This window comes from Pyrgilauda ruficollis, unplaced genomic scaffold, assembly GCF_017590135.1.
Source record: "Pyrgilauda ruficollis isolate IOZ18807 unplaced genomic scaffold, ASM1759013v1 scaffold44, whole genome shotgun sequence".
Lineage (NCBI taxonomy): Eukaryota > Metazoa > Chordata > Aves > Passeriformes > Passeridae > Pyrgilauda > Pyrgilauda ruficollis.
In genome coordinates, this window is record NW_024525934.1 from 3,019,677 (window position 1) to 3,163,855 (window position 144,179).

Here is a 144,179-nt window from a genome sequence, read left to right on the forward strand (position 1 = left end):
CGAGGCCCCGGGCCGGAGCCCCGCCCGGGCCGCCGCCACACTCACCAGGAGGACGGAGCCGCGCACCACCTCGGAGACGCTCTGCCGCAGCTCGGCCGCCGTGCCGGGCTTGCTCAGCGCCCGCGTGAACTTCCGAGTCTCCGGAGCCACGAGTGCCATGGCTGCTGCCTCCGCGCTCCCCCCCTCCCTCAGCGCGGGGCCGCCGCAGCCCTCCCGGCGCGGCCGCCGGACGGACGGACGGACGGGCAGCCGGGGCTGGCCGTCGGGGGGCGGGCAGGGCGGGCGGGCAGCGCAGCCCCGCCGCCGCCGGGTGCCGCGGGCAGCCCCTCCCTCCCCGCTTCCCTCACTGCCCCGATTGGCGCGGCCGCCAGCGGGGCGGGGGGCGGGGCCTCGCCGTGCCCACCTGTTCCCGCAGCGCCCTTCTGATTGGTCGCCGGGTTACCTGCCCGGCTGCGGATCCGCGCCCTCATTGGCCCGGCGCGGGCCCGGGGCTGCGGCGGGGCGGGGCCGGCCCGGGCCGGAAGTTGCCGCCTGGCGAGCGGCCCCGCCCCGGCGGGAGTGGCGGCTCGGTAGCGGTGCCTCGGCCGGCTGTGCCCGCCCGGCTCTGCCGCGGCACCGGCCGCTGCTGCTGCTCCTGGCTGTACCTGCGCGGGACAGGGAGGCATCCTGCCCCTGTACTCGGCCCGGGTGAAGCCGCATCTGGAGTGCTGTGTCCAGTACAGTGCAGGGGAGTCCTGGAGCGGATCCAGCGGCGGGGAACAAAGATGATGAGGAACTGGAGCATCTCTCGTGTGAGAACGGCTGAGGGAGCTGGGCCTGTTCAGCGCTGAGAAGACTGAGACAGGACCTCATCAGGGTCTATCAGTATTGCAGGGAGGGTGCCAGGAGGAGGGAGCCAGGCTGTGCTCGGTGCTGAGAGCAGGACAAGAGGCAACGGGCAGAGAGCAATGCACGGGAAGTCCACTGGAATATAAGGAAGAACTTCTTTACTGTGCGAGTGACCGAGCACTGGAACAGACTGCCCAGAGAGACTAAAGATTCTCGTTCATGGGAGATTCAAGAACCTCCTGGGCACAGCCCTGTGCTCTGGGATGACCCTGCTTGAGCAGGGAGGTTGGATCAGACATCCCACTGTGGTCCCTTGCACCCTCGTCCATTACATGATTCTGTACCTGTAGACACACATGCACATGGAGCTGTATAAGTGAAAGAGTCCAAAACCTTGGGAAATGGGTGCTGGAGCTGCAGCACCCACAGTGTGGTATGAGCATGTGTGCTGCTCATGCATCCAACTTTTCCTCTGAGGCTTTCCTTTTTGTTTTTTTGCCCTCACAAATAGTACCTATTTGTAGGTAAAGTTGCACATGTCCTTATTTGGGTGAGGACCGCAAAGGTGATGAGGGATCTGGAGCATTTCTTAGCAGGAGAGAATGAGGGAGCTTGACCTGTTTAGTCTAGAGAAAACTGCAAGGGGATCTCATTAATGCACATAAATGTCTAAAATGCTTGTGTCAAAAGGATAGTGCCAGACACTTAATGGTACCCAGTGACAGGATGAGAAATTGGCCATAGACACAAGAATTTCCGCTTCAAGATGAGGGAGAACTTCTTTCCGTTGAGAGTGGCAGACCAGTGGAACAGGCTTCCCAGGGAGGTCATCTTCTCCAGGTGACCCTGCCTTGGCAGGTGGGTTGGATTACATGATCTCCAGAAGTCCTTTCCACCCCTAAGGATTTGATTCTGTGGTTCTGTAAAAGTGTGGATGCCTCAGGCATGCTTAATTGCCAGGAATTCCTGCTGAGAGCCTGGCTGGCAGCACTGCTGGAAGCTATGCAGGCATTGGACACGTTTAAATGCCTGGAGCATTTGAGAGCATTAGAGCTTGTGCACCTTTATCTTCTTAAGCACCTTTTTATATCAACTAACAACACTTCTCTACACTGAATATACAGCTTACCACTGCTGGAGGGAGGGACTGAATGCTGTGGACAAGGGGGCTTTCAGGTGGAAAAAAAACAGCACAAAGTGTTTGTGTATGAGGATGCACACTGCTGGATAAAGGGCCTACTTTTCTGGCTGCTTCACAGATACATCTGTAACTAATAAGATTCCGAGTAATTGAGGTAATTCCTTCAGAAAGACAGAGGATAAAAAATGTTTAAACACACAAATGTGCATCTTACGCAGAGTTTTTGTCCTTGAAGGATCTTTCCTACAGATACTCTGCAGACCTGCATCAAAGGCTCGTTTATTGAAATGCACAAGCTGGGATTTTTTAGCAGCATGTCTGTCACAACTTGAGTGTTCAAACTAGTTTATACCTTAAGAAAGACATAATGTGCAGAGAGTGTGACTTGCCAGGCTCAGTGGAGATCACTAGAGTTTTTGTTTTCACAAGTCCAAGACCTGGTGTGTTTATGAGTCAATGTTTAGGCTGATAAATCAGAAAATTGCATACTGGTGAGAGAGATTACCTGAATACATAACTGGATGAGCAGTTATGTAAACATTTGGCTAGAATGAGTTATCTTATGATCATCTTTTTAATTTTTGTATCTCAGTCTGTAGGATATGTCTAGATCTCCAATCTCCACAAGTAAACATGCCCTAGATTTTATATAAATAATAGATTATTATTTTCTAAAATTAAATAATTTGTTATTTTCAGAGCTCTCAGGTACTTTAAATTCTGACAATTCTGACCAATATAAAAATAGTTTAATCTAGAGATTTTAACCATTGCTTGAATGTAAAATGGCATAATTTAACTATGTCTGCATGATTTAACTGTTTGTTATCTATAAATAATTCTCATGTATATTATGCATTTTCCTGGAAAAAAAGACAGTGTTCCAAGTCTGAAAAAACTCTAAATGACATCTGTATAGGTAGAAATATCCAGGAAAATTGATAAATGATAGTTTATTTGACAAAACCCTACAGGATATCCAAAAAATTAGGTTATGACAATCATCAGAGTTTCTTTTCAGGTAAACACTTTCAGTTAAAGAAAGAAAAAGAAAGTGGCAATTCTGTGTATAAAACAAAATGAAAATATGAAAGCTGATAAACAGAAATGGTGAATTACAGTTGTGAAACAATGAGAATGACTAATAGTAGCTAAATATAGGAATGAAAGGTCTTGGATCATTGCCTAAAAGGCAAGGGGAATAATTTTTTTTAAAACATGAGGATCAAGGAAGAAAAAAATCCAGACAATGGCATGGTTTCCCTGCTACTTTGAAATACACAACTTTCAGTAACAATGCCAATGCATAAAAGTATTTGTTTTTTAACAGAAACCTGGGCAATGCAGTAATACTTCATGGATGTAATTGCAAATGTTTTATTCAATCAGTACTCAGTAAGGATGCTAAAGAGCAACTGGTAAAGGTTAGAACATTTAAACTTTCAAGACCAATTAAATCATGGCACAGGATTTTATGGGATTCTAAATCATTCATGGTAATAATTGACCTGTTTTTTTCCAGACATGAAGAAGAGAAACTGATTTGGTGTCCATTAGAAGTGTAAAGCAAAGGGGGTTTGAGCTAAAATAACAAGACGAGACTCTTCGGCAAAATCATGGAAGTCAAAAGTAAGAATCACATGTAGGAATTAAAGAATTATTGAGTTTCTAATATCAACATGTTTTGCTGAAATTTAGGCCTGTAGCTTAATGGGATTAGTATTTTACCTGACAAGGGTCACTGTATAATTATGGGTTTCTATGAAGACATTAAAATATATTCTACTGAATGCTAATATTCTATTCAAAAATATTCTTATACAAAACTTGCAGCATAGCTTTATCTGAGAAAAAAAAAGATGCAGCTATAAATATTTATAGTAAAGAAAGGCATCTAAGTACAAAGAATATTTGAAAGGCAAATTATAGAGGTGTTATAATGTGGTTATGAACAACTCAAAAGGATTCATGCTTATGGTATGAACTTTGGATTTAAAAGTGAAGGAATATTAAGAAGTAGTAATGATGATGTTATATAGCATTCATCAAACTTTTACTGAAGTAGTGGTATTGCATTTTAACACAAATAATTGACAAACTGGAAAAACCAGGAAAATCTGCTGTGCAGTGAGGGAATGAAGAAGTATCTGTCTAGCTTTTACATAACCTTGATCATAATGTACTAGGATTTATAAGAGAATTTCAAATATTAAAAGTCCCTTTAATCTGTCAGCTAAGATGACAGTGAGAACCAATAAATGACAGGTGGAATTATACTCATGCAGAGTATAATTCCACAAGAGGAGTTATTTGGTATTGTCCCTAAGGACCCACTAAGCTCTATTTCCCAATTTCTAAATTAAGATTCAATGACATTTCTAAATCCTGTGATCTAAGTCATCCCTCAAGTTATGGACTCAAAGCAAAGCTCACATTATAAAATTTCTTGGCTTTTGTTGCTGTGGAGGTCAAGATGATCATAACCTTTCTGGCCTGAAAATCCTTTCAGCTGGGGAAGAGCTAAAGGTCACTGAAGGTACTGATCTCTTCCCTCTTGTGACCAGGGACAGGACTTGAGGAAACAGCAGGAAGCTGAGTCAGGGGAGGTTAGGTTGGATATCAGGGAAAAGGTTCTTCACCCAGAAGGTGTTTGGGCACTGGGACAGGCTCCCCAGGGCAGGGGTCACAGCACCAGCCTGACAGAGCTCAAGACAGAGCCTTTGGACAATGCTCTCAGGTACATGGTGTGACTCTTGGGGTGTCCTGTGCAGGGCCAGGAGTTGGACTTTATGATCCTTGCGGGTCCCTTTCAACTCAGCATATTCTATTATATGGCCAGAGTAGGTGCTAAAAGACAGAGGAAGCAAGGGTGTACTCACTAAATGTTAGCTAAGCAGACAGTCTGGAGGTTTTACAAATAATAAGCAACTTAAAAATGGATGTTAAAATCCATAGAAGATGTAGGGGGTTTTCTGGGGTTTTTTTTTTGGGTGGTCTGAAAGGCAGCAGCATAAAAAGCTATATCTTGATAGCATTTTTATCAGTAATTTAAAATGAGTTACTAGTTTTCTATACCTGTAAAAATTAAATTAAAACAATACTGCTGATAGGTAGATTTTTTTTTTAGCATCTTCAAACATACTAACCCATTCAATGATGTGCTGGAGTAGGTTCATTTGAGCTCCTTTTTAAAATTCTCCCAAAGCTTGAAAAGTATAATGGAGTGTTTTTGCTGCATCTGGCTAAGACTGACTTTGTCCCAGATACAGCTAATCTACCCTTCCAAATATTATACAAGCAGTTCACACAGATATTTCTGAATAGCAGCATTTAGTTCTTCCCCACCGCCCCCAGTGGAACATAAGAGTGTGCCAAAGTTTATGTACAGAAAGGTACAAGCATTTAAAAATTACTTTGAGTATACAACACTGGTCTCTTCTCCCCCATGAAATCCATACTATAACTTTTTAAGATAACACCTTTTTTTTCTTTTTTAATCAGATGGTGTCTCCAGGTCTGCAAAGTTCATCCTAAATGCAAATACCTGAAAACAGCTGGTTAGTGTAAGGTAGAATAAATATGTATTTCCTCTGAGGAGATATACCATAAATTACTTTGGGGTTGTTTCCTTCGATTATATTAGTAAAAAAAGGGCACATACATGTTTCTGCTGCTCATAAATGGAAATGCAAAAATTAGTTTAGTTTATTCCCTACCTGGAAATCTGCCTGTATCATGAGGTGAAAGGAAGGAGCATTTAGTGGAAATTTCTCCATAATTTCCAGCACGTTACTGTTCATAAGACTACATCCATTGCCTGCTTTCCAGAATGATGTAATTAATTTCAGCATAACTTTGTGTTTTAGGCTTAGTTCTTGTAACTCTGCCAACAGAAACTTGAGGAAGGACCAAGTAAATATTGCACGATCTTTCTACCCATTCATGTACTATTTTAAAAGCTCATTTTTCCAATTTTATTTCCCATGTTCAGCAGAGGTATTACAGAATTAATATCAGCAAATGAAATCTTTCTCTGCACTGATGCACAGCATAAATGTACCTTCTTTTTTTCTTAAAAACAGAGGTGATATTACCTCCCATGACCTGGCTGAACTCCAACCAGGGTAACTGTAGTTCTGTGTAAATATATTCCTATGCAAGTTCACGAGGATACAAAATAATTCACTTTCTGTCTTTCCTACTGACTCCTAAGACAATTATGACACTCCTTTCAGTTTATCTGTCAGTCAGTTTCATTCAGGCTTCTGGCATAGTATTCCTTCTTCAGCATTAGTTGTAAGACTCTACCCATGAGTATTGCTGACATCTTTTGGAGATACAGTCATGCAATATGAACTGAGTTCCACATGATTTTCTTCAATATCCAAAGGAGGATGACAACTGTGTGATTTTAAACCTGATAGAAAATTGATGCAGGAATTCTGAGTGGCTGCCCTGATTTTGTTTTAGTTTATATTGGTTTGTCTAAACTCAGTTTAGATAGTTTTTGTTGGACCAAGTTAAAAAAGCCTACAATTAACAAAAGGAAAAATAGATGCATAATGTTTTGTACCAATAAACTAATTTTTAAAAATTATTTAGAGTTTAACTTTTATGATTTAAAATGTTTATTTACCTTCACAGTTTTCTGTGAACTGCTGTTTCAGATTGCTGTGTACTGTTAAGAGATGCTTCATGTCATGCCATGACCACCAGAAGCTGCTTAAGAGCCTACGATGGGATACATCTTTCTTTTATCATCAGCATAGGGATTGTTGAAACCTTTAGAAGAGGATTTCTCTTCTCAGTAGGGATGGAGATTTCCAGCTAAGCCAGACCATATGCTGATTCCCGGATTTCTTATCTGTAATCAGTCTTTCTTTGATGTTGTCAAAGATGTTTCCACTAAAACTGCAGAATAATTCTGGCACTTCATCAGTGTTCATGTGCAGTATTTATTGTTATGAGACTACATCCCTTACTACACAAATCAGCAATACATTTCTTGCAGTGTTAATTTTTGTGATTCCTCACCCACTTTAAACTAAGAGCAGCATAGAGGAGATGGCTGATAACCTCTTAACACATAAAAGTACTGGCAAGGCCTCCTGCAGTCACTGTAATTCAAAGTAGTCTGTATGAGCACAAATCCTCCATTATTGACTTGCCTGCTCATTCCCTTTGTTTGACATAGCTCACATTTCTTCCATTCTGAGTAGGTAACTTCTTCCTACTCAAAGAATTTGGATAAGTGTTCCTTGTTTCAAGGTCAGTTTAGATACAGTTCTGAGACATGATCTGAGAAATAAATAATAGGACATTTTCTGTATTCAGCAAGGCATCTGAGCAGTGATTGTTTACACTCTAGGTGAGTCCTAAAGCTCACAGTTCTTACCTCCATGGCAGAGGAACTGATGCAGCAGAGATCCTTGCTGACACCAGGGAACAGCTTTCACCATATGTTGTTCACAAGAAAAAGAAAACACTTTTGTGTTTTCTGTATATTGCATGCTTGCCCAATATCTGTTCAAGTAGTGAATTTAGGAGCTCGTTTCTCTGTATAAATATATACTATAAAGTGCTAGGATTTGGTTCTTGTGCTTTCTTCCTTGCCAATTCTTCTGGCTGTCATCTATAATAAACATAGTCACAATAAGAAACACTGTCACAAGTGTCACAAATGCAGTATACTGTCATAAAATAAAATAATTGTAGAATATTTTAGTGTAAAGATTTATATTTTAATACAACATACAGCTATTAAAAACAACTGCACAATTGCTAATTTCTATTGGCTAAGGGTTTGGTTTGGCAAATTTTAAAACTGCTTGCTAACTGCTTGCTGTGGTTAGCTTACATAAAGTAACTCTGTGGAATCAGTTTTTAAACTTTTTTAAGCAACTTTTAAATAGCTGCAGGGCAATCTTAAAACAAAATTAAACAAAACAAAAAAAGCCAAGCAAACCTGAAAAACAGTACATATCCAAAACCAAAAGAAAATATTTAAAGGGTCTGAAAGTTTCCTGTCTCTTTATAATTTTTGCATATTTGCAGTCTATGATGGTATACCACAACAATAAGCCTTATTCACATGGGGAACCACAATGACACTACTAGAAATAATCACATGAGGAACAGCTGCAAGAATGAATTTGTGGATGTGGTGTAAATAAGAAAATTGTAAAATGGAATGCTGGAATTATCATGATTAGTACAGAACAGAAGGGGAAAAGTCAGACATCTTTCTAAGAAATATAAATACTAAGGAAGTTAAATACTTCATAATCAATCCTGGACTATATGACAGACTGAATTTGTAACCTGGTGCAATACTACCTAAGACCAACATCTCCTAATCAAAATAATAATTCAAATCCTTATTTGAAACCTTTCAAATGTGACCAGTGATCAATGTGACTTAGGATAAAAATCAGATTTCTTAGAAGGACAGTTGAAATTTGTTTAGTTGTTAAGCACATCGGTCTTGGAGGAGAATCCCTGTGAGTGAATGAATCAGATTCCACTGTCCCCTATTTTCCTATGAAACATGATGAATGGAAGCTCATGAACATTTGTCAGCCTTCCTTTGCAAGGACAAGGGAAAAAGGTCATTTTAGGTTTGATTTCTTAGATTTTCCTGATGTACTGTTTCATATGTATTTATGTTGTTTCAAAAAAAGCAAGCAAAAAAACAAACAGAAGAGAAATCTACATTTAAAACTGATCTTGCTTGCTATGTAGGATTTACATCACTTAGATGTTATTTCTCTGTTCCCCAAGAAGTACCAAACAGGCCTTGCATTTAATTTTAATTGCATGTGTGTTCAGAATTAGTTGTCAACAAAATGATTGGGTTCAAACTGTCTGTTTGAAAGCTGCAGCTGTCTTGTTATGTGTAGTAGTATCTGTAGCAACCATAAAGCCTAAGAGCCTTCCAGAAGCCTATTAAGCAATGTGAGTAATACATTTTTGTTTGGGTTTGTTTTTGGGATTTTTTTTTACTCATGGAAAAATGTGCGTCTGCTGGAATGCTTTGGCTGCTTTTTAATAATACATATTCCATCCATTCATCCACCAATATACTATGTTGTTTTCTTTTATTAGACAAGAGAAATTCACAGAAAAAAGCCTTCAAAGCCTGTGGTGTAGAGTGGGGAAGTACTTGCTGGAGGTCCCTGGAAGGCTCTGTCTCCTCCATCAGAAGTCTTTTTCTCTGTAGAGAAGTCTCACGTGTCAGAAGATGGAGCAGCCAAACCCAGATTTATTTTGGGGCCATGTTGTCCTTAGGTTCTCTCCTAAACACTTCACAGCTGTCCTCTAAACTGATAAATCCTTCAGGAGTTAACATGGCTTATATTCCAAATACAAAAGCAGCTGTAAGGAGACACAGGGCCACAGATTTACTGGCACGTTCCAGGGGCTGCAGCAGTGATAAATTGTCTGTAAAACTCACATTTATGATGCAAGCAACCATATAAACAAATATGCTATTTTTATATTTTACATGTATAATTAAGCAGGGAAGCATAAGGTCTTGTGTTTGTTCTGACATAATTTTTGTTTCCATTTCTCAGCATTGTTGCTCAATCCTGTAACAGTGAGTAGAATTCCACTAAATAAAAATGCTCCTGCTTTCGACAAGCTTTGCATTTATCTTCAGAAAAACCCCTAATGTGTTGGACAGTGTCTTCAGCCCTTATCATCTTTCAGATCTATGTTCAAATAGCAGACAGAGAGGATCAAAGAAACTGTCCCCTGTCCCTGTGGCTCAGTCAGCATTCCAGCTCTGCCCTTTCTCACTTTCTTACTTTCTCAGAGTCATCTCCTTGCATCTTAATTTAAAGAAAAGGGGTCATGTAAGTTTGCAGAGCACAGATCTGTTTGGGATACCATCTGTCCTGAAGCATCATCCCTAGATTCCATGTTTGGGAGACTTATTAAATCATGCCTCACTTTTTTTAGATTTTCTATTATGCTCTAGTTATCTTCATTCATAATTTTTGTCTAAAATACCATTTTAAGAAAAATCCCTGTATCTTTCAATTGAATCCCTTCAATATCTTCTTGTCTTCTCTTCCTTTAGTTTGTTAAATGTATTTCAGTTTTGTTCCCCAGAACAAATTCTATTTTTATTGTTCTTATCACTGTCTTTCCTGCTTACATTCTTTTTTTGTGTTACTGGCCATGTAATTAGGAAACCTGGAAAGGAGTACAAAATATTTTTTTTACCTGTTTCAAGAATTGGACACGTTCATAATAAATTTAAAAGAGAAGGTGCCATAACCTGAAAGGATTGTTGGAAAATGCTGCTTTAGGTAGATAATCCAGTGTAAAGTGAAAGAAACAGAGCAAAGAACAGTCAGAGGTTAGGATCAGATCGAGAAAACAAAACAATAACTGAGTAGCAAATATACCAAAACAATGTAACAGAAAAGGAAAAGAAACAAAGTATTTAAGCTAGCCTTAGGACGAAGCATAAGAGGAATGGTGTAAAGGAAATTCTGACTTCCAGTTAACAATCCTGCTGCTGCAGTTTTAACTTCTTGTAATTGTAACCTAAGAGTTTCCTGGAAGCTGCCAGCATGGAAGCACATTCAGCCTACAGAAAGGCAAGTTTTGCAAGCCAAACATTTTACTTGCTGTTAAAATGAACTTGAAATCTGAATTTAGCCAATTTTTTATAATACCACATCACAATTGGTATTACGAAGCTCCAGTGAATCAAGGTAAATGGTTATGGTCCTCGTGCCCTGTGTCACCTCTGCTTTCAAAATTAACTCTTCCCTTGTCCAAAACTCTTTGTTGGTTTAGACTGGAAAGAGTGAATAACGTTGATTTAAAGAGCAGACTGAATGTCCTAGAAAACAGGCTGTGCCTTTCCACACTGGAGAATATTCTGTTCCAGCAGCCAGAGGAGCTAATGAAACCTAGTGGGATGTGAGAACGGCTCCAGGGCAGAGCCACAACATCCTTCCCCCCAGAAATACATGGCCCCCAGCTGCCACCACTGCATGTCATTCCCAGACACCTCTCCAGTAGCCTTTCCACAGGCCATTGGCTTCCCTTAAGCCATGCCTTGTGTCATCTCCAAGTGTGGCAATGCCAGTGTAAACTCTAGTGTGGAAAAGTCAGTTAGGTGTGCAGCACCCCGTGGAAGAGGCACTGGGTTGTGCCAGACATGGTCTACTGGTGAAAAATGTTAAAGAGAAACTACTGTGGTGGTTGGATGCTGCAAAATCTGAACTTCAGACACTGGCTTCTACCGTGGCCTAGGTGACTTGTCTTCATACAAATGAACAAAGCCTGTTACAGCTGTGATTTTTATTATCATAGAAGTGTTTTCAGGTGGCAAAGAGTTGGCAGAATGCCTCATCAGAGTGCCCTGAGAGCAGCACAGTCAGAGACCATCTTGGCTATGGCAGTAGCCAGGTGTATGCTAGAAGGGGTGTGAACTTGTTTGGGCCTATGCTGAGTCCTGGAAAGCAACATCTGCATTCTTGAGGAAGCTGCAAATTTCCAGTAACCTGGGGATCTCAAGGCTTTGCCTGTGACTTCTGTGGGGCAAAGGCCTAAGTAGATTAGATGGCATGGTTCTGTTTTCAAACCATCACAGACATTGAAGTTGGAGTACATACAATTCACGACCTAAACAGTTGCCTAAACTCCATGATGTAGATAAAGGGCAGCAACAGAGGGCACTTTGTTGGATCTACTTCAGCTGTCTGCCTAAGAGGGAGACGAGCTGCTCTCTGCAGGTGTCCCTTTCTGATCATCAGTGCTAAAGAAAGCCAAATGCAACTGATATAGATATGGACATCCATCTTTTAGATACCTAACTTTCCTCACCTCCACTCTCCTTTGTGAGATTCCCTTCCAAGCTGTAGCCTGATGAGGACAAAAGTGTGAAACTGAAACCTTGGCAGGGATACTGATAGGACATGCTCAAACTATACAATGAAAACGAATTTTAAAATCAGAGGGTAGTTGCTCTTCTTGATAAAGGTGTGTCAATGAAGTCAGGACAGTGCATGTAACCTGTGGTTCTTACCAAACAAACATAGGATTGTGATCTGAACTCCTCCTGTGTAGTAATTTCCTTTGGCACTTCAAACTAGTTTTTTCTGTACTTTTCATTTGCAGATGCCCAATGGAATAAACTTGCTTCTGTTTTATACTCAGAAATACACATGAACGTCACATCCTTGCCATGTAGTCTTTGGGAGTCCTTAGATCAAGCCTGGATTTCATACATTTTTAGAAAGGAAGGGGGAAGAAAAAAAAAAGCAGGAAAGTTACGCAAGCTAGTATTTGAATTAATAGAATGCTGTGGATTGTTGACATATTTTCTACAGTTTAATAACATTAGGGTCTGAAGTATTTTATGTGTACTTCAATTATTTGACTGGTGAAATGAAACAGGAGTTCATATAATACAGTTTTTTGTCAATAAGCTTGTAACAGAAATGTCAAAAAATTACTCAGAACTAGTTCTGATTCTAAAAAAATTACAGCACTTCAATTTACAGTTTTTAACATAACATGGAAAAATAAACTGTAAGTTATTACATAAATTAATGAAAAGTCATATAGTGTTCACTGACGTCTAGCAAAATCAGTGGTTTGATTACTGTTAAAGTCTATCTTAAGAGTATTGCCAGTTTTACTTGCCATAAAAAGCACTGTGCTTCTGAAAAGCCCCCTTGAAATGAAAGGTTTTGTTGGAAAATGTGGTAAGAATCCTAAAAGCAGCAAAGTTTGGGTATTAGAATTGCTAGCAGAACCAGACTTGAGTTAACAATGCATGTCTAAATATAAAATAAATAGCTGTTCAAACACTCTCTCACCAACAGATGTGCTGTAGGTATCAGTTACCTATAAATATATAAAGATATGCAAAATGCATATTCTATTTAATTTCTCTAGATATCAAAAGTACAAGGATTTTGTTAAAATAACTGTTTTCTCTAGACAGGTTGGTTGGCATACAGTGGACACTGACACTAAATTTCAGGGGATATGTGCTGTGATAGGAACAGCTACTATTTGTACTGGAAAACTGGTTAAGTGTAAGCTGGTTTAGAAGTCAAATTAAATATATGCTTAATTCTCTGAAGATAAATTCTTTCAGGCTGACCAAGCCTTTGCTTATACCCTCATATTTAGCTTCAATGATGCTTTTCTAACCTTGCCCTTAGTGACATTATTCCTTTTGAAAGTCTTCATTACCCTCAATACACTTTCTCCCTTCTCATTGATTCAGCTGCTCTCAGGATTGCCACAACTGCGGCAGTTCAATTACTTTATTTCTGCCTAGCTATTTCCTTTTCTCATTAAAGCTGAACATGCAGCTTTGAGAAGGAGCTGTTGCAGCACACTCCATGTAAGATGGTACTCAGAGGTATGAATGAAATAGCTGACAATGGTGATAGTCCTTGTGAAAGCTTTGCTTTGATGCTTGAAAGGATGCAATGGCTTCTTATTTGTCACTACTTGTATATTGGCTTGTTGCAATTGGATCTTTAAAGTGCTGTGAGGTCTGGATCCTGTTATTTGCAATGCCACTTCCATCCCAGTGACAGCTGAGACAATCACATCTGCTTTCGTTAGCAGCTCTGATACTAGTAGGTGACTAAAAAAGTAAAAATAGAAAAGAAAAAAAAAAGCAAGAAGGGCCATCTCCAGACAGGTGTCAGGTCCTTGACTCTGTCAGCAGTTGATACAACAAAGTCCAAGGGTACGTCAAAGAAATGAATGTAAATGTTTGCTGTCATACTTGTGATAGCATGAGTTTAGACGGCTTCATGAGACAAATAGTTTTGTTTCAGGCAACATTGGACAGAAGCCAGGGCTGTCACATCCACATCCAGATGAGGTCAGGAAAAAAAATCCAAACTAGTTATTTTGCTTTTCTTGCAACTGTTAGTCTTTGAAATGCCCTCCTCAGATTCAATTCTTGGGATGCACAGTGAGTCACAAAGGCCATGTTTATCCACTCTGCCTTGTAGGATGTGTGGATTGTCTCTTCAGCATGAATGAAGACTGAGCCTGGCCAGCTGAGTGCCTTGGGATGCAGAGCCAGCCTGGGTGGCTACAGGGCCTGCACAGGTCAGGTACACACAGCACAACACAAGGTTGGCTGAATTGCAGGTAGGACTTGGGCACTTTATCCACTTAGGTGCAGAAGCCGCTTACTGACAGTCCCCAAGAGCTGCCAGCTGCTATGAAATACAGGAAATGCCACATCTTGCACAGAGTGCTGCCCATGAAGTCTGCAGCAATCCTAGCCCTGGCTGAGTAGTATCACTGAGGGCTTGGGCCCACCACCCTTACTGTAGTCTCACCAACCTTGATAAAAGCATCTTTCTTGTGGCAGGTATTTTATGCATTTCCCTCTTGCCAGAGATAATCCTGTGGTTTTCCAATTTTGGAGTCAGTCCCTGGATGCCAGCCCTCTTGCCTACCCCCAGCTTTGCAGATGCTTGCAAAGCCGTCAGCAGCGAGTAGGTAAATTCCCTCCAGGAATTTGTGGTCAGTCTTACCAAGGTTACTGAACATTTCTGTTCAACTAGCCCAGCTCCCAGTTCGCCTAGAGAGAGAGTGAACAGCAAAAATCAATAGACACACCACTACTCTCCTGCTTAAGACCTTTCAGTGGTGCAGTCCTTGTTGCAAGGAGAGGGACTTGGATTTGCTACTGCCATGATATAATCCTGGCTGAGTCTCTGCCAGGCCACTCTCCTCAAGGTAGTTTATCTCTCTTATTGATGACCAGCTAGCCAGGGTGTGAGCAGATTTTTTTTCCCTTGCCAGCCTTTTACTGCTGGAGATGTTCCCGAGTAGCAGTGGCCTTTGGTTTCACACTGGCTCACACACCTGAGTGCAAATATCCCATTTGTTCTCCGAACAATGCTTCCTTCTTTCCTCCCTTGCTTTGCTCACTCATTCATTCCCCTGGCACGCTGTACAGCACAAAGCATTCCTGTGAGCCAGCAGGGCTGCTGTCATCCCTCAGAGCTTGCTGAGAGCAACCTGCTACTGCTGGCAAGCTCTTGCTGAGTGATGTAATCCTGGGCAGATCTTACGCCACCATCCTGATGCCAGATATTGTGTTGGCTCCTGTTGTTTGTTACAATGTGTATGGCTCCTTAATTTTTTTTCCCCCAAAGGATTTGAAATTTGATCCATGTTTGTCTTTCTGGTTCTTGGTTTTTCTGTTGGAGAGCTCTGAAATCTCCATATCTGGCATTTGTGGAAGGCTCTTGTCCTTCCTCTTGTATGCTCCAGCTGGGCTAGGTAATTTCCTCTCTTTCACAAATTCTAATTGTTTTGTTAGCATTTAACCCAAGTCTTCCAGCTTTCCAGTCTTACGTTCCCGATCCAAATAGCCATGCTTTGTCTGAGTCAACTGTTCAAAACAGTCAGCCTGAGATCAGTCAATCTTCTCCAGTTTACCTACCTCCTTAAAAGAGGTTTTTTAAAATGCTTAACTCCGGCATTTTTACATTCTGTAATACCCTTTCATGATTCATCCCCCTGGTTTAATGGAACAGTATCAAAGGTACAAAGTGCTTCAGCTCCTTGCCAAAAACAAAGCCAGGACCTGGCTGGTTTCCATTTTGCTGAAGCTGTAATATTGTTACAGTCATTATCTTTCAAGTACCTGGGTGAGACAATTTTGTTACAAGAAAGGTAAAATACCTCTTATTAGCCTGACTTTTTTACAAATACCCTCTGATTTTTCCTCTCAGATGAAGGTCAAAAATGTCCCTGCTTGTCCTCTACATTTGCTGACATTTTCAGCCTTTAGGGACCATATGCAGCTTCTCTGTCCTGTTCAGACATTTTTTTGGTTTCTTGTCTTCAGTACAGTGTTTGTTTGCTCAGTGATGACTCAGAACAGAAAACTATGAAAGAGGTAAACCTATTAATTTCCCAGCCTCCTAAAGGTGCAGTTATCCACCCCAACAGGAAATTCAAGACTTTGTGAATCAATGTTACAAAGTTATAGCATCAAGAGAAGCCACTGTGCCATATCCTGGCATGTATGCAAGGTGACTTGCATGAGCTAAATAAATTAGATTAATTGAGTGGAAGTAAAAAAAATCTTCCCTGAATTAAATACACTGAAAAGAGAAATAATTTACAGACTGTGTTGTGAGGAACCCAAAAAGGTTTTTCTCCTCCTCCTGTGCCCTAAAACCTGTGCACTGACTCCTGGAAAGAGCTCATGCAGGAATCCTCTCACCAGTCCATACTAAACCCTAATAGGTTAGAAAGGTGATCTTCTCAGACTTAAAGTGTTACTAAATGAGACAATATTAACAGTATTACAACTTGGTAGTTGCTTTGTAACATGGGAAAACACAGATGTTCTGGCTGTTTTTTTAAGACACCTCACACACAGCAAGGCCTGAATAGTGAGGCATGCTGTAGAAATGACTGGAATTCCCTCATATGTCAAAATACATGTGGATTGGGATCAGCAGAGCTCATTGAAGCAGATGTGTGCATTTCAGGATTTTACACCTACCCTTTGACTGCAAGGTTACAGTGTTGACTCAACCTCCAGTTTACTTCCTCTCGGATTTCCCCATCTTCAGATTTTGTTTCCTCTGTCTATTGTAGGAGTGAAATGTTACAAAACAGCCTTTTATAAACATTGCTTTTGAGTAAAATGATGGATTAACATAATATTATAAAATCAGTTTTATTGATTATTAGTTGGCAATAAATGAGATATGAAACTTTTTTTTTTTTTGAGGATTGACATCGATTTCTTGATCATGGTTAAAAGACATATAAGATCTTGATTCTTGATTGTGCTATTGACAGCTCTTTGACAACACTCTCTTCAGGATCATGCAGCTTACCATGAATATTCCTTTCTTGCAATCTGCCTCATGATCCATTACTTTAGAGTAACAAAAGTCAGAATTGTTTAACATTCAAGGAGTAACGACTGGAGAAGCTACGAGTTTCTGTTTCCTCACTTCTGGACGAAATACGAAGAATGGTGAAAGAAAATTTCCAGTGGCTCCTTTAATATGGAGCAGTCAGGAGAAGAAGGACTTGGAGTGCTGATGAATGAGAATCTCAATATGGGCAATGGGTGCTTGTAGCCCAGAAGGCCAACCATATCCCAGGCTGCATCAAAAGCAGCATGGCCAGCAGGTGATTCTGCCTCTCTGCTCTGGTCAGGTCCTAGCTGGAATGCTGCATCCACCTCTGGGTCCCCAAGGTAAGGGTGCTGGAGCAAGTACAGAGGAGTACTAGAAATGTAATCAAATGGCTGGAGCATCTCTTCAATGAACACAGGCTGAGAGAGTTGGGGCTGCTCAGCCTGGAGGACAAAAGGATCTCTGGAGACCATGTAGCGGCCTTCCAGTACCTAAAAGGGGTACAAGAGAGCTGGAGGGGAACTTACAAGGACCTGTAGTTATAGGACAAAGGTGAGTGGCTTTAAACTGGAGGAGGGTGGATTTAGATTAGATTTGAGAATGAAATTCTTATTTCTGAGGCTGGTGAGGCACTGGAACAGGTTGCCCAGAGACATTGTGGATATTCCTGGGAGTATTCAAGGTCAGACTGGATGGGACTTTGAACAACTTAGTCTAGTAAAAGGTATCCTGCTCTTGTGAGGGGATTGAAACTTGATTATCTTTAGGGTCACTTCCAACCCAAACTATTCTATGATTCTAATATTTACGAATACTAAAATCACACTTTGAGGATTTCAGCTGCTTTGTCTATTTTATTAATAAATCCTAATGTGACTGTCACTGAGTGACAACCTTGTGGGGAAGGAGAGGCAGCACAACTTGCCTGTGGCAGCACAAGTCATGGTGGAATGAGGATGATGAAACAGGATTTCCTGCCTCCCAAATCTCTTCAGGTTCTTCCAGATCAGGCTGCCTCCCAAGCAGGTAATTACATGCATATCCGTCATACCTCTTATAATTTTCTTATCTTTATTTATGAGCTGTGATTCTCCTACTTAACTCAATTGTACTTCACTGCATTAATTAGCTGTGCTTAACAAAACAACTCGGAGAAGTATTTAGTTAGTGTGTTCATGAAGTCAGTTCCAAGAGAGGTAACTAAGCTTTTGACAAAGCTAGACAAAAAAAAAAACAAAACCCAAAGCTCAATTACAATATATTTGAAAGTGCTTATTTCTCTGCCAATCAAATGTGGCAAAGACACTTAATCACCCACAACTCTGAGGGTGAATTAGTTGCAAGGAAAATTATAGCTGCACATATTGTTTGTGTTCAGGAAAGAGATTTGCATGCCTAAACAAAATGTACTTTAACACAGTTAAAAAAACTCACACGTTTTGTAAGTGAGATGGTTTTTGTATAAAGTGATAAGAGGAAGCTATATCTTTTCTCAGTTTTGGAGGAGGGAGAGGGCAAATCCTCAACTGCAACAAAGTGATTTTGATTCAAGGCAATGAATGGATGGAGCTAGATTTTTTTAATCCATCTAATGATCTACATCAAATATATGAGACTTTCAGCTCTGAAAGTCATTTTGACAGGTGGGGAGAGAATGGCTGTTTTGAAGGCAATCTTGCCTACACATTAAAGTAACTGTTGGCCAATTTCATTAGATTTGTTGTATTGTTTCATTTCCCATGTCATTGAACAATTCTGCTCTCTGTTCCAGTGATGCAGTATTTTGTCCTGTGAGGGTGGTGTGTTTGTTTTAAAAGCACCTCATCCTTTTGACATTTTATCCAAACTGAATTGCTTCACAGAATCACAGAAAGAATTATAGAATATTCTGAGTTGGAAAGGATCCAGAAGGATCCTTGAGTTCAACTCTTAAGTGAACAGCCCCTACAGGCACCTTCATTGTTTCTGAATAGTTCTTGCCTCTCTGTCTCCATTTAGGAAGGGGCACACAGAAAGCAGGATGTCAGCTATGCACACCAAGACAATGGCTAGATGATATTGCCCAGAATACCTAGAGAAGTGAACATAAGGTCTGGGCACAGAGTTTCTGCATACGTAGGCTATTTTGAATGTACAGAGCCACAATTAATTTCTTAAAATTAATCATTTTCTGGTCTGCTGCTTCTGACTCCTTCTGATCTCCCCAAAGAAAAGCTGTGTCAGTTAGCTGGGTTTTAACATCACTATCAATTTGCCCAAGAATTTCAAGAGAACAAAACAGAATCACTGCTCTATCCTTTGCATAGCTGTCTGAGTGAGAGAGCATTGCTACTTTTACAAAATAAGAGTAGTAATGCCTTATAATTATTATTTTTAGTACAATTGTTTGCATAGGTGAAGTAGGGCGGAGGTGACCCTACAAAATACTGCTAATTGCATTTTCCAAAACACATGAGTAAGCCTCCAGAGATAATAAAGTGCCTTTTATTAACTTTGGTGTTTTCTTTCTGAATCTCTGGGCCAAACTTGAATCACATTTTTCTAATCTTTCTTTGCAATGTCAAGGCCTCAAAAGCTTTTCCTTTGGAAACATAAAAGCAGGAATTCTCTGAAAATATCTGGATTTCACATAAAAGAAGATCACAGAAGGTAGTAAATCTCATAATAAAGGGATGCTGTAATACATCTGGACTGCTTTTCTATTTTGCAGTGCCTGCAGTACTGAGGTAGAATGGCAAAGGCAGGTACTGAAACACATGCTGCTGCCAGCTTGTTCATACATGTCCTCCAAACAAATATTTCTATGCTTCAGGGCTGTAAGCTGTGATGAGCAAAATATATGCATATGTGTATGTATATATATATACACAAATGCACACACGTATCAAAACAAAATCTAAAATCACATTAACATGAGAGGAGAATCAAACCTTTACCTTTGCATAATTTTTGAGTACTTGTCTATGCAAGGGACAGCCAAAACTGAAAAGGAAGTACAATCAGCACATAACTTAGTCATGGGGCTAACAGACAAGGAGAAATTCTCATATAACCATACACAGCACCACAGTGTTTGACTCCTGTGAAAGGTGACACTTCTGGAGGTGGTATTGATGGAGGTCATGAGGGACTGGGTGAGTGAGCACTTTAGCCCCACATTTAATTTCCACTTGTAAACTTGGGCTGGAAAGCAGCCTCTTTACTGCCACTGCCTTGTTCCCAGCATCTTTTCGGTTGGTGAGCACAAGTTATGAAAAATTCTTTAAATGTGTTTACATAGAGGAAAATCCTGAAACAAGTGCTAGAAAGATGCTGTGCACTAAGTGATAGTAGTGAGTCTCTTGCTGGTGTTTTGTGTGCAAAAATTATTCTGTGTTAGATTATGCTAAACCTCAAGACAGCTTTTCTTGTAAAATAGGAAACGTCTATGCAGAGGGCAGATATTAAATACTAATTAAACTCTAATTATGTCTCATAGCTATTGCACAAGAGTTTCCACACAGGAAGTCTTGAAAAAAAGTCACTCGACATGGGAGGAGAGTGGATGAGGCATTTGGCCCCTGGCACTTAAGTCATAGATCACAGAATTGTAGAACCATAGAATGATAGAATGGTTCAGGTTGAAGAAAAGCTCTGAGATCCTTGAGGCCAATCATTAAACCAACACTGCCAAGTCCACCACTAAACCATGTCCCTAAGTGCCATGTCTACCTGTCTTTTAAATATCTCCAGGGATGGTGACTCAACCACTTCCCTGGGCAGCCTGTTCCAATGCTTGACAGCCCCTTCTGTGGAGAAAATTTTCCTAATAGCCAAACTGCATGTTTCTTCTACCAGCTGTGCTGTGGTGTTGGCAGCCATCACCAGAGAGATTGCAACAACCTGCTGCAGGGGAGCAAGGGAGAACAGTAATATTAATTGTGTCATAGCCCATGCTGGCACTCAGGATGAACTATTCTGTGACCTTCCCCAGCACTGAGGTCAGGCCTGTGCCCCAGATCCTCCTTCCAGCCCTTCTTGTAGATGGGTGTTACATTTAGTAATTAGGGCATCCATGTGTTGACTTACGTTAACCAGGACCTCTCCAGTGAGGCAGGGCTGCTGGTAAATGATGGAAAATGGCTTGGTGACAAGTTCCACCAAATCCCTCCGTGCCCTTGGGTGGATCCTATCCAGCCCCATAAATTTATGTTTGTCTAAAGTGGTATAAACATCTAAGGTCACACCTCCATTTTCATTCTTTTGAGCCCACACAACTTGATTAGGGCTCCCTGTTGCCATAGAGCAGCATGGCTGATTGGAAGACCAGGTACCTGTGCAAAGAAGCTGTGACAGAGCCATATTAGCAGCCCGCTCCCTCATGTTTGGGGAGCAGAAATATGCAGAACCAATTAGTCAAATTATGAGCAGTGTCACAGCAGGAAAGAGATTAAATAATCCCTGTTGGGTCTGAAGACAGTTTGATTATGAAAGTTGTTGGCAAAGATTCCTAGGCCTAGAAGTGATTTATCAGTCAGGCTACCCCATTTTGTTATCATATTGTGAATAAAAACCAAGACAGTCATTTGTACACTGTGATTTAAGGGGGCAAGGTTATTGGTCAATAAAGCTTTGTAGGAGACAGGAACATCTGTTGTTTAATCATCTTCTCAAATAGGCCAAAATCTAGAGTTCCTTTTAAACATACTTACTTTTTTTTTTTTTTGCGAAATTATTATTTGTAAATCTATTCAATTCTCTTTCATTCCTCAGATGTGTGGGAAAGCCAGCCAGGTTGCTGACAGAGGGACCACATTGCTGTGGTTTAGCCAAGACAATATTAGCATCTGGATTTTGGCAAAGTTGTGTGGTTTTTTTTTTCATTAATTCAGCTTACCTCTTAAATGTGACAACTCAGGAAAGAGAAAATACTCCACCTTTACCTCTACCCACTGTGAAAGTCTATATGATTTTTTTCTCCACACTCTAATTAAATCCTTGAAGTTCTTAATTCTGCAGTGACTAATCTACTACCACTTTGGATCTCAGTTCTGTTCTCAAAGTCTGAAACATTCTGATCTTGAATCCAGGCCAATGTCTTTTTAATTACGGCTATGTCTGAGAAGATCATCTTTGCTGTTACTATATCAGCAAGACAAAATGAAGAAATCTAATACGTGATGAAAGACACACACCTTTTCTAATTTTCCACGCCAATAGTGTTTCTCAGGCCCCACCCCACATTCTTACCATAGCTGATTGCACAATGTCACTTGAATTAAGTGATCCACTTACTGATTTTGTTCCTTGTGCTTCTTTCAGAGGAGGGAGAAGCCAAGTTTCATGCTCCCTGGATTTAGAAAGTATTCACCTCTTACTTGCAAAGAACCATGAAACTTCCTTAAGAGTGCTAGTAGTAACCACTCAAACACCAGTGAGTCATCAAATTTCAGTTCAAAGTCTATAAAATCGAGTTTTAAATTAGATGAGGATTTTTTCCTAACATACCACAATGAGATCTCATCCTGTTTTCTGCTCATATCAGGGAAGGGTTCATTCTCATAGGCTGGAGCTGCTGATAGGGCTTTTTAGCATGTGCCATTACTATGACATAGTCACTGATCAGCCCAGGTTTTCATTAAGCATTTTCTATGACAGAAGTACCAACAGTAGACAAAATTACTTTTTAAACTGTAGGGTTTTTTGCTGGAGAAGTACCCTGATCTCTTTAGCAGCCTCCCAGCACCTCCTTAATTTAGCTCACAGATTATGGATTGTGTGTACTGTCGTTCTGTGTGCATGTACATGAAATATTTATTGGCAAGTACTCCCCAAGAAAAGTTACTTACCTGCATATTATTTGGAGGGTTTTGCTGTGTGTTTCCTATACCCACACTCACAAGGTCCTGTAATATTTGCGTTTTACACAGGAAAGACACTTTTTGCACTTCTTTTGTACCTCATGTGAAGTATGAAGTTACTCAGAATAAAGAAAACCCTAGTTAGTGCAGCTCAGAAAACCCTTTTGTTGCATGAACTCACAGAAAAGAAGGAGACACTGTGGATACCACATACAAAGCAACCAGAGTTCTTCAACATAATTCAGTAATGTTGCTTTTAGTATTTTCCTTTATCTCGTTTTCTTTTTCATCTTTTCTTTCTCTTTGTTTAAGTCATCTTGCCACCCCGCACAGACCATGGGCTCCACGCTATTGGTGTTCTAGCGCTTCTCCTCCTCAGAACTTTTTATGGATTCCTCCTCCGCCTGTGTCAGGGGTTAAGACCTGCCAAATTGCATAACCCCAAGTGTGCCGCTGTTTTTTTCTCCTGTCTCTTGCTCCACCCTGTGCTAATTCCGCACATTCCACCCAGCCTTCCTCTCGGACCGCTCCCTTCCTCTCTCTTTTTGTTCTCGCATTAGTATCTCCATTCATGCCATCGCCGTCCATGTAGAGCAAAGGCGGCCTCCCACTGGATGTCAGCTCCGTGTCCTCCCGCTCCCCTCTCCAAACAAAGGCGGAGCGCGGCAGAGCCCATCTGCTCCCTGAATCATCCCGGCTGTGACGGCCACTTTCCATCTGCCCCGGCTTGCTGCTGCACTGTCTGCGGTTTGGAAGTTTAAAGCGCACCCATCTGAGCCAAAGTCTGCTGAAAACATAGCAGGCTTCTGGCTGATGAATTCAGGGCACTGTGAATCAGGCCATAAATCACCTGGGGCTGACATGCTCTTTTTTTGTTGCATTTTTTTTTTTCTTTCCTGTTTTACAGCAAAATGTACTGACACATCTCCAGTGTTGCATCAAATGCAGATACTTAAGCCCAAATTGGTGCATTTCCTGGGCATGGTGTCTATCTACACAACAACCATCAGAAGAAAGCAATTAACTTACAAGCAAGCAAAATTTCTGGGGCTTGTGTGAGGCAGCATAGGATACAAACACTTAATTTTTGCCCCCAAATGTACACATCACTAGCAAAATCATTGATGCTGAATTCAGCTGAAAAGCTGCTTCCCCTGTATACACAAATATATCAGGCTCTTACTCATATTGACTGCACAATAAGTTCAAATCATTTTGTACTGACACCTCAACCATGCTGTTGTGGAAGGACTAACTGCCGTGAAATCTGGAATCAAAACCGTAGGAGAACGGTAGGAGAAAACTTTCTTTACAATTTATATTCACATACAAAATTAATCAACAGCAGTGTCCCATCCAGTACCAATGAAGTATGTGTACTAACCCTTTCTTGTCACCTGTGTAACATGACTTATGTGGAATATATATAGTTACTAGTATAAATGCTCAGAGATACGTAAGGAACACATGCTGCAGTGAATGCATGTCTGGTATGTATAAAGAAGTGTATTGCCTTTGCTGGTTTATTTTTCTCCCACTTGAAAAGTTTGCTAACTTAGTTTACAGCAGGGACAAAGCAATAAACTTGAGCTTTATTTAGTATTTCATTACTATTTCTTAAGGGCCAAAAATGGTCTCAGCCTTTAGCACAACTGCCAGATCAATATATGAGCCAAGAGGACATGTCTGGGCTTCAGCTACCCAGCTACCCAACACTGCGTTCCCAGAGGAGTCTGTGGCAAGAGCTCTAGAACATGTAAAATAGAAAAGATTAATGGTGTGTTTTACATGCTTCTTCAAATAGGGCCTTCCAGTTCCTCCTCTTGCAATGAATTCCCAATTTTTTTTTCACTGTCTCATTTTTCCCCAGTGCAGCTGCATTTAGTTAGAGAAGCCACCCTAGAGCGGTGAGGCTTGCAGCCCGGGCTGGTCTGTGCAGGCTGAAGGCCATGTGGAAAGATCCCCTGGAAGCTGCATCACTCAGGCACTTGGGGGTGTACTTTGAAAACTGTGGTGACACAAATTGTTTCTCTGGTTTAACACCCCAGTCAAGTCTGTCCTGGGACCTCTGTGGCAAAGTGCTCTCACTGTGGTGCCAGCTGACCAGAAAGTGACACTGTCCCACCTCCTGGGTGAGGTGAGAAGAGCCCAAAATGGCAGCTGAGTGAGCCATCATGCCAGGAAAGATTTCTTTGCCACTGTTGGTGATTTCTACTACAACTAGCCCAACAACTGTAGATTTTTATAGTACCTCAACTTATAAAGCACTCCAGGTATTTTAGAAATGTATTAAGTATATTAAATTGTGTTCAGCAAGTAAAACAGTAAATACCTCCTATGTGCAGAGAAGGCAATTATGCAGTAAGAATGCCAATTTTTGCATTTAATGAGTTTTATATTTCAGTCTCTGACTAGATCCCATCTTCAGTACTAGAAATCTACCTAGCATTACAATGTCTGTAGCAGCAAACAGATAATGGTCCATACTGGAAAGAGTATAGCAAAGCATCAAGAATAATTGTAATAAACAATATTTTCTGTGATTTTAATAGTTCTACTGTACCTAAATATTATTTATGAATACACTTATTGTTTTTGCAGTAGTTCGTCTTTCTGACAATGAAAAGTAGATTGGTTTTCTGATGGTGATTTAAAGGACACAGCTGGGCAAAATTTTACACTTTTGTATGCTAAAGCTCTTTGACACCTAACTTTGCCATTACCAACATTTATGAAGGAGAAAGGAAAACCTGGGAATGCTTATTTCCTGTAGGTGTACATATTTCTATTGCAAATACTGTGCAAGTATCTTGCTGGGATGAACATCCTTTATTCTTTTGCAAGATCTTCTGAGAGATCACTGCATTTCAATAAAATTATATGAACACAAACTTCTGCTGATTTCAGTAATTAGGTGAAAAAAAGACAAGACTAGTCCTTCATGTTCAAATTTAACTCAAATACAAATGAGATAATGAGAACTGCTTAAAGCTTTATTGTTTTTTTAATCTCTTAGCAGTGTTATGCTACATGCCTGATAACATCATGATGTGGCTCATCAGGTATTCCCTTAAACACAGATTTGCCTCCAAGTGTAAACACAGGTGATTAATAATCTTTGCACTGGGTGGAGATACACAGATAGCATTACAATATGGATGTGAAGCAAGAGGATGAGGATATCTGAGAAACAGAGAAATATGGGTAGCTATCAGTGAGAAGGAAGGCCTTTAAAAAGCTTATAAATATCTTCTAACATCTGATTTTCAGAATAGGGAATTTCAGCACAGTTGTACCTGTGTAGAACTATGTGAATAATTTTCTGCATCTTAAAGGCTCTAGTGTTTTTGCTATCACTGATAGTTATCTTGAGTAATTTAGCATATGCTCCAGATCTTAAAGGTACTCTTTGACATAAATTCAGTCTGAAATAGATGACTACTGCTTGATCTCTTGTATGCATCAGAGAACACAGATATGCAAAGTACATTATGTTATGCAATGCTATACATAATTATTTGCCCTCCTAATGGATTCCTTAATTGGGTCTTCTGAGCAATATGCTTAAACATTATAATTTTGCTAATGCTTACTATGTTTCACAATTTACTTTGCAGTGAATTAATGGCCTTCAAATGAGTGATCTAAAATGCAGCAACAGCTGCTCAAACAAGGGCAGCCAGACCAGTGCATTTTTAATTCTCACAAGAAGTCTCATCTAAGTGAAATAAAACATGAATATAGGCAGATTGATTCTGATGCTTCTTAATTGTTGATTTTAATCTGAGTTTTTAATATTTTATCTTAACCTTGCTTTCCCAATATGTTTGCATTAGGATCTGGTTCCTGGTTATGCCTGCCATATGTTCTTGTTTTTCACAGGATCTCAACCTTTATTGAAATAAATTTACTGAAAATAAATGTGACATGGAATTTAAGTACCTTTAGGCAGTGTTTTACAAGTACTTAGAGACCAAGCTGTCCATCAAGTGCTTGGTGCTGCACCTTGAACAGAGATGCCAACACCTGGGTGCATTTGGTGCCAGTGCTTGGGATCACATGGCTGATGGTTAAAAGGGAGGTGATGGTTAAGACCTGCAGTGTAAAAGTGTATGTGGCTCAGCTCCAGATACGCCAGTACCTTAAACTGTTACTGCACTGTCATTGCCTGCCATTAGGGGGTCCAGCTGAAAAACAAGACAGTGATGTGTTTTGAGTTACTGAAGCAACAGCTGCCCACGTTCATGTTACCAGACACTGACATGGCATTCAGGTTCAACATGGCATTTTAAGTTTTGCAAAAAATCTCATGGCTAGAACCTTAACTAAAAGATCATGTTTGAGTATTCTAATTTTTTTTTTATAATAGTGTGATGCAAAATCAATTGCAAAAATAACAGACAAAGCCCAATACTCCTTCAGCCACTCCATTGCTCCTTATTAACAGTATGCCTACCAGCTCTTCATGGAAAAAACTGAGCTAGTAAACATCCTGTATCTTCTAGCTCCAGTAAAAACCCCCAAAACCATGTAATAAAATGATCACACTAGACTTTAAGAGGACAGGAGGTCTGCAGTAGTATAAAGTCTTGTTCACTACTGAAGGAGTGAGAGAAATTCACTAATTTTGGAAAGGTACAAGTCAAATCAGTCTGATTTCAGCCCACTGAGTCTCTGCCTTCTGTCCTTCCTCCTGTTCCTATGCAAGCTGCTATCAGCAAGCTGCACTGCTGCTGAATTTTCCTCTGCAGGACATGTGTGTTGCACAGCTGTTTTCCTTAGCATCTTCTGTAACTCAACACAAAGGTTAGAAACTGCAGGGAGAAGTTACTGAAATAATTAAATTTAGCATTAACTTCTCTATGTATCTGTTAATGTTTCAGGTAATTTTAATATTAGTAGCAAGAGCTACTATTAATGCCATGGAAACCTTAGACATCAAAGAGACAGAGAACATTTGCAATTAACCTGCAGAATAATTAACCTGCACTGAGTTTAGTCAGAAAATTCCTAAGCAAGGTGTTACATTTCCATCCTGTTTTACTCTGCTGCTGTCCTTCATTCTATATGCCAGAGGAGCATCTGACTGTTGGAGATTAATTAGTAATTAAGAATTGCTTCAGAAACATCACAAGTTTAGAGAAGAAAGCAACCTCATCATGTTAGAAAAGAGTTAGAAATCCAAATTCCAGTCTCCTGGGATTTTCTTTTGAGCAGGAAATTTAAATAACTTTCTTTTGACCATACCACACTGACCCCACTAATTAGATGTAATAAACAAATGGGAGATATTCAAGCTGACATTTGAGCAGTGTCAAAGCCTTCTAAGCTTGTTCTGAGTAGATTAGTAGATAAGTGCTAGCCTTCCTATTCTGGGATATGTTCCAAGGCAAGCATGAGGACTGATGATTTCATTTAACTCCAAAGTAATTAACATTGTGTATTTCAACAATGCAAATAATTTGCTTAACTCATATGACATGCTACCAGTTGACAGCAATGGTGTTGTGATAAAAATACCTCTCTGCTTGGCACTCCACCTGAGGGCAAAAGCTACATTTCCTCTACTATTCAATCAGTATGTGAGACTATAATTATTAGCAAGGGGTGTGCAGTTTTCTCAAAAATACATAGTGGATCTCATCTGCTGTAATCTCAGAAATACTGACATCATAATTTTTAAAAAAAAACCAAGGGACAAAGACATCAGGGGTTTCACAGATTTGTGATGTATTTGCAGACATTTATAAGATAGCAGCAAATGGATTGAGAGCCAGCTGCCTGTATTCCAGCAGTACTGCAAATCTGCAAGGGTTTTGGTTTGCTGTTGGGAGAAGCTTGCCAGCTATTGCTACTCATCCAGCTTTGCTGTATCTGTCAATGATAACAAGTCCACAGAGCTGCTTTCAAAACGGCCCTTAAACATTTCCCAAATGCATCCTCACTGAGTGGAATACATGCCTAAGTCTCTAGTGTGTTCAGTGATTACGACTTGAATCCAATTCCAGCGCCTGACGTTGCAGAGGAGAATCCCTCTAATATGATTACCTTGCAGGGCATCAATCTAGGGAAATCTTCAAAACAGAGCCTATAAAACAGAAAAGTACTAGGCCTTGGCTCTTAGGAATGTAAACTTCTAAATAGTGGTTGCTCTGTCACTTCATTCTGTAAGACCGTGAAAAGAAAAAAAAAAAAAAAAACAAGCTTTATCTTCAGCACTGAAACAACATTCCTAAACCTATTACACAGGTAATACTGGAAAAGTTTTCAGGTTTTATCCTCACCTATAGTAAAGCCAGATCCACAAAAAGGCTTAATTACTTTAAGTGGAGGTTAGTAAAAAAAGTTCAAAATGGTAATTAATTAAGCCATGAGTACCTCATTAGATCCCTAAAGCTTCAGGAGACACCCAACCTCTTTTCCCAAAGAGGTTTCACGCTGGAGCTATTACAAGATTCGCAGGCTTTGCACCTCCTTATTTCCCTTCCATTCCTTAGAAATGAGGGTTGCCTGTCACTTTTGTCTGGTTACAGACATTCAGCAGCGCACCGGCAAGACAGAGTTTGCATATGTAGCATGCAGCAGCCAGAGTCATTTGCATTTGAAAGAAAGAAGGAAAATTTCTGTAGCAAATAATTTCTTCCAGCTGCGCTTTAACAGCAGAGAGTAAGCCGGTTGTCTGTAGCCAAAGACACAAAGTATGGATGGGTTTCATGCTGTGAATCCAATTTAGATTCTTTTCAGAGGAAAGAACCTCAGCTTGGGATAAATCAGGATTTCCAATGTGCTATCTCATTGTCTCTTCTTCCTGGCTGGTTTAGACATACCTCCTGCTCTGTGAGCGGATTGTGAGTCCCAATCCCACCTGCTTGATGCAGGCCTTGTACAGAGAGGGCAAGTGAGCAACACAGATCTGAAGTTAGTGCTGGAAATTGGCCATTTTAAAAAGACATGCTGATCCTAGCTGAAGCCTTTGTGAACCAAAGCAAAAGCTCCCCTTTATGTCCCCTTGGCAGTGTTTAAGAGATTATGTTTACAAAGATTCAGGAACTCAGCATTTCTGAATCCTGGCTAATAATTGCATTTGAATGCAAATATTAAGATGCATTTGTATGGTATATCATAAAATGTATGGAATATAAAAAATAATGACTTACCTAAAATTTCTTACTATTGGTTGCCTACTTAAAAATTGTTACCTAGCTGACAAGTCACATTTTGCAGTTCCAGAGTGGCATTTGCTTTCAGTCTTGTACTGCAGTAAGGTAAATGAGACTTTGAGGCCCACAGTTCCATCGCCACACAAAGTGCACACACCTTGTGCTGCAAAGCACTGTCACCTTTTTACATGCCCAGCATAACTTATTTCAGTAAAGTCTGAGTTCTACATTTTCATTGAAAGTATCAGTGACATTTGGTGCCCTAATAGTTTCAGCCTTATGATACCATATCTCCTATGAAATCGGGAATGCGGCTCACCTCATTTTGGGTGAGGCCTGCCATGCTGTTGGAGAGCTGGAGTCTGATGGGCCATCAGAGCTTATGGTGATCTGTTCAATGCGGTCCCTCGGTGGAGCCTGAGGAGGAATTAATTTGATCCTAAAGCAGACACCTTCACTCGGCCGCCTGAAAAGCTCTCCAGACTCTGCTGTGTGTATTGACTGTCCCCGGTAGCCGCAATGACAGCTCACCCACAGCTCCTAACGAGACATTTACTGCCTGGACTCCCCAAATCAGGGTGAACCTCCAGGGCCAGAGCTTTCCCAAGGGTAAGGAGTCAGGCTTCCTCAAGGCACCCTCAAATTTAAAATTTAAATCGTGTTGAACCACGAAATCACAGAATAGGGCTGGAAGCGGCTTCTGGAGATCGATTAGTCCAACGCCTCAGCCAAGGCAAGGTCACCTGGAGCAGGTGACACGGGAAAGTGCCCATGTGGGTTTTGAATGTGTCTAGAGAGGAAGACCCCACGCCCTCCCTGGGCAGCTGTCCCAGTGCTCTGCCACCCTCGGTGGAAAGAAGTTCTCCCGGTTTCTGAAGACAGCAGTAATTACGGATAACACACGCACACCGAAGCGCCGCCCGCGCCCCCGCTCGCCCGGCGGGCCCGGCAGGGGGCGCCGCCCGGTCGCCTGGCGGCGGCGTTTGGCCCATCGCGGCCGCCTTAGCCCTCCCAGCCCCGGCCCCGGCCCCGGCCCGCCGCGGCTCCTCAGGGGCTGCCCGACCTCGGGGGCTCCGCCAGCCGCGCCCGCCGGCCGGGCCGGGCCGGGCCGCTGCCATGTTCACCAGCACCGGCTCCAACGGGTTCTGTGAGTACCGGCCCCGCCGCGGTGCGGGGAGGGCGGCGGCCAAGGGTGGGAGCGCGGGCGGCGCTGCCGCCGTCGGCCCCTGGGGAGCCGCTGGCTTCGGTCCTCTCTTGGCTGGACTTTTAAACTGCGTGACGGCGGGAGGAGCCGCGGGTGTGTCTGTGTATGTGTCTGTGTGTGTGTCTGCATGTCCGTGTGTGGCTGTGTCTCCCTGTGTGTTTATATGTATTTGCATGCATCGATATAGATCTCCATGCCAAGACACGTATCAAAAAAAGCAGAAAACTCCTGTTTTCTAAATGTGAAATTACACTTATTTTTAAAACCAGTTTATTGATAAGGCAAACATAAGGACTAACATGCCTCTAGCTCTGCTTAGCTTTATATTTATGCACAGCACATGTAAATAATCTCATGTCCCGGTGCTGCCTGAACTGACTTCGCAGGTATCTGGGGTTGGCTCTGAGCTTGTTTTACAGGACACAGAATCTGCAGCGCCTGGAAGCAGCAGTGAGGAGCTGACCTGGCTGCGGTGTGGACTTGGGCACCACAGTCCTAAGAGCAGGCGAGGACAAATGCTAAGTCAAAGCTTTGCTGACTAACTGTTTGCTCCTTACAGAATGGGTGGGAGTGTCCCTCTGCTGAAGGGCAGGAGGGCTCTGCAGAGCTCTCTGGACAGGCTGGATCAATGGGCCAGCACCCAACAGTATGAGGTTCAAAGAGGTCAAGTGCCGGCTTCTGCACTTGGGTCGCAACCACCCCAGGCAGTGCTACAGATCTGGAGAAGAGTGGCTGGAAAACTGCCCGGAGGAAAACGATCTGGTGCTGGTTGACAGCCAGCTGAACATGAGTCAGTGTGCCCAGGTGGCCAAGAAGGCCAACAGCATCCTGGCCTGTGTCAGCAATAGTGTGGCCAGCAGGAGCAGGGCTGGGATTGTCCCTCTGTACTCAGCACTGGTGAGGCCACACCTCAGGTGCTGTTTCCAGTTCTGTGCCCCTCAGTTTAGGAAGGACATTGGGGTGCTGTATCATGTCCAGAGAAGGGCAATGGAGCTGATGAAGCATCTGGAATGCATGTCCAGTGAGGAGTGGGTGAGGGGGCTGGGGTTGTTTTCCCTGGAGAAAAGGAGGTTCAGGGGTGATCTTATCACTCTTTACAAGTACCTGAAAGGAAGCAAAGTGAGGCTTGCCCTCTTCTCGCAGGTAACCAGCAACAGGACAAAACCAGAGAACTTAGCCTCAGGCTGTACCAGGGGAGGTTCAGGTTGGACATTGGGAGGAATTTCTTAATAGAAGGATAATTAGATATTGGAATGGGCTGCCCAAGGAGGTGGTGGAGTCACCATCCCTGGAGGTGTTTAAGAAAAGACTGGAATGTGGCACTCAGTGCCATAGTCTTGTTGACAAGATGGTGTTTGGTCAGAGGTTGAACTTGATGATCTCAGAGATCTTTTCTAACTTAATTGATTCTGTGATTCTGTGAAATCCGTTTGAATATGAAAGCACCCTCTGACTAGGGGTGAATAATTCTGGCATTTCAAAAGGGGTATCAGTTGTAGCTGTATTTTGCATGAGGAAGCCAAAGAAGGGAAGAGTCTTTTTCAGATGGATCTGATAATACTGTACCTTGATTTGCAGCTCCTGATTTTTCATCTCTCCACATGCCCCCAGTAGATGCAGTAGAGGGACTTTTCAATGGCATGTATCTGTGTATAACTCTATGAGAAAGAATGGAGGACAAAAAGTATCCTTGTTAGACTGAATGAGTGGAAAGTTATGGTCAGTATTTACAAGTTTTTCCAGGTTTGAACCATCAGAAGGATGAGTGGGAGATGGTTGTTATAAGAAACATATGTGTGGTAGGGAAAAAAAAACCTAGATAATATGTCATTCTGCAGAAAGAAAATCATAGAATATCCTGATCTGGAAAAGACCCACAAGTCCAGCTTCTAGCCTTGCACAGGGCAGCTTAAGAATCACACCATGTGCCTGAGAGCATTGTCCCACTGCTTCTTGAACTCTGTCAGGCTGCTGCTGTGATCACTTCCCTGGGGAGCCTGTTCCAGTGTCTGGTCACTGTAGGCAAAGAACCTTTCTGACCTAAACCTTCCCTGACACAGCTCCATACTCAGTGTTGTGCTTTTTTTTTTCCTTCTCAAAAACGAATACAACATATGTTCTTACTGAACTTATCCATTGACCTAAAGTGGGTTTTTACAGTAAGACTTGGCTGGTGTGGGTGCACTGACAAACTCCAGCAGAGGCATGGGTTTAGGTGCAGTGACATATGCTCCCCTAGGGCACAACTGTGGCAGTCTCAGGTGTCCCCATGCCCTCAGACTTGTTTCTGTATGTGTAGCAGAAGTTGCTGCAGTAGCAGCAGGAGTGTGGAATTCTGCCACTGATGCACAGAATCTGATGGTTCAGGTAGTTAATGAACTGGTGCCTGATGTTGCACCAGGGGACTGTATGTGTGTGTTCTGCCCTTGGGGCTTGGGAACCTCTGGCAGAAGGCAGTGTTGGTGGATTATGGGACGTGTATCAGTGACCCTGAATTAAATAAGTGGACACCTGGTTCAGCAGCAATAACAATGATTGTGCCAGGTCACACTGAAGGCTCCTGCAGCCTGCTGTGCCACCTCTGACAGACTGATTAACATCTATAATGCTGGGATGAGGAGATGTAAATATAAAAATAAACATACCTAGTACATGGTACGACTGTGAGATAGGGAAGCCAGGAAATAAAGGACACCACCTTCTAAAAGGACAAAGACATTTTGCCTCTGCTGTGGAAACTGTTTCTGTTATCTGGAATATTGGAGGAGCTGGCATGCTCTGGAAAAAAGAGCCAGTGGCTCTGGGTACTAGTGAGAGACACAGTGCAGACTTATGCAGATGGCTTATCAGAACACTAACGCAGCTGACTTGTCACAGAGCATTGCAGTGTGCTCAGGGGGCATCCTGGCTTTAGGTGTGCTTGACAGCTGGGCTGTGGTGCCACACCCAGGCTGGTTGCTTGTGTTGCAGTCTGCTGGCAGCTTTGGTCCTGTGTACAATTCTCCTGGAACACTTGATCAGTCCCTGTAAGGCTCACATGAGTGTGTGACTAGCCTGGCTGTTTGCTTTACTGTAGTGCTGCTTAGTTTGCCACGAGGCTGTGTCCCAGGAGCAAAGTATGATACACAGCAAGGCTTTCCCTTATAGGACACAAAGGCCTTACCAGCAGTTTAAACCAGTTAGACCGACATGAAAGCTTTCTGCAGACATTGTAATGTCCCCTCCCAATACTCTTCATGCTGTTTATGTACGGCAGAGGAGTCTAGTAGGAAAGTCTGTTAAGAGCTAGTCATTATTAAGGTAAAATTTGAATCCATCTTTTAAAGCATGTACACTGGTTACATCTGAAAAATATTTGACTACTTTTGACTACTGCACACAAGCTATTTCTTGTAGTAGGAGTGAGGAGAACCCTTTGAACTCACTAGTGTGACTTAGGCTTTTACTTCTGTGACCTTTGTAGTGCAGTGCTAGCAATTTGTTAAAAATCCCCAAGGCAAGAAGGGATCTCTGTGCTCCTCTGCTTGCATAACTGGCAGGACTGAACTCTGTTGTGCAGAGGCGTCAGGAAAATAATAAAGCTATGTAAATTAATGCTTTGTGGTATGACTGAAGGAGAAATGAAGCATGTACTGAATACATAAGACTTGTGAATAACAGTATTATGCAGTACAGAACTATAAGGGAAAGCAAATTAGCTTGTGCATCAGCATGCCACTGTGCAGCCTGGTTAGCATGAGCCCTGGAAGCAGCACATCGTTGAAGGCCACAAAACTGTGGCTCTTCTGCTTCTGCAGAGCTAGCTCATTTCATTTCAAGCTCATATGGGGATCTCCACATGGTCTTGTGGTGTAGCCATACCTGATATTTCTGACAGTGTATACCAAAAGTAGTATGGTAACATCTCTGTCTGGTTGGAAGGAAGAAAAGTTTGCTGAATGGGGTGAATATTTTTGATACTTTCGACCTGATTCAGTTTCTATTTCAAGTATTGCTTTTAGAAACAAAGGTTTTATTTTTTTTCTTTTTGTATCTTCTTCTTTTTTTCTTTTTTTACTAGTTTGTGACCTAGGCTACACACCTAGCAGTTTTCTAAACAGTAAATGTATAGGCAAGTAGTTTGATTACAGTCTTGCCTGTGCCTTTAAAAATAGATTTAAAGCATGATCACAGGTTTCTCTATTAACTTTCTTAATACTAATATTATTCACCTCTCAGCTTCTGGATTGAATTTAGAAGCATTTGGTGAAGAACTGTTCCTGCAGTAATACTCTTACTGTTTTCACTTGCAAAGTAGCATCACTGCTGGTTGGTGAGCCCGCTGCAGGTTCTTGGACAGGTCTTGGAATACAATAGATTGATATCTGCATGATGGCTTAATGCAGGAAAAACAGCCACTCAAAATGCAGATTCTGTGAGTGCATTTGGGAAGTACTGTGGATTCAGTTGTGTATCAGTTATGGTTTAATTCACAGATCTTGTGATAAGCATTTCAAAACTGTTTTGTGGGTATTTTGTGCCATTATAGTAGCCCCAGAAGTTAATTGTCTGTTTGAAAGTGACATGCCTGCCTTATAGCAGCTGGGTTTGGGAAATTTGCAGGTGATAGTGGAAAAAAAGAGTTGTTACACAGCATGTTTTGTGCAGCTGTGGTGTAAGCTCAGTAGGGATCCCCACAGAAATTGCTCTGAGCTAATTTGAACTTCTGCAGCTGCTGCTCATCAGCCAGCTCATCACTTCACATCAACCGGCAATGAGATCCTCTCCCAAGTCAACACTTGAGTCCTGAGCCTGGAGTAGCAGTCTGGGGGGTGAAGTTGTTCCTGCAAGAGCTCTTCTGCAACAGTAGCTTGGTCTGGCTGCCTGTTTTGCTATGCCCATCTGCTGTCTCTTCATCTTTGAGTAACAGGGAGGGACCGGAAATAGAGCAACAGCTACAGTTTTTGAAATGATTTTCTCATTCTTGCCATCAGTGCAGTGCTGATTTCTGAAGCTGCAACTCAGGCAGCTGTGCCATAAACCTCCCCCTCTGTTTGTGACAGATGGACACTTGTATCCTTCACTCTCTGTACTGTAAAAGAGGCACTGGCAACCAGCAGAGTAGTAGATTCTGGAAGAAGAGGATCTGTGGGCTTTGTACTAAGTGCAGGGGTGGAATGTGGAGGCTTAAAAGTAGTTTTCTCATTTATGTTGCATTTTAGGATCAGCTTTGCATTGCACAGTTGGTAGATGAAGGTTGGGACACTTGCCTATGAGATTATGAGGACATTTTTGGGGGAGAACTTCTCCATTGCACCAGGAAGAAGCAAAGATCTGTAGTGGAAGCTAATTCCTTGCTATTCATCATAGTGTGGGTGTATTCTGCTGGTTATTAAAAAAATTTCTCTGGGTACTTAGGTGGATGCTCGGTAGATGTGTTGCAGCACCAGCACTATAACTGCCTGTTATTTGAAAGAAATGCCACTTAAGGAACACCTTGGGATCACAGATTCATTCCAAGATCCCTGAAGACAGTATTTGATATATTTTAACTTTAAAGGTCAAAATGAGTGTTTATCATTTCATTCTTCTTTCTCTGTGTGGTATAAAGACACCCTGTTTTCTACTTCTTGTGCACATTTGCATTGGTGCTGCCACCAGACTGGTGCCCCAGTAGGTTTGTGGTAACTATTTCCATCTCATCCATGCTTGCACGTTCATTGGATTAGAATTCTGCTTTGTAAATTTTACCTTTGCATTGTAAGTAAGGAATTTGACTTGGATGTCAGAATGCCCAATTGTGCAAAATCTGGCATTGTTATCATTTTTGGTCTGACATGTTTGGGACATTCCACAGTAGTGGGAAGGTTGTTCCTTCCCCACAAAGTCACAGCAGTCCTCAAGAAGGATCTATATGCTGTTGAGGGATAAAGCAAACTGCTACTGTGCAGTGAAACACTTGGAAAAAGAATTTCAGAGGATGCATTATTATATTTTTCAAGTTCACCAGACAAGAATAAACTTCTCAACCATGATGACATTATGAGAAGCTGGAGAGTAGAAATTTCCATCAGTCACATGATGTTTCCCGTGGGTGACAGATTCATGGGTTAGGTGCTTCTGTGGTTTTTCACTTGATGACATGTCTTATAATAAGTATTTTTAGCCCGTATCAGGGTTTAAAGTGTCTAAGTTGGAAGCTAAAAGGAGGCTCTTAATAAAAATGTGTGTTCACACTTTTGGAGAAAACAGATAAGGTTCTGTTGGTTGGATATTTTTGAAAGCATTCAAATTAGGAATTAACTTGATAGGATAAAGTATTTCAGTGTATATTACATGTAATATAAAAATGATCTAATAAAAAAATTGCAGTAAAATCTACATATTAAACCTGTAGAAAAATATAGTCACTGTGGGATATCTAGTGACTTTGTTCTTATGTGTGTCTGTGATAATGTTATCCTTACGTAAAAAGTTTTGTAGGATTAATTAGTTCTTGTGAAAATTTCTCAAAATTCATGAAATAACATAAATGCATTTAGTAAAATACAGTAAAATAACAATTTTTATCAACCTGTGGTTCGGAAATGTTTACTGTTGTGACTATTAGAATTCTTCAGAATTAGGCTGTACTTCCAAGTATCAAAAATCTGTATCTTGTTTATAAAATTGACCTTTTCATGTTAAGAAATGTTAATTTAACTAAGTTAATTCAGGGAGTATTGCTTGAGGTTTTAAATGAATACCTGTGTGCACTGTCTGCATAGTAGCTTTCTGGAAGCTCCAACTTCTTTTTTCTCCCCAGTGTTGTACAGTACTCTGATGGCTTCAGATGGTTTTGAAAAGCCCAACTCACTTAGAGGGAGTAATAATTTTTTAAAAACGGATGTCTAAAGAATGTAGACTTTATTTTTGGAGGAAAAAAACCCAAAAAAACAAACCCAAGGAAAGATAGTAGATTGAAATGTGGGCAGTTTTCTCGCATTAAAAAAAAAAAAAAGAATCACGCAGACTTTCTGCCCAGGTGTCTCATACAATCATTAAAGTAGAGCTTATATTTAGCATAGTAACATCAACCTGTTGAATCCAAGTCACTGCCTAATTTCTATAAAAGGATGGTTCTTCAAGGCCATACTTGCTTAAATGGAAACTGCATGTTTAAATAATGAACTCAAAAGGTATGGGTGTGGACTGAATTAGTAGTTTTAAGTACAAGTTTTCATTATGATACACATAGACATGTTTTCTTGCCATGGTGAAGATCAGAAGACTGCAGACTTCAAGGTGGTGAACAGCTAACTGTGCCCATCAAAGTTGTTCTTGATGTCATCAGTTAATACTTGGATGAGGATCATGCTTAAACTATGTAGCAAGAGCTATGTTTTTGAGGGCAGTGGGATTGTGCCATAATTAAAATCTTCTCTTTGGTGCCTGTTGAACTTTTTCTAGCAGTTCACTGTTCTAGTGCGCAGCAGATGTTGAAAAAATCATTCACGATATTCACTTTAATCTGGACAGGTAGTAAATGTTTATTGTATTATACTGTTTCATGCAGTTTTGTTCCTGCTCTTTACTCCCCATTAGTACTTTTAGAGTAATCTCTTTGCTTCTTTTATTACATTAAGAAGAATGAAAACAGAACTGTGGATTTTTGTAGTACCCTGCAAAAACAGTTGTCTGAAAATGAATGGATTCTCTGCCACAGCTGAGGTGTTTGGAAAGGAAGTAAATGTTATTCAGGTTACATTTGTGAAAAGGAGAACTGTCACAGAACAAATAATATTTCAGATTCTCTGTGTTGGCAGGAGTTTTTGGGCAAGAGTTTTTGTTTTATTGCATCAGCTGTACCAACAGGTTAGGGTGAATTTGCTGGCTATGGGCCTGCTGGATATTCTACTTAGTAGATTTTAGTAAATGCAAAATGTGTACTGCGGATTTCGCTGCTCTTTGCCTTTCTTCTGTGTCCTTTCTGAAAATCATGCCCCTAGAAGGAAAGAAGTTCTCATATCACAAACATTCTGATTCTAGTAATTTCTTTATGAATAATTGTAATGATTGAATGGAATGAAGATGAGTATCACGTAAATTGACTTAGATATGATTCCTTGAATGGTGGATCTAAGTGCAGTGGTGAGAAAGTCCATTTATTCAGGTGGTTCCTGCTTCATAGCCTCTAAGAAAAAGCTAATCTTAATCCCTAATGCAAAGGAAACAGAAGTATTTAACTGGATGTGCATGTATATTTTGCTAGAAGAAAGAGTGGTTATTTTATTTCCTGAAATGTGATTGAGGCTTAAGAGGGCAGTATAGGAAGACATGACCTCAGTAGGTGCAAAGAACTTAGGTTTAGTTGTAGCCAATTTAATGAGAAAATGTTGGAAACAAAATGTCTGGTTAATATTTAACTGTCATTAATATCTCTAAACATTTCCTTTGATTAGTGTGTTCTTCCTATCTATTCGCAAGTTTTTGACAGCTTGGGCAGTTATTGAGCTAAAAAGTCAAGATAGTGTCACTGCTATTACATCTTCCAGTCACCTGTTTAAATATGTCACTTTTTGAATGTGAAAGACTTTTCTCTGAAATGGTTTGATTGTTTATTTGTTTTGTCTTTAAGATAAAGCGCCTTTGTCGAAGAGTTTGTTACTAGTCCCAAGTGCCATCTCGATTCTATTGACTCTGCTCTTCCAACATTATCAGAAGTTCTTTGCGTATAACCTACAAGCTGTAAAAGAGGATTTTCAGGTAAGAGTCTGTTCACTTTGTGTGAAAAGAGAGTGCAAACTGTGGTTTTCTGTGCAATTTTCCCCCGCAGTCTGTTTGTCCTCTGGTTCTTTCCCTTTGTACACTGCTGTAGACCAGCTTGTTCTTATTTTTTTTTTATATCCCCCCAGTATGCTACTTTTTGGAAAACATGAGAAAAACTGATCTGAAACAATCAATATAGCTTTTAATTTCTTTTTCTTATCTGGGAAACTACTTGGTTTGTGTTGTTTTTCCTTTCAGGCATTGGCATATGTAAACTTGCTGTGAACGAAGTGTGACTTAACCCGTTTAATAATACAAGTATTTTGATATGAATGTCAGTATCTTATTGTGCCTAATTTTTGAGGCTGAAGAGGGCTACTTTGATTAGGCATGCTGATTATATATTATTTATTTTAACAATGGAGGCCATAATTTTCATTCTCTAACTGTTGTAGTTAGCTTTGGAAAACGAAATTTGTTGAATAGAACTGCTGCTTCTAAATTGAAAGGTTTAGAATGGGGGATGATGGGGGAGTTTGTCATGCTCTTTGGTAATTGGCTGAATTGGTTAATTTTTTACTAATTCCTATTTCAAACTAAGGTACTGCATCTTTTAGATATTGTATCTTGTAAAGTTTTATTTTTAATTTAATTAAGGATCCTATAGTATCAGCTCTAAGTGTTGAAATAATGCACTTAAAAGTGATTAGATAAGTTCTGTGGATATTTGTTTTGGGATGTTTTTAATTTTTGGAAGTAGGAAACTACTGCTCAATAGAGAAAGGTTAGCAAATGCCTCCTTGTTTATCTTAGCCCACAGATTTTACAATTGCATCGAACAAAAGGTATGTAGTCAAATTAATGTCTTTGAGGATGCCAGCTGTAGCCTGTAAGCATTAAAAGATTATTAGACCTAGCTAGTGATGCTCCGTGCTATTATGGTCTCTGTAATCTTTCTTGTCAAAACCAAGAGCTTTATTGTAATAGTAAATTACAACTCTGCAAGAGCACTACTCATATTTACCAAGTATCTTGCTGATGCAGTGCAGTGAAAATACATAAATGATGTCTGCCTTTTAAAAATGTTACAGCCAAGTGTTTGGGGAGGGGAATGAAAAAGTCTGAGAAACTATTCAAGTTTTAAATGCAAATTGTGTGGGTTTGGTATTTGTTTATTTGTTTGTTTTGAGATTTGTCTTCAGAGGAATCCTCTCTTTCCATATGTTTGATCTGCTAAAAAACAGTAGTAGCTGCATTTTATTCAAAGAAAAACATCTCTACTGTCTCCTAACCATAAACACTTGCAAGTATCTGTAAAAGCTATGACACTTTTATTGTGGTACTTGGGGGGAATTTGTGAGTTTGGATTTTTATTTCATGAGATGGTTTCACTTATTGCCACAGCCTTTGGAGCAAGCTATGTACTATATCACTGTGTACCTGTGAGATCAGAGAGAACAGATTGTTTAACTCCTGTCTGGTGCTAATATTCAAATGAGAACTCTTAAAAGAAATTTTGTTTAGAATAAATTCACCTGCAAGGATGTGTTTAATGGAAAGGAATTTTTTCCGGGAATGAACAAACATTTTGGATGTTGGATTTTAACACTTCTTAAAGCTGGTAGAGAGCACACAAATTAAAGTGAACAGTTGAAGAAGAGTAGATTTGATTTGGAAGGCAAAATATATGCTGTCCAAAACTAAAATGTCATTGTCTCCATACAGAGGGCCCTCAAGAGCAGTGAAAATGCTGTGTGTAAAAAATCTTCGTTACATCATATCTGTGTATACTTGAAGCTGGCTAAAGCAAAGAGCAGTAAGGCTAGGAGCCTTTCATAGTCTGTGTGAGAGCTGCTCAGTTAGTGCATGAAATATTCAGCTGCAGGGTCATGACCCTGCCAGTCTTCAGGAGGGGTGATACTCAGGCTAGGATTTAAAATGGGGCATGTTGACATGGGATAGTGAGAAGGGTGAGTGAAGTGGATTGGGGCCAATACTGTTTAGTGTCTTCATTCATAACTTGGACAGTAGGACATAGTGTTCTCTCAACAAGCCTGTGGGTGATGTAAAACTTGGATTTGTAGTTGTTATACCTGTAAGTTCTGCAGCCATTTAGAGGGGAGAAAAGGGTCAGTAGGAACCTTAGTCCAGCAAGGGCAAATGCAAACTCCTGCATCAGAGAGGAGTAACACCATGCACCAGTACAGGCTGTGGGCTAAGCAGCTGGAAATCACTTTACAGAAAAAGCCCTGAGGGTCCTGGTGGAGGCTTAAATCGAACATGAAGCAGCAATGCAGCACTGTGGCTAAGAAGCCAAACAGCATCCTGGGCTGCATTAGGTAGGAGGAGCCTCACAAGGAGGCCTGGATGGTGATCATCTCTACCCAGTCTCAGTGAGAGCAGTCTGAAGTGTTGTCCCTTGTGCTGGGCTCCTGAGTACAAAATTGACCTTGGCATGTTGCAGAGAGTCCAGTGGAGGCCATCAGGCTGGTCAGGGACTGGAGGATTTGGTGTATGAGGAGAGGCTGAGAGAGCTGGGATTGTTTAACCTGGGGAAGAGAAGGTTTAGGGTAGATCTTACCAGTGTGTGTAAATACCGAATTTACAGGGAGAAAAAAAGGCAGAGCCAGGTCCACTGAAAGGACAAGAGATAACTGGCATGAATTGAAATACAAGAAGTCCCATTTAATGGAAAAGGTTTTTACTGTAAGACTGATGGAACAGAGGAACAGTTTCCATCCTTAGAGATGTTCAAGACTCAATTTGACATGGCCCTGAGCAAGCTGATCTGATTAGACCTTCTTAGAAGAGTTACACTGTACTAGTTTGTATCTAGAGATTGCTTCAAAAATATTTTTCTTTGTACTTCTAAATTCACTAGCATAGTGATTTACATTTTTATTTGTAAGTGTAAACTAGGAACCTCAAAGTGTATTTTAAGTTAATTTCAATTGTTTATTTATTTTAACAGTTAGACATCTGCTTTGAAAATATTTTAAAATAAAGAGACTCTCCATAACATTCTACTCTCTGTATTTGCCTCCTTAACTGTGCTGCATTTCTGTTACCTGACTCCAGTATTGTATTCTCTCTGAGCACAAATTCTGTAAAGAATTTCCTTGAAGAAGGAGTGACTTAACATGATGATATTAACCTTCCAGATCTGGAGACTTGTATGTGGAAGAACAATATGTCTTGATTTGAAAGACACATTCTGCAGCAGTCTGCTCATTTACAACTTCCGAATATTTGAAAGAAGATATGGCAGCAGAAAATTTTCAGTAAGTTCCAGTTTTTTTGAGTTTTTTTAATAGAAACTCTTCTATACAGTTTAGTCTTGTACTCTTGGATGAATACTGCAGTTTTATTTCTAGCATGTTGTGTAGAAATATGTGTTAAAAGCTTGTAAAGATAATTTGGTTTTAATAAATTTAAATTTATATTGATAATACCTTGCAGTCAGTGGATTATTCTAATTTCTATTTGCAGTTGTATCAGTTGTAAGATATCAGACCCATCAAATTTAATTTTGGAAACAATCTTACTCTTGATTCTTCATTAAATAGACAAGTGGACCTGGAATTACGTTGTGTTACAGATTGAATTTGTCTTAATTGAACTACTATAGGGGTTTTCTTATTTTTTCTTATATTTAGAGGTATATTAAAATCTTATTTTGAAACTGTTGAATTGATTCAAATTAACCTTTTTCTTTCCAGTCTTTTTTATTGGGCGCTTGGATGCTCTCAGCTTTGTTTGATCTTCTCCTTGTAGAAATCACTCAGTATATATTTGGCATCACCATCAACAGCTTGCCTTCTGGTTTGTAAGTAGCTTCTAATGAATTGGTTATTTTAGGTATAGTTCCAAGGGATTGTTTTCTGAAGATTTTATTTTAAAAAAACCTTTCTTCATCTAACACTTCAAATTAATCTAATCCTCTTTTGAACTGAAGTGTAAAGGTTCTTGAAACAACTACTGTAATTTCAAACATTTCTTTCTTAGCTATGATTTGTGTTTAATTTATAATTTATCCATACGATGATTAGTTTCCAATCCATTAATCTCATTTCCTTGGTTAACATGATTGCAACATGGCTTGCAGCACACAAATTATTGCTGTATTTGTTCAGTCTAAATTGTTTGGATCCATTCAATTTGTAAAAACTAGAATCAGGTTGTGCTGATTTCTGTCTTAAATCAGAAAGGCAACAGAACTGTAAATCATGTGCTTATGTTCCCTTTTAAATGCATATGCATTTTGTATTGGTATTTAGTATGTTTTTCAAAAATTGAGTGCCAAAGCTTGTTACTTACTCCATTTTGTGCTTGCAGCTGAAGTTCTTACAACTTTAAGGTGTGCAGTGGTTTAGTTTTGCATAGCCTGTGTTTGAGATTTCTGCAGTTAATAAAAGGTGTGCATATTACAGTAGGACCACAGAGCTTGCAGCCCTTTGTGGTTAAACTTCTGGCAGGTGAGATCACAGAGACTTGAGTTTCCATGTGTTGTACACTCTGAGGTGATAATAAAAGCTCTTGGAGTAAGATTTTTAATATTAAACACCATATTTGACCTTTTTTTTTATTTCTGCTTTTCCAGTGCATCTGTTGAAAGTATCTAAAGACTGATTTATAAGGGACAAAAAACATGTGTTTGATATTACAAAAGTACATTTATTTTTTTAGTGTGTGAGTATTCAAAAGAAGTTGAAAGCTTGAGTAGCTACTGCAGTTACTCGTGTTTGTTACCTAGAGTTTGTTGCTAGGACATAGGCTGCTAATGTGTCTGGAGAAATTAATATTTTCCTATATGTAAAAAGATACCTTGTGCAAAAGCAAGGTGTTATAAATGTACACATCATACCCACAGGTAGGCGATGAACAGTTTAAACATTTTACGCTTTGATGGTATTTTTATGACTGCATAATGTAGTAAATTAAAAAGAAATCTACATCAAGGATGTTTTTAATTAAGTAAAAGATAAATTTTACCTACATATACTTTCTCATGAAGTCATAATGAATTTGATATTGAGAGAATGAAATTAATTTTAGAAATGTGGGATATACAGTAGTTTCAGGAGCATTTGATTATGCAAATATAAAAAATTCATATATGCATTGCATCATAATTCTTCAGTGTTGTCTGCTTTATTATATTAATAGTCAATTTCTCATCTGACAATATTCGCAGTCATTTGAGGTGATAAAAGCATTGGAAAGTTTGACACTGATGCTAGGTTTAGTTCATTTCAGGTGAAACAGCAAAAGATGTTGAAAAAATAAAAAGAGGTGCAATTATTATTCTGCTTCCATCGTATTTACAATGCAACAAATATATCTGTTACCTTTGGTTATAGAACATCCTTCTGTGTAGCCAAGTGCTAGAATTTGGAAAAAGAATCCCTTGTTTACATTGTGAAAGTCCCTTGACATTTTTTCTCTTTTTATATCATTTCACTGTTCATATTATTGAGTGATCTCACACTTCCAGTTCGAAAACTTTTCCTGCGCATGCTTCGGAGGTAATTGCGATAAAGGATTACGCTGATGACTCTTGCCTGGAATTGTTTGGAAACAATGTAGTACAGTATAACATCCAAGCATGTACTGAGATTCATGAGAAAGGTGGTAAACGCTGCCCAGGGATTGTAACTTGTGTTTTCATCTTGCAGCATCAGGAAGGCAAAGCAGATGTGGAAGGGTACAAAGCAGATGAGTACCTGAGCAATCAGAGTAACTATAATTCTTATGGATCTCTCCTTGGCCTTAGGCTTCAGTTTGGAAGTCTTGCCGTGAATAAAATTGTAAATAATGACCAGGTAACACCCTATCATGATAAACAAGGGGATCAAAAAGAAAAAAATCAAGCGACAAAAATTCAATGTATTTACTTCCTTTAAATGGACGATATCAAGCATTTTCATGCAGGTAGTGAAATTTGAGGCTTGGTCTGGATCAGATCGTAAAAACACCAATGGGGATGTTGTTGAGAGGGTCATTATCCAGATTCCAGTGCAAGCCAGCACAGCTTTTTTTGTATTTTTTAGTTCTTTGACATGTTTGGGCTGAACAATAGCCATAAATCTGTCTACGCTGATAAAAGTCAGCAGCCACAGAGCAATGGCTGGATAAAACACAGTGAAAGCCCCAAGGATCCGGCAGAATGTATCTCCAAAAGGCCACTTTTCTGTCCCATGATAGATTATCCGAAAAGGCAAGGAAAATATAAAAACCAGGTCAAGTAATGCGACATTCATCATATATACAGTTATAGTTGTTCTCTTCTTGGTAGTGCAGCTGAACACCCATAGTGCAGTGGCATTCACCAGCAATCCCACTGTGAACACAAAGCTGTAGAAGACCAGTGATGCAATCCTGTATTCTTCTGGGTGGGAATTTTCTGGCATCATAGTTTAATTAAACTTAGGAATAGTTGTTGCACTCCATAAATCCCCTAAAATGAGATAAAATATTGGAAGTTATTCTCAGTCAAATAAAATCTGTCTTTAAAAACAAACAGGAAGATTGTTTTAGGATAGTGTTTAGTGATGAAACTATTGTTTAGCTCTGAAATGTGCTGTTTTGTTGCTTTTTCTGACTACAAATACATTATCATCCTCCGAGGGAAAGATATGTATTGTCAGACTTGTGAAAATAGTATTTATAAGCATGTTTTAATAAAATATTTTAATTACTTACAGGGTCTCTTAATATAAGGAACCAAAAAGTCAAGATTGACATTTCAGGTGTGCATCAGTAGCTGATAGTTGAAATAGCTATATTTGAGCTACGACAGCTACTTTCTAAAGAAAATATTTCTTCAAGCTGTCTCTGTTAAAAAATTCTTGACTAAAACTAGTTATGAATAGAAACAGGTCAGCATGGCATGTAGTGACATTTGGATATGCAAAGAGTACTGACTTTGCCTTTTATCTGTGTAGGACCTACTTAACTCCCAAAAGAGCAGGTGCTTGCTCATTAAAGACACTTAAAAAAACTCTTTGAGTATCTGCATAGTTTCTAATACAGTGTTTAATCCCAGGGCATCAGAACCACCCACCCAACATATGCATAAAATTAATAGATTAATAGACTTGCTGTTTCAAAAACTAAAAAGGAGGAAAGCAGCACAGTCTCCAGTCAGGCCATATGGGACAGTATTTGTCTGGGGGGAAAAGTTGCTGTCTGGTGGACAGCTACCCCAGAGCAAAGTTATGTTCCTTCATCCAGCTTCTTGGTCATAGGAGTTGGACATCTGAAATGTCACTGTGCAGGCTGAGGTGATGAGAGCTGAAGGAGAGGATCCCTAGTTTTCTCTGGAGCCCATGAGGATGGCAGACCTTACCTGGTGTTTGCATGAGTGCTTTGTTTAACCCTCACCCCCAGCACTTTCCTGGCTCTTGGTGTGGTCACAGTTTCATGACTTTATGTGGGAGGGTTCCTCTTGTCTGGCCTTTTACCCAGCCCTGTGGCAGCTTTGTGAAGAGGAGGAGGAACAAGTTAGTTGTTTGTCTGATCTTCCCACTTGTGACAAACAGACAAGGAAGTTGTAAGTATCTGTTAGGCACCAGAACTGTTCTCAAGAGCAGAAGGGTGCATAGATCCTGTGTGTTTTATCTCCAGAAGTGAAGAATCCATTAAAAACCAGGTTTATTGCTATTGCCCATCTGGTTAATGCTCTCAGTGCTACAGGAATTCATAGGAGATTGAACCAGTGTTTATTAATCTGGCATCCTGGTTTGACACTGGCAAATACCAGCTGCTTTTGAGAAGAGTACCACGGAGTAACTAACTTAAATATGACCTGTTAAATCTTTATATAAGTTAGTTTCTGCCTTGAAATATAAAGTTGGGCTTCTCATTTTCTTACAGTTCTTCAGTTTACAGATATATTAAAGTTATGCATAGAAATATTTAACCCTTAACTTCAAGGTCTTTTTTTTGGCTGTACAAAACGAAAAAAAAAGCATGTTTTTGTGCTCAGATGAGGACATTAGAACATGTAACAGAATTTATGTTTTGTATGGGAAAAGCCATATATGTAATACAGAATGGTTTGGAGGGCATCTGCATAAATGCCTCTCAAATTCCTCATTGCATGAAGAATTCTAAAAATAAGAAAAAAAAATTAATGTTAGCAAACCTTATTGAAGGTTAGATGGCATATGCTATAAAAGTATTGTGCATGTGCTGGCAGCATAGTTAAAATATTGTCTGGCACACTGTTCCACTTTCACTACTGTTGCACAAAATTGTCCAAATGTTGCTTAATATACACTTCCCCCCACCCTTGCACATTGTAAGTGGGTTTTTTTCTCTTTTGTTCTGTTATTTTTTCTCTCTTGCTAGTGATTGTGTTTGACAGTGCAGAACTACCAAGCTCAATGTCCTGAGTGATTTGGCAGATGAATTGAGTAGTAATGTATAAGACAGGTAGAATAATTAATTTAAATATTAAGAAACATCATGGATTTTAGTTTTGATTTTGCTTGTCTGCTTCAGACTTAGAGCGACTGTATTTATTTCTGGTCAGGTCATGTTTTCAAAATAACCAGTAGCCTGATTTTGATAGGAAGAGAGGAAGCTGAATCTGGTGTGATCTACTTTTCATGCCTAATTTGCTGGTTATTTCAAGTTTGTGATAGTTTTGAGATATATCAAAGAACTGACCTGCTGTAACAGAAAGGGTTTTTTTTGTTGTTGTTGTTGTTTTTTGTTGTTTTTTTCATTATTATTATTTTTTGCTTGGTTTTTGGAGACTGTTTCCCAACTTTGTGAGTTTAAATGCATGCCAGTTAATTTTTAAGAACCTAAAATGTAACATTTATGTAGGTAAGAAATATTGAGATTTTTAAAAAGCATATGTTACCTATCTGCATTTGTACACAATTTGAGATATTTTGCTTTTTTGTTGGTACTTGTCTGCGTGGAGTTCAGGTCGATATCTCCCAGGTCAGCCCAAGCATATCTTTGGGTGCCTCTGGGTGGATGGTTTTGCCCTAGTTGCCATTTTTCATAATGCAAATATTTACTTACTGGTATTGGTTAAAGCACTTGCTGAAGAGCCCTTGGAGTCACTGATTTCTGGAAGACTGGTCTGTGTTAATTCTGAAAGATTCCTCTGTTGTTTGTCTGTATGTTTTATCAATCTTTTAATTTTTTAATGATAACTGACATTCTGAATGTGAATTGTGAAGGCCAGCTATGTGCCCTGTTCGAGAACAATACGTTGACAGCAAAATCACAATTAAATATTTTCCTCCAGATTCTTAATGTGTGTTAGGTAACAGTGGTTCCATTTAAAGAACCATGTGTGTGTCTCCATTCCCAATCCCCCTTTTTACTTTGTCTGTCCCTTATCTTTGGTTGCATTTCCCGAAGGAGAACATGGCTTTCAGTGAAGCACAGAGACACCAAGTAACATGATCTCCTGGTTTTTGTTTCATGAAAACAAACATTTTTCTTTTAGTGATAAATGTACTTACCAATGTTTTCATTTATTGCATACTCTTAAAATTTTTGTTAAAATCCTAAACAACAGTTTTTATGGTACTATGCTTTTACAAATGCAATAATTTTTCTTTAAATGTTCTTTATAGAATGCTGCTGATATTTTGAAAGTGCATTAAAAATTAAATATCTTTTCATTAGTTCTAGAATTAATGCCCATGTTCTGCTTCTGAGCAGTCTCTTAGCAACATATATGAACATCCAAGTTACTTTGTTAGCACGGCATAAGGGATCATTACTAACCTTTTGTGCTCTACAAAATTTCTTCAGAGATGCTTCTTTCATGGCCCCAAATCTGTAGAAAGTTTAGACTTCCTCTGCTCAGCTTCACTTAGCTAAAATAGCTCCTCTTCTCAGGCAGGAAACAGTGACGTAATCTCACTAGTGTTGAGCTCTTTTATTGGTCATACTTAAAAGTTACTATTTCACATAGGTGTGGTGTCTGTGAACTGGTATTTCTATTACCTTTCAACAGTCAAACTTTTGTATATTTCCAGCGTGGTCAGACTGGGCTGTTGTGCTACATATATTTTCAACTTTTAAATGTTTGTGGTATAATGAAAGCATATTTTACGTTAAAGTTTCCGTAGAAAGCTATCTGCAAGAATACACATCTTGGTTATGCATAAGTTTCTAATAAGCACAATGTAAATGTATTTTCAGTAGAGCATAGTCTGGTGGGTTTTTGTGGAAATCCCCATTTTATTTATATTGCCTTGGATAGTAGTCAGTCTGAAAGTGACAGAAAGTCACTGCATTTGAAATGAGAAGTTTGATTCACTTGAATACACAGCTTTTTATGCCTGTACTTGCAACATTTTATTAGCACAGCAGCAATATTTCTATTTTTTATTTGCTGTCTAAATTAATAACATGTTTATTTATGAAAAGAGGTTTTAGCCTGTGTTAAAATGGAGTAAAACTCTCAGCTGTGTCACTGCAACAGACATCTTAGGTGGGATGGGAGTATTCTCAAAGGATTATAGGTGAAGAAGACTAACTTCCTATGTTTCATCTGTCAACTTGAGAAAAGATCCACCCTTCAGAAAAGCAATTTGGAGAAGGAGCTCATTCCATGTTCTTTGTAGAGTGCTTGTTGCTTCAGGTCTCTGGCTGTGGCAGTCTTTGGGAGATGGTAGTGGAGAGCTCTGTGTTGAGTAAGGGAGGAGTAATGTTTTGGTCTCCACCTGACATGTTGTCAAGAATTTGCCAGGATCTTCACTTGGTGCCAGAAGCAACAAAGTCCTGCAGTTCAGAAATTGCCAGAATCAGATTTGTTTGTGAGAACATCTTTCTTTACTGGCTGTAAAACTAATGTAGGTAGGTAGGTGATCCTCACTTAGTGCTCAAGATAACTTCTGGGAAAGGAAGCCCCTCTCTGCTGAAGTCATGTAATTTATCTCAGCTGAATGGGTTTGTGTTAGTGTGTAGGTGTCTGCATACGTTAGTGTGATGGTTAAAGTAATTAGAGGGAGGGACCTGGACATGATTTTTGGTGTGTATAGATTACCTTTAAATATTTAGGGTTTTTTTTCTGTTCAGGTGTACTAATATGAAACTTGGTTTTTTTATGATCATTCCAAAGGCCTTTTAAATGCAGTGAGCTGCAAATCCTACCCAGATCACCCTAGAGAAATATAAATCTATTTAAAAGTGCTTAATATTTTAGGACTAAGGAGTATCTTAAAAAGACTCCTTAGTGCTGAAAAGACTCCTTAGTGCTGAAAACTCTTCAGTGGCTTTATCATCAGTAAAGCAACTCCAGAGCATGGTTCAGTAGAACAAAGCACTGTTTTCAATTGTTCAGTGAAATTCAGTGCCATATGTATATCTTCTGGAAGAGAACAACTGTTCTTTTGAACTCTCCTAGGCAAGAATACTTTATTTTGGGAAAATATACAGAAGTGTGGAGGCACCTTCCAAGCTGAATTGCACTGTAAATGCAGTTTATGTATTTATGTTTATTCAGTTTATGTTTATGCCAAAACAGGCAAGTGGACAGCTAGTGCCTTCCTTAGCAAAAGAGCAAGTACAAAAGTGATTCTGGGTTTAATGGAAAGTGGGCAGATGTTGAATTTGGGATCAGAGAACCTATATGCTGTGAGTTGTCTCTTGGCTTGTTGTCTTCTTGGGGGAGGGTGAAAAGTGTGACCTCTTGTAGCTGTGTCATTTTGTCTGGAGGGTGGCTGATGTTCTGACCCTGCAAGGGAGGTCGTGCCTTGTGAGGGCAGCTGGAATCAAATCCCACAATTTACACAGGTGGCTAACAGCAGCCCAGTTGAGTTTGCTGGCAGGTTAACCATCCATCTGGTTTGCTGCACTTTGTCAGTCTGTGTTCTGCTTTCACTCAGGCTTTTCACAGCCTTCCTGGTGGAGAAGAGGCAGCCAAACCTCTCTGCTGCTTGTAGGCTGGCAGGCCTTCCCCCAGGCGTGGAGAGGTAGGTAGCTCTGTTTGGCAGCAGGAGGCTGAAGAGAGGTGTTTGCAGTACCAGCAGTTGCATACTCCTTGTCTAGGTGCCCAGCTGGCTGCAGCTACAGGGTGATAAGCATTTGCAGGTGAACACCCAAGTCAAAAGTTGCACTGCCTGTGGTTTGTGAGAGGCAGTGGGCTGCTCTGCAGTGCCGCATTCCCCTGTTACTTTGGTTTCTGCTGTAGGAAGCACCTGGCTCTATTTTTATTTCCTTTGCTGTTTTATCAGCTAGAAATGGGTGTCTTGCATTGGTTTCCCACAGATGAGTGAGTACTTCCTCTGCTCCAGCTTCTACTGAATTAAATGCTCACTTCCATCTGGGGTCTTCTTTTGCTATTCTGAAGTTCGAGCAGTAGACAAGGTAATTTTTGTTGCATTATGTTGTGCTAAGGCTGGTTTTAAGTAGTTAAAAGCTAAGCCAATGTATTTCCTATCTGAGAATAAGGCAGAGTGTATGTGGTCTGTTATGGTGTCTTCACTAACTGGCAGTAAGCTTCAGAAGAAATGAGTTTGGTCACTTGCAACAACCTCGAAGTGGAGCACTGAAGAGATTGCCTTCATGCTGTTGCTTTTGCAGAATTAATGTACTGCTGGGTCTTTCTCTAGTTTAGTCATGGTACAGAAAAGTCTGTTTTTCCTGTTCACTTACTGTGTAATGTAAGCTTTGTCTAGCTGATACAGATAAGTTCTGGACACAGTGGGACAGAGGATTACCCTCTGTCTCAGTTTGGTAGGGAGCTGGCTTGAGCTCATGTTCTTCTTCTCCTTTCAACCTTTCCACCGATGGGATCTATTGAAAAGAAAGAACTGAAGCTTCTTGCATGGTTCACTGCCCCAGTGGTGCAGGAAGCAACTCTCCCATGTCAGTTTGTTGACTTACCGGCTTGCTGTTGTGGGTGAGTTCACATTCACTTTTGGGTTACTGTTCTCAACCTTGATGAGAGCTGGCCTCATTTTTTATTCCCATACTGTGTTCACCATAGTGAATACTGAAGAATAAACTACTGGTTAAAAGTTGGCCCTGAATGCATAAAGTTATTGCAGTTGTTTCCAGTTTTGCTGTGTGTGTTGCTCAGAGGCTGCGTCATGGCATAGCTGTCCCTCCTCTCCCACTCATCTGTGTGGGGGGTATAAATGCAGTGTGCAGCAGAGCTGAAGGAATGGAAAAGGGAGCAGATTAAAGAGAACTGCAGCCTAGTTAGCTGTACCTGACATGTCTTATTTACTGTCATAGTTTGCTTTCTCTTCCCTGTTTTACTAACACATGGTATGGTTTGAGGAAGGACATGTTTTTTCCCTTAAAAAATCAACATTCCATGTTTCTCCTGGGTTCATTTTGGTTTTTTCCTAGCCCTCCTCCCTTCCCTTCATCCCCCTGCACAACTCTCCTACAGCCAGGACATACCCTGTGTCCTAAATAACCTAAAAATATACAGTGCATCTGGCCTGTAGTTAATCTGTTTATCACTATCAGCCTTTGAAAGAAACAATACTTCAAAAATTAATTAAAATGAAAGTTGAATCTCTGAGATGTCAGTGACAGTGGGGTAGTGGGCTGGAGACAGCAGTCTTTACACACCAGCAATCTCAGAGTGTCCGTAGTCTAATATTAGCTCATGGCAAATACCAACACAGCTCCATGCTCATTGATGACCCCATGTTGCCCTTGACAAATTCCTGTGTTCTGTTTTTTGGGAAGCAGCTTTCCTAATTCAAAAAGTGCACAATTCTCGTGACAGATATTTAACAGTTTTTTAAAACCAGCATGAATGCTCAACTTTTTTATTTTCTTTTTTAAAACCTGCATTGTCAGGAACTAGTTAGTTCCAGTTTGGAAGTGTCGAGGAGAGATTTTTTTCCCAATACTCTTTCCTTACTAAGTATATTGTATGTGGTGTTTTTACTATTAAACTGCTCTTAAAGGTCTCAGGTGCATAAGAAGTATTGTTCTGAAACTTGATATGCCTCCCAGGAACAGAGTTAGTGTTTCAAAAGAAATGTCTTATTTGGAGCTGCATGTACTCAGATTCCTTTGACAAAGTCAAGTGCAGGAGTAGGGAGGGTTCTTCTGACTCCTCCAGAGTTCAGGAGTTTGGACAAGCTCTGTCAGTAACTAGCCCAAGTATAAGTTATCAGAAATTAAACAATTAAAAATTGCTACTTAGGCTTTAGCAGAGCAGTGAAGGGTTTAATCAAAAGTACCTGAAGTGAGAATGGGCTGTGTGAATTAGAATAAGCACTTCAAGGGTGCCTTACACTGTGTTGCCCAGCCCTGGCAGGTAGCTTGCTTTGCAGAAGTGATGGTCTTCTAATGCTGTTCTGCCTGCACCACCTGTCCCTGGCACAGATGAACAAGCAGCAGTGTTGGGGTTGTGAAGCTTGGGGTGCTGTGGCGCAGTTGAGGTGACAAAAGAGGAGCATCACAATGATAAAGGGGCTGACATAATCCAGGCTGGGACAAAGCAGCCCGGTGCCTGCTGCACAGCAGTGAATCTAGTTGGTTAGGAGCTCTGCTGGGCAGGTTTGCTTGGTGTGTAGGATCAGCATTGTCCTGGGAGGGAAATGAAAGAGCTGCTGAGTGTGAGTGTTCTCAGTGCACCAGAGCACCAGGACAAGGCCAGCTTGTGCTCTGAGCTGGCTGTGGTGGACAGCAGAGCTGGCTGCAGGCTGGTGATTTCAGAGTCACTCTGTGGAGCTAGGTCCAGTCAGAGGACTCTGTATTTCCCAACTAACTGTTCAACTACAAAAATTATATCTGTTTTACACACATACACACACATATGAAAGGGATGGAGCTGAAAATCCTGAGCTTTATCATGACAAGAGGCCTAGGAGAGTAAGTCAGGGCATAAATCTGAAGTTCAATCATTTAAGCAGCTGTTTTCCTTATGTAGAGATTGTGTTGGTAAAAGTGGTTTTAAGATAAGGATGGAGCAGTGAAACTCAGCTGGGACTTGTGTGTTCTGTATTCTCTGCCACTTTCATCCTTTGCCTCCAAATCATACTGCCTGTCAATGCTTTTTTATTTTAGTCTTAGAACATCTGGGACATTGCCTTTATTTGCTTGTAACTGAGCCATGTGCTATCTGATGTTTGAGGCCACCAAATTCACGTCACTTACCCAAATAGCAGAAATGAGAGGGAGTGCAAAACTTGTTTTGAGCAAGGAACAGCGAGAGAAGAAAGGGCAGTAAAGGTGGCAGGATGTTGGACATCTCTGTATTCCTTCTTCTTTCAAATTTGGCAGCATGTGGAGTTAACCATAAGAAATGTGAACATTTCTGGCAGTTCTGGCTGGCTCTGAACCAGCAGCTGTGGTTCACAGCATTCATTACTGTCTAGTTGATGTAGTTTATTTCCAAGGTAATGGGGTCTAACCTGTCACAGTTATTGAATGAGTGATTGACACAGTGTCTTGTAGTAGTGATCCTGGATCTGGCTTCTCTTTATCCCTGGCCCAGTGCTTGTACTGCCTGGTGTTAGGATTCTGACTCTGGAAAATGGGATTTAGCCATAAATATGAAACAGTTGCGTGAAATGGTTTTGATCTCTGCTGTGGTGAGGACTAATTACTGCATCAATGCTGCCATCTGCAGATCTTTAGTAAGCATAGCAACTCATCTTTGGAACAGCAGAAGTGGCTGATGGATTAATTCCTTTATACACCTGTGTTACATAGCCAGTTTTTCAGGAAAACTGATTATAAAGAATGAAAGCCACTTTGTCTCTCCTATGAAAGGGACAAACCATGTGACATGGAAGCTGTGAGTGTTCCCATAGTTGTGGAACTTCAAATTCTGTTATTGCTCAAATAGTTACATTTCATACAGGTCTCCCCTTTGCATTTCTGTTTAATTAATTCTGTACATTAAGATAAAATTCTGAGAATGGGTTGTAAGCAAAGACTTTCTTATTGTCCATAGTCTGAGTTTACCCTGAAAAAGTGAATAATTAGAAGACACCTAGTGGAGGAAGAGAAGAAAGACTGGAAACATTTAATAGAAATTGAGCAACTAATAATAGAAATTGAGAACTCTGTGTTTTTAAGCTACTCTCTTTCTGATTTTGTTGTTGTATTTGTCTGATATGTCTTTATTAAAATAAGACACAATAGCAATGACTTTCTTTGCACAACATTCCATTTTTTCAGAAGGAGTGTTCTGAAAGTTTTATGATTAAATTATTTCATGAGAATAAACAATGGCTTCTTTCCTATGTGGGAATAGGGGCCTCCTTTTTAGCTTAGCAGTTGACCCTTGAAGCTTATTTTCAGTCCACGTGGGCATGATCAAGCTTTCTTTCTGTCTTTACTGGCAGCTTGGGGGTTTTTTCCCCTCTCTTCTCTTCCTCTTTCCGGAGTTAGGAACACCTTGTTTGTTCGTCATGTTCAGCCATAGTAAAGAAAGACAGGGATGTGGAAGTCCCTTTGGAATTTAAAAGGAAATCCTGCATCTAATTGTAGATGTCTGTGTCAAACAATTCTGTACGAGTTATCATTTCAGCTATTGTTTGCAAATTGGCTCACTGCAGTGCCCTCTGTCATTTGATCTGAAGGGAAACAAGCTTAAAGGAGTCATTGCATCCTAGAAACATCAGTTGTCTCCTGTCTAGTTCTGCTATGAGCCTACATTGCTACATTTTGTTTTAAGGGTCTGATATCCTTTCATGTAAATGATACTGTCCTCCATCCCAGAATTAACTGCTTCCATTCCAGTGATGTTCTTTGAATCTCTTCCCTCTCCCTGTATTTGCAGGGCAGTTAATTATTTGATTGCAGTGGAGGAAGAAGGAAGAAAAATGAATGACTAATTCTTCAGAGCAGTTGAAGACATTGTTAGTGTGAGGAGATACTCTGCCTGTTGCAGCCTTTTGCAAAATAGAGTGTGGTGCTATGATTCCTCTCCTAGGACAGATGAAGAGGGTAATGAAGTAACTTCACAAAGGTGGTCTTGCAGTGATTGATGCTTTAAAGAAACCCCTCTTGATTTACCAAAGTAATGAACAGAAATGGATTCAGTAAGTTCAGTGGTATCTAAGAAGATACAGTTGTATGACTGAGACTTTAAAAAACAAATGTGCATGAAACAGAAGATGCTGTGTAGAGTTAGTAAAAAAAGTATTGCAGTTGTTTCTCTAAAGAATTTAGAAATAAAAATGTCTCTTTTTCACAGTTAAACGACCTTGAAGACTTTCAGTATAAGTAACAAGATCTTTTAAAATTTCCTCTTTGCTTTTATTTTATGCTTACTGAATACTCTCCTTTTGTTTAGTCATCACTTTTCTTCAAATACCTTGGTCTGTAGTTGAGAGAAAGGGTTATATGGTGGTCTTAATAGGGAAGTTTGTTTTGCAAAGAAATCACTTTTCTGCTACAGCTTTTCTATTTTGTTTCTGTTTTATCATGAACAAGCTAAAGAGTTTCCTGCCAGCAATTTGTGCCTTACAATACTTACTCATTGGAAAAGTGGAACTACAGCCATGAATCACGAGGAGGTGTGAATGGTCTCTTGACCAAAAAGCCCGAAAATGGTGGGAAGCATTTTAATGTTCAAGTATTGTGAAGTAAGCCAAACTGTGTGAATAAGATAAGCATTAAAACCTCCCTTTACTAGTCTTCAGCCTTTGAAGATACGTTATGATGTCTGTTACAATATCCATATCATAATGCGGTTAGAAGAAATTTTATTTTTTTACCAAGAATACAAAAGTAGTTAAAAAATTGGCTCAGCTAAAAAAAATAGCACGTTTACCAATAATATTTACTGTAGAAGAGGACTGAGGAGTAGCCAATAACACAACTGTTCTACAGAATTATGCTTAAAATATTGAGCAGGGGATATATGAGTCACATTCTGTATTTAGCTTCAACTTATTGTCTCTACCATGAAAATAGGTCATAGTAAATGAGGCAAAAATAGCTTGTGTGCTTTGCCACATAGGTCAACATTAATTGCTCCACTCTGGCTCCACTCTGCCCAAGCATTATGCTAAATACAGATCCTGATAAGATAATTTAATGCTTGTATCAGATTGGAGCTGGGACTGAAGAGCCTCTTCATCCCATCACATACTGAGGTGTGGACTGGGTGATCTGGGCCATTTGTGGGATCAGTAGGGTAGAGAGAAGCAGGGTTTCTGTGCTGAAATGTTGGAGCTCATAGTGCAGTGAAGATCAGATATCAGGAGATGGTAGGAAAGGCTACAGCTCTCATTCATGTGTGGTGCCCACCTCTCCCTCCCCAGTACAGGCAGTTGTCATGTAGCCAGACTTGTCCATGCAAAGAATTCTGGGAGACTGATGCTACCCAGGTGGTTCTCTGCACTTCCTTTACTCCAGAAAATATTAAACAGGTGAAGTTATGGAAACTGTAAGTTCAGGTAGCATCTGCATATTTTGAAAATATTTCTCAGGTGAAGTAAGAACAGCTGTGAAACTAACAATGTTGAAAAGCAAGTCAATAAAATCATAACCCTTGAAATTCAGATGTGTAGCATGCCAGGGTCTTGGATCATTACCTGTCAAATATGTTTTCTCGTAAGGCAAGAAGTTTGCAGAATAAAAGTATATATATTAGAGTTAAAAGCTATCTCCATTACAAGTTGGATCATTCCCAGTATAAGGTTCTACTTTTGAGGTTATATGGGTCTGAAGGGCCTCTTGAAGTAGGTGCTTATCTTAAATGAGATTGCCTGCTCTTCTTGATTCGAGTGCCTCAAAAGTGGCAGTTTACCAGAATAAGTGTCAAGATCCTTAAGATCTGCTAGACAGCTGTCTTTAGATTCAGAAAGATTATAAAAAGCTTGGCTGTCCCCCATAGAAGCATGAGTTTGCTTCCAGGCTATCCCTCTCCAGGCCTGGTGGGCAGGCACTTCACTCAGGCTGGGGTGTGCAGCCTCACATCCTTCTGTATGTGAGTGCTTCATGGAGCCCTTTGGCACTGTGTCCACAGGTGATGCTTTGCTCCTTGCTTGCCTTGCACATGGGCATAGTTAGAGAGAGAGAGTGTACAGCCAGTGCCCATGGGATTATAGCCTATTGTCGTCATTACCAGGAATGTAGTCACAGATTTCAATGGCCTAAATCAGGAACCTCCTGTGACATCTTTTGAGGAGCAGAGACCTTGTGTCTTTACTTTGCCTATCTGTATATCAGCTAGGCAGCAGCTTCAGGCTGGGTGGTCCCTTCATCTATCCAGGTACAGCTTAAAGCTGACAGTGCCATGGTGCATTACACAGGTGTGAAAGGTGAGCATCACTCTCCTGCTTTGGTTAGGGATCATTTGGTGGAACTGACTTTATGTATTGACAAATTATTGAGAGGGACTTTGACTGCTTCAGTTGGGTGTGTCATGAGCAGGAAATCTGGGACGGTTTCTCAGAGCTGTTTTAAAAATGTTTTCCTCTGCTCTGGAACCAGTCAGATATGTGGACACCTTTTCCAGTTTTGTGACAATACAGAGAGATTGGTCAGGATGTAGATGAATTAGCTGTGATGACAGCATTGCCATCTGAGTGGGAGCTTTTGTTCAGGACTATCTCAGCTAGCAAGGCAGTCACACCACATCTACTTTGTTTTTTTACATTTTTTTCTGGCCTGGGGTTAGCTTTTGGGTTTGATAAAGCATATCTGCTAAGTCCTTAAGTGAGAAAGAGTCAAGAAAAAGCACTTACTCCTTTGTAGTGCATAAATGAGCTGATTTCCCATTGGTATGAGATAAAATACGTTTCTCAATTTTAAAACTTTTGTTCAGTTTTTTAACTTTTTTATTTCTCTGTCTCGTACACTTTATAAAATTTGCTCCATAAAGGGATACTCACCATTAATTTCTGTGCTTTTCTGTGGAGAGCTTTTCTGTTTCTTGTCACCAGGGGTTTTAGCAAGGGCTTGATGAGTGGTGGTTTTGCTTGTTTTGCCTTCCCTTAATGATCCTTTTTCTTAGTGAGGTGTTCGTTTGATGCACTCTTTCCTTATACCACTTCTCTTTGAGTCTGTGGCCACCAGTTTTTTTTACCTTTTGACAGTGTTTTGGTCGTTGTGTGCTCTGCCACAAGTATGAAAGAAGATTGAAGCTTGTGTGGCTGAAACAGTAGAACATCCTGTGCTTTTCCTCTTTTCTTTTTTAAGATTTCCTCAGAATTCATCCCACATTCTTGTATCACTTGTCAGAAAATCATCCTGCTGGTGTTTCATTTACACCTTCTTTTTTTAGAACTGGGGCATTTCTTTATCTCCTGGACATCAAACACTTTTTTTATATTTCTAAAGGTTGTTCAGGAGTATTTCTTGCTTCTTCAGTGCAATGACTGTTTCTGTACAAACTGTTGTAGTAAACAGCAGACTGTGAGGTGTCGGGGCAAACGCAAGGACGGGGCTGCACAGTGGGATCACTACGATCCTTCTTCAAGTAACTTTTTTTTGGGCTGTGGTTAAAAGAAGTGAGTATTTACAGTAATCCCAGTGAATGTTCCTGCAGGTATTCATTCAAAGGAAAAAAGGGACTTCTTGCTTATAACTGGAGACAGGGATGTACTATCTATCTGCATATCTCTATCTTCAGATCTACTTCTGAACTCCTTCTGTGTGTCAGAAGTTTGAGGTAAGCAAATGGAAAAGTTAGGGTGTGTTTCACTCCTTCCACACTATGTTTAACCAACAAGGAGAGTAGACAGGACTCCACCTTTCTGGCATTAAGCTGAAATGTCTTTGTCCTTAAGTGCTTAAGTAATGCACTTCCAGACTCTCACTGATTAATCCCATCGGAAAAAAAAAATAATCTTGCACCAAATATGTATAGTAGGGACTCATTTAAAGTAATTTGTGCTTAATACAGGACTGATTGTGAAAAGAGCTGAAAAAGTAAGGGGACAGGATCGAAAATGAGACCAAACATATTTACTCTTGAGGGAAATAGGAAGATCTTAACATATAGGGCAGAAGAGACAGAGCAATGGTAGACAAAAAATACCTATATCTAATGCAAAGTGACACTTGGTGAGTGCAGGGGAGTCTGAGGCACCTGAACTGAGGGCTCTAACTTGCATTCAACTGATGGAAAGAGTGGAACTCGTTCAAACCATAACCATGGTTCCCAGCCATGTTCTCCACTCCTCTGCCAGTGCCTTGCGCGGGAGGCAGCAAGAACAAGCACACATGGCTTGGTTTCACCTGCTGAAGATGCAGTTTTGTAGTAGGGCTGAGCTGGTTGAAGTGGAGACTGTTTACAGAGCAACCAATTGGCTCTCACCTGTACTTTCCTGTCTACCACTTGCAGCATGAGTCATCTGACTTCTTACAGGCAGTGAGATCAGGAGATAATGCTTGGAAATAAAACATATATACGCTTGTGTTTTGTCAGGGATCATTTCCCAGCTTAAGTTTTTAAACCAGCTTACTTCTGGGGTGGATGCATACCAGCACCAGAGCAAGGAAAGTGATGGAAACATGTAGCTGGAAGGTAGAACAGGACTTTCTCTTTCCATTGCTCTGAACCACAAGATTCACAGTTGATTACATCAGCCCAGCTTCAGGTGCCTGATGTTAAGGCATCCATTGCTGCAAAGTGGTAACCCCTGACAGAGGATGAGGGTAGAGATGAGGCAGAAGACCATAACTTCTGACCTAGGGTTCTCTGTGGTGTATCACAAGCCCTGATTTTAGTAATTGTAAGAGGAGTCGTTATCATCCAAAAGCTCTGCCCTATACAAAGTTGTGCCATTCAAGATATCACATGTAATAACAAATGCATAATCAGGTGTTTTTTAAGTGTTATCAAGATTTGCTGAGGATTTTGAGGGTGATTTTGAAATGTGGCAATCCAAATGTTGGCTCCATTTTCACATTAATTAGGATACTTACCTCTGACTTGCAGCTGCTATTGCACCTCTCAGATAGGCACACTCATGTTCATTAACAGTATTTAGAGGATGAAAGCTGTGGGAGGTAATTTGGAAAAAAGTAAAAAAAAAATTACCGGTGATTGAATGTGTCTGGAAACAAGATGAAACATCTTTGAAAGGCTTCCCTGAAATGAGCTGTGCTTTTAAAATTCAGAGTATTGAGTGGCATTTGTAATTGCAGGCACTCATCACTTTCACACTTATGGTTTAGTTGCTTTTGTTAGGTGGAAAGTACCAAGCATGGTTAGAGATCTGAGAACTAATTATTCCAATTGGCAACTGGTCTGCCCTGCAGCAAGATTAATCTCTGTGGTCAGTACTCTGTAAGCAGCTTATGGAGGTAAACATTACATGTGTCTCTGCCAACCTGGCTAAATAATGCCAGCTGTCTTAACTCTTTTTGAAGATAAATGAGCTGTAATTGGATTTCTGCACTGGATAATTTTAAACAAGGGCTATTAGAAGCAGTAGTTGTTATGGAGAAACTCCACAATAGGCATATTATGATGAGATATCACATGTCTCTGAGCAATTTAGTATTTGTCTGTTAAAATCAGGGTAGCAGATTAGGAAGAAATGTGCTTTGGTGAGGCAGTTTCGATTTTTTCTTGTTCTGTGTGAGCAAACAGAAATGTAATGAAGTTTGGGTTGAGTTGGCCGGAGGGGAGGAATGGCACTAATGAGAGTTGCACAATGTCCCAACATTGTGAACTTACTAAAAAAACATTAAAAGAAGAGAAAAGAGAAATTGCTATCTTTTGTATTTCAACAAAACTTGAAAAAAAGAAAAGCAGACTTTTTTCTGTAATAATATACTTAAAAGCAAAACTTGACACTTTAGTCAGAAATTGTTTCTCCATACAAACAGTTTTTTTAAGAGGGAGGTAGATATTAAGAGTGGAAAACATTAATTTGAAAATAATTTTAACCACTCTGCTGGCAATCTTTGCTTATTAAAAGGTATTAAAAGCTTAAAACTGAAACCAAGTGGGGAGAGCAAATTGTGATGTTGCCCACAGTATTTCATTTGCCTGGTTTTGTTACCAAAGACCAGCAAGTGGGGTTTTTTGGAAACCACAGATGAGTCCTCAAATAGTAAAATTTGTTTTGAATGAATAAAACACAGGTTTATTTAGCTTCTGATGTGTTTGCGAATTTTTTTACGCCAATATTTAAGCTCTTACATACGAAGCACAGGATCCACTAAAAATTTTAGCCATTTTTTTCCCAAGTTTATGTAGTCTGAAGTGGTGGTTTCATTTTCGTGTGTTCTTTACCATCCCTACACCATAAAAGGTGGGATTTTTTTTCAATTTTTTTCATATTATAATTCCTTTTTTTCTTACAACCACTGCTTGATTACAGTTTTTCTCAGAGAAAGCACTGCTTGATTTTCTCTCTTTAAGAGAGAGAAAACTGCTTTCTTTTCTCTTTAAGATCACTCACTGTTTGGTTTTCCATGACTAGTAATTTGCTTATGGTTTTTTTCCTTTTTTATTCCCCACAAAGCCTTATCATTAGTTTGTTTTTTCATTTTGCTCTTAAAAAAAATTAATTTATTTAAATTTTTTTAATTTAGTGGCTTTGGTGTTTTTGATTTGATGGAATACTTCTTGGAGGAAAAGAATTACAGCTCATCCCTTATCGTCCTGGTATTCGCAGTTGGAAAGGTGATAAATAAAATACCAAGGAGGTCTTTTGCACCAAGGAAAGGACTGAATCCCTGTAGGAAAGGCACAAACACTTGCAAGGCAGATAACTCTTCATTAATAGCTTAGAAAAGCCAATAGCAAGTTATGAAATCGTACATCTTTTCCAATGCTGGGAACAAGGCGATGTTACAGCACTAGCTGGACCTCGGGTCAGGGGCAGCACACAGTGCAGATCCCATCTGTGGTGAGGTTCACCAGCTCTGACATCACTTGTATTCCTTCAGGGTCTTCTCACAGTAGATTGATCAGTCACTGGCAGAACCCAGCAGGGAGTAAGGACATGTCTTTCAAGACTCCCTTGAGCCATGTACATTCTTATAGCATTAATAAATCTGCAGTCACAAAACTGTTGCAGATAATTCATATGAACGAGACATTACATTATACACATATACTTAAGTGTACATTGACTACACATTGGGTAATTATGTATTGACTGTGTATATAGTGATTAATTATACTATTGATTAGGTGTGTCTTGATTAAGTAGTGATCATGTAGTATGCGTGATACAGAGGCCTGCAGCTCAACTAGTAGTTATGTGGATCACTGCCTCTTCACAAAATAGGGGTCCACTGCTGTCTGCTACAGTAGTAAATCATTATTAATAAGGTTATTTCTGCAGCTGCCAACATTTTGGTTCAAAATACAGCTAATTTTTTTGTTTTTTATCAATTGAGGAAGTATTGCTGTTCTAAGCAAAGGTCACTTAACTAAAATAAAATTTTCTTTATAGTTCTGAGGTGCTCTGCAATTCTTGGTGTGTCTGCAGGTACACCCTGGCATTCTTCTCAGGCCAGTGCTGTCAGTACCCTGTGTGTGGAAGAATCCTTCTATGGGCAGTTGTGTTGTATCATCTGATGAATTGGAGTATTAGTCATGGTTCTTAGTTGCTTAGACCTTTTTTTGACATGTTCACAAAGTTGAGTAACGCTGAAAAGAGAGTAGCAAAACTCTTTTCTACTTGTGGGTCTGTGGCCAGTGAGGCACACATGTTTCCTGTTTTTGTTTGGCACTAGAAAGTGGCACTTCTTGAAAGAGCATTAGAATCAGATTTCTGAGAATTTTTTTTTTTTTTTTTTTTTTTTTTTTTTTTTTTTTTTTTTTTTTTTGTGTTATGAAGACCTATCTGGACCATATAAAAATGAGACTTCATCTGTAGTTAAAATACATTATGGTATTAACTCTTTATTGATGTCTGTTCCACAATTTTTTGTGGGCATTTTAAAATTACAAATCTGATCATTAATCACTTAATTTTGGCAGGACTTTGCAAGCTGCAGCACAAGAAGCACTGCAAGGGGATTGTGATGGCAGTCGTGCTTCACTGCTTGAATAGAGACATTGAGCTGTACCGTTAAATGGCCCCACACCACTAGCAGCCACACTATTAGGAAGGCAGGGCTGTAGCCAGAGGAATTAATTTTTCTAAGTTCAGCTTCCTCATGCGTTGGAGAAAATGTAGAGAGACTTTTTGTGGAGGCAGTAAAACCAGTTCAGGCATGAGGAGGCATTTCCTTGACCCTGGGCTCTCCATCTGCAGTGGTCCTCAGCTAGTTGCTCTGAGCCATGAGCTTGGCCTCTGGGTTTGCCAGCTGTGGGCTGCTCTCCTTATGCTCTTGGGTATGGCCAAGGGCCTGGGATGTGGGTGCTGGCTGAACAGCTGAAATGGTGCAGGAGAACAGCAAGGAGGGACAGAGGTGCCCTGGCTGTACCTGGAGTTGTGAGCTGCCTGTCCTGCAGTCACCCCTGGTGTTTGTGGTCCTTAGTTTTGGTGTTGGCATCTGAGTATGTTAGTTTTAGAGCTTCCGTTCTAAATTTTGGCTTAAAAGGAGTTAAAGTGTAAAACACCTTTGCTCAATGGTATTAATACAATGTAATCTATTATGTCTGTAATTTCAGATGACTTGATTATCTTGGCAGCTACTCCTTGTGCATTTAAAATAGTTGGTTTGCCCCCATCTCAGTGAATGAAGTAAGGTTCTGGTGGGTGTTCAGGCTGTTTCAAATAGCTGGCATTGAAAATACACTGCATTTATTTTATTTGGAAGACAAAAATAAAGAAGTGACCCAGAGAATTGACCCAGAATTGTCTTTGTAATCTGACAACTTGTGAGGAATCTTCAGTTGTCCCTTTTTGTCAAAAATGCTTCACATCACACATGCAGCTGGCTGGGGAGCTTCATCTCTCCCTGTCCTGCTGGGGACAATGATCTGCCATTATTACTTCTAGACAGAGTTGCTGTAACTGTCCATACTTCAGAGCTGTGATACTAAGATATCTAGTACTTAGTCCCTTGGTATCAGTAGCTGCCAATAAAACTATCTGGCCGCTCTTCAGGCTGGTGAGTTGAGAATTATCAGTCTGCAGCATCTCTATATTTAAAGTAGGCTGCCTTGGAGTTAAACTAACCACAACTTCCCTTGAAAGTTACGTGCCACAGGAAGGATGAAACTGCTAAGCTTAGCTGATTAGAGGGAGGAACACAGCTCTCCTTTTGCATGGTATAAGACAATGCATACTTTTCTGGAGAGGATAGGATAACCACAGTTGCTGCCTTCCAACAGGTGCAAAACTTTCTTTTTTTAGTTTAGCCCTTTGCACAACATCTGTCACAACTGAGGAGAAAAAAAGAGGAAGAGGAGAAATTCATACTTTTGCAATGAGGAAAAATGAATGCAGTTTTTTGAAAATAAATCTATGCCATGTCTTGACCTTTCTTTTATTTTAGGAGGATGCTAATGACAGCATTTTGATAAGGGCATAGATAGAGGACAAGACCAGAAGATTTTAAAGTTCTGTAATTTGCTAGTTTTACTGCAAGGCCATTGAGTTTCATGTTGCTTTCCTGTCTAACTGACCAATTTGCTGGTCATAAAGGAGGCAAGTTGAAAGGAGCCACTGGGGATTATGTTGCCCAGCCCTGCAAGTACCAATTTCAGCATGGCTGTGTCAAATCAAGTTTGGAGTATCTCTAAGGACAGATATTTCTGTGGAACCTTTCTTAATGTCTGACTAACCTCATGATGAAAAAATGCTTCTTAATGTTTAATTGGTCCTTGATTCAACATTTACCTGTTACTGGTTGTTGCCATCTTTTCTGTATCCCTCCCCATTAGGCAGTTGCAGATAGCAGTAACATCTCTCAGTGTGTCTCAGTTTCCTCTACCTCTCCTCCAGCAACATGTGCTGCAAGCTCCTTCCACATTTTTCGTTGCAGTCTGCTGGGCTCGTTCCAGTATGCCAAGTATCTTTCTTCTACTGGGAAACCCAAAACTTGGTACAGAATTCCAGGCATGATCTCACAAGTACCAAATGGAGGGGAAAAAATTCTTTTTAAACACAGCCACATTTGGCTATGAGGTCACACTATTAGCTCCTCTTTAACCTGTCTACCACAAACCAGATTTTTTTGCCAATCTGCTTTCTAACCAGGTCATGCCCAGCCTCCACTGCTGTGTGGGGTTATTCTAGCTTGGTTCTGCATTTGGCTTGCTGAACTTCATGAGACTCATGTGAGTCCATTTTTCCAACCCATTGAGGTCCAGTTCTTCCTTTTTTAGTGCCTTGGAGCAAGGTTATCCAAATTTGTCAGTCATGTGGCAAGATCCTGGTTCAGAGAATCTTTATGCTAATATGGTAAGAAAAGTAGATCAGTATGCTGTTGACCTCGTGTGTATAGAGATACCCTGTTCTGCCACACAGCACAAACACAGCTGGATTCCCATTCTTTATTTATACTTGCCTTCTTTCCTTCTTTAGAGTTTGAATGAAGTGGTGAACAGCTGTTATCTGACTGTTCACAGAAGATACAAGATAACTTGAAGGAAGGGGATTTGATGCAGGTCTGTAAAATCACAAGTACTGCGTACAGAGTAAATAGGGAGTCACTGCGTTCACTTGTTTCTGGTACAAGAAGCAAGGGACTTCAGCTGAAACTGCCAGGTGTCACAAGTGAACAAAAATGGCTCCAGACACCACGGTAGTTACTCTGTGCAGCTTCTTGCTGCAAAACGCTGCAGTCGCGGATATTTTATTTGAGTTCAAAAAGGGACCAGACAGCCTGATGGAAGAAAATATTGATTGAGGCTGTCATGTGCAAAGATGAGACATCTGCCTCAGGAAGTCCAAAGTTAGACATTGCAGGAAGCCAAGGGAGTATTCTGAGGGGAAAAAAATTGAGGAAATATATCTTAGCATTTACTACACAAACAGTAATTCCCATTTTTCTTCAGAGAAGGGTTGCAGCTTGGCAGAGTTTTTGTATTTATTTTGTACCACAGTCTTAGTCTTCAGGCTGCAGATTAGCCAAGACTGTATGGGGAAATATTGCACTCAGATAAATTTGTTGTTTTTCAAGTAATTCGTGTGCCTGTCGACACACTGGCTGTGTATTGAGCCAGCACAGTAGGATACTGCTGAATACAACCTTAGTTTATCTTCAGTTGTTCCCCTGCTCTGCACCACAGATGTGGTGATAGAAGAGAACAGAGTATGTCACTGCTTTTCAGTTCCTCCAGAAGTGGTCATATAAGGCAAAGCTTTTCTTCTCTTTCTCTTCAGCTGCATGCTATTTATTTTTGCTATATTGCAGGCTGTCTCATCAGTTTATTGGAGTCTCTTCATTCCTTGCAAATGTAAAAGCTTTTAAATTTCAGAACAAAATTTCTTTAAATGGAATATCTATTTTAAAAAGCTCAAAACCTTCCTTTTTTTACACTAATGAGTTTGCTGATTTAAGAGGAGTAACTAACCACTTTGAAGAACTATGCTATTCGTGGTAGCATGTTTACAACTTCAGACAGTTGCTGTCAGTGTCTTTTGCTAGATGACCATGATGCTTACAGTTTCCTCGTCTACATAGCTTTCAGAACTACAGACCACACAGACAGCAATCCCCCTGGGAAATACCTGTCCTCTTCTGCTTGGACTGTAAGCCACAGAAGACTGCCTTCTTTATCTCCACGATTTCAGTTAGTCTTCAGTACCTTAGAGTCCAAGGCAGCTGAGGGTACTTGCACTATTGCTGTTGAGTTTTGTGTTCTCAGTGAAAGAAAATATGAAGGTACTAGATGCTATTCTGCTGGAAGTGTGCATGTTTTGGGATTTTTCTCATGGTGCAACTTTACTTGATCATATGTTTGACAGTAGATGTCTATCCAGCTTTCTTTTCTGGACTTGGACAGAGACAGCCAAGATATACCAGTTGGCCACCTTCATAATTTTTTGCTTTCTATATGCTCTGTCACATTCCCTACCAGGTAGGTTTTGAGAGAGATGTCAGCAGTGGACATGCAGTGTTAGTACTAGAACTGGGACTCCACATAGTTGGAGTCCTCTTAGCAACTGCCTGGCCTGACACTCCAAAGTTTAGAGATAAAAGAAATTCTGTTGCTTTTTCAAGAATATGTGTTTAAAGATCCTGACTAGACTTCACCCTCCAAATAGAGACCCAGTTTTTTTAAATGCTCCAGTCAGATCCTCACAATGAGCATGCCATTTGAACCTATTGCTACTTGTCAGTAGCTTTATTTGTGCATGAAAAACATGAAAGAGTCCTAGGTCTGTGTGACCATTTACCAGACTTTCACACATAAAGGAACAGTGCTTAGAATGTATGAAAAGCTTTCCCCAAAGAAAAAGCTTATTTTTTTTGTGCAAAGCTCACACTACTTCAAGCCACAAGTTGGATAAGGGCATCACAGAGGAAACCAGTTGTTTGAGAACTGTAACTCTTTACTCTCACTGTTCTCCTTTGGTGCCATGCAGCAGGTTGTTACTACCTCTCTGGTGATGGCTGCCATGTATCATGCCACAGCTGGTACAAGGAACAGGACAGATGCTCTCTAAATGTTTTGCTTCAGTGCAGTGTCCCAAGCCAAGTGAATCCCTCACTGCTGCTTGTGGCAGATGACAGAAAAGTCTCCTCATTGACACAAGTGTGCTTGAGCTGCGAGTGTATCCTGACAAGGAGTGAGGAGGAGCAGTGGCATCAGCTGCCACAGATAGGAATTGTCATTGTCCATCTGTATGTCAGTGCTTGCAGGACTTTTGTCAGGAAACAGAGCTTATCTCAGCTTTTAAAAGTTTTTATTTTATTGGTTTCTTCTGCATTTGAGAAACATTTAAATAATGAGAAAAAAGTAGCTTTTCTCAAACCTATATCTAGCTGGACTCATGCTAGAGCAGTATTTTGATGTTAAGTTAGCTGTTTGGGAATGCTGGTGTGATTTAGAAACAAAATCCAATATTGAAAATAACAGAGTTGCTAATGTGAGAAAATGGGGATAGAGAAAGATGTTCAGTAGAAATCTTCACTTTGTTTCTACTTAGAAGAGTGTAGTTACCTGCAGTATGTGGTGTTTTAATACATATTTAAGTTGTATTTTACAGACGAATATAAAAAAGACTTCTTGTCTTTAAGATTTTATAATCACAGTTAGATGAAATGCATACTAAAATCTCAAAAAGCCTAGTAGAAGAAAATTAGCTTTTAGCATTAGTAGAATAAAATAAGCTTGTACTAGTGAGATATTAGCAATACATATATTTTATTTCTACCACTTCTAGGTATTCATGAGTGGTCTATGATTTTATCTGGTTACCATTTGCTTAATTCAATAGGAACACATTCTTAAATAATGTTTTAAAATAGTTTATTAAAAAAAGCTGACAAGAGCAGAACCTCTAGAACATACAGAATTAAGTAGGACTTCTCCTGATAAAAGTTATTCTTCTTGCACTGCTTTTCTGAAGCTGCATAGTGTCTTTTATAATTAAAAAAGAGAGAATTAGTATTTTAGAATTAGAAACTCATTTTTGGCAGTCTAAGTGGTGTGAAATATAGGGGATTTTGTGGTTTCTTTGCCATAAAAAATTAATTGTTAATTTAATGTTTCCATACTGCTTGTCAGGTACGCCCCTTCTGTGTTTGCAGGTAGGCAGAGGTCAGCATGTGAGGAAGGAAGGAATTGCAAAGATGACAAATGTAATATGCTTGTTTGACTTCCAATATAGCCTCAATATCAGAAAGATACAGCTGAAATAAATAAAATTTGTTCTAACGTGGCATAGCTTTTACTGATGATTATCAGGCACTCTTTAATTTTCCATCACAACCTCCTAGTTGAGGTACCAAGTTGTGTTTGCCAGCGAAGGAATACTAATAAGATAGAACACTGAAGAAAAGATAGAGGGGCCAGGAATAAAGTAGGGAAGGAAGCTGAAATGTGACGGAAGGGCACATCAGCAGGAACCCAGGGCTTACATCCTGGATTCTCAGCTGGTATTGAGCTGATTCCAGCAGGATGTGTTTAAGTCATTTGGTCTATTTCCTGAGCCAATTTCAGCATGCCTAAAGGGATCCCAGATACACTGTATGAAGACATGATGGGAAAACTTGTTCTTTCCCAGCCAATTCTGCTGTTCTCATTTGTTGATCTCTCCAGTAAACAGTGCTTAAAGAGAGGTAGCCATCTCACAACATCAGAATTAATCCGTTAATTTACTTTTTGAGTGGTCTCAACTATGAACATTTATTCAGGTTTCTAAAGCATTTGTCTTATGTCCATGTCTGACTTCAGCAGAAGTTCTGAAGAACGCTGTATCACTGTTCTTTTAACTGAAATGGTGCAGTTTTCATATTACAGTCTTTTGCTTCAATTTGTGTTTATAAATAATCTATATACAACAGGAGTAGAGAGAGACTTTTTACAATACACACTACAAAGGAAAGTTTTCCTTTAGGAAAAGGAGTAAAGCGATAATACACCTTGTAAAGATGAGTGATTTTACATACAGGAGATGCTCAGTGCTGGAGAGAACCAAACAGTTAATTAGCTTTTCATGTGTTATATTTGACAATGTTTTCTATGTGAATTGTCCAATAAGGCATTTGTGCTCCAAATATTGTAAAATGTAGTTTCACCTCCAAAGAGCTATAAACTCAGTACTTGTCGTAGTCAAGTGAGCAAAGTTGTCCATTTTATCTCAAAATTTTGTTTCCTCTGTTTGTGTGACTGGGCCAACAAAACCATTGCTGTAATTGGAGCTCAGCTAGAGGTCTTGAAATTTTCAGATGTTCTGGTTGTAGTTGATCTGAATTGTAAGCTATATTTGTGCTCAATCCTAACTGTGATTTGGCTCTGCTTGAGTTAGTAACATCCAGGCACAGGTATGTGCAGCATGGCATCTGAACATCCGCAATGGTGCATATTTCCTGGGAAAAATAAGAGATCAGTCAAAAGGATACAGCAAGAAGATTATAATGCTGAGTTTTCCTGCTGTCCTGTGACAAATCTCTTTTCAGTCTATCACTCCTTGATTCTCTGACATCCTGAGAAACAGAATTTTACTGAAGCTGCTGTAGGGGAGCACTAAGAGTTTTTGCTATGAACCCTGGAGTTTTAGTCTTGGTACACTGTGGTGTACTACAGACTTTATTTTTCAGGTAACTTTCCATTGGAAGATTTAGCAAGTACCGTCATTTGTGTTTCTCCTGCGTCACGGGAGCTTTCTTCGTGATGTGACCTGGCAGCACTTGAAATTGATACACTCACTTGTCGTCTCAGTATTTTCAGTACAGTTCTCTTGTATCCTTTGCATGCAAAGAAATAGATGAAAGGATCTAGGCAGCAGTTAAAATTCATCAGAAATACAGTATAGTGGAGTGATTTTTGGAAAATTTTCTTTTCAGTGCACAAGGGTTCTTGCTGAAGTTTCCTAATCATGTGTTGTATGATTGCAACATGGTAAGGAGTAAAGCAGATGATAAACACTATAATTACAAATATGATTGTATTGATGGCTTTTTTGTTTATCCCTGATTTTTCGGTCAATGGATTTTCCTTGGCTGTTTGAAAAAGTTTGCAGCTGATTTGAGAGTAGCAAAATAGAATAATCCCCAGAGGAATAAGGTACCCTATTAAGCAGGCAGCAAGAAGTATTAATGGCAGATGTTCTATTTTCTCAAAGTTTGGATATTCCATACATGTAGTCCTTTCATTTTCTTCATTTGACATGGATTGTATAAGTAATGGGAAAGTTTGACTGAATACAAGAAACCAGACAAAGACACAAATGCCCTTGGCATATTTAATCCTTCTGATCTTGTATCGGAAGGGGTGGACAACAGCGAAGAACCTGTCAATGCTCAGGCACGTCATGAAGTTTACGCCTGCGTAGGTGTTGATGTAGAACAAGAGCGCGGTGATTCGACACAGCGCTTCTCCAAACGGCCAGTGGAATCCCAGGGCATAGTAGGCGATCCTGGTTGGCAAGGCAATGCAGAACAGCAGGTCAGAGAAGACGAGGTTTGTTGAATAGAGGGTAGTGGAGTTGATCTTCTTTCTGTTTTTAAAAATGACTGTGAGGGCAATGGTGTTTCCAAGCACCCCAAGAATCAAGATGGAGCCGTAGAAGACAGACAATAAAATCCGTGCTGTGTCTTTGTGCTCGTATAAGTCACAGGTGGAAATGTTGGTCTCAGAGGCTGTGAAAGGGTCCATTTCTGCCACCACTGTTGTTGCAGGAAGCTCAGTAGACCTAACATGAGAAAAAAAACCAACAAAAGGGAACATTTTGTAAGAAATGTAGATAAACTACTTCTATGTAATAATGGACAGCCTCTGTTGCAAAATAAGGCTAAAAAAATGAAATGAAACTTCATTGCTGTGAAATACTTTTCAAGACTCTATCTGAAAGTAAACAAACAGATGCCTCCTTATGGCTTTTCTGTCTTGTTCCCAATTGCCTTTCTAATAGAGAAAATTAGACAGGGGCAGTAATAAACCAGGGATGTAATATATTTGGAAGTGAAGTCTATAGATGCTCAGAAGTTGGGAGACTTTTTAAAGCAACCTGAGGGGGAAAAAGAGTGTGAAGAAACAACATGATAAAGCATCAAATGAAGTCCCCAAGGATCAGACAAGATGTTTTAAATGTGTTTTAGTTAATTTAAAGGGAATTTTTATTCTTAACAGTTCACACTGTGATGCTTTAACTTGTTTAGAGAAACTTTTTTTTTCTCAGCATTCTTATTGTATTGACATTATGATAGAATCATAGATTCATTTAGGTTGGAAATTACCTTTAAGATCATAGATTCTAACCATAATAACTTGTTTCATTCTAGTTTTAAGAATTGGCTTTTGAAATATAATTTAAATATTTTTGCATACATAAATTCTTAAGACTACTACTTCAATCACTCTTTAGTGACCCTGGTAAAGAGAGGTAGCACAGGTGAGCTATTTTACACTTTGTCAATTTAGTAGATTTTAGAAATTGTTTCATCTCTATAGTCATGAGTAGCATACAATAGTTGCAAAGTGGCAGTGATTTGGAGGGCTGAAAAATATTTTAAAATGATCCAGCAGAATTTCAGAAATGAAAAGCACCCCATTCTGTTGATACTGCTCACAGTGCAAACATTTCCTAGGTCTGCTGTTACCTGACAGCTGTGTAGTGTAAGCATGAAGCTCAGAAAGGATGGGGCATGTCATGTTGCTCCTCAGGCAGCTGTTCTACAACAGGGTGCCTCTTAGAGGCACCATTTATGAATTGACACAGCAATCAAAACAAGATTGCTTCTGTTTTAACAAAGGATACTACCTGAAGATAAAATCTGTTGTAATTAGAATTTTGAGTCTGTCTGGTACCTTTAATAAACATGTCTGTGTTATTTCTGAGGATCTGTCATTCAACACACAGTATTTATAAGCAACTGTAGCCTGTTGCACTTGCAAAAAGTCTTTCTGGGAAATACCTCTCAGTTTTAAGGGATTTAAACCACATTTTAGAAAGCATTCCTTATCCTTTTATTAACTTGTGAAAGCATTTAAAGGTTAGTATTTTCTTTCATGATTTGAGGAGATTGTCCTTATTTCAGGATGTTCACAATTAATGTTTCTCTGTAAACAGTAAACTTGCAGATAGTGGATGATGTGTATTAAAATATGTAAACTAGTTACATTACATGTTTAAGGAAGAAATTTGACTTGCAGGTAGTACATTAAGTCTGTGTTTGCTGCATTCCATAGGTAGGAGGGAAGACAGGTGAGTAATTTTTGACTGATAGATGTACAATGTTCTGATTCTTAGGTATTTGTGAAGTAAGTACTGTCTTTCAAGACATGGGCATACTGCATTCAGGGTTGTATGTCAAATCTGAATTGAGAGTTCTGTGCCTTGAATAAAGGAACTAATCTGTTAAATAACAGCTCCAGCTGTAGTGCAGGTTTAAGAATGTCAGTAATTTTATATTAATTAATTCTGCATTATTCATGCTGTCTTGGTGTTAGTGTGTTTCGTGATTGATTAATGCAGTTGTTATTACCCTGAGGATAGTTCTGGTATGATTTCCTCCCATCTTTTCCCTTGTAGAAGTGTTTAGGATGGATTTTGTTTTACCTAAGTGTAACAGGCTTTGCATAAAATGGTGTGGGTTTGTGTAGGTACCTGTATATGAGTCAGTGAGGTATTTTGTTTTGTTTCTCATATTTAAATGCTTCTAATTCTTGTTCCCACTCCCAGCATCATGTCTATCTTCTATTAATCTCTTTCTCAAAATTTAGTTAAAATAATTTTATCAATATATTTAGGAAAGAATAATCTAAGATTTGTGATAAACGGTTCAATCGCAGTAACTAGCTACAGCATGTTAAGTGCATGGGGGTTTTTTTGCTTTAAAGTTGTAATAGTTTAGGTTCAAAAATAGTGCACATAATTGTCACATCCATTCATATTCTTTCTATAAATATTAGTAAAATGTAGAATATCTATTATACAAGCACATTGAACCATAGTTTAAGAAGAAACCTGTGTATTCAGTAAAATATGTCATTTTTTACATCCAGAGTAGAATTTCATAAATTGCATGTTACCTAATTTTGTGCTATGAACTTGGATCTTTAATATAATAAATTAGTTCAGAACTTGTTGTTCAAAATAGGCTGTTCATCCTCACATATAAGTGTGGCTGTATTGAGAAGGAGTCCTAGCTGAGACAAGTGTTTGTGTCTATCTGTGGTGCTAACATCGGTATAAACTGGGAGCAGTTCCACAGCAGAACAAACTGGCCACAAATGGATGAGGAGAAAGCTGGAGGAGCACAGCTCATGGATCTTCCAGGGCAGTGTGCAGTCAGCCAAGCTGTGCTCCTCTTCTGCCTGCTGTGGGAGTCAGCCCTAGGGGCAAAAAGTATTCTTTTTGATTCTCTGTTATCCCCAAAATATTTTGATTGTTAATGTAGGGAACACATTTTACAATGCTGTAGATTAGTATTAGTTTTGTCTACCTGTAGGTATGTATGGGCATTTTTGAGAGCCACCAAGGTATTTAGGTGCTGCAGTACCTGAATATATTCATTAAAAAAAAAAAAAAAATCTGGTTTGTGGCCCAAACAGATGGTAAAGTTGATACCATCCAGCATGATGTGCAGCACCCAAGCTGTGGTGATGTCTTTGTCCTTCTGAACTCTTAATTGTTATTGGATGAACTCCATTCACCTCAGCAGGTATTTCACATTTTCTTGGCAATCTTGGGGAGGGCTTCATTAAAAATCACATTTTCTTCCTGAAAGGTGTCTAGACTATTAAGTAAGATAAGATCTTTAAAAAAAAAACCTACTCCTTGTGTCAGGTTGCTGATTATTTCTTGGCAGCAATCCTGAGTGATCTTACACATACAGCATATGACATCCTCTACAGAATGTATCTAAAAAAAAAACATTTTGAATACTTTTTGTGAGTTTTGCATTATTGGAGAATAAATGGAGAGTGTTACATCCTTACTGCTGCAAACCTCAGATTAGCTGGACTTGACTCTGTTTTAATGATCTGTGTGCCTGAATAACTCATGAGAACATGGCCATTGACTGTCCCAAATCCAGATGTACCAATGAATTTACTCTTCAGAATCACTACTAAAACTTTTGCTCTTCTAGATTGTTGGATTGAAGACCCTTCCAATGGCTTTCCAGGTTTATTAATGATACTACTTTGGAATATATACTTGGAAAAAAGATAATATTAATTTCCCTTACCAATTAAATTGTTTAAGAAAACAGGTACCAGAGGTTTTTGGCTTAAAGTTCGATGCCAAAATGTTAAGGTATAAGGTATTGAAAATTCCTATCTGCATGTCTGCATTGTAAGGAAGGTTGTTCGGGTTTTCACATTTTCTGAGTCTATAAACACTCAGTGACACAGACTACTTACTTAATGTTATCTTCTGTATAATTCAGATTATATAGTTTTAGTTATTGTGTATGGATTCTGGTAACTTTTCATTTAAAGCATACTTTCTAAGATGCTGTTTGTTTTGGAGAACTGAAGAGAAAGCAAATTACCCATTTGTACTCTAGTCTTTGGTCAGTCAACTTCCCTGTTAAACAAAATGTGTGTGTCTCTCTCTTAAATGTCTCTAAAATTAATTTTCAATTGCTGTTTTCATTGAGTCTCTACACAACCTCATGGTTTAGGCAATTCAAGGTAAGCTTCTCAAATATTTCACTACAAGATGAAATGATCCTGTGATGTCTGTTCTAACTGCAGCTGTGTCCCACACAGGACTTGAGGTTCCAGATGCCTCTTGGTATTAGTGTGTCTGGAAGCAAACTCACCACTACTTTTTCTGCTCAGTGAATTATGTATGCATTGCACTGGGAGTTTCTGAAGTTAGTTCACTGTGATCCAGGAGTATTTCTCTGATTCACTCTGTCATAGGGTATCTCCAGTGTAAGGGCATGGCCATTGCTCTTTGATGTGGTAGAACCTTATGTCTGGGAGAGTTTAAAATTAATTTTACTGTTAAATACTATGCCCAGGCTTGCAACCAGTGCAGGTTGTTCTATAATGTTCTTTCCCATGCCGTTTTCAAGTCTTAGCACTACATTTGCTTTTTGACCAGCAAATTTCTTTCAAATTACTTATGAGGTTTGTTACCTCAGCAGCTGTTATTCTGTTCTCTGTGCTTCTTGATGTTTCACAGCAATAGCATTCATCTGGGGAAAAATGGCAAGCTGCTTACAAAATCTAGCATGTCTGAAATCTGTGCAGGTGTCTTTCTAAACCACTATTGTAATCTCATCAAAGAAGGAAAAATAGCTTGTGTGGGAGATTCATGTTGTGTGAAAACATTTGACTGGCATCAGTAATTTGTTTTATGTTTATACATTTGTTTTGTGTTTAATCCCCACAGCAAAGGTGTTTGATGAGCAGGATGGTGACCCCAGTCTGGAAGTACTGGGTAATCCAAACCTGTGCTTCACAGACATGTTCGTGTGTGATGAGCTTTGTATGCAGTATCATAATCTTACATACATTTAACTGTTAAGAAGAATAGACTTAAGCTGTGAGCCAGCAATTGCAGCATTGCACCTTAGATTACATGGGTTGGGATTGTGTGCAAGCAGCGGTACGAAGCTCTCTCTGTCTGCTAAATTAAATTTCTTCTTGTTCTCATCTCCTGCTTTTGCTGAGAAGCACCATCTATCTTTTCAGCAGAACAGGGGACATATAGAAGGCTTTTACTCTGTATTGTAATCTAACGTGTGATTTCTCTGTGTCTCTTCCTAATTTTCATTCTTTGAAGGTGAATCCCTGGTCCATTTGTCCCTGGTCCAATTGCTAATTTAAGGATACTAATTATATTCTTTGAAAGGCACAGCAGTTCATTAGAAAGGTCTCTCCTGGCTCTCTATACATAGTATGGTTTAATCACTGTGAGATAGACAATAATTCTTTAACAAATCATGTTGGGGGTTAGTGTTGTGTTTCTATGCTGGGGTTATGTTGTTTTCTATTTCTTTCTTTTCTATAAAAAGTATAAATTATTTTAAAGGAATGGTCAGGAAAGAGACTTCTCTTCTATGCAAGATTCACTGATCTTACAGTCCTCTATAGATATAATCTTTGTAGGTCTTACATTATTTTAAAACAGTAGAAGATGAGAAATATGCAGTGCTATGTTTTTGTAGGTTTAATTTTTTTCTTTAATCTCAAAATTATTTTTTTCTGTGACTAGTCATATTTACCGTTTGTATTTCTATTTTACCATACAGGTGATCTCTATTGTAGAGTGTTCTCTGTTTGAGAAAAAGGCTTGATTCAACTAAGTTACATGTATTAAAAAGTGTGTGTGCTAAGTTGCATAGTAGAATACCTTGTTAAAATAGAAAGAACACGTACCTAAGGTACATAATATGGTGTGTGTGTGGACTGGCAACGCGGGACTGCATGTAGTTTAATAAAAACTGAGGCGTGAGACAGGCATGTCCTAAAACTTCCTCTTTATTTCTAACACTTTAACGCTCATATGCTTCTAGTGCTTTTTGTTAATTTCTTTTCAAAAGCTGTTGAGTTTTGTGTTCTAAAGGCCTAGTGATGTGAAGATGGAGTCCTCAGGTCACAACCCACAGCTAATTTTGATGAGAGAGTTTCCAGGCTAGTGCTTTTATCCCTCTTTGATATAGATCCAAATTTGTTGACACAGTAAACCCAAATTTGTAATACACACATCAGAGAATCCCAAATGTTGTCTTAACAGTGTCTTAAATTGTCTTAAAGAATTAGAATATTCTTTAGCTGCTTAACAGAATATGCAAGTGCACAACAGTGTGGGATTTTTATCTAGTCTGTAGTCTATTACTATAGATTTTGCATGACAGTTGTATGACAGTTATATTTGGTGCTAAAAAATAATGGAAACTACAGTAAGTGAGATGGAAATAAAAGAAGTTGAGTTGAAGTGCATAACTAATTAAAGAAAAAGTGGAAGTCATTTGAAGGGTATACCCTGGTCTTATCTGTTGGATCTCTCTTTTCAAGGGTGATGTGTTCTACAAAAAGTGTCTCTAACTTAAATAATCTCTGCCAAAAACACATACTGACCTGAAGAGCTGTACTGATGCTAAGATCATTAACTTCCCTTCAGTTTATACTGAAATGCTTAGGTGTACCAAATGTAAAAAGGAGAGAGCCAAAACTAGAGCAAATAAGCAAAGTAAAAGTATGAGCCACTGAAAATTACATTCTTCCTAGCAGAAGAAAAAAGTAGTCAAATGAGGATTTGTATTTTACTACTAGAAAACATGCACACCTATTTGAGTTCGGGTTTTTTTCTGAATTACATGAAACCCATACAGGTACAGTATTTAATTTTAGGGTTTACAGCTTCAGATTACAGCTTCTATATTAAGTTTATTATTCTCTATACATACTCCTGAGTCTTTTGACCAGAAAAAAAAAAAAATTTGAGATCTTAAAGACTAATTGCCAGGTAAATTTTCAATCGCCTTGTCTCTTCAGGAGCAGCCATGAAAATGTTAGACACATCTCTTGTATTTTATGCTCTTATTTTTTAAGCTAAAAGATAATTGAGTTATTGTCTGTTGAACAGTCTGTCTTGTTTTTGACAGTATAATAGGAAAAATGTATAGTTTTAAATTGGGAAGGTGTATAAAAATCATAACACTTGTAATATATCTAAAGGTCAGTAATAAGGAGAAAGATGTTTGGTCATTGCAATTCTGAAGAAGAATGCCTTCTAAAAACCTTGAAAGAAATGTGCACTAGAAGTTAAAAGAGGAATTAGCTCATAAAGCTTTGAACTCTTAAAATGCTCTGTTGCAATCTTCAGACATGAGAAGAGTGAGAAGTTTTCAAGCTGATAATAAAGGCTGTTTTCATAGACAAGAAATGCATGTGATAAAAGCAAGCTATGCATTCACAGCCACAGTATGGATTTGTTTTAAGGCTCTCTCTTACTATTATTCTGTGAGGTTCAGTGACTTTAGAGCTGGGGTGCTTCCCTTACTACTTCTGCAGTAGTTACTTCTGCACTGGTATAAATTAAATTAGTATTGCTAAAAATTTGTCTAAGTTAAGGCAGTATGAAATGTTTCCCTGTGATCATCAGAAGGCTGTACTATGAGAAAGGAGTTGGAATAGCTTGTTGATCCGGTAGATCAACAGATCCTTTAAGTGGAAACTTATTAGCAGCATATTAATATGGGAATATAAAACACCAGAGAATTTCTTCCATGGGTCTTTCCCATACAAAGCTCATTTATCCTTACTACCACATGAAAATATCCAGTGTAATGCAAAAAAGGAAATATTTCTGGAATTGTTTGCTGTTGCTCAGTGGCAAAGGAAAAAAGTAAAAAGTTAGTTCTTTTCTGTACTTACATCTCTGTAGCTTCTTGGATCCTCTGAGCAGTTAAGGGCATTAACAGGATGCCTTGACTGAGAAGGTTTACCCTTGCACATTGTTCTCAAGAGTGATTACGTGAGTCTTTTGTGGGAGGGGTAGGGTTTTTTCAAGTGCTTAAAAAAATCCCAGCCCTGTTTGTGTGCCGGTCTTGATTTGCTGCCTACTGTGAAAGCATCTATTTTAGATCCTTTTGCAATTAGTCTGCTCAAAGAGGGTAATTAGAAACAACACTTCCACCTCCTCCCTGAAGTTACGCACTACTGGCTTTCGCAGAAGGGACTTAACCCAGAGGTTTACTTGACTAATTGTTGACCAGCTAAAATCTCTCTCATATGAGAAAAACTTTGTTTATATGCCATCTGCATTTAAAAATACCTTAATTTACAGCAAAGAGCTGTGTAATCAGTACATACTTAGAACTTCTTCTTACCAATGAGATCTGATGCAGCATGAGGAAACCTCAAAACTGAGACATACCGAGATGTGGTGTTAAAGCAGATGTCTCAAACGCCTGTGGACATTCCCAGTTTTAGTATCATAATGATGAGGATTTACAGAAATGCCTTTCAAAAATGTATGAGGGAGTTAAAGAACTCTGGGACTGTGAGAGATTAGTAGAGACATCTGCCTTTGTAAGCTGTTTATTACATTTTAAGCAGTGATAATAATAATAATAATGATGAAAAACATAAGGTAAATACATGAAAGATAAAAAGCTTCTAAAACACAAATCTGATTCCCCTAAAATAATACTGACAAGAATGAGTGGCTAGGGAGTAGGAAAGGAATGGGATGTCAGTTTGTGAGTTAACCCATTTGTACCTGAAATAACCTTGTTTATGGGTGAAGAGCTTTTAATGTAAGAGGTAAATTGTGTGTTTGTTAAGAGGGTTTTGGAGTTCAGAGGCAGATGGAAAATCCTTTCATTTGCTGTTAGAGGCTGTGGTTGAGAGCTACCTGGGCTTTTCCCCAAAAACTGATACTGATCATTCGTGACTGCAAAGGACTGTTTCATGATCTCATTTAGTGGCCTGATTTTAAACAACCAACAAGTCATGATAAGGCTATTTTTGGCAGGTCCAACCCATGCGGAGTGCAGGATGCCTCTTTGGAAATGTTAGGGCTGTGTTCACAGCACCGGTGTTGGCTGACATTGTAGTGGTGAAGGTGTGTGAGAGATAGGGTCTCTGCTAATACGTCCATCTCATCAGAAAGCCTCAAGTAAACACAGATCTAATGGCAAAGTTGCTTTATATTATAGGAAATGTTTTTGCTACAGCAGAACATAGAGCCTTGTGAACTACTTTTGTACCTACATGGAACACTTGGTTGACACTGTACACTGATTTTTCTGGTGCTGAACTCCCACTGTACACATGGATTGATTCCCCTTAGATGCCAAAGAGGTGAAGGGCTCTATCTAGGGCTTTCAGCCCCTCAGTCTTAATGGAGCATTCATCTTCTAACATCACCTTCAGAAAATCTTTGGGAAAACTTACCAGTCTTATTCTGGATTTTTTTTCCTTACTTTTTTTTTGAATAATTTTTAATTATTCAGCTTCATCAGAGAGTAGAATTGCTTTAAATGAAGTAATGAGAATTCAGGACTGCTTAAAGGGAAATTGCACAGGGAACTTGCTTCATATGTACGCAAAGTAATACCACAGTGTGGTTCCGTGTCCAGCACCAGTGGTCTGCTGTAGAAATGGGAAATTTTGAGATATGCAGACATGTCTTTGCTCAAGGGCTGACATTAGTATCCCAGCTTCTTGGTAAAGGAAATGTTTGTTTCAGAATTGTTTTATCATTATAAAACAACAGCAGTATGTGTTTCCTGCTTTGATCTGATAAATATATTGCCCTCCTGTGATTAAGATACAGTACTAGATTGTACCCTTTGAGTCACACTGGTATATTAACTACCAATCCAGCCTAGCATGATGATAAATTAGCTCAAGCTAATTACTTGAGCTAAATAGTGCAGTTTGCATTCTTTCACTAACTGTTTATCCTTCTAGCTGTTTGTTTTCTGTTCTGATACAGCTGCTGTTGGTCCAATATCTGTTTGACAGCTCCAGGATTTGAACATGTAAATTAAGAACTTGCTGTGTGTCACAAGGTGTTTGTGTTTACCATATATGTGCAGACATACATTTGTGTTTACCATATATGCACAAACACTGTTCAGCTTTTTGCAGGCAAGGTGAGGAACATGGAACCCAGCAGGTTACAGAATATATTGTTGGATAGTCTTGGCATTAAAAACTAAAGCTTACTTTAGGATAGGTGTCTGACTTCTGCCTTCATGAGGGGATTGTGAACTGTTGGTTAGATGGTTAGTCTCAAATTTTAATGAACTGCAAGTTGCACGGATTCTGCGGGGATATCCATGGGCAGGAGGAACCTTTATTTTCACCTCCAGATGCATTTTAAAATTTTTCTCTGCATTCTTGCTGCTTTCCTGTGAAATATTGGCGTTAGCCAGTGAGTATTGGGTAACAAAGCCTAATGCTTTTGCTGCTATTGAGAGACGTCAGGCAATGGGCTGTCCTGCTCACATGTAGTGAAAGGATTGGGTGCAGTAAGTGAGTCCTTTGAGTCCAGGGCTCCAGCAGGTAGAGGAACACAACCATCAAGGGTAGTCACATTCCACAGAGTTAATTAATTTTAAGGAATGTTATTGTGAATATTTAGCATGTTCAGAATAAAGGCTGGAACCTTAAGTGTATTATGGCAGTGTTTGGGCTGACTGTAGGAACGTAGGTCACTGAAATGACTTAGTAAATTGAATTGCAAGTGCACTGCTTGCGTGTCTGTATTATCTGCAGCTGTTTTTTATACCTGATATTTTTAGTCCCCCAAAAAATATGCGGTTGTGAATTTGTCAGTTTAATGGCTTTTTGGAGAACTTGAATGAAGAAAAACACAGCACCACAGTTAGTAAGAGTAGTGAGTCATTCTGAATAAAATAGGTTATTTCTGCAAATGTAATCCCGCAGAACGTCTATTGACAACAGCAAGAATTTTTGCAGAAGCTACATTTATTTAGCTTTCTAACCCTTTGATCATGCATTTTAGAACCATTTTTCCTCTGTTTTGTGCATATATTTCCTAGTGCTAATGTTTTATTTTAATCTGCATTTAATAGTCACCCTTTTAGACTTTAAGTAGTGCATTTCTCTTGTAAGATGTACCTGCCCCTGATTTTTTCTTCTCAGACAATTTTTACATCTCTGATTTATTTTTTTTCAAGGGTATTGTTTGTATATGTCTTTTTTTATTTCTTTGTACAAAACCAGTCTCATCGATTCATATGATGTAGAATGTTCCTATCTTGTCACTGTGTTTCCATTTCACTTCAAATGTTGAAATTTAATGTGCTCTTCAAAATGAGGATATAATTATTATATAGACAGCTACTACAGTACATCTTTGGGATGGACATATAGACTGTTCAAACTCTATAATTCAGTTTTCAGGTTTTAGAATTTTCTGGGTTGTTTGAAAATTTCATTTTCTAACCCATGTGACTAAAATTAACTTCCTAAATATGAAGTGGGCAAAAACTCAGTTCAAAGTCAGAATATGCTTGTGTCTATAGCCCTTCTTTGCACACAGGCATCACAGATTTCTAGTAGAAGTTAATCATGGCACGTGAAAGGATGTTCCTGATATTCTCATAGTGTAATGAACAAAGGGCTGGGTGAAGGTCTCTGCAAAAAAAGAGAAAGCACAGAAAAGGAGACTAAAAGAGATGAGAGGAAGGGCAAATACAAGAGGATAAGAAAGAAGTGAAGGAAAACAGTGAAGTAGTCCTTCAATAAGAATATGTTTTCCACCTGTAGATGTTGAGTCTGATATATGGTACCAAACAACTAATTAACATAACTAAAAGAGTTAAGAGGCAGACCTTTTATTTTCAGTATGTGGATGGGTGTTTGTACCTGCCCAGTGAAATACAGGAATAGAAATTCCTCCAGTGATCATGAGCTTCACGAATAAGGCCTTGAGTTTTCATGGAGCAATAGGGTAGCTTAGGTTTGACAGGATCTCTGGCAGTCATCTAGTTCAACCCTGGGTTCAAAACATGTCCAACAAGAATGGGTTATTTTGAGCTGTGTGTCCTGGCTGTATCTCTGAGGATGGAAATTGTAGCTCTGGGCAGCCTGGTAAAATACTGGATCATCATTGTCCTGTCTGGAGTTGCTCCAGTATATTAATACCTTTCTTGAAGCATGAAACCCAAAAGTGGACACAATGATTTAGGTTTAGGCTCAGAAGTGCTGAGCAATTACTTCTCTTGGCCTGATGATAACACATTGATAATGCTGCCCTGTATGTGATTGACCTTTCCTGCAAGGATAAAGTGGCACTCCAAGGCTGACTAACACTCAAAGGATTCTCCAGCTCTTTATCTGCAAATCTGTTTTCTAGCCAGTCTGTGTCGCTGCACAAGGTTGTTCTAACCCAGATGGAGACTCCACAGTTACTTCTGTTGAACTCCCTAACATTCCTAATGTCAGTCCAATTCCCAAATCCATCAAGGAATAGCTGAATGTGGTCCTGCTCTCCAAAGTATTGACTGCTCCCTCCAGTTTGATTTCACTCACTAGCTTGTTGGAAGTGCACTCTGTCCCGTCATCCAGGTTGTTTAATAAAGGCAATAAATAGTGTTCATCCCAGTATGGATCCCTGAGCGAAGCTCCTAGTAAGTAGTTGCCATTACAGCTGGTGCTGCTGATCAGAACCCTTTGAGTCCAGCAGCGTAGCCAGATTCCCTCAAATCTGCTTATGCAGTGCATATCTTCCCTGTTTTTCTTTTAAGGGCTGAAGAAGAAATCAAGTCAAATCAAGCCATCCTAAAGTCAGAGTGTACAACATTTGCCATCTTCCCCTTCCTTAACCACAGCACCAGAGTCACTCTTGGTAAATCCAGATGGGATATTAGCACCTGCCTTGTCCATCACGTAGCTGGCAATGGTTCCTAGGAGCTTTGCTCTGTAACTTTCCCTGGGTTAGAGGTGAGCTTTGTAGCTATCAGGATCCTCTTCGTGCCCTCCTTGAAGATGGGTGTGACATATGCAATTATCCAGTCAGGAATCTGCCCTAATCATGATGGTGTTTCAGTGAGGTAGCATCTCCCTGAGAAGCCTGGGGTGCAGCCTGTCTGGTCCTTTTGCCTCCTGTATGATCAGCTGGGCTCAAGAGCCTCCAAAATATCTTCCTTCACAGCAGGTCCAATCCCACAGGAGGCTCAGGGACCTGCAAGGTCTGAGGGCAAAACTAACCATTGAAAACTGACCCAAAAAAGACATTAAGTGCCCTGGCTTTTTTCTTGTCCTTTGTCACTAGGTCCCTTTTTTCACCAGTGGGTCCACATTTTCCTTGACCATCCTTTTGTTGTGCTTTACTGTGTCAGCCATATTCTGGTATTATTCTGTTGATAACTTGTCTGATAGACCTACTGTAGATAAGCAGCAACCCCATATAGATAATCTAAAAAAAGGCATTAGTAAACTATTGAAAATATTGAAGGCAACAGAAAATAAAGGGAAATTTTCAAAGTACAGAATTATATAAAGAAAGTTGAGGGTGAATGTTTAAAAGCAATTGGAATGAATTTTCACACAGTGGAATTGCCTATACAAATGAGTTTCACACAGCATTTTGAAGGGCACCAGTTTTGACATTTATAAAAAGATACCTGAATGGATATTTAGGTAATATCTATTTAAATTAGATGTGAACTCTGTCTTAAAAACAAACACTGATTACTTTAGGAGCATACCTCTGTGGTGCCTATGAACTTAGTGTTTTAGGAGAAAAGGCCCATCACTAGCTGTTTCCTCCAGCTCCTCTAGGTTGTTGGGTACTGAGCAGTGTCAGACACTGGACTTTGAATTAAGCTGATAGCTACTCTGGAGGTGGTGCTTTCTGTGGTCTCTGTTGACATAAATGGTGAATACTAACATTTAGGGAACCTTTTAGCATGCTCTAATCTCTTTTTAAATGCACTTGCAGTCTTGGGAAATTCCTTTTTGTACTTTCCCGTCTTATGATTGAGTGCACTCTTACATGTGAAGTCTCTGTCTCTGAGTCACTGTTTATCACAGGATCAATAAAACCTGAAAAGCATGCCACAGTTGTGGTATTCTCTCAATTTGGTCAGAGTAGAAAGAAATAATTTAAAATTGCTTTTCTAAGAAGAGAAAATGTATTTTTTCTTTATTTTTCTTCTATCTTCACTTACAAAACCTGGTTTATTCAGTGAATATTGTCTACAGTGGAATAACTTCAGATGAAGAATAATTTTTTTATGCTGCTTTCTTATAGCATTTTGACTCTTAGAACTTCAATAATTTCAGCTTATTTCAAGAGTGTGTTGTGTCTGTTTATACAGGTGGTTTTTTTGGTTTTGTTTTTTTTTTTCGTAAAAAGGATTATATGCAAAACTGAGTGTCTGAATGAAATGCACTAGCTCATGTTCACAAGATCAGTCTAGGCATCTGGTCTTTGTAAAGAGTGCTTGAAGTCTTCGACTCTATGAATCTCTTTCCAGTGGTGGTTTAAAAACTTAAAAAGCATCTTGTGTTGTGATTAAGATGAGGACCTTAAAGGAAGTTTTATTTGTAGGGCATGGAAGTCACTGGCAAAGGGAAGTTAAATCAAAGTGTCAGTATTCCCATCTTAGATGCTGTACTCTGTTAGCAATCCTCTAACACATAAAGTCTGGGTAAATACCAGGACCTTAGTTTTATGACTTCCTTAACCTTTTGGGAAAGGTAAAATCCTTATCATTTGTCCATTTGAATCATATTTTGTTCTGATGTAGGAGATTACTGCTGTTCTTGTTGTGTGCTGTCCTTTATGGAAAGAATCTGCTATTAGATGAAACATGTTGCCTTCTCTTCTGCCTCCAGTCCTAAACATTGGGAAATGAAATACTTTTTGTCACTTGTTCTTATTTGCTAATGAATCTATTAACTAGAATGCCATAAGTTACCTAGTGTGGGTTCCCAAGGAAGACCTTTGTTTGCCAGGTGGTGTAACATTTTGATTGTTGTGTACTTAAAATTAACTCCTTTTGAGTGTTTGACACTAGTGTTGCTATTATCATTCTTATAACCATCTGTACCTTTCTTTTTGCAGCTTGGGTCCTGTGTTTGCGCTGTTTGTTCCATTTTATTCCTCCATTCCAAGAGTGCAGGTGACACAAGTATTGGGCCACTTTTCTATCACAAATAAGTCTCTGGTCTACATACTGGGTTTACAGGTATGGTATGTACTTTCTTGTTCATCTTTTAATAAACTAATAATGTAGTTAGTAGTTAATATTTCTGTTTGTCTATGAATTTTGATGCTTCCACATGCATGATTCAGCATACATTTAGCTAGTAACTATCCCATCAGCTAAAACATAGAGAAACATGTGTTTCTAGTATGCTGAAGTGGTTAGCAAGTGATCTGTTCTTACCTTGTCTTACATGGAAAAATATAATAGAAAATTCCACAGTTTTTTTTTTTTTTGTCAATAAAATGACTTAGACAAAAAGAAATTAAAATGGAACCTGATCCTAAAGCATTTTTATCTTATACCTTTCCAGTTTGCTTATATTCTTGAATTTGCTAATTTTTCCCTTGTCTATTAGAGTTCAAACAAAGATGTAGAATACAGTATTTTTTGTGGTAAGACTGTTAGTAAATAATCAAGGTTTTGGCTGAATTTCACTTTTATATAAATTAATCTTACTTGTATATCATGCATTACCATGTGACAGATAATCTAGAGTAGTGGAGCATAGAGCACAGCAACATCATGTAGTATTCTGTGAAATATGACTGGAAAAATATAGCTACTTAGTATAGAAAGCCATAATTATTCAAAAAACAATTAAAAAACCCCAAAACCCAGCAGCCTAGAAATGAATGGGCATTTGTGTCACAATCTGAATGATGAGATGTGCAAATTTATGAGAAATTAGGCTCACTTCTATATATTCTAGGGATTCAAAAGTAGCTCTGGCACAAGTAATGGGGAATACACCATAGCTATGTGAAATGTGGGAGAGAGTATTTTAGAATAAGTAGTCAGTTTCAGAATATTGACTTGTGCTCCATATGAACATTTCATTCATCCTCTTTCCTGTTCAGCCTTTGATTTCCTTCACTTTCTGCTCCAGCACCTTATTTTCTTGATCTTTCAGAAAATCTTGTTTCTGAAATCACTTCCACTATTATTGCAGTGTTTGGGAAAGCCATGCTAATTGTGGGCTATTTTCCGTTGTGTCTCTTGCCTTTTGCTTTCGTACACACAGCACGTCCAGCGCGGATCAGTGCTGTCACTGAGCCCTGTATCTCTGCAGGATCTCTCCCTGCTGAGCAGCTTGCTGCCATCACACAGAGCTTGAGGGAAGACTCATTTGCCTTCTTCTCATTTGTAAACGCTGCCCTTATCTCAAGTCACTGTTTCCGTAGTCTGAGCTCTAGTGGGAAGGTGTTCTCATGATTCAGTCAGCATCACTCAGAAACATTTTAGTAACCATTTTCAGTCCATTTTTCCAGTTGGTAATAACCTTCTACAGGTGATTAGTCACATACTTTGCTAGAAACAATGGGCTGCCATATTGACTTATCAGGATTTTTAAAAAAATTTGCTCCAACTTACTTCTGTGATTTCATGTCAGCAAATATGTCACTGGGTAAGAACTTTATTTCCTTAATTTTAATGCTGGTGCTTAGTCTGTCTGTGACTGCATGTTTGAGAGCTTTACTTGGAGTGCCTGCCTGCTTGGAACTCTTCTCCTGTTGCTGCTGAGTCATTTCCTTTGCTTCAGTCTGTCTTTCAGACCTGTTTTTCTGTGCAGCCTATAACTGACATCCTGTTATACTTAGTAAGCTATATGAAGATAAAATGTATTGTTCTGTAGAAGGAGAACAATTGTTGGATCCCTGTGTTTTTTCCACTTGCTCCTTCTGGAATACTTTGGGGTTTTTTTAATGGTAAACTGAATTTTAACAAAGGTAAAAGTCTGACGTCTCCCATTGTCATGATGAGTGCATAACCTATATCATACTGCTACTTAGTGGTTCATATACCAAGAACTTTGTAAAATAAAAATTTAAATCCCTGCTCTTGTGTTCTAGCTCTTAACCTCTGGTTCCTACATCTGGATTTTAGCCTTAAGTGGATTGGTAAGTCTTACTGTTATAAAAATCGTATGTTGCTTAAAACACTGTATGTATGTGAGCAGCCCAGTATATTTGAACTCCAAAAGAACAGAAATTACTAAGTAACATTTTGTGTTGGTAAGTAGAAAGTTTTCCTCTTCAACCTCAAAATATGTGAAGCCCTGACTAGCTGATGATAAACTGACAGATGACAAAATTGGTGGTTAATATTTTCAGGGTGCTGCTTCTTCCTGCATGAAATTAATTTTGTTGCCATGGATATAGCTGTACACCCACAACTATAAATGAGGTTATTGAGGAAGTGGTAGAAATGTGTACCCCAGGTTGAAGTTTGTTTGTTCAGTTTTCAGCAAGCTTTAAGCTTTGATTCCAAAGCTCAGGTTTTAATAACTTTGCTGTGAGGTTTTTTCATGCTTTGCTATTCTCCAAGGAGATCTGTAGTATAGCTGTTTCTCACAATGACAATGGCAGTAAGGGCACTAAATCACATTCGTCACATCAGTCAGATAAAGGAGCTGTGATCTGTCTTTTTCCTTTCTGACTCTGTTGTTGGTGAAGTGCTTAGTGCTGAAACAGATTGTGCTAAATCTTTCAGATTGTTAGATACTGATAAGCTTCTTTTTAAATTTTACAGACTTAGAAATTAGGAGCTCAGGCTGATTTCTTGGCCCAAAAGACTGTAACCTTTTTTAACAGTGGGAGTGCTGCCACTTCCAAGGGAGCTCATTATTAAGTTGATGGAGAACTCAAATTATGCCCTTGCTGTATAGAACCTACTAATTTGAATTTGGGTTGAGTTCAGAAGGAAATGCTGCTACAACTTAGTAGTTTGATCTCTTACCATTTGCATTGACTGTTGCAAAATAGTCTGTCGGTTTCTAGGATAACTAATAACAGGAGTGACAAGCAGCAAACAGTGGTGTCTGTTCATGATTTGATCTTGCTATAAATATCGATGAAAGCAGTGCAACTAACAAATCAGAATCTATCTCCCCTGGAAATCAGCCCAAGCCTCTGTACCCACTGAAGGATCTGTGACTTCCTCCAAGCACACTACCCTTCCTGTTACTCTGCTGGCTCTTTTATTAGCCCTTCCTTTTGAACAGGTGTTCATTAGAGAGGGAAGGAAAGGAAAGAAATGGAAAGGCATTTTAACTCCCTCTTTCCTGATGACAGAAGCTCTGTGTATACTTGATTATACAGACATATAAAGAGTAGCTCAATTTTTTTTTCATAATACATTATGCAGTTCTTATTTTAATTCCCTCTTAATATAAAATTTTATTCTTCTATATAATGAAACTTGTTGAACTTTCTTAGTAATCTTTTTTATAAATTATATTTTTTTTTTAAATTTAAGGTTGACAATATGTTTTACTTAGGTGTAAATCCATAGGATTAAATTGAGTTACTTCTGTGTCACAGGATGGCTAAAAAATCATTTCAAGTTTTCATGCTGCTTCAGTCAGCATGAATTAAGTCATCATCAGTTATGACATGTTTTCAGTCTCAATTTTTTTCTTCAGCAAGCAGAGAGCTGCACTCCACGACTTTGTAAGAAGTGCTGCAATTTGAAAAGAAATTTATGTTAGGATTTTCAGCCATTTCTTTTGCATAGCATATCTGCCATACTTCTGTGATTAAGAAGTCTCTTTTTCCTCTGTTAGAAATTATATTTTGGTGTCTTTTGAGAAAACTTGGTAAAGGAATAAAGTTTCATGGTATATTAGATAATCGGAGGAAGGATATGCAACACTATAAAGGTGCCTTTTAGCACTACAAGTGTAGTTGGTTGATAACATATGTATATATGTACAATTACAGAAATAAATAGACTGTCAAATTAATGTTAAATCATTCTGACAACCTATATTATGTAATTCTTACTAGTCTTAACATTTTTCTAGCTTACTACCTTAGTCTTTGGGGACTCAAATTTTCAGCTATTTGTACAGAAAGGATGAGTAAAGGCATGAACACCAAGTCAGATAGGTATAATATTTAGTCACTAGTTCATTGCCTGGTAGACACTTCGCTGTATTTTAAGCACTGAAGATCACTTAGGCACTCATACTGAGTGTATTATGATGCTGTTCTGTCATTTATCTTTTGTTGCACTTCTGCTTATGTGGAATATTAAAATGGATGGTGCCAGCACAATTTCTGAGTTGTTATCAGTTTCCACTTTGTCTTCACAGTGTTCCTGGTTTAGGCTTATTTAAATTCTCACAGTCTGTATTTGAACATAACTAAATGGGATCTGACTTTCTAGTTACATCCTTGCAAGTGTCATTAGACCTTTTTGTGAACTCTCGGCAGGGTGTAGAGGTACTGGGGACTGTACTGCCTTGAGTTCTTGTTTTCAGTGGTTGTGAGTGATGCCATCATTACACAAATGCATGTATGAGTCTACGTGGGCAGGCAGGCATTGATGTAATGTGCCTGGTGATAGGCAATTTTTTGACAATTTGTAGTTTTGATGGTGAATATTTCTCAGGTGCAGAAATTACAGCTCATGTTTTTTTATTAGAATACAGAAAGTCTGCTGTGTCTATCTTTGTGATAAGGTATATCTTGCTAGATCTAATTTTAAACCAGTACAGGATTACGGTCTTAAAGGTGGTTTCTTTACTGTCCACATGAAACTGGACAGTCAGTTATTGTACTTTTGGTATGTCAGTTGCTGGTATGTTGTATAAAACATGCTGTTTAAATACATGATGCTTATGTATAAGGAAGAGAAAATTTATGAAGTAGGCTGTAAAGAAATTCACAAATCTGATTTGTGAAAAGATGCCCAGAATTCTTTCAGTACTTGTTTGCAGAAGTGCCTCCATGTAGTGCATATCACTTAGTTTAGTGAAGGTTTGAAACAGTTTCTTCACTATTTTTTTTCTTTAAAATAGTCAGAACACCTTAGGAAGTGGTATTCATGTTTCATTGGATGTAGACATCTTCTCTCCCTTTTTTTTTCCCACCCTTTTAAAATCTCTTGGATTCCCACTTTACATTTTTCCTTGCCATACTCTGGTAGGATTGAAATTTGAGAGGTGTGTCAAAGCTCAGTCATAGCTAGAGCTCACCTGCTTAAAGAAATAAGCTCAGGTTGGTGACCAGCAAAAGACATGTCCCACAAAGGCATGCAGTTCCCTCCACCTTCTAGGACAATGTCATCAGACAGATCATATGACATGGGCTTTTCTGAGTAGCTTAGGGCTATATTTGATGGGGGGAAGGTATCTTTCAGGCCCTTTCTGTGATTTTAGTGTTCTAGACTTTCTTCTTACCTTGTGCTAGTTTTTCATTTGTTTGCAAGATGACCTGCACCGCATAAAGTTAAAAATTCGGCACTCACCAAGTCTTCTGTGAACTGCCTTGAATTTATGTAGAGTTCAGTTCAAACCTTAGGAAACTGAAATTGAGAAGTTTCCAAAACTCTGCTTGACTTGGAGATTTCACTAAGCCGAATGCAACAGTTTTCTGCATTGTTACTGTGCTACGCTGGAATTGACTCAGATTGTGTGAAAAGTTGTGCTTTTTATATTTAAATGTTGGGAAATGTAGGGAATCTGTAATTTAGAGCTTGTACTTGCACGGCTTAAGGTTAAGATAGAAAGTTCAGACAGTGTTGAGTGCATGATTTTAATTTCAGTTCTGGTTTTTGAGTACATTAGTTATTATTCATAATTTTGAAGTGGCTAACTTAGTTTTACATAGACTACAGATGCTGTTGAATGCTCCCAAGTGTACTTGGATTGTACTTTTGAGCTCTGTTTGTTAAGAACTTTATCCATCCTTTCTGTTAGTTGTTCATTCAGCTGAGGTGTTTTTGTATAGTGAATTCATGTCCTTTAGAATTGGCATATATAGGATAAAATGTGATTCAGCCAGGGAGAAAAATAATTAAACCAGACTTTCATTGTTTTAGTTCCTGTCTTAAAAATAGTATTATGTAGCTAATATCTGATCAGATCTGATCTGATCAGCTGATCAGGAATAATTTATTTTCTTGTTGTTTTTCTTCCTCTTTCAGATCCTTCTTAAGTGATTTTGAACAATGCATGCTGAATTCTTTGTTGTTTTAAAACATGTTTTAAAACATTTTGTATTTGCATTTGTATTACCCCACAGTATAGTGTTCACATTTAAAATATCATCCCTTCTACATACTTTGAATTAATATTAAATATGTGCTTTCTCAAAGAGAATCTTTGGTCAGAGTATGTTAATGTATGCAGTTACCTCCACATTCATGTCCCGATGTGCATTGTCTTTTATCCTCCAGTTAGTCTGGATATCCTTCAGTCATCCACATTCAGTCTCATATAGGACTTTAGTCAAAGTATGATATTTTTTGAACACTTTGTAACTGTGCTTGTAAGTGGATTCAGGTAAATGTTAACTAAATGTTGGATCTACTTCATTTCTGAATATTGGTATTACAGTATAAATATCAGTAGTGTTGCTAATATCAGTGAGACTACTCACATACTAAAAATTCTGCCTATGTTTAAGTACTTACCTAAGTAAAACCATGTGTTTCGTGTGTAACAGATGTGATTCCCCTTTCCTGATAGAACTACCCACCAAAGAGCATGTACTCAGTGTACAGAATCACTGAGTGTAACACCTGGTCCAGCCTCCCTGCTCAGGTAGGGCCGCCTGGAGCAGCTTGCCCCAGGCCATGTTCTGATGGCTTATGAGTATCTCCAAGGATGCAAACTCTACCACCTCCCTGGGCAATCTGTGCTAGTGTTCAATCAGCCTACAGTGAAAATGTGTTTCCTGATCCTCAGAGGGAGCCTCCCCATATTTCTGTTTGTGCCCATTTCCCCTTTTCCTGTTGCTGCGTACCACTGAGAAAAGCCTGGTTTCATCCTCTTCATTTCCCTTCAGGCATTTCTTTACTTTGGTAAAATCCCCTGGGCCTTCTGTTCTCCAGGCCAAACAACGCCACTTCTCTCAGCCTCTCCTCATGTGAAAGATGCTCCCACAATCCTTTGATCATCTCTGTGGTCCTGCACTGGACTTGCTGCAGCAAGTCCATGTACATTAACACATGTGCTGAATCCTGCCCAAAACTAGTGTGCAGGATTTGTGTGTGGACAGTGCTCAGTGTTCAGCTGAGTGACTGTAAGTGGCTTGATCTGAGTGTCACTACATTCTACTGACTTTACTGACCTAATGCCCTCTGTGGTGGGAGCTGTGACATCCTGCCCACGTAAAGGTGACAACTGACTATGCTACCAGCACTTATACCTGCATCAGTGAATGCATCTGAGAAAAAAGGGAGTTGGTTCATCTGGAATACAGGGGATGTTGGTTTGGAAGTGAGGTTGTAATTGTCTGGCTAGGAGGGAAATGCAGATATTTCCAACTCTGGAAGAAGGAGAAAGTAGTGAGAAAGGACAGGAAAAGGTAATAACGTGTCGTAAGGCACTTTCTCTGTAATATCTATGACTTCTGTAGAAAAATGGATATTGGTTTTCAGTTTGTATTTCACTTCTAAGTTTCTCTTAGAACTGAGGAAGAGTTTCTGTGTCCAAAATACCGTCTATTTGGTTAACTATACCAACTGGTTCGTTAGGAATTAGATTGTTCTATCAGTATTTGTTTTTTTTGGCAGCAATGTTGCCCTTTCTCAGAGAGGGAATCCATGAGAGTAATTCAGCTGTATGTATACTTTGGAGATATCTGCCAAAAGATGAGTTACATCCCAAGAGTGCCCATTTCTCTGTGTTGACTATGATACCAACTTTAAACAACCAGCTTATTAAGTAGGCTTTTAAATTACAGATATCTATGTTGGGTCAGATGAATCAAATCCTCATCTTTTAATTAAAGAGATCTGGTTAACAATGTGCTAATCATCACCTACAGATCACTGGCAGAGACCAAGGGAACCTATGTTTAGGACACCAGTAAAAGTTAAGAATAGCTGTACTGTGCAGAAATGGCAGTACAGTCATGCTTGCACACACACAATGTTTTTTTAGCTGATAATGATTCCATCTGACCAATGAAGCACTGATGAACTGTGAAGAAAAAAGTTTCAAAGTATCTGGAAAACTTATGAGCCAAATCAACTGCAAACAAAATTGAAGGGAAATATTTTGTTATCACTATTATCTTATTTTTCTTTCAAGGTAACTCTTGCAAAAGGCTGTTTATAGTATTTGTAACAATTTCCAAAAAGGAAACCCAAACAAAATAATGTGTTAGAATTGTAACAGAAGTTGAAAATATATGTGTAGTGCAGTTTATTTGTTGAGTTGTTTTGTTTCTTGGGTGGTTTTCACCAATCCCTCTTGGTTTGACAAATGCTGTCTCTAATGAAGATAAATACAGAATCCTGACACAAACTTCAACCCATGTTTTGATTCTAATTGTATAGAATTCAGAACATACTAAAGATTAAGCAGATAAAACAGGTATAAAAATGTCACTTCACCTTAAGAAAACTGTTTGCTTTTGTTGGTATCTGAAAACAGCCAAGTCTTGAGTACATGTGATGAATGTATTTACATTTTTCAGAACAAAATAATCGAGTATTTGATGTCAAGGTCTGTTTGTTAAAATAATTTGCAATATAATTCTCTACACCAGTCTGTCTACTTTTTTTCCTGTTTGATTTCCTTTTTTGGTGTTAAATCAAGTACAGTGAATTTAAATATTTAAATTTTTAAATTTTAAATCCTATTCCAGCTACTTGTGGAGCATATGTATCTTTGCAATGTAAAATACTGGAGAGCTTCCATGTTTGGTTTACCTAATTGCAGAGAAACTACAGCTACTTCCTTTTTCTCAAAAATCTACAACTTTGGAAGGACATGAGGGAAGGGGAGGGGAAGTTAGGCTTTATACGGGGGCAGGAGGAGGTTAGGAAACTTCATGTGAAGAACCAGTAGTAAGTCACTGCATTAAGAAACTGAAAATATCTAAGCACACTTTTATTCTGCAGTGTGCCAGAGAGTTTCCAGCATCCTCCATTTCCTCTTAGCACTGTGCCACATACAATATGGTGGAAGATGCTGTGACTAACAGAAATTAAGATACACCTTGTGTTGCTAGCCACAAATTCTCCATTTTAACAGTGTGAACATAACCACAACATCTTTTTGTGGTGACTTTTTGGCGGCTAAAATACAGTGGAAGCTCCTCTGTTTGGGGGAAGTAGTCCTTTAATCTGATGTACAGTGCTGAAGTTGGAATATAATGAGGTCATCTTATCTTCATTGAATAAACAATGTTGCTTTATATTCTTAAACACTAGAAATTCACTCAATGTCAGTAACAAAAGTAGGGTAAAAAGTTGTTTTTTACTTTGTCAAAGCTTTTGATTTTTAAAATTATATCTATCAAGTTCTGCATATGAACCAGCTATAGAGGAAGTTCTTTGGAAATACTTGACATTAAGATGAGAGTATGACACTGAGCCAGACTGAATCACAAGACCTTTTTTAACTACAAATGTCTCCATTCTGGGTTTATTGGAAATATGGAAATAGCTATCTTGTCCTCACTAGCTGAAACTTACTGAAAATTTGTTATAACTGACCACAGCGTTTTCTTATACTTCCATATAATAGCTCTTCATTTTAGCATGTCTGTAAACCTTTAGCCTTATAAAGTCTTTTCTTCTGGTTAAGAAGTGAAATGATTCTTCTGGAAGCATTCGCTCTCTATAACTACCTAAAAGGAGATTGTATTAAGGTGAGGGTCAATTTCTTTTTCCAAGTAAGATAAATGGAAATGTCCTTAAGTTGTGCCAGGGAAGGTTTAGATTGAATATTAGGAAAAATTACTCACCAAAATGTTGATCAAGCACTGGAACAGGCTGCCCAGGGCAGAAAGAGGTTGAGTCACCACCTCTATAGGTGTTTAAAGGACATGTAGATGTGGCACTTAAGGACATGGTGGACTTGACAGTACTGGATTAACAATTGGACTTAATGATCTTAAAGGTCTTTTCCAGCCTAAATGATTCTACATCCAGCCATCTCTGCTAAGAAAAATACGAGAATGCTTTTACTGATGCAGCTGCTAACTGTGGCTTGCAGTATGCCTTCCCTTCTGAGACAAATTCCAAAGTACACGAAAGATAGGCTGCTGTTGTCGCATTACTCTGTTTTCTGTCTTGCCTTGATAAATAATGATTCTTTTTGTGGTTAGTATGTTCAGACACGTGTCAAGATTTGTCATGTATTCAGCGAGATGCAGATTTTCCTATCACCACTTGCTTTGTTTTGTTCTTGTGACTTTTTGAACCCGTTCAAGATTTTTGAAAACATTAGACCTTTTCAAAGGTGGTAAGAGAGAGCAGGTATCAGTATCTAGGAGAGCCATTTGAAAGAAGTGAAGGAATGTTGGTGTGATGTTGGACAAAATATTTTGAGTGGGACTTCTTTCTCTGCCTAGTTAACACCTGTACAATCAGGTGTGCAGAATCCCTGGAACAAAAGATGGCTCCTGGCTCCATAGCCAGTAATACTACCTGTACCTATACCTAACAAGGTGGGAGGAAGGGAGATAATTTGTATGTTGTGGTGCTGCTCGTGCATTTTGCATTGAGGAAAACCTCAGATTAAATGTGTATGTAATATTTGCAGTCTGGTTCAGTAATTCTCGCTTGCCAAAAACTGCTTTCAAAGTTACTGTGCAGTCTAGGTTTTCTTGAGTGAGGGGCCTATCTACCTAACTCCCTCAGGATCAGGGCTTTGCTCCTGGGAGACCTTCTTGCTAGGCAGACACCTCAAGCAGTACATACCAAAAACAGGTGAATTGCAGAAGTGATATGAATTTTCTTCCTCTTGTTCTTTGGTGATTATAGCTGTGTACCTTAGTTTCCAGTTGATGTGCGCAGTTTTAGTCATGAGTTTACAGTCATCTGGAACAGTTTCACTAGAGCTGAGGACAGGATCTCTGAGATCATGAAAATACTTCTGTTACAGTGCTTGTCCAGTTAGGACCTTCCTTTGAATACAGAAAATTTTAATTAAAGGCAGCCTTCACTCTGATGTGATTGTGGCCTTTATAGCATTTACCTCCTTTCTCATAGCACGACTGAAACACTGAAGAGGTTAAGAGTAGTTTAAAACTGTTCTTTCTCATTTTAGAATGACAGCCTGTGCTTGGGCTGTCAAGCAACCAACAGCTTGGGCTGCACATCCAACCATGAGTCATAAAATGAAAGTAAAATAAAGCAAAAATCATTGTTTCCAAAAGCAGAATGTGTTTTTGCTAAAAGTCTCACTACCCCGCTGGAGGCTGTTATTTAGCAATAACCTTGTTAATAATCTGAAAAACATCCCCCCTCCTAAAGAATTTTTTTCCTGTATTGCCTCCCTTTGTATAACCAGCAATGCATTTAGTATATTTATACAGATGTCAGTGAGATGCAACAAATAGCCCCAAATAAATAAATAAATACATTAGATGCAGAGTTTCTACATTGCTTTTCACATAATTTCATTTCTCAGGTATGTTTACAGATTTGTTGAGCTTCAGATCTCTTCTTGTTCATATCACTGTGCTGTGATAGCCTGATTCTTGTGGCATAACAGACAATAAAGTGTCACAAATGCTGAAATGTGGCATAAAGCAAAATGCAGATGGGACTGCTTTGGGCTCAAGTGCTGTGGCTTCACAATGGCATTCAAAATAATGGCTGAGTGATGACTGTAATTCCATTTATGGGGCTCATGATTTCTCTTTCTCCTGTAGAATCTGAAATGAAATCAAGCCCCAAGGCAAGCACAAACACAGGGAATGTGGTTTTTTTCTTATGGGTAGGAGAAGGGCCTCACAAAAACTGGCTCTTTCAGTATCACAGTTTTTAATGAATTGGTTTTCAAATGTTTTTTTCCCTCCTGTAAGGCAGGTGGGCTTCTTTTGGAATGAGTGTGTGCACAGTCTTAGATTTATCTTCAGTTCTGCTGGTTTGCTTTTATTTTTACTAGAAGAAGAGATTTGGGTGGTGGGGACAGAAGCCTTAAGGGTGTTTGGTTTTTATTTTGAAGGAGTGTTTAGAGTGCTTCAGCATCCTCAAGAGCTGTCTTAATCTTTTCAGGTCAGCATGCAGCATACCCTGACCAGCTCTTTTGCTAGAAATTAAAATTTTATTTTAATTTTGACCAGTTTTAGAAAAGTTCACTTGGCCTGGGCTCAGATTCCAAAACAAAAAACCCCTTGCCACTTTATGAGTCACAGGCAATGCACCACACAGATTTAACAAAGCAATTTGTAGTTGTAGGGAAGTAAAGAAATCCCCTGTTGTTTCTCTGATTCTTGACTGAGAGCTGTGAGTAAATACAGTAAAAGTGCTTAAAAATCTAGAAAGACCTACTGTTACCTGCAGCCAAATTCAAAGTAAATGTGATGTACTTAAGTTGTTTGGTTTTCAGAGTTTTTTTAACTTTTCATTTTTGATTTTAGATTTCTGGGGTTTGCTACAATAGCAGTATGTTAAAAGTTCATCGAATTCTTTGTGTACCCAGATGGGTAGCAAAGATATTTTCTTGGACTCTTGAACCAGTCTTCTCATCTGCGGAACCAACGAATGAAGTTCGAGTGGGAATGGGAGCAACAGTTGACATCCAGAGGCAGCAGAGAATGGAGTTACTGGATCGTCAGATCATGATGTCTCAGGTTGCCCAAATGAGGAGGCAAAGACAGCAGCAGGTATTGCTATACATTCTTTAAGGATTATAATGTTATAAGAAATAAATTTTTTTGGTTTGTAGATCTTACATTGTTCCTGTTTTTTAAAAGTAATGTATTTTTAAATTTTTCTCCATCAGTCTTTCACACACTGTTGTACTGCTGATAGCCATTTAAGTGGTTTGTATAGCTTTATATGTTAAAACTGCTTCACAAGATGGGAGCAGGATGTCAGACAAATCATTGTGGGGATATCAGTACTCCTGACATTCTGTCACAAAAAATGAGGCTGAAAGGTAAAGTGATTGCTTCTTGGTGGTCTTTAGTGAAAGTTATTGTGTAAAGTTAGAAAATAAAAATGCTCCTCACTCTTCTGCATATCTGTCTGGTCAGCAGCCTTTTCAGAGAGATTGGAAATTTTCTGTGGAATTTCTTTGTTTGTAGGTGTATAAGTGTTTCTTAAGGGCAGAAATTAAATTCTCTAACTTACAGAGGTAAACCACAAATGACTTTCTGTTTGCCATGTTTAATCCTCTTGGTTATTTTCTTATTGAACAGAATAGCAGAGTGTTTTTATTTTCTCTGTTTTATACAAACCAACAAATCCAGATATTCTCAGACTTTGTGTCGTAGGGCAGCAAAACAAGGCAGGTGGTGTCTCAATTCCTATATCTTAGATATGTTCACTGTCTTCACTGAGTTTTCTTTGCCTGAAACACAGCTGTGTACTGATACACGAGTTCTTCTTGTGTTGGGGGTAGTGTAGTGCAAACAGATATAGCTGTGAAACCCTTAATGCATTCCCAGAATTAGAGGTGTGATGGCATAAAGCTTTGACCTGCAACTGGAGTATGAATCTTTGTTTCCAATCCCTGATAACATCATTCTGTTGCTCTTGTTTCTTTAACATTTCAATATGATGAAATTGTCCTCAAGCAGAAACTTCTAACCTACTTTTCTCTATTCCTATTAAAACACTGATCAGTTTAATATAAGAACTGAACTAGAAATTACTCAATTCTTGAATGTTGCCATTGTAATAGAAAATGAATTGAAACTATGGTGGGCTACAAGCAGCTGTGAGGAGTGCAGCCAGGTTTCTTCAGATGTGAGAAAGAAGCCACTTCCAGTTATGAAGGACAGTCTTTCTAATACCTCTTTAATTACAAAAAGTGGTAAATAAGTTCAGAATGGTAAATGATAAAAGAACTGTTGATAACATTTTCTTCTCATCTTGTCCTTTCCCTAGGCTATGAACAATGAAAGTGGAAAAATGTCTTTTCATGTTTGACTTCAAATAGAATTCTTTAAAAAGGTGGAGAGGTTTGACTAAAATGCAGGAACATTGTTTGAACATCAGTAAGATGCTTCCCTTTACAAGTTGCTGAAACACTTTCAAGTTACCTTCATGTTTAGCCTTTAACTTGAGCACAGCATTTATTTAACTGCTAGTGCTAATCTGTGAAACCCGTGATCAGAAGGCCATAGGATCAATGTATGAATGTTCCATAGAGGCTTTTCAGAAAAGGTGTGTCATGAAAGCTTTTGACCCACCTGGTGTTTTTTAATGACTCACTCACAGAATTTACTGGTCATCAGCTAAATCGGAAAAAGCATCACTCACAAATGTTGCTGTGTAGTGGTAAAAATGAAAAACAGACTATTTTCAATCTCAAAAGAATATTTAAAAAGTTGAAAACCGTTTCCTGGATTGGTGTACTTGGGCACTTTTGCCTTTAGAAATTTGGCAAGGTGCAATTTGAAGACAGTGGAGTGGAACAGATCATGCTACAGATGAAAGGAACTTAGATGATAATTTTACCTGTGGGAGTGAAGCTATAAAGAATGCAGAATAAAGAATAAGTTTCTTAGACAGTTTTTTTTTGGTGAAATTGAAAATAATAAAAGCTGTGAAGTACATGTCAGTCATCAGATCGGGCTTTGAATTATGTTCTGGGTAAATGTTGTGCAGATTTCGGAACTCCCAATATGCTGTCTGTAGGTAGTGTGCCATAGGTGAGATAAATTAACATTTTCTCTCACACTGTCTGCTTTGCTTGGTGAGGGAAGTGAACTTTAACTTTCTTCTCTATGCCACAGTGCAGCAATTTTGTTCAGCTGCCCCTTGAGAAGGTGCTCTGCTCATTCCTCCCACTCCTTTACTCAGTTAATCTGTTTGAGAAATGAGACAATGCAGTTTCCCTGGATGGTAGTAGCATTATGGAAGGAGAAGATCAGTACTTCTAAAAGGGCTCCATTGTCTGGGCAATGTTGGCAGACTCTCATAAGGGAGGCCCTTCTCTTAAACAGATGCTTTTTGTAGTAAGTTTATTCTTTGAGTCTTCACAAGAAATTCTGAAGAACATGAGCCTGACAGGTTAAGCAAATCAACATAAAAAAAGTTTAAATTAAAAAAACAAAAAGGGGGGGAGGAGGGAAGAAACTGGGGGAAAAGCCTTTCTCAAAAGTTGTTTGTAGTATACCTCTATGATACTGAGATGTAAATAATTTTGTCTTTTTTTTCCCTGCTGTTCACTAAGCCCTTTTATCCAAAGCAGAATTCACTTTGGATTCTTTCTAAAAAAAAAGAAAAAGCAGGGAACAATCACCCCAGAATTTCTTTGCTGGCAATTCTTTGAGCTTTACCTTTCCCAGTCTTTTTCTAGCTGAAATCTTCTGGTCTGGAGGAACCTGAAGCATGGAACTGTGTGTGTGAGTGCTGGATTGTCGAACACCCTTGAATTCAGTGAGTGGATTGAGTGTGTGGTAGAATTTGAGAATAAGCCCACCCAGTTCCTTCTTCATGATGTACCTCATTTTAGCTCTTAAATATTCAGGGGGCACTGTGTCTGAATACGTTACCAGAAGCTGTTACGTTGATAGTTTCTCAGGGGAGTGTGGTTAAATGGTGACTGGTTTTGTGTTGGTTTCTAGCTGCTGTGGATACAACCCTTAAACACATGGTGGTGTTCATCTAGAAAACTTTCTAGATCTTACTTTGTGCTTTATTTGCTGCTGTGGATATTGCTGAGAAATTACAATCTTGTCCCAAATTAATTACATGGCATCATCTACATTCACCTTTAAAGGCAGTAGAATAAAATGTGTCCCATATGTATTCATTCCCTGAAAATACCAGCTTGCTATTTTGTTGCTGCTTTTTAAACTTCGCTTTTGTAGTTATTTTCTTTCACACTTTTGTGTTTATCCTATCTTGCAAATAGTTTGTCCTATTTTTCTTTTTTTCCCATTATCTGATCCTTCTGTTCCCCTTCCTGTCACATTTTCATTCCCCACTGCGCCATTTTCCTCCCACATTTTTGTCACCTCTTCACCTTCATCTCTCTTGTTTCCCATACTTTGTATTTGCTCCTATATAAAATGCTTCTTCACTTTGGGGGAAGTTCTCTCCTGTCACATCTGACCACCAGTATTCATTTGCTATTTTATCCTTTTGCTACAGTAATACTGATAAAAGTTGGTCTTCCTCTCCTGATGTTTCTATTTCTATATCTCTTTTATTTCTCAGCATTTTTCTAAAGTTTATTATTTTTGTAACCCAAATAAAACCCTGGTGGGAAAAGGGAAGCAACTGCAGCATCTGTGCACCAGTGTGAGTATCAGGGTGTCAACTTGACTTTCACTTCCCACTGAGAATCGTGGAGGGAGGCTGGCAGAGAACCAAATTATGAATAGATGGGGAAGATTCCGTGCCTAGCTGGTATTGGCTACTCTGATGTCACTACAGGTTGTCATGTGGAAGGTGGTGGAAAGTTACAAAAAGGTGGGAAGCACCTTGTGTTGGCATTACATACAGCTTCTTGGAGCACTCCTCGCTGTGCCCATTTGGGATGGGCAGTGTATCAACGTCAGTCCCTTCATCTTGAAAGAATGGGTTCTGTATTTGCAGAGCATTTTTGCTGAGCATGTTAAGGACATTGTATTGCCTTCTTCTTGGATTCTCTTAAGTGTCTTGGATCAGGGAAGAGCTTCACCAGGTTGCTCTAGACTGTAACAGACCTACAGCTGTATATGAAAATCTTCATTTCATGACCTCTCTTTCTACCCTGTTGGCCACTTCAAGCTTATGCTGTCTTTTCCCTCCTGACTTTTTGTTCTTCTCTTCCAGCTGCCATTAATTTTCACTGAGGCCAGAATCTCCTAAGATTCATACCACATGGTATCTCGTATGTATGTCTCATCTTCATCATATATGAGATTCTGCTGCTTGCAAAGGCCAGACTTCTGTAACAAAGGGACTTCCTCTAATTGTTTGTTCATTAGGTTTTTTTCTCCTGGGACACAGGAGAGATGTTCTGTGGGTAGGCACACTGAGTGTCTTTATTATTATGGGAAGCCTCATATCCTGAACAATTTGCAAGTTTCAACTAAGGACTGTGTGTCTAGGTTGGTAATTTACCTTCTGGTTATATCTAAGCAATAAACTCCTGACCTTGGGAAAAAATAGATTAATGGAGCAAAGGTTTTTCTGGCTCAAGAATTTTTCCTCAGGAATGTTATTCTCATTCAGGAGGGTAGAAAAGAAATCACGCAGTGAATATACTCCTAGACAGTCCAATTCTGCCTTTTCAAAGTGAAGAGCTAGACCTGGGAATATTTTTTAGCTCTTCTAGTGGTACTGAGGTGGCACTTCAATGAAGTTTTCTTGAATGACTTCCCAAGTTTGAGTACCAGCAAGATGTCCTTCCAAAAGACATCTTGCTAGTACTCAAACTTGAGAAGTTTTGAACCATGAAGACCATTTTGAACCATGAAGACCTTCTGCAACCTTCATTCATTGCCAAGTCTACAAAACCCCTTGTTGTCACAGTCAGGACTTTGGATGTAAGCAGCTTTTCCGTTTTGTTCCACAAATTTAGGTATCATTGTCAGGAAGGGAACTGCCATACTGCTTTACCTGAATAAATGGGTTAGACTTTCAGTCAGGTGTTACACCAAGTCTTTTCTCTAATTGGGTTTCCATTCCAATCAGTCTGTGTTACTAAGACTTCTTTGGGATTTTGTGGCATATTTTAATAGAAACTGCCTTTAGCAACACTTGCATAAACTCCAAAGACAGTGATATGTAGGATACCAATAGGATAAAAAAGCTTTTGTGCCTAGACTCCTGGGATATGTGTGCACAGCATTTGACATCATATTTTTAAAGAATTCTGTTAACCAGTGAGTGATTTACAGATTCATTTCAGCCCATGAATGAAGCTTGTATGCTGCAGCAATAATCACTGTGGCTAAATTTAGACTCAGTATTCCATCACTCTTCCCTTCCTCTGCATGCCATTGTACACGTGTGGACACATTTTGAAACAACAGACAGCTTCCATTTTTGTACAGAAAACAATATATTTTCCTTCAAACCTGTGTGTCTTAAACTCATCCTTTGCTTTTTTGCACTCTTCTGGCATTTTCAAGCCTTGGTTATTCTCTGTAGTTGTTTAAAACTATTTTCTTTGTGTTGAAAATAAATTTGGATTTATATCAAGAGTTTATTTGGTGTACAAACTGCATATGCTGCTGATGTTGGCATGCCAAACTCTGGTTTTTAACTGTTTCATTTCAATAATGTATTTGAACAACTGATAAACCACTCCTATCTAGACATTCTGGATTATTTTGCTGCTTGACTTCTTTCATGGATTCTAGGTGTGAAATTAAAAATGTTGAATTTCTTGTTGAATTTCCAGGTAATGAACAATTCATGACAATTTCCTCTACAGACTACCACAGAAACTTCAGGTTTCTGTCTTTTTTATGGAAGTTGGCAATTCCACAAGCTGACAGAACTAGAGCCAGCAGACACTAGTACAACTAGAATAAGCTGAGTGTCTCTCATTAACAGCCAGCTGTCACAAGATTGAATTTCTCTATCTCCTACTCATTGGTAGCACCCTACTCATATATTGAACAATCCTTTTTTCTCTTGGACTGGAATTATGAAATTCTCTTTTGTTTTCACTTGGCTTTTGAGCTATAGCCTTTGAATTTGGTTTAATATTTGTAATCAGCTTCCCCAGAGAAGCAGTGATTGGGCAACTTCATAAAGCAAAACACTGTTTTATTTCAAAGCAAATAAATTGCTTGTGAAATAGAATATTTTTATTCTCCTATGTGAGTGGTCTATATTCCTTTCCTCTGGCAATTTAACTAGAGGCAATTTCTTATAAAAAGCTTATGATGTAACAAATCTCCCCAGACATTTCCAGAGTACTTAATTCACTGTTGTTGGATCAAGTTCTGTTTACAGAAGGCAGGGCTTTTTTAGGTGTACCTGTCCCTTCATTTCTAATCAACATGGGGCAAGTAAGGCATCTCTTTGGGGTGGGGCGGGCAGTCAGTTACTGGATTCCAGGTCTGCTTCTATTGTCCTTCCAGTCTCCACTTAGAGAGAGAGTCTTGATGGGCCATTTCTTCTTCCAGAGTGCCATTTCCCATAGTATGTAGTAAAAAAGAAGCCTGTGGTTCAGATAGTACATGGTCCTCCTTAAACTCAGATTTTCTGGTTTGAACTCTGATACTTGCACATAACCGCTGTGAGCTGGTTCAACCCCTTGTTCCTTAATGTGCTGCTGTGGTGGCTTAAGCCCAGCCAGCAACTGAGCACCACACAGCCACTCGCACCTCCCCCTGCCACCCCGGTGGAGCGGCGAGGAGAATCAAAACTAGGTTGAGATAAGGCAGTGTAATAATTGAAACAAAGTAAATTATAGTAGTAATTATAATAATAATTTTTTTAAACCCACAAATATGTGATGCACAATACAATTTCTCACCACTGGCTGACAGAGGCCAGATCTCATTCCCTAACCTGGATCAGCCCTCCTTTTGGTTAACTCACACAGTTGTATCTTCTGGGCACGGTATTCTGTGGTGGGAAATGTCCTTTTGTCCAGGTCAGTTCACCTGTCCCAGCTATGCAACCTTCCAGCCTTTTTTTGTATACCTCCTCACTGGCAGAGCATGAGACACACAAAAAATAGTCTGTCACTTAAGATAAATAGAGCTTAGCAAACCCCCAAATATCAGTGTGTTACCAACATTTTACTGAATCCAAAACACAGCACTACCAGCTACTGAGAAGAAATGAACTCTATCCCAACTGAAATCAGGTGCTGCAGGTAAAAGTGTTGCATATGACACCTTGAATATTGACTTTGAGATGTTAATAAATGGAAGCTAATCCTATTTCAGCTAAGACAGAACTTGAACCTTCACATCCCAGAATGGGATGCTGATCTGGTTTTTTCCCTATGTGATCACAGACTAGCCTTTTACATAGTAAGGGATGTGCTTATGTATTATTTTGGAGATTTGGGTTTGAGTTTCCTTTGTGCCAAGAGTTTTTTATCTCAGCTTGTCAAATCAAAACAATTTTAGAAATCTGTTTTCTCACTTTGGTTCCAGTTTCTTCTTATTCCTTATTACTCTTTAGAAAGGTCTTTGCATAGGAGGTGAGCAAAGAATTATCTGTCTAATCATCATTCTTCAATACCACTTCAGTTTCACAAGTCCAGATCCAAAGAACCATGGGGTAAGGATTAAAAATGACTCTGTTTTGTGCAAAACAGAGCTACAGTTAACTTCCTCAAGTACAGAATCCATGCTCATGCTGGTGGACCTGCCTTCAGCAGTTGGAACACTGGACACTCCCAGTGTCATGCCAGTGCTGAAATCCCTTCCATTGTCTCTCAGGCAGCTTCAGAAGCCAGATTAAGGTGTTCCTTCTAGATTTCAAAGGAAATAGCTGATCAGGCTTCAGAAAAGACCACATGTGGATTTCTGAACTTGTGTGACATATGAGCTCCTCAGGGACAATGCAGGCATCAAAGTTCAGGATGCAGAAACTATGAGCTGGAGACAGAGCCTTTTGGCTGAATAGACTTGTCTGTAGGATAAATTTCCAGGAAATTAGAATATCATTGGAAATTGCTGGAGTGCTTTACTTGGTGAAAAATTCTTTTTGTTGTTAAGAACAACACTTACAACATTAACACTGTTATGTTTCTACCCCCTTTTAAAAGAGGGAAGTTATTAAAGTAAGAGGAAAACAAAACACCAAAAAAAGTCTCCCCAAACAACCAAAAAAACAGAAGAGTTCTATCCTCACAAAAAGAGGCAGGCTAGACTTTGAGTAAGTGTACTGGAAATTTCACCATTTTTCTCTCTTATGCAATGTTTAGGGCAGCAGATATCATGTCATCCAAGGCTATGCTCTTTTTTGTTTGTTTATCAATGCATTGTTGAAAAATTTATATCAGAAAAGCAAGTCAGTGTTTCTTGTTTTCAGTAAATTTTGTTATGAATCTTTATATGAAAAAAGTAAGACAGTATTTATGTCTTTGTCAAGTAAAGGCTTTTATACAGAGTGGAATATTTTACAAATGTGACTTTAAAAGGTGAAATGCAAAGCAATTTCCTTTTTTTTTTCTCACTGTGGTTATTATGTTAAAAGGTGAACAGGACATATCAGGAGGTGCTTCCTGTTTGTGCAAATAGATGTCAAGTTGGCATTAACCATCTACAGGAGATAACATTATCAAAATATCTTAACCACATGCATCACTTTCAACAGTATTTTTATAAAGCATTTCATTTCTTTTGAAATTAATGTAATTAAAATATGTGCATGTCTGAAGGCTACATAACTGAATATTTGTTTATTGTCCATAATTCAACTTTGATTTGACAACTTCACAACTTTCACTTGTGAAGATTTGGATAAGAAATGCTTTTACAAAATATGCCGTGGCAGGTGTGTATGTGGGAAACAGGTTGAGCTGTTTTTCAAAACAGAGAAGAAAGAGATTATCTGAAAAGAAGTGGCATAACTAGGTTTTAGCAGGCTGTACAATCAGAGACATTTGCTAGCTCTAGATATTTCTTTGTTATTTTGTAGGAAAGGAGGATACTTCTTTCTTGTAAACAGAATTGTCCCAGGCACCACTAAAAGAAAAAAACAACAACCCAAATTTTAGAAAAGGAAAACAAAATCAAGGATGTGACTTCAGAAGGTACAGCTTCTGTACGTAAAGCCTTGGCAGCTATCCAGGAGTAAATCATCAATGTGGCATTTCCTTAAAACCTTTTCAGTAATGAAGAGCTGCTATTTTCCCCATTTCTTTCATTCACTCCATTCGTAAATCTCATTATTTGGTCATCTAAACTTGTGATGAGTTTGTTGTCTTCCTGTAACGGAAGTTCCAACATCATCAATATTCTCCTAATCCATTTCCAATGGTGATTTATTAGAGAGCAGTAAAATTACTTCCTTGGTATGTTTGTCTCAGGCAGTAACAAAGAACTTAAAATCAACTGATTCACCCAGTCTGTGCTGCTGAACAAAAGCAAACTTCTGACTTTTTCTAAAAAATTACAGCATAGGATTAAAGGGGGGAGAAAGTCTTATAGGCCTTTCTTAGGTTTGTCTTGTCACCTTCTAGTCAAATAATTAATGAAGCAGTGCTTTTGTCAAATCTTTTTCCTGATGACATGTCAAAGACCAAGTTGTGAACAGAGATAAGGGCCCAGGCACCAAATTGTGCACATAATTTTTATGAATCATGGTCTAGAATTGTTCAATGCTCGTCATTCTCTAGCAGTACACCTGCACTGGCTGCTCCCCGACACCAAAGATCAGGACCAAGAAAAATATTGCCTGAGATAATCTCAGTGCAAGATAACCCCAAATCTGTCAGTTGTGGAATCTAGCTCTGGATGGAAGAGGCTTAAGGCATCCTCCTTACCTAGTCCTGGGTCATGTTAAGTCTCAGCCCCCAAACCATGTAGAGTTGAACTTAATTCTTTTTATAACAAACTGCCAACTGGAATCACAGAAGAACTGCCTGGATTTCACTAAATGGATTAGACTGGCACACACTTATCACTGAAAGTGCTGCTCAGGAAAGGAGCTTCCATAGTGGACCCTGGAGCATCCCCACTGCTTATTGTTTTGGAGCACTCCAGAGAGCTCTGTTATCTGAGACGAGGCTTCTGTGGAGAGTGAGAAGATTGCTGTGAGCTCCTCTGTGCTGTTGCGTGCTGGTGCTGAGGGTCAAGTATGATGTGAAATGCTTAAATATGGTTTGCTGATTTCCCAGGAGGGAGTCTCAGATGGTTTAGAAGCATCACTTACATAAATTAATCAGACTGGATATCTTCATGCAAAATCTTCCTGACTTGTTACAAGTAAGTCTGATGGCATGGTGTAAAACCACTGCACTACAGAAATGATCACAAAATTATGAAGGGGAGGTCTGCAAAATAATTTCTGTAAGGCAAGAATGAATATTGGTTTGGAAATCTTCTGTCCATATTTTTAACTGGAATTTGTGATATTTACTTAATGTTAAGACATTATTTCGTGCTTGGTATGGCTCAATTTAAAACAGATCTTCATGTTTCTGCTGTGATAGTTAAGGTTGTCTGAAGGTCTTTGCACAGTCACCATCCATACTATTAAATCCATAGCCTTGATCTTCATCTTCTGTGGATTTAAGACATTAGCTGCACTTTCCAGTTTTCCCTTACCTATGTGAGACTGACCACATGACCAGTCCCCATAGTTCCTGCTGCAGTTCCTTGAATCCCTGCTCTTTTGAGCCTGACCTTGTGGATGTGTGTCATCTAATAGGAAGCAAGACTGTGAAGGGAAACAATTTTCTTTCAGTTAAGATAAAGGATCTTAATGCACCCAGTTTTGGTGAAGTTTAAAAGACTACACAGATGAGAAGTGCACCACAATGTTGGGATTAATCCTAACCATCAGTGTTCACATACCATTAAATGTTGGACATTTTCCTCTCATTAATATAGTTAAGAACTGATAAATTATGTTTACCACAGTTTCCAAAGGTAATTGAAATAGTTGATTTTGATCTAATTTGCCTAGTCTGTTTTCTCAGGGAAGGGGTCTTCATGTGAAATTCTTTTGAATGCTTCAGTCAACATCTGTAATTTATTAAGGTATCTGCTGTAAACCTTCAAAACTAAATAGTTACATTTGTAAGGAAATGGCAGTTGTTATTGAAAAGAATGAATTCTGTGTATGTTAATGCAAAGTGGATTGTAAGCTTAATGTAAGGAAGTAGACAAGGCTGTAGTGTTAGGTGAGAGAGCCCAGGACAGAGAGGATGCAAAACCAGACTGGAATAGGCAGCTCAGTATTGAAGCTCAGGGCACTGATGGAAAGGTACATTTATTTTGGTCTTCAGATACACTGAGATAAAGGTAAATTATTGTATATTGTAGATTTTGTATTTGATATAATGACTTATGGTGCCTCAAAGAAATGTGTTGTAGTCCTGTTACTATTTTTTCCAATTCAGTGTGAATGACTTGTGGCAGCATTACTTTCCCCTCCTCAAGTCATCTCTAAATAGTAAAAACAGGTAAAGCAGCATTAGTGCAGTGCTCTCACTTAGTAAGTAAACTCTGAGAAATTTGAAGTTCAAAGTTCAAACTCAACATAATTCTGAATTATGAGAAATTATAGGTGGGGAAGTACAGGACATGATTCCCCAAGACCACAAGGTAGTGCAGTGGTGTCAGTAGAAGATCTGATCCTTCTTTCTCCTTAGGCTTACGCTCCAAACCAGTTCTCCTTTTTACTACGCTGTGCTGTTTGACTAACATGAGACTTACACAGAATCCTTTGATCAAAACCTCATGAATGTTAAGCAGATATTTTATACAGTATGGGAAATGTAGATGCATACTTTTTTTAATTCAAATTCACTAACAGTGGAATCTGTGTCTTGAAAATGGGTGATGGCTTCTGGCTATTTCACATCTTCACAGGGAAAAATGTACTCTAGTATAGAAGGGACTAGAATATTTCTCAAGCTGATGTTTCAAGTCTCATGACTCTTCAAATGCTTTTTTTAAGTGTGCCATTGTACTGCCCCCTGTGGTGTCTGGGCTGGTTGGGTCTCCTCTGGACAGAACAGAAGGAAACAAAGGAAAGGGCAGGAATGCTAAATATTTTTTTTTTTGTGAGCACATTTAGCTGTTGCTGATCTGATTGAGCAGAGGGTATTTAATGCTCTAAGGGTACATAAAGGCAGGAAGAGCACTCTGAGAGAAGAAAAGAAAAAACTCTCGTAAGAGGAAGGCCTTCTGAGAAACAACGTTATAGAACTAAAATAGAGCAACTAGAGGAAGGAAGGCCGTGTCCTATATATACAGAAGGGGAGGGGGATCTTCTCCATAGTAACAGGGAGAGCAGGGGAGGAGGGAAAGGACAACACAGACTGACAGACTGCAAAAGATGTGTCAACTATAGAAAAGAGAGATTGGGATTTGCTCTTACCTGCTTACGGGATCTGTGGACTTTGTGTGATACAAAATCCTTCAAAAATGTCCGTTTAAACTAATGAAATGAGGATTCATTATTTCTGGACAATTATAAAGCTTATATTTCAGTATTTCTTCTTTATGTTCCAAATATCTTAGTATTACAAGAGTTGAAGCTTGGTTGTTAAGAGGAAATTTCAGTTCTGTGATTTGCACCATACCTATGTTACTGCTGTGTATTTGCATTATTATTATGATATTTTGGCACTGGAACATGGCCAGGTTTTGCAACAATATTTCATACACAAAAGTTAGGTAAATGTGGTGGGTCTGCAAGTCACACAGGTGTCACAGAAGTAGTCACTTGCATGGAAGTCCAGGTGTCCTGAAGGTTGGGTTTATTCTGAGTTTCCTGATGTAATTTTACTGATGCACTGAGAAACCCCTTTTGCTTTTTTCCCTCCCTTATTGCTTATACTCTTTTTCCTTCATTTACTTCAGCAGCAATTTTGTAAAGGACTTGCAGGGCCTCTTGCCAGGCGAACCCCTGTTAGTAAAGACAGCTGTCTTTCAGCCTGAGAAACCTAGCACTGTACTAAACCAGTTCTGTCCCAATGGACCTGAAATATCCTTTCCTCCTTCTGTTAGCACTTTTCCTTAGTTTGCTGTGATTACTTCAATTTACAAGTACAGAAGTAACCAGTCCAATTTTTGCTTCACAGGAGACTACAGCAGGTTTTTTTTTTGTTTAAAATAAAGTACTTAAACATCTGCTTTGATATAATGTGCTACGGATGATCTTTTTGTTTGAAACATTTTAGTTCTTTTTGCAAAGACTGACCGTAGTGTCTGCTTTCAGGGTGGGATGATTAACTGGAACAGACTGTTTCCTCCTTTACGTCATAGACATAATGCAAATTATCAAGAGCAACCATCTGAACAAGGCATACCTCCACCTACTGAGGTTTCTGAAGAGCAGGTAAACACTTTCTATTTTAAAATGGCATTTAAAATTATTAGGAATTAATCTCTACTAATTTTTTATCATCTGTTTACATGGTTTCTCTAATGGTTTCTGTAGCAGCAAAAATGAGAATATAAGGTAATGGTCGCAATATAGAGACAGCATATTGGCATTACATATAAACCAGAGTTAGAGAGCTATTTGTGAGTTTCTACTTTTATGTGTTACTGCTTGTATTTTGTATTTCAAGATGTTGATGGTTTCAGTAGTGGAAACTATTCAAATCTGATAAAATAAATGTTTCAAAGAAAGAAGAATGATAAATAAATTTCATTATTTCTCATGTAGAAATTATCTTTGCTGAAGTCCCCAGCTTAAGTTTCCGATTCAGTCATTTTGGGCTTTTTTAATAAAAATGTTATGCCAACTGTGGACTGCAAAACACACTTGGGCTAAAACTTGGATGTTTCCCTTAATAATGTGGTCGACAAATTCCTTATACTGATGCCACATAGAAGATTGTTTCCTTTCTGTCATGTATAGATTTAGACTTCTAGACTTTTTCGATAGCTTTATTCTCAAAAGAGATGATTATTTACTCAGAAATTTAAGAATTTAAGATTAGTCTTATTCCTGCATTCAGGATTTATTGCATGCAGTCAAGTTCTCCAGGTTGTAGCCTACCTACAGGTAGCTGTATTGGCCATTTTATAGTTTAGGGTCTCTGCTGCCCTTGAAGAAGATTAGGTTTCTTTCCCTTTTTCCTTTTGTATAAGGAGACAAGTCAACACTTGTAGCAGCAATGTCATTTTTGGTTTAAAAAGTGCTTCTCACAAACAGAAGTCTTTTCTATGATCTGATTTCTAGGTTTCATTGGATGTTAGATCGTGTTCAAAACGTTGAAAACTTTTAACTGCACTTTTGACTGCAAACCTTCTGGGTTACATCTAGAAAGGGGGACAAAAAAAAAAAACCAACAAAAAAACTGCCATAAAACCAACAAAACCCCAACTAACAAACAAAAAGAAAATAATAATCAAAACCCCACACCAAAAAGCACGTTCTGAGATAAAGCCTAGAAACTTAGTTTTGGCTGTCCTGAAAGCCTACTCAGCACCAGTATGGGATAGACCAAAAGATTTCCCTGCTGGGTTGGCTTACTTCTTTAATTATTGGCAAATTCTGCTTATGGTGACTTCTATTTTGGGGCCCAAACTAATGAAATAGTTGCCAGTCTGGATTCTTTCCCAACGCTCAGATTTATGCAAGCAATATGCACTTACATTTTCTGATGCATTGAGGATGTAGGGCTCACTTGATTGCTGTCATTTGCAAGGCTCTCTGGTTACCCGGCAAAGCAGAAGTCATTGAAGCATCTTTGGTTTTTCAAGAGTGTACTAATATTGACACAAATTGTCTTAAAATGGCAGAAATGCAAGGGTTTCATCTCTTCATCACATTAAAGTTTGTGAGCATTTGCAACGCTTGTGGTACAAAAATCTCTGCATTTCTTGTGGGGTTTTAGCACCATTAGTTGCTGTTGCCAGTTATACACTCTGTTTCCTGGAGCTGGATTAATTTCCTGTGGTTAAAATATGCTCAGATGAAAAGAGGATTTTGTTATTACTATTCCCCGTGGTGCTTGATGAATATTTCTGCAAATAGGAACGTTGCAATTCCATCCACCATTTCTTAAAGTTAGAATTCATGGCAACTGCAATAAAAACTTTACTTCTGAAGTGTGTTTCTGTGGTTAGCTTTATTCCACTGCCTGCCCTTTTTCTCATAAAAAACCCACAATCTTAGATAAAATAAGAGTTAGAGGTTATAAAATTGATTTTAGACTTAAATTGCTGTTGCAGAAGTGTTGAAAGCTACAATTCATTTCTCTCCCTACAAGAAAGTGAAAAAACACGGCAGTGGATTGTAGGGTTGATGTTCTGACATCCAAGGTAGCTGTTCTCAAATGTGTCGTGGGGGTGTATTTATTTTAAGAAAAGGAAGACCTGTGCCTCTGGGCAAACTTGGCACTTGTATATTTCTCAGTAAGTCACCAAAGCAGAGATGACTAAAACTACTGAAAGTTCTGGAGGTGTCTTAGAGGAAAGAAAAGCTGCTTTTGGTGGCAACTTTCTTTTAAAAATACTTTCAGTGCTAGCACTGCACATTGGTCTTGCACCCTGGGAAAATTCCTGTCGAGATGTATACAGCCTCCTCTGCGTTCCTGCTTCACTCTGCTGCTGCAGGCTCTCTGCAGGCAGAGCAGGAGGAGGAGCAGTAGCTCTCTGACAGCTTCTGTAGCCCAGGACTTCCAGGTTCAGGAGTTGTGGTGTCTGCTCATAAGACCCTTTGAAGCAGAATGAGGAATCTTTATGCTCCCAGTGGCCACAGTTACTTTTACATTCCATTCCTTGCCCTCCCACACCTTCTTTTTCCGCTTCTGGAAGATTAATTATAAAAGTGAATGAGTTATATTGTGACTTTCGGTCATACCGAAGTGAGACTTAGAGATTTTAAATGTACTTTAAATTGGTATTTGACCATAAATTAAATTTGCATTGCCTTTTTACATGTGGTGCTTTAAATATCTGTTAACAGAGAGCACAAAGGTTAGGTGTCAAGTATGTGATATAAAGAGGGCTGGTCAAGTGGTTATTAATTTAACAAAATCACTATCTTAATGTGCCCTTTTTCCTGTTTTTCTTCTGTCATTGATTTTTGCTTTGCAGAAGTTTTTGGCAAAAAAATTGCTTTTTTGAGTATATGTAGAAGCCCTCCAAGAATTTTACTAAACCAATTTAAGTATTGTACTGCCTCTATGTTTAGGACTAACTTTAAGGTTTATTAAAAAAAAGCCAACACCTAGAATGAATAGTTTTGAGGGGGTTTTTTATGGCCTCTGGAGAAGTAGATCTTTTCCAGGAAAAGAGCTGAAGATTCATTCTGGATAGGTTTTCTCATCTGCTCTATAATTCTGCTCTATAATTTTTTTGTCAGTGTTGGTTTCTTGAGATCCCGTTCTTGTTGAGAGCAGCAAGCCCCCAGGTCAGACTGTAATTGTCATGTGTGGTACCAGACTTCGGATTTTACTCTTCATTCAAAACTGGACCAGCCAGGAAAAAGCAGGTGTGGCATTTTCTGCAATCAGCTTAAGTGGTAGAAAGAGATTGTCTCCTTGGCAAGGTTTTGAAGCACGCTGTCCCTGATAGGTCTTTGATCAGTGGAAAAGTGATTTCTGACATTATTGACTAATGTGCACACAGTGTGAACAAAACTCAGGTTTTAAAGCGGTGTTACTTCATTTCTTTTCCAGGTCGCACGACTTATGGAAATGGGGTTTTCCAGAGGAGATGCTCTAGAAGCTCTGAGGGCTTCAAATAATGACTTAAATGTAGCCACTAATTTTCTACTGCAGCACTGATGGTTTTGTGTGTGAAGGAACTTCACCCGATGGGTTTGTACATGCCTGGGAGAGGATCAAAGCCACCTGCTGGGCAGACTCACCAAGGTCAGCCTGCAAGAGCGAGAGAGACACAGCTCCCTGTGACAGGTGACTCAGAGCGATGTTAAGAAATGATGTGAACTGTTCCCAAGCCTTTGGATCACTTGGTGGTTTCTAGTCTGGTTATCCTTTTCAAATTAACTTTAGTTTCTACTTGTTACTGGATATCACCTAAATTTATTTTTAAATAAAATAGGTGGGTTTTTTCTTGTAAATCTTTGTTAGACGTTATCAGACTTAATGACTAGGAAAAAAAAAAGCTCCAACAACTACAGCAGCTAGATTTACCTGTCAAGAAAAATCATATTTTCTTCATTTACAAGTCTAATTTCTCTAGCTTAAATGTTATTTTACAGTACTTGATTTTTTATTACAGTAATAAGAGATTTGAAGATCACTTAATTTTCAACTCAATAAAGGGTTATGGGACTACTATGTCATTCTTTGCAAAGTTTTGTTAATGCCTGTAATATTTTATTTCTCAAATTTCTTTTTGAATAAAAGTTGTCATTCAGCACATCATAGACAGATAGGGTGAGAGAAAATTCATGTGTGTATGGTGAGCTATGGCAAGTGACCACTGTAAATTTGAATTTTTACAAACTGAGTGAATTGCTGTTCAAATACGGGTCATGAAGATACTCACTGGAAGCAATAAAGGTGAATTGAATGATGCAATAAGATCAGAACTGGAATGATGTGAATGACTTCCGTGGCTAACTCAGAGATGACTTCTGTAACAATGGATGTACACGGTGTCCTATGTGCTGCTTTCAGTATTTTCAGCTGGCTACATACTGTCTTTAAAGGAAATTACAAAAAGCTAACTTTTCTACATACAAGTCTAGTTTTCTAGCGTCAGAGATGAGGATGTCCCTGTGTTTGCTGAATACTCACTGTCTGGTCAACTTCATGTTGACCACTGGAACATTAACAGTAGGGGTGATCCAGGCTGGCACAGGAAGCAACAGGACAGAAGTGCCAAGTTTGTGCCATGCTGGCTTTGAAGCTTAGATTTATTCCTGAATCAGCTTGCTTGGCTTGACTCTCAGAAGTGCTCAGTATTAGCACCTTAGGAGTTGCAGGGGGTGGGGTGCAGAGAGGGGAACACCTCTGTGAAAGCAATCTGAAGGAATGCAGGATTCCAGAGTGCAACTCCGTGAACCAATCTACACATGTATCGTACGCATTTCATGGATGGTTCTGTCTGTACTTGTGTGTGTGCAGCGTGGCGTATGTGTCTGTTTATATACACACCGGCATATTTCAGACATGCATACATTTAGAATAAGGCATAGGACATAAAAGCGTAACAGAGGCAATAACAGGTGCATAGGGGATGTTTTGGAAATCCAGATGAACACTGTGTACCACAGCACAGATCTTTGCAGTCTCTCTTGGCCTGGAGAACAGGCAAAAAAAAATATCAGGAAATTACAGGACAAGATTTAGGGGGAGAGAGAGATACTTCTCTTTTCTTTTTTAATTGACTGATAAAACTGAAAAAAAGTCCTTCAGGCGTACAAGTCGTTATCTAAAAATTGCATCAAATTTGTGCGGCTTTCAGTACATGACATAATTTTTAATTAAGTCAGTGTTCTGTATGTATTTCTTAGGTACTTTGCAGTGGGTTAAGTAAGGGGGCTTTGGAATAACAATGGTTTTTTTTGGGCTTTGATCAATCTCCTTCAGGGTTCAGCTTGTTTCTATGATCATATTACTTAGGGAAGGTCTGCTTTTTAAAAAAAAAATAAAATTAAAAGGTTTTGTTTGTGTGAAGCTGAAGCTATGTGTGTGCACCACAGACACTTCAGTACCCAGGGAACTCTGGAAACCTGCTGTCTTGGAAAGCAAAGGATACCTGTAAGAAAAAGAAGTCCTACCATAATCTGTATATGCAGACTACTTAAATGTTTTGAAACAAGTACAGGTTTTAATTTTGAAACATACTGATTCTTCCTTCACAAATATTTTATCCAAAAATAGCAATAAAGACTGGTAAATTAATTCAGAAATCAAATTTTGTCTGTAGGAAATAAAGTACCTATCCCAGAGTAAATAAACATGCCCTTTTCAGACATTGCCCTGCTGTAGGGACAAGCACAAAGAGTATTGATTTCTTGGAATTTTAAAACATGTTGAGAGGCATATGGGGTATGTAAGTGGATATTCTCCAAGTCTAAATCCTTTCTCACTGTTGCCTGTACAGGGGAATTCTAAAGTCATGACTGCATGGAAAATCCCATTTTGCTGGACCTCCTGCAAAACATGGTTAAACCTAAGGGGTAAAATGCAGGTCTCTTGGTGCTGTCAGTTAAAAACTCCAGTTGATCATGAGAAAAGTTTGTGTTCAAAACGCTTCCAGGGTTGTGATTTCCAATTAAAAAAAAAAAAAAAAGTGGCAAAAGAAGGGTCTGAGATGCTGTTGAAAACAGTTCCTGTTTCATGCAAGAACCATAGAAGAAAGATTCACACGTTAGAGCTGGAAAACAATCAGTTTCCATTTGATGGTGAAATTTCATGAACTGTTTCTGGGAATGTGAGGAGCATGTTCTTCACAGCCTACGCTGGGTTTGTCTGATACAGTTTTGAATGTCTCATCACACAGTTTCTAATCTGTGTGTCACACAAGCCATATTTTTTGGGCAGCATGAAAAAGGCAGAATACTTTTCTACGTATTGGATTTCAAGTCCCTAGAAAATTCATTCTAGTTCTAGTAAAGCCAAGATTTGATATTTGGAAATAAAAGTAGTTGCTGCTGTTAAAATTTCCCTACTAGACAGGGAATATCATCTTGTGAGACAGCACTGGAGTAACTTATTGGGGGACTTTCCTAGACAGTTACATGGCACTTTGAAACACACCCACAGTAAGGCTGATATTTGTGTAAATCTACCTGATAAGCCACCAGGCTCAGGTTCTCAAGCCTTAACTTTTTGCCAAAATGGAGACTGATTGTCTCAAGACCTACCAAAACCATTTTCCTCCCTCAAAACAAGCGTTAAAGGCTGCCTGTTACTGAGCGAGCACAGGGACTGTTGCAGCTGGTTCACACACCAGTTTGTGCTGTCTAGCACTTACCAGTGCCTTTTGGAATATGTGCTGGAGAAAAGGCCTTGTTATTTTTGTCTGGAACAGAAGAACGAGCCAGAAATACTTACTGCAAAGCGCTGGGCAAAGGGCAACGTTTCTGGCTCTCCTGTTTGTATGTATATGTATATATATGATGATATATATGCATATATGTCTGTATGCATGTGGATATATACAGAGAGTGAGTCAGAATATTTATGTATTGGTTCATTGAATTCAAGTGGAGCTAAGAGTTTGTTAAAAGAAAATTAAAAGTCTGTATTCAAAGACCCCCCCTCTCTCAGAAGTGTGTGTTTGGAGTATCTGTGCAGTTGCAAAGGCACCAAGCTTTAGAAACACTCTGAACTACAACTCCCATGCTATGAGGGGTACTGCACCTTTTTGAGGATAAATAAATGCACAGCATTCATTTGAACTAGTAGAGGGATTTGATGCAAAATTGCAATTAAATTCTTGTGTATTCTTCCACAAGAAAAACCTACGTGAGATTTCTTTAATTGTGTGGCTCCAGTAATTAGTATTTTATATAAATGTTTTGAACAAATGAATTGTTTTACTAGGAGAGTCACATGAACACAAACACTGAATGTGTTAATATATATATGCACACATGCGTGCATATTTATTTTATATATATATATGTATGTAAAATGTGTGTCCATTTACTTAAAAAATACTGGTTTAATTTTTAGTAGGATTGCATTCCTCCTGTTTCCATATATAAAGGGTTTTTTTCACCACAGAAAGTCTGCTCTGAAACTCAAAGAGGGTGTGTGCTTCCAGCAGTGTTTGGTGCAAATATGAGGCAAGACACCAGCGGTGGGAGCAGAGGAATGTTGCAACTGGACAAATGGGTGTGACTGTTGAGAATCTCAACACATTGGTAGTTCAGCTGCCATCATTTGTTTTCCAAAGGAGAGTTTTAAGAGGAAGGAGAAGTGAATTTGACTCATACCTGTTTGTATGGGGCTGTTTCTAAACCTGAATGGTTGCAGTGGAGAAAGCAGGAATATACATCAAAAATGAGTGAAAAATTCCAGGATCCTGGCTGAAGTGAAAGCAGGATCTGACCTTTTGACTGAGGATAGGTAGGGACCGTAAGTGTCACGTAAGATTAGCAAAGGAAAGGACTTGAGAGAGATGAGGCAGGTGGAGCTGAGCAAACCCAGAGAGATCAGGAAAGAGGAGCAAAGTAGAACTGAGGGCAGAAAGAGAAGACCTGCTGAGAGAAAGGGGACAGAGTGTTGCATTGCACTTCGTTCAGTTTTGAAGGAACTCGCAGGATTTCATGCAGAAAATGAAAATATGCAAGGTTATGGCTAATCTACTGAAAATCCACTTTTTTTTTTTTTTTAGGGATGTCTGATAGGTGAATCCTCACATTTTATTTGGTCAGTTTTGCAGGAGGTGAGAAAGCAGTGTAATCCCAGCAGCTGGGCAGTGCAGCAAACCCTGGAGCCACACGTATGTGAGAATGCAGACACTTCTGGCTTCCAAAGCAATTAGCCCTGCCAACCTGACTTCTCCTGGCACCTCTCCATCCCACTTGTGGAGAGACCTCCTCCAGAAAGGACACAGCTCCTCACCTGTCCTGTGGCTTTTCCCATGGAAGGTGATTTATAATTCCCTGTTCCATGAGAGCACACCACCTGTGTAAGGGAAGTGGATTGAGAGCTTGTGCTTGCCCCTCGCTGCTTCTGGGCATTTGCTTGGGGGCAGGGCAGAGGCACAGGTGCACCTCTGAGGAGAAAACAGTTGCCCACATCTCCTGGCCTGATCAATCACACCAGGGCTTGTCACTTGGCCGTGAGAAGCTTTTATTTTTAGTAGATATGTGCGTAATTACATCACAATATTTTACTGGCTTACAAAGATGGCTTACAAACATGTATGGTATGCAGTAGTTTCAGTTCACAACAATTTAAAGCACAGACTGGAGAGGTGTGTAAGTTGGGAACAAGTGCTAAGGGAAAAAATCTGTTCTGTTTGAGTTTGCTCCAGCTCCCCTGCCAAGGGCAGGGACACCTTTCCCTAGACCAGGTTGCTCAAAGCTCCATCAAGCCAACCCTTGAACACTTCCAGGGATGGGTCATCCACAGCTTCTCTTGGCAACCTGTTCCAGTGTCTCATGTAAAGAACTTGGTCTTAATATCTCATCTAAACCTGCCCTCTTTTTGAAGACCTTCCCCCTTGTCCTGTCATTACAGGTTCTTGTCAAAACAGGCCCTTGTCAAAAGTCCCTCTCCAGCTGCCTTGGAGGCTTTAGGTACTTAGATTTTCAGTGCTGTAACGTGTCCCTGGATCCTTCTCCAGGCTGAACAATCCCAAAGTTCTCATCCTATCTTTGAAGGAGAGGTGCTCCACAACCCAGATTATCTTGGTGGTCCTCTTCTGGACTTGCTCCAACAGGTCCATGTTGTTCCTGTGCAGGGGACCCCAGATGCAGTATCCCAGGTGGGATTGCACCAAAGTTTAATCCAGGGACAAAATCATCTCCCTTGACCTGCTGGTCGTGCTGCTTTTGATGCAGACAGTATATACTGTATCCTATATCTGCATGTGTTACCTATTGTTGTGTGTCCACAGAGTGTACTCTCAGATAAAAGTGCAATCTTCTCTTAGAAGACAGTACAGCACCAATAGGCTGCAGAAAAGCAGGAATTCCCTGCATACTGTGCAGTTACACCTCTCTGCACGGAACGCCTTCCATCCCAGTGTGCTGTCGTGTGCTTCCCATACACGCCACCAGCGCCCGGCTTACGAAAGGCGCCGCATTCCTTCGCGGCAGCAGACGCGTGGGGGAAGCACAGCCCCATCTGTCACCGTCTTCTTAAATTCGTGGGCGTATTTTTAACACCGAGCAAAGGTTCCAACTCCCTCTTTCGGCGGGAACCGGCGCTGCCCCTCTCGCCCCGAGGCACGTAGGGGCTCCCTCCGCCGCGGGTACCCCCAGCCGGGGCTTCGGGGGTCCGCACCGGAGGACCAGGGGCAAGGCAGGAGCTGCGGCCGGGCAGAGCCCGTGGAGAGGTGTTTAACAGACAGGCAGGTGCTGCACTTGAGGACATGGTTTAGCTGTGGCCTTGGCAGTGCTGAGTTAATGGCTGGTCCCAATTATCTCAGAGGTCTTTTCCGACCTAAATGATTCTGTGCTTCTGGGTTTTTGTGATTCCAAGGGATCGCTGGTAGGTCCAAGTGTGGCAGTGGGCGGTAGCTGCTGGGCTAGCAGCGTACAGCAAGAACCATGCCAGGAGCTTGGACTGAACAGGTGAACGGCAGTGTAGGAAAATGTTACTGTGCCTCCAGACAAAATGCTGTGTATGGTTTCTCTTCAATTTTAGAGAAATGCTCCTTTTGCAAGCAGACAGGGAGCACCCACAGGTGGGCAAGCTGGTCTGGGCAATAGAAGGTTCTTTAGAGTTCTCCTTTGCTCCGATTCCTCTTGACCCACTCTGCCCAACTCCATTCCTTCTCCATCTTGTGGATGTTCCTTCAGCTCCCAGCTAATTGCCTGCTGTCCCTGGATTGGTACTTTCAAAAGCAAAGTAGCCGAGGCTGGTGTCCATCCAGAGGAGGAATGCCGGATCCCTCCTGCATTTTGCAGCACTACACTCAACTCTTCAGCTATTTTCTATTCCAAAGGCTCCTACTGGTGGCAAGAGGTGGAGATACATTTCTTAATAAAGTACTTCTGAGAAAAGCAAGAGTCCAATAAGGAGCAAATGTTTCTACTCTACCTTCTCCTGAGAAGGCTTGGTCATGGATTGGCTTTTTTCTCAGCTGTGGGCTGCAGCCTGGCAAAACATCTCAATGTCTTGATCTTGAGTGGGAGGGTTGGCCACTGCTGCAGAGCCCTGCTCTGCTGCTCACAAAACCAACAGCTACGAACCACTGGCAGCCCCCAACAGAGTCCTGTGGAATTTGAGTTAACAAAGACAGCAGGGCCAAGCTCTTCATAGCACGAGTAGGTGATGTTAGGGGCAACAGCCACCACCTGTGGATGGGGAAGTTCAGACATGACAGTGGGAAAAATGTTTTTATCCAGAGAGCAATGCAGAGTGGGAACTGTCACCTCAGCAATGGGACCCTCCTTGCCTGGAGTTTCCAAGCCTTGTCTGCATGAAGCCACGTCCAGCCTGACATTGTGCCAACCACAGTCCTGCTTTGTGCAGGCTGCTGGATGAGGTGGTGCAGAGATTCCCTTCCAGCCATCACTTCCCAAACATATTAATAGGGCAACGTAACTACCAACCTAGCCAGACTCCTTCAAGGGTATTCAGACCACTGATGTCCTGATATTATTGCATCCCAGCTCTTTTTTGTCCATTGTAATACGCTTTTCAGGACAAAGGCCCTCTGCAGGTCAGCACTGAGGTTAAACCTGCTTTGAGGAGGGCTCAGCCTCCAGGAAGGACCTACTGGAGTCTGTTTCCCACCTGAGTTATTTTAGGCATCCCTCTTGGTCAGCCTTCAGCATGCCTTCAGCCTTCAGACCCATACCATAAGTAAAACCATTGACGTCCAAAAGCTTGTTCATGTGCATTTAAAACAATGGAGGGCTGCATGTGACTATTATTATCTTTCTAGGCATAAAAAAGGTTATTACCTTAAAGAATGATTTGTATTAATCAAAAGTGTCTGTTCATGAAACATTTTCAGTTATACTTTTCAGTAAAACAAGCAGCTTTTTTTTCCATTTCTTGTCTCTGTGTGTGTCTGTCCCTTCCAACTTCAAACAAAAGGCTAGACATGCCAGGAGCTGTGAAGTTCTATGTGTGGGTTTTTTATCACAGTCTAGTGATTTCAGCAAAGAGCTGAGGAGGCTTCTGCCAACTTTCTCCTCATCTGAGAGGCACAAACCTCAGCAGGAACCTGATGTCCCAGGGCTCCTTCTCATGCTCTGGCAATAGTCACAAGTAACCTCCCTTAGCAGGGCTCTCAGACTCCTCGGGGCACCAGCTTCAAGGTCGGTCAAGGCCAGGAAAGGCCACCCTCAGTTCTTGTCCCTATTTTTCTACTCCCTTCAAATTAAGGACTATTGTGAAGGTTTGCCCCATGAGTACATCCAGGGCAGGTTTGCAGCCTTAGAGCTGGGCTGGGCCCCAGGCCATCCCCACGATCCCCTTCCTGGCCGTGGGTCCCTGCAGGGTGACTGCAGTGCAGTCAGGTGTGAGGAAGGGCACCCTGGGGAAGAAGCAGTCACCCAAATGGTGAATGTAGGCAGCAGCACATCCAGAGCTCTACAAATTCACATCTCCACACCTCTTCCTTGGGAGAGGGCTTTTCCAGCATCTCCCACATGCCCCACACTTACTGCTTGCCCCATGCAGAGCCCTGGTGCGGGAGCGGGATGCTGGGCAGGCAGAGAGCAGAGCTGCTGTTTGTTGGTGTGGAGAAGGAGCTGTAGGCCATTTTCTGCATGCAAATAACATCCCAGCCTTTCCCTGGAGTGCCCTGAGTCCATCTCCTCCGTGCTGTCTGCCCTGAAGCCTGCAGGGATGCTGCTGTAGTGCTCCAGGGGCAGTGCAGGGGAGGGGGACAGAGGGACATCCATGGTGGTTACCAGCACGCCCCAGCCCCACAGGGGGTGTGGACAGGCATGGGAGAGGGATGCAGTGCAGTGCTGGGAAACCTCCAGCTGGGTGTGCCAGACAGAGCAGCTGCACGAGCTGCCTCCTCTGGGGCTGGGATGAAAAGGTGCCTCTCCCTGCTCCAGGCTGGCAGGTGCAGCAGCGCTGAGCACAGAGCCAGGCACGCAGAGCCAGGCATGCAGAGCCAGGCAGGGCTTTGTCCCTACCGGGTTGGCTTTGCAAGAGCCCCTGGCTCCAGGCAGGGGAGCGATGGAGCCTGTTGAAGGTGCTGGTCCTGCAGCTGGACTCTGCCTCCTGCCATCAGGGATGGTCCATAAGTCACAGGCCAGGCGAAAGGGAGGGGCTAGTGCTGCTAGACGGAGCTGGAGCCGGGCGGCTGGCCATTGCTGTTGCTCTCCGAGGGGGTCTTGGCAGTGGAGGAGGTGGCCAGGGAGCCACTGTTCCTGAAGATGCGGAGCAGCCTCCGCTTGTAGCCCCGGAAGGCGAAGAAGTAGATGATGGGGTCGATGCAGCAGTTGAGGTTCATGAACGCCACAGTGACTTGCAGGGACATCTTGAAGGCTTGCTGCTCACGGCAGGATGGCTGGTAGAGGATCTTCCTGACCATGAACTGGACAATGTTGAGGTGGTAGGGACTGAAGCAGAGCAGGACAGCCAGCAGAACCACCAGGATGACAGTGAAGGCCCGGTGGTGGTGCCCGTTCTTCACCGTCAGCGGGTTCTCCTTGGCCGTCTGGCAGAGCTTGAGGTTGATCCTCACATAGCACACCAAGATGATGCCCACAGGCAGGAAGAAGCCAAGCATGCAGGCCACCAGGAGCAGGTAGGGCAGATTGGGAATCTCCTCGAAGTTGAAGTACTCCATGCAGGTCAGCTTGTCTCCCATCCTTCGCGTCATGGGCCGCAGGAGCAGCGGAGCCGTCTGCAGGAACACCAAGGACCAGATGAGGACACAGATGCCCCTGGCACGGCTCATCTTCCGAATCCTGCCGGGGTGCCTGGTGCGCACCACGGCAACGTAGCGGTCCACGCTCACACAGGTCATGAAGTAGATGCTCACATAGGTGTTCATGTAGAAAATGAAAGCTGTGATCCGGCAGAACCAGTCCCCAAAGGGCCAGTCAGACTCCAGAATGTAGTAGGCGATCCTGCCTGGCAGTGCCAGGGTGAAGAGGGCATCGGAGAGCGCCAGGTTCACCAGGTAGAGGTTGGTGGAGTTGAGTTTCTTCTTCCTGCGCTGGAAGGTGATGCAGAGAGCCAGGACATTCCCACAGGAACCGAACACCAGCAGGATGATGTAGAAAAGGGAGAAGGTGACTTTGGTTGAGAAGTGGTGGTTGTGCACATTGCAGCTGCTCTGGTTGCTGGAGGTGAGGTTGATGGGCAGGAACACATCCTCCACAAGAGCCATTTCCACAGTGCCTCACGAGCTCTTGTTCTCTCCCTTGGAATAAGAACACACGTGAAACTTGCAGCTTATTGAAAACAGGAGTGGCACACTTAGAGCTGGCCCTCATCACAAAGCAAAAGCCCTGTCCCCTGCTCTAGCCACCTCCCCCAGCAGCACACAGCTCGAGTCATTTGGAAAAATGCTTCTCTTGTGATTTTGGTGAGAGCATTTCAACAGTGGCTGTGAGTCAATTCTCCTTTTCTTATCACGAGCTACTCTTAATTTTGTTTCTTCACAAGTCCAATCAGTATGAGAAAGGACTGGAGGTGCTCGGAGGGGTAATTGCCTGTCACACAAGGAAGGTCCCAAACTCATCTGGTGGCAATCATATCATTTACTCATTACTGCAAGGAGAATGAGGAGCTTCATTGAGAAAATGTTCAGGAACTGGAGGGGCCGGGGACTGGGAGGGCTGGGGGACCGCCGGGCAGAAGTGCTCAAGATCACTTTCGCAACCCTCGGGCAGGACCAAAACTTCAGCAACGAAACTAATTAATGAAGAAATTAAAAGAGAGGAAAAAACCTAGCCTTCCACAAAAAAATCCCCAACCCAACTTTCCCCAACAATCCCGTGACCCATGCTCGTTCCGATCATGGAGCTGGGAACACCCCGGCACCGAACGCCCGCTCCCCGCACGCCCTCCCGCCGCTCTCCCGGCTTTGGACACGGGGTCCGCGCTCGTGCCTGGCGACAGCGGTGTCCCCTCGGCTGCGGGGCTGCAGCAGCTCCCGCTGCGCCTCTCCCGCCCGCCGCTCACCGCACGCTGCCGCCTCCCGCCGCCGGGCTCCGCTCCGAGCACCGCCGCACCGGGACGGGACGGGACGGGACGGGACGGGACGGGACGGGACGGGCGCAGCGCTGCCTCTCGTCCCCGGCGGCGCGGACCCCGAGGGCTGGGATGCTCAAACTCACAAGCACTAAAGGGAGGTCAGGGGCTCCAACCTGAGTGCGGCGGTGCCGCCGTCGTCTTCTCTTCCTCCTCTTCTTCCTCCTCTCGCCCGACTTTTGGGGGGCAGCGAGCGCGGAGCCTCCTGCCCGCGTCCTGCGCTCGGGCTCCCCGGCCGTGTGAGCTCCTCCCGGGATTCGCTCACATTATAAAAGCACCGTGAGATTTGGGGTTTTTTTTGTTTGTTGTTTTTTGTTGGGGTTTTTTTTTCCTTAGGGTTAGTAAAACTGTGTTCTTTCTGGGTGGGGCTTTTTTTTTTTTCTTTCGGTATGTGAGAGGCACGCTGCCGCCGCGGGGGATATTCTCAGTAGTGGCTGTTCAGGAGAAGATAAATGACTGTACCTGCGCGGTAATCGCTCCCGACATCTAAGCCGACTTCGGGTTTTATTCTGAAAGCTTCTACAAGGATGCAAAATGCAACTGAACGATGAAAACAACTTCAGCTCTGTTTCACGTGCGGTCCAGAGCGCCCAGCCCGGGCACACGCACAGGGCCATGGCAGCACGATCGGACCGCGGCGGCTTTTACAATAAAGTTGTGGCAAATTTCCAAAGGAGCTTATTGTGCCTGTGACCAGTGCAAGCCATGCTGTGCCTGTGCTGAAACCCAGATTTGCCTTTCACACACACACAGAGACATCACCAGGCACGGCTCCTTAGCGCAGAGACTGAGTTGAACGAAACAATTTGCCCTTAGTGGAAAAATATTTTTGTTATTAAGATGATACATTGTGCGGTGAAAGTGGGGCAAAGCCACTTGTCCCAGCTGGAACTCTCACGGCGGGCTCTGTCCCCACAGAGTGCTCGGCAGTGGAGGGCTGTGATTTATCCCTCAGCCCTGTGTGTGTGTGTCTTACAGCATGGAGAAAATACTTTCCTTCCCAGCACTTCCCAAAATGTTTGCAGAAGTGCAGCCTGCAGTGTGGCCAGCAGGATGGCCTTCCCCATGGTGGTTTTTTTACTGGAGACCACTAGGGTTTTCAAATCCCAAGAGGAATTTTTATGCTTTTTTTAATGGTTCTAGGGTTTGGGGGTTTTTTGTGGTGGTGGTGATGATCTTGCTGGTGTCTGGTTTTATCCCTCAAAAAAATTCCTAATAAACCAGGAAATTCCCATCACGGGGCATTCGGGGCATGCTACTGAAAAACTGAAGGCAAGTAATACAAAGGTTAAGATTACAGTTAAGCTAAACTTCCATATTTCCCTCTGGGTCAGTAAAGCTCAACTAATTATTTAATTGCATAATATTTCTAATGTTTTAAAACAGCAGCATTAAACTCAGTACTAATCTGTGTACTCATGTACTGTGAGTCATCTGTATAGAAATTACACATTATTGTCATGAATTTACTAGAAGTTGAAGGTACTTAGCAAGAGTAATAGTGAAAATTGGCTAACAAGCTTATCTGTTAATGGAGATACTTTTGTTGCTCGAGGGTTTATATTACACAGAGGGAAAGGTCAGCTAATAACAGAATACTGCTGAGTAAATTATTAAAAAATATTCCCTAGTAAAATAGGGGTTTTCTACTTGCACATCTGTCAAGAGTTAAACTAATCAGACTTGTGTGGGGCTGAAATGTTCTTGAGCTGTTTCATCGTGATGGTGAAAACAGCCAATGGATTTAACATTAGAGAAGTGTTACGTCTACAGAAATCCTGAGCCCACACCAGTGAGTAGACCCAGGACTATCCTTTCACCTCCCTAAAGCACTGCAGGACAAACAGCTGCAGCTGAAACAAATACCGGTCTCATCGAGTCGGGGCCCACTGCGGCACTGTTGGTGCAAAGCTCCTGCCCACCCTCACTACAGTCTCCCCCATGAGAGTTTTATCTCCACAAATTAACACTGTCGAGGAAATAATTTGGATGAAGCTCAGCAAAATGCCACTGGCTTCCACCCAGGGCCTCACAGCGCCTCGGACCGGTTGGAATCCCCAGGGCTCGGCAGGGATGGACGGGGATGTTGGCGATGCAAATTCACGCCCGGGACTTTTCCGTGCAGTCAAGCGGGCCCTTTGCACAGCCCCTGCCGTCCCTGGGCTCCGCGCTCACACAGGCACTGAAAGGAGATCCCAGAGGAGGAATCAGTGCTGATGGCCCAGAGCTGCGACCTGCCTGGGCATGGAGGGTTTCCCATGGAGCCCACGGGAGCGGGAAGTGCTGGCGCTGTGTAAAGGGGGACCTGGATAAAGGAGGGTCGGCAGGGTGTCAGCCCCTGCGCAGAGGAGGGAGATGACCAAGTGGCATCACCAGCCTTGAAAACAGATGGAAGAGCCCAAAGCTCTGAGTGACAATTGTGCCCAGGGCCTTGGGAATAAGACAGAGGGAAAGCAATGCTCTCCACCTGATTTTATTTTTCTTTTTGCAGTGCAGAACAAAGGAAGTGGGTTATTCTTTTGTGCAAAACACGCTCCTGCCCTGTGTGCAGCAGGTGCTGCGCTACAGGAGTGCAGCCCAGCTCCACCCGTTTGCACGGCTCCAGCAAGCCCAGCACGGCTGCACCACCCCACACTGCACAGCAGGCAAGGCCCTTTGGATGGGGCAGGGGACTGAGGGGATCCTCTTCCCACCTGTGGGGATCCGCTCCCTGCCTCTGCAACCCTGCATGAGCTGAAACGGGATCTCCCCTGAGACAGGGTAGAGAAGCCCTGTCCAGCCCAGTTTGCAGCCATCTCATTTGAGAGATACTGCCCTCGACAGAGCCCAGTGGAACGTAGTGTGGGATTTGAGCAGGGAGGTTCAACTTCAAAGCTGGATCTATGCTTTCTTCTATTGTGTCCATGTTTGCATAAAGACACTTCCCTGGGCCTAGCAGGGAGCAGGCATAGTCCCATAGCCCAGGTATCCAACCCAGTGTGAGCAGGACCTGCTGTCCTGGAATGTCCCTGCTGCCAGGGACCCAGCCAGGGCACAGGGACACCTTCTGGGGGAGTCCTGTGCAAACACTTGGCATGGAGGGTCTCTCTCCTGAAGTGTGCATCATGCTCCTTAACCATGGCATGTCTCTAGCCAGATCCCCGCCTGGCAGTCACCACATGCTACCTCCAGAGCCAGGTGTTGGGTATTTCAGAACAGATGCGCACCTCAGAGTCACTGTGGCTCTTCTCACACCATCCTCAGAGCACATCTCTCTCTGCCATCCCATGAAGGCTCCCTGCAGCCTGCTTTTGCTGCTGGAGACCTTGCCATGGATGTTGCTTCCCAGTCCAGCAGAAAAGCCAGGCTGCAGCTCCTGTGGGATCAGGTCCTTGAGGCCATCAGCCCAGCCGTGATGGTGGCCGCGGCCGGCGAGGGAAGCTCAGAAGGAGCCACAGCTGCAGGCACGTGCTGGGAGATCCATCACTGAGCTTCCTCCAGGGCTTCTTCTTCGGGTACAAAGCCACCCTCAGGTAGCTGTTTACATCTGCTGGGATTTCCCAGAGTTGAGAGATGATCTGGAGCTGGACTTTCTGAGGGCAAGGCAGCATAACAAATGAGGTAACAGCCCCTTCACAGAGAGACAGCAGGAAGCTTGCGCCTCCTCTTTCCATTGTATCATCATCTCTCCCCCTTTTGTTTTCCACATTGGCTTTGGTTACATTTTCTCTCTTCTAGTGCAAAACATTTTCAGGAAGCTTTGGGTGCAGACACAAAAATCTCCAGGTGCTTTCAGTTTTGATGCAACAGGCAAGGATTTTCCACAGCTCAGCCCCTGCATCCCAGGTCACCATTACTCATCTGGCAGTAGAGCAGAAATTAGGAGAATCCCTGATTTTGACATTCATCTGTCCATTCAGTAACAGCATCTACATGGGGAGGACAATATTTTAGAGGTTTTAACTTGATATGATGGGAATTGTAGAGGAATAAAAGTCTGAAGATTCCTACCAATTTGTGATAAAAATCTGAAGAAAACAATTACTGGAGTTTTGATATGTTTGAAACCTAATCTGGCCCTAAATCTAAGTGGGAAATACTGAATAACAAAGCAGCTGAAATCTGCTTCTGCATGATATGACTGATTTTGTTTTGCACACGCAGCACCAGCTCTGGAAATGATGGTGCAGCACCAAGTCACGACAGTCAGAGGGGTGGCACAGCTCATTTCAACATCCCAAGCAGTGGAGCACAACATGGCAGCAGCTCTGGGAGCCGCTTCCTTCCACATTCCCTTGACTTCAGTCCCAAAATGTGGGCATGAAGCCCTGTGTGTGGGCCACAGAACCACCACTACTTCCATGTGCCTGTGGCTTTGTTAAGCCTGGCTGCAGAGAAGGGTAGTTGTGTTAACAGGGGCAGCTCTTAGTCAAGAGGGTCAGGGCACCTTAGCAGGAGAAATACCAGTGAAATTCACATTCTAAAATAACTTCCTCCAGTAAGCATGAAACACACTTTCTCCCACGCTGTGCTATGACTTAGAAACTCCATTTTGCTTTTGCAGGAATAAGATGAAAGTTTTTTTGGTATCTGATTTCTGTGGTTAAAAACAATGTTTAAATGCTTATTACAAAAAACACAATCATAAGGCAAATTTGGAGAACTGGGGTCCTATTTTTATCTGTTTTTTTCTTATGCCATTGCCACAAATGCTATATATGCACACACAAATCTGTAACGTACAGCTACAACATAAGCAAAAAACAACTGACGTAGAAGATGATCACAAAACACAGACATGAGTGTTCGTGATGGAAAAAATGCCAAAAATGCACATCTTCATTCAGTCTGGATCTCTATGATCCTACACAACAATTTCTTTAGGCAGGGCACCCTCATATTTTGTGACTTGTGTGTTTTTTCCATTTATTCTTTGCAGTCAATGTTTAGGCCATGTTATGACCAGGTTTTGGCTGTGTTTATTAACACATACCAGGTAAATCCTATGGCAAAAATCAGCATCCTCATGAGTGTTTCCAAGGGGTGCTCTGTTCCATGCACCAATGCCTCAGAGAATCACAGAGTGGAAGGTTGGATGGGACCTCTGAGGAGCAGCTGGTCTGACCACACAGCTAAAGCAGACACCCAGACCTGATTGTCCAGGAGTGTGTCGAGACATCTTGTGAATATCTTCAAGACACAACCTGTCTGGGCAACCTGTGCCAGGGCTCAGTTGCCCTCACTGTGAAAAAGAGTTTCTTGATGTTCAGACAGACCCTCCTGTGTTTCAGGTTGTGCCTGCTGCCTCTGATCCTGTCATTGCACACCACTACGCAGAGCCTGGCTCTGTCCTGCTTGCACCCTCCCTGCAGGAATTTATACACATCACTGAGATCCCCCTGAGCCTTCTTTTCTCCAGGCTGAACAGTCACAGCTCTCAGTCTTTCCTCTCAGGAGACTGCTCCAGTCTCTTCATCACCTTTGTGTCCCTTTGTATTGCATTTGCGAGGACCCTTGTGGCAGGATGGAATGATAAATCTGACTCCATGTTCTCAGAAGGCTAATTTATTATCTTATGATACTATATTATAATAAAGAATACTATACTATACTATATTAAAGAATACAGAAAGGATACTTACAGAATGCTAAAAAGATAGTAAAGAAAACTTGTGACTCTCCAGAGTCCCGATACAGCTTGGCACTAATTGGCCATTGAGTCAAAACATTCACAGCAGAAACCAATGAAACAATCACCTGTTGGTAACCAATCTCCAACTACATTCCAAAGAAGTGAAACACAGGAGAAGCAAATGAGACAATAATTGTTTTCCTTTTTCTCTGAGGCTTCTCAGTTTAACAGGAGAAAAATCTTGGGCAAAGGGATTTTTCCAGAGAATGTGAATGTGACACCTTTGCTCGACTCTGTCCAGCATGTCTGTGTGTCTGTGTACAGAGGAGAAACATTCACAGCAGAAACCAATGAAACAATCACCTGTTGGTAACCAATCTCCAACTACATTCCAAAGAAGTGAAACACAGGAGAAGCAAATGAGACAATAATTGTTTTCCTTTTTCTCTGAGGCTTCTCAGTTTAACAGGAGAAAAATCTTGGGCAAAGGGATTTTTCCAGAGAATGTGAATGTGACACCTTTGCTCGACTCTGTCCAGCATGTCTGTGTGTCTGTGTACAGAGGAGCCCAGAACCAAACCAGGATTCCAGCTGTGGCCTCACCAGTGCCGAGCAGAGAGCAAGGATCATCCCCCAAACCCGCTGGCAACACTTTGCCTAAGGGACCCCAGGATGTCATTGGCCTTCTTTGCCACAAGGGCACATTGGTGCCTGATGTTCAGCTTGGTGTCCACCAGGATCCTGAGGTCCTTTCCTCTGCAGAGCTGCTTTCCAGCAGGTTGGCTCCCAGCCTGTACTGGTGCCTGGGGATGTTGTTGTGTAGGTGAAGGATTTTGCATTTCTCCTTGCTGAACTTGATGAAATTCCTGCCAGCCCATTTCTCCAGCCTGTGAGGGTCCCTCTGGATGGCAGCCTGTCTCTGTGGCATATCAGCCACTCTGCCCAGCTTGGTGTCATCAGCAAATGTGCTGGGGGTGCCCTTTGCCACTCTGTCTGTGTCATTAATGAGGATATTGAACAGGACTGGAGCCAGTATTGACCCCTGGGGCACACAACGAGTTCCTGGCCTCCAACTGGAACCTGTCCTGCTGACCCTCACCCTCTGGGCCTGCCTATGCACTTTCCAACCCACCTCAATGCCTCAGCTTTGTCTGCTGATTTACCTACCCAGCATTTGCATGTCAGAGAGCAGGGCGCTCCGTGCTTTATTGTGGGAAAGGAAACCTCAGAGAAGTTACGGTGAGCAGTGAATAGCTGGAGATCTCAGCACTTCTTTTTTTTTTCAGAGTGGTTTGTTCTTGCTCGCTCAAAGGGTATCTGCAACAGGTGCAGAGCCAGCCCCAAGCACTCAGCACCTCTGTGTGTTTCCACCTCCGCAACCCCTAATCCTGCAGAATCCTGCGGCTTTTGGGAGAGGGTGGGACCAGCTTGCTGCGGATTAAAAACATTTGTTAATGGAAACCTTTCTTAACAAAAGCCTCCCTTACCAGTGGTGATCAGAGTGAAGTCTGACTTTTGTGGCTATTGCTGCCTCGACTCGGTGAGGGCAAAGCAAAGACACAAATCTGTTTGCACCACAACAATGATTCACCCGCAGAGAGTGGCCCACGCGGCGCCCAGCACGAGTAGGGTGCAGTCCCAGGAGGAAGCAGCCAGCAGCCACCCAGCCAAGGCTGTCACACACCCCTGCACGTGCTGTGTGTCTGCACGGGACCTGGGCTGCCCTGGGACAGACGCTCCTAATGCAGGAAGACCTCCATTTATTGGGCCAGAACTTCTACATGGCTCTTGGGTGTTGTCTTTGCTCCTGTGTAGGGCCTGGGTCTACATTTCTCTGCAGCTCCCCTCCCTAGCAGATCTCCCCCGAATTCCACTTGCAGTGGGCAAGGGACTTCACCAAACCCTCCACACCTTCTGGTCCTTTTCTCTGTGCTGTGTTGCAACTCTTTGTGTCTCCATTAGAAAATGTACTCTGAAAAGCAGATTGACCTAAACCTAAGCATTCAAGGAGACTGAATTTTGGACATGCTATAAAGGTCCGGATTACATGGAAGAATTTATTTTGCAGCCATCAAATTTTACCTTTTAGGGCTTACTTGTAACACCAGACAGATCCTCTCCACCTTAAATAGTAGTTTCCAAGGTGTGTTGGCTAAATATTGTTTTAATATGTTTATTACATGCCTTTGCTTCTCCAGTCTTGTCTCCTGAGTTGAAGTTGAGGTTGGTCTCCCCCCTTACATGCCTGGGAATATATTTTCCAAATTCTTTCTTCATAGAGGAAATTTTGCTTCTTGGGGCTTCACTCACTTGTAATGTATTCATGGAGACTGCAACAATTTAGCTGCTAATGCTTACTGAAAACACTTGAGTCTCTGGGCTGTACTGTAGCTACATCTGATGCTTAATGCTTTAAACATTTTGTGATCATGAAGAGTTTGATCTGTCAGCATAATTGCATAATTCTAAGCACTCCATAAAAACCAGAAACAAAATGGTACAAGCTTTTTCATCTTCAGGGGAGTTTTTTATGTCCATGGAAGATAAAGAAAATTTGCCTCGAAACAAAGCTTTTTTTAGGAAAAAAACAGAATCAGATCTTAGCTTAAGGGAAGATGCTTCCACAGAACAAGAAACTCCCTTCCTTACACACAAAACTACAGCCTGCTCAGTATGACATTCAGCCACCCCACAAAGCCATGAGCCACAGCTCAGCCAGGCCAAAAGAGGCTCCCGCCTGACCTCAGCACAGAGGGGAAAAAATTGCCTTTTAAGGCCCCATTGTTCTAAGCTCCTTCCTGTTGGGAAGGCTTTGCACAAGTGGGAAGCCCCAGCTCTTCCAAGGCAGTCACTTGCAGAGGCAGGGATAATTCCTCTCCATCAGGGGCCAAGCATCCCCACTGCTTACCGCCCTAGCATTTGCACAGATGAATATGCATGAGACACAGAGGAATGATTTGCATCCCATGGACTGGGATCCGAGGCAGGGAATTAAGTGGTATAGATTGGTTTCTTTACAAATTGCGGTTGTATGGTTTAGCATCATGAAGCCAGAAAGCCCAAAGAGGGACCTTTCTTGTGAGCCATGCTGGAAAGATTTAGAGGCTGTTAAAATCATTCATTTGCTATTCCCCTGGTATTTTGCTTGTGATGTTTGCATGTTGTGGAAACAAGTTTCTGATTATTATCTTTTAATTTGTTGTTGTTGTTTGGGTCTCCACTAGCATTAATTGTCTGCAGCAGCCCAGGTACTTTGGTGCTGTTAAAACGTGTAATCTTGAGACATACAGTCAGAGAGAAGTGTTTTGTTTTTCACACCCACAATCAAAGTCTGAGCTCAAAGATGTCTAAAATCCTGCTACTTTGAAATAATTTTCAAGTGCAGGAACAGGCCTCCTTCCTTACCCAGCTCTTACAGCAGTGCTACCATCACATGCAGCACCCCTGGTACCACATCATCTACTGCTGGCTACCCTCAGGTGAGCAGGAATTCAGCTCTCTTCCCAAGTGTGTCTTCAATCACTGGCTCCCTATAACCATGTGAATGTCCCTGCCCAGGAGGGGAAGTGACTGCTGTGGTTGCAAATGGTTGGTGTCAGAATGAGTTAAAGCTTGGCTGATAGAAAATGGGAATAAGGAAGAATATTTCTAAAAGGGCAAGAAACAAAGGGGATTTTTTTTTTTTTCAAGAGCTGGGGGAAATTTGAGGGAGACCAGTAATTTCCCATCTCTCCAGTGTGGTAGTCATCAAATGACTTCAGCTGGCTTTGACCATTAATTATACAATTCACAAAGAGAGCAAAGGCACCTCTTGCAGTCGTCTTATTTGTGGGGTTTTCTGTTTGGTTGGGTTTTCTTCTTGGTTTTTTGGGTTTTTTTGATTGTGTTTTTTTAATGAATTCAATTACTCTGGGACAATAGAGTAATCATTCTAATTTGATTTAAATGCCAGCCCCTATGAAGAGTATAATTAGTTATTTACTAGAAATGGAGACAGTGTAGTTTCACTTGCCTGACTTTGATACTCCTCGGAAGGTGTAGATAAGGATATGCAGTCTCCCCTCCCACACTTGGTTCATGAATTAATAGCCTGGCTGTGGCTGGCAGACAGAATGCCTCGAGGTGAAAAAGCAGTTTCTGCCTTCAGCTCTTTCTCATAACGGAGAACAAAAGGTCTGGTCACAGCCTGGCTGCCAGAGGGAGGCTGGAGGCCATCCTGCCATCCTCCCACAGGCAGACAGGGTTCCCATTGCTTCCCAGCACTCAGCTCCCACTGTCTCACCACCAGCCAAAGCAGTGCTTCACTTCCAGGCTCTGCATGCACCAGTGACCCACCAAACCCTCAGCTGCCAGGTTTGAAGCCAGACTCACCAACACAGGTGGGCATTTGCCCACTGGCTCCATGCTGCTGGATCACCCAACACTCAAATCATTCTCAATTTCACTGCTTGCATGCCTTTTATTTTGAAGACAGTTGCTCCTAGTATTTGATTTGTATGGTTGACTTGTTACTTAAAAACCACAAACACGTTTTCTGGTGTGATATGTATTGACAATGTGATTAATATTTGTAATGTTTTTAGTGGCTGACTGAAGTGAGGATGAGGGGGAAGGTGGTTTATGCTCAGAAATACGTTTTCTTCTTGAGATGTGAATGTTTTCATCCTGTTCTTTGAGGTGGAGCATATTTGTGGGTAGATTCCCCTTGGCTGGCTGGGCCAAGGATTTGTGTACCTTCACCTTCTTGTCAAAGAAGGTCTTGTAAAATGTACTAAGCTTGACAGTGCTTACCACTTGGATGACCCAGTTTTCATCAGAAACCAGTCCAAGGTAAAAGAAAGGTATCATGTTGTGGCCCTTGAGCAAGGTCCACTAAGCAAATGCTAATTAGATGCAAATTCATGCAGGGAGTGTGGGCTTCTGTGAAAGAAATAACCGTGAGCAGACAGATCATGCTCTCTGCTGGGCCACTGGAGACTGGGTCCAGAGGGCAGGTTAAATGGATGTCTGCTGGGCCACCCAGCTCAAGAGGTGGCAAACCATGTCCTTAGACCAATCTAAATGTTTACTTAAGGATTGTTTCCTGCAGGGAAACCTTCCATAAAATGCCTTTGTGCTGTCCTGCCTGCTGATGAGGAGCCAGGTGGCATGGGGCAATGCCACAGTGGGATGGCACATTGGGATTCCTCTCCTTCCTTTCCTACTGGAGGAGGGGAGCTTGCCAAGGGGCAAGTTCCCCTTTCTCAGGTGGTGTTGAACTTTCTCTGGCCTCCTGAGAGTGCAGAGTGCCTGCAGGGCCTTGGCACTCAGCCCTGAGCAAGGTGATACCGGGTTGAGCGGGCTGATGTGTTAACTAACACCTCCAGGGCTTCCAGGAGGCACAGGAAGGAACCACAGCCTACCAAAGCCACAATGATGCTGCTGCTCCCAATATAAGATGTTCCAGAGGCCTCAGAAAAAAGCCACTTTGCTGTCACTCCTATGTGTGCATGGTGCAGCAGGGAAGTGCTGAGTGACTTTTGAATTTCTGATGGCAGATGTTTTTCCAGGCTTGAGCTGAGGAGGGTGTGCAGAGCTGTGTGCAGGTCCTGGTGTGGATTCACAGAGGTGGTGGAGGAAGGAAGTGGTTGCTCTCATGTCTGCATGATTGCTGCTGCACACCAGTTGTGAAGCCTCGTATGGGGCTCATGACAGAGCCTGCTCTGCACAGGCATGGCAGGATGAGGAGCTGGTGAAAAAAACCCCCACATTTAAGGGAAGAAAAGTGATTTGTGTAAGGGGGGAAAATGTGTCATCCCACATCACCTGTGGGTTTGAGACAAGTCAGCAGAGCCCTGCCTGGTGCAGATGGAGCGTGGCAAAGGCCAGCTCAGGCATTCCTCCATGCAGCAGCCATTGCTCTGGGACCACAGGGGCTGCTGAGGTGGTTGATGGCAGCTGGCCTGGGTGGCAGGAAGCCTCCTTGCCCTGTGTGGAAGATGTTGATGGGACAGGGACACATGAGGCTGAGTTCATCAGCCCATTTTGGCCCAGGGGCTTGGTTTTGTCCTGGGGTCTGGTCTTGTGTGAAAGTGTCAGCAGGGTGCTGGAAAGAAGTGGGAAGAAGTGCAGGAGAAGGACGAGACTTCTCTTTCTGGGCCTATCTGGAGCAGGGAGGGGACATGGAGGGAAATTGAACATCTCAGCCCTAAACCACATCCTCTCCATAGTCACCGATGCCAAAGACATGTTGATTTACAACAAGAAATTAGGAAAAAGGAGAGAAAGCAAAAACAGATTTTAATCCTCAGATGCTACTTTTCAGGATACCTAGAGGTGAAATCTACTGTCCACTGTCAATATCGGGGAAATATACTCACTACACACCCAGCACAAATGACAGGGACCGGCTGTCGGCGCACCTGGGTGCAGGAAGTCGAGGCACAGAGTCCATTTCGCTTCCACCTTCATTTCCTCAGCTGCAGAGGTGCATGGCGGGTGGGCGCCCGGAGGAGGAGCGGCCCGGGGCAGAGGCGGCTCCCGGTGTCCCGGTGCCACTAGAGGTCACCGTCACAGCGAGGGAGGGCCCCGCGGGGCGGGCCGGCCGCCATCCCGCTCCGGCTGTGCGGGCCGGCGCCTGTGCCGTGCCTTTGCGAACGCCCCGGGAAAGGTCTGTGGGACGGGACGGAGTCACAACAGCCGATTAACGTAAAGGAGGGAGGGAGAAATCAGAGAAATCAGATGGAAAATGCCTTTTTTTTTTTTTTTTTTTTTTAAATTTTAATTTCTGATACTCCAGACAGCTGTTTAAGCACGCAGCATCCTGTGCAAAACCTTCCCTACCACAGCGCTTGGAAGCGGATATTTTCCAGAAGCCGATTTTTTCCAAAAGCTTCGGTGCCAAGTGTCTCCCACACTGGCACCTCCATCTTCACATTTCCTCACCTCCACCCAGCAGCGAGGATGTGGGCAAGAAATGGGGTCTCAGCTGCTGCACCAAAAGCTTTGGTTTAAAATCTTTGCTTCTTAGTGTGTATGAATTAAAGACATTTAAGAAAATGAGGTGTTAAACTTGCCTGAGGGAGAGACCTACGACTCCTCTAGAGCTTCCCCCATGTCCTTCCTTGGATGTTTGCTCTCCTGCCTGAAGAGAGCTTCAGCTTCTTTGGGCGCAGAGAGCTCTCATTTACATGCCTCAAATGTTCCTGGGTAGGGTAACGTTTAAAAGTAAGTAACCATCATGGTTTTAGCCAGGTTTCGCTCTGAATCACCAACTTACCTCAAAGCAAAACTGAGAAAAAGTTCTGGGCTAACTCTCGTGTTCTCACACCTTGGACTGTTGCACGTCTCGACTTAGCATGAAATTATTCAGAGCTCATGCTGGCAACTATTGCTCCTGTAAGAAACCAGACAAAACCCCCTCAATTTCAGTGGTTTTGGGATTTGTTTTTAGTGGCTACCCCCATATTTAGCTGGCGGAAATGCCGCCAGCAATCACCACTGACACGAAGAAAACTCACTCTCACTTTCCACGCTCGCAGCCTCTGCCAAACTGCTGCTCTGGTGACATTGCTTCTGGGGAGGACTTGGACCTCCAGCCCTGCACTGGACTGGGAAATACCACACAATAAGGAGAACTGGGGATTTTTGGCCAGTGGAAGGTGATGGGTGTACGGTGTCAGGAAGCAAAACCTGGTCAGTATAGTGCAGCCACTATAAAACATTGTTCCTCATGAAAGCCAACATCCTGCGGGGCTGTGAGGGTGATGCCCTCAGGAGCTTTTCCCATGAAATTTTTCATAGAAAAATGCATTTTCCTTGTGCTGTAAGGGTTTGACAGAAATGTTTTTCCTCGATGTTACCACTGTATGCAGATACCATAATGCTGGTGGGCACCTCAGGTGGAGGCAAATCCTTCCCTTTGCAGCATGTAAAACAGCACCGAATGAATCACAATGGTTTGGGATGAAAAGAACCTTGAAGGTCATCTTATTCCCATTCCCCTGCCATGGAAAGAGACACCTTCTGCTACACCATGTTGCTCAAAGCCCCATCCAACCTGACCTTGAACACTTCCAGGGATGGGACATCCACAGCTTTTCTGGGGACAGTTCTAGTGTCCCACCACCCCCACAGTGAAGAATTTCTTCCTGATATTTTACCCAAACCTGCTCATTCTCAGTTTAAAGCCATTGCTCCTTGTCCTATCACACATATCCTTGTAAAAAGCTCCTATTTACCAGACACTTCCTCAGCTGTTTTGGCTTGCAGGAGTAGAGGGAGAAAGAGGTTCAGGGCTCTGCAGTGTAGAAGGCTTGGCTGGGAGGATGCTGCTGCAGGGTGCTTTTGGATCCTTAAGTCTCTCTGTTCTTCTCTGAACCCCAGAGTCCAGCTGCCACTTCCATGTTCCCAGAGCATATTCACAAGTTTTTGCAGGCACATCATAACAACTTCTGTTTGTACAAGCAGTCCCAAGGACTTGTGCAGCTTTCCAGCAGCTCCTTGGCACTCGTCAGGGGAGGGAATGTTGTTTCCTAGTAAAAATAAGGGCAGTGGTATAGGTGCTGCAGTTAAATTTATTTTCAGAGATAGTCCTCCTAACACAAGGCTGGGTGTGAGGAGGAGGGACGAAGAAACCAATGGGAGGAAGCAAAGCACCCTGAGAGCAGTGAGGCCCTGACTCCTGGAGGACACCTAAGGGTATTTAGCTCTTAAAGGTGTCACCTGTCACTAGAGCCCATGTGATGTGGAAGCGCCCCAGATGTCACACCCTGAGTCAGTGCTGATGCATTTCCTGAGGTGTGGAGGAGGTCTTGTACAAAGCCTGGGCAGATGAAGGTTCCCACCAGTCTCAGCTGGAGCAGGTGCCACCTCAAGCTCAGGACACTGTTTCCCTCATCTTGTAAGGGAATCTCCTATGGAGGCTGTAGAGAATCAATAAGAAAACCTCAATAATAAGCCCTGTGGCTCACTGCACTGAAATTGCCAAAAGCCAGGGCAGCTTTAGTGGGGGTTTTGTCCATTTAATAAAATGTGCTTTCCATCTTGCTCTGGAAGCACATGACCCCAGAGATTGAAAGCAGGCTAGGAGAAGCCCTGAGGAAAACCCCACTGTAGATATGGGATAAACTCCAGTACAGGCAAGTTAGGTGCTGATTAGAGACCATAAACACCTGAATAGAAAACACAGGGCGAGCCAAGGTGCTGGAAAATCCATTCCTTGTAGGAACCATAGGAGAAGGTGAACTGCAGCTGATAGAAGCCTCTGTTTGGCACCAGATGGCCATGGAAGGCTCCTTCATGTACCATTTATTGTAGAGGGGGATCTGGGGACTAATTCTTAAGTCAACATTTAGGCAGAGCAAAGATCTCGGTGCATTTCAGCCTTGTTATTCAGGCATTAAGTAAAAATCAGGAAGACATACATGTACCCAGAAAGCAGGTTACTGTGGAAAAAGTTTTAAAGGACAATCTAGTTAAAGAAAAAAATGTACAGTAAGATGATTTTGGACATCCAAATCAAAAATGGTTTCCACCAGTGCTGTCTTGATATGTTATATACTAAACCCAAGAGATAAAAGTGATAGATCCATGTTATTGTCTAATTTGGTGATCAAATGGTCAGTCTTTACTAATATTATCAATTGCAGCTTGGGTTAGGCTGTGTAAGACCTATTCCAGCCTTGCCTAACTTTTGATAAGAGTTTGCAAACAACACAGATTGACAGATTTCAATTAATTAGAGGCAGGTTCTAAAGCTCAAGGGATTGCTATCAACAAGAAAGTTAATCCTGGTTAATGCCTCGATCGATCACAAAAATAAACAGTCAGAAAAAATCAAAAGCTCCTCCCAACAATCACTCAAACACTTTATTCTTCTTGGAGCAATGTCAATAACTTCAGTTTTTAGGGCTTTTGAATCTACCTAGGAAAATTAAATTTGTGGCACTTTGACAAATTGGGGAATTTTGAAATAATTTACATTTTTGTGGTCTACAACTTCCTCACAAGGGGAAGCAGAGGGGCAGGCATTGATCTCTTCCCACTGATGACCAGTGACAGAACTCGAGGGAATGGAATGAAGCTGTGTCAGGGCAGGTTTAGGTTGGGTTTTAGGAAGATTTTTCATCCAGAGAGTGGCTGAACACCAGAATGGGCTCTCTAGGGAAGTGGTCACAGCACCAGGCTGACAGAGTCCAGGAAACATTTGGACAATGCTCTCATACACATGGTGTGATCCTTGTGGGTGCCTTCCAACTCAGGATATTCTCTTATTCTGTGAAAAAAAGACACAATTTTTTCTTGAATTAAATCACTGTGTCTGTGTGGGTGAGATTCAGCATCTCTGGACTCACCCACTTACACTGAGATACTGCAAAATAGCTGTCTTCATGTGAAAAAA

The 144,179-nt window shown here is 40.7% G+C and overlaps 4 protein-coding genes across 4 annotated transcripts; 1 reads left to right on the plus strand and 3 right to left on the minus strand.

Moving 5' to 3' along the window:
* The first annotated feature begins 30,863 nt into the window (after positions 1 to 30,863).
* Positions 30,864 to 117,909, plus strand: UBAC2 (UBA domain containing 2). Its single transcript, XM_041478305.1, has 9 exons — positions 30,864 to 31,013; positions 39,667 to 39,794; positions 42,959 to 43,078; positions 43,517 to 43,623; positions 87,755 to 87,878; positions 89,750 to 89,797; positions 100,229 to 100,474; positions 113,622 to 113,741; positions 117,040 to 117,909. The coding sequence occupies exons 1-9, from the start codon at positions 30,983 to 30,985 to the stop codon at positions 117,145 to 117,147; spliced, it is 1,032 nt and encodes a 343-aa protein (XP_041334239.1). The 5' UTR covers positions 30,864 to 30,982; the 3' UTR covers positions 117,148 to 117,909.
* On the minus strand, positions 44,539 to 47,241 carry GPR18 (G protein-coupled receptor 18). Its single transcript, XM_041478306.1, has 2 exons — positions 47,146 to 47,241; positions 44,539 to 46,254 (listed from the first exon to the last, which is right to left on the minus strand). The coding sequence occupies exon 2, from the start codon at positions 46,208 to 46,210 to the stop codon at positions 45,245 to 45,247; it is 966 nt and encodes a 321-aa protein (XP_041334240.1). The 5' UTR covers positions 46,211 to 46,254; positions 47,146 to 47,241; the 3' UTR covers positions 44,539 to 45,244.
* Positions 71,370 to 80,687, minus strand: GPR183 (G protein-coupled receptor 183). Its single transcript, XM_041478304.1, has 2 exons — positions 80,581 to 80,687; positions 71,370 to 72,934 (listed from the first exon to the last, which is right to left on the minus strand). The coding sequence occupies exons 1-2, from the start codon at positions 80,619 to 80,621 to the stop codon at positions 71,830 to 71,832; spliced, it is 1,146 nt and encodes a 381-aa protein (XP_041334238.1). The 5' UTR covers positions 80,622 to 80,687; the 3' UTR covers positions 71,370 to 71,829.
* Positions 117,910 to 126,262: 8,353 nt separating the features above from the next.
* LOC121359396 (G-protein coupled receptor 183-like) lies at positions 126,263 to 127,321 on the minus strand. Its single transcript, XM_041478326.1, has one exon. It carries the CDS (start codon positions 127,319 to 127,321, stop codon positions 126,263 to 126,265), a length of 1,059 nt encoding a protein of 352 aa, XP_041334260.1.
* Positions 127,322 to 144,179: the final 16,858 nt, after the last annotated feature.

Coding starts and splice junctions, on each gene's coding strand:
- UBAC2 (XM_041478305.1), top strand. CDS start 30,983: ATGTTCACCAGCACCGGCTCCAACGGGTTCT. Junction 43,079..43,516: donor ATGGCAGCAGAAAATTTTCA/GTAAGTTCCAGT, acceptor TTTTCTTTCCAG/TCTTTTTTATTGGGCGCTTG. Junction 113,742..117,039: donor CTGAGGTTTCTGAAGAGCAG/GTAAACACTTTC, acceptor TTTCTTTTCCAG/GTCGCACGACTTATGGAAAT.
- GPR18 (XM_041478306.1), bottom strand. CDS start 46,210: ATGATGCCAGAAAATTCCCACCCAGAAGAATACAGGATTGCATCACTG.
- GPR183 (XM_041478304.1), bottom strand. CDS start 80,621: ATGCCCTTAACTGCTCAGAGGATCCAAGAAGCTACAGAGAT. Junction 72,935..80,580: donor ATCCAAGAAGCTACAGAGAT/GTAAGTACAGAA, acceptor TTCTCATGTTAG/GTCTACTGAGCTTCCTGCAA.
- LOC121359396 (XM_041478326.1), bottom strand. CDS start 127,321: ATGGCTCTTGTGGAGGATGTGTTCCTGCCCATCAACCTCACCTCCAGC.